Here is a 144,179-nt window from a genome sequence, read left to right on the forward strand (position 1 = left end):
GCAGCTGTGTTTATTTCAATGAGACCCGCAAATATAACTTACCTTAGCCTGTGGGACTTCTTGAAGCCTCTAGGAATAAGGCTTAACAGGAACCTACATGTTTAGCTGGATCACACCTTATTATAATCCTTTGTAGCTGACCTAGGTTTTCTTTTCATCCTGATTGCAGTAAATGAAGTCTTGTTTTATTCTGGGTGGCCGTGTATCAGGGTTCAGTAGCTGGGCACGACTTTCCTGAACCGAGTTTCTGCCAGTTGCTCTAGTCCTCAGCTCCAGTCCTGGTGTGCCCTTCTGAGATCCTAAAGAACTACAGCAATGTACATCTCAGCCTTGGTCTTCATGCCTGTATTCCTGCTGCCTGTTGCCAGTGCCCTATCTTATGCTCTCTATTACCTTGTGGTTGGATCTTTCAGGATCACCTATCTTGTCCAAACAGGTCTGACTTATCTCTGGATCCTGATCATCCTATTTTGTCTATCCTGCTGAAACCCAAACCTCTGTTCAGTTCATTTCCTTTGGTGAATCTCCCACTCTTCTCAGACAATGAGACTATTTTGAATTTACAGTACTCAATATTATTGAGTGCCTCCAGAAGAAAGAGAAACAAAGAATTCATTCATCATATCCCCAAAGCTGCTGGGTTTGCCTAGCTTTGATGCATGTGTCTAAATCCTAATTCTACCCATACAACAGAAACTGCTACTTGTTAAGAAAAAATTGTTCTCTTCCAGAGTAACAGGCCATATCTGGGTGCATAACTACTCAGGTATACCACATCTTCCTGTTTGGGGTATTTAGGTGTAGCCACCTGGACTTATCTGGTGGCTCAGATGGTAAAGTCTGTGTACAATGCAAGAGACTCTAGTTCAATCCTTGGGTTGGGAAGAACCTCTGGAACAGGAAATTGCAACCCACTCCAGTATTCTTGCCTGGAGAATCTCACAGACAGAGGAGCGTGGTAGGCTATAGTCCATGGGGTCACAAAGAGTTGGGCACAACTGAGAAACTAACATATACACAGGTTATTAAATCCCTTCAATGGAGGATGAGCAGAAGTGAAATACGGAACTTCTGCCTCATTTGCTTAGAAAACGTTTGCTCTGCAATTGCTCCTATTTTTTTGCTGCTTGCTGAAAATGCGAGAATGCTCCTTTGAAAGCTATGCATTGAGGATGTCAGAACCACCCTACCCTTCAGGTGATGACTTCTGGAAACAGGAAGTTCTTCCTGCCCTTTGCCATAGAAGATACAAAACAAAGTGCTATTTTGCAAAACTATTGTTCTTTGGGTCACTTAGTTGGATGAACACAGCCTTCACTCTAGTGACTACAGTATAATTATTTGAAATCTTATATTTAGTCCTGTAAAAATAACAGATCCAAAGTATTCCCATTCTTCTATATGTTGAAATAGCTGATTAACGGCCAAATAGAATTTAAACAGAAAGTCATTAAAACAGTGTGTATCCCAGAAATTAGTCAGACTTCTATCTTACTGTGTGCCTCACTCTGTCACTCCTTTCTTGGGAGGTGGGGTGTGAAAGAGGAAAGTCCTCAGCTGTCATCTATGCTTCATTAGTCAGGCAAATAATGGGTTAGTGTCAATTTCATCTTTCCAGATATGATAATGATTGACTACCTCTCAACTGGTAAAACAGATTATATGCTGACATGAGAGCCAAATAATTTGTTAAAAGAATCTGATTGACCACATTGCAGTCTCCTAGGGGTGATGTTGTACATATAATGTCCACAGAAGGCACTTGTATTTCTTTGAAAGTGGAAAGTGGAAGTATTAGTACCTCAGTCATATCCAGTTCTTTGCAACCCCATGGACTGTAGCTTGCCAGGCTCCTCGGTCCATGGAATTCTCCAGGCAATAATACTGAAGTAGATAGATATTCCTTTCTCCAGGAGATCTTACCTACCCAGGGATGGAACCCAGATCTCCTTCATTGCAGGCAGATTCTTTACCATCTGAACTACTATTTGAGTCCATATTTCTCTGGGCAGCAGCTATTGGACAAAATAAAAAAAGCAAGAATGAAAGGAATCAAATGTCCAAAGCACATCTAAACCAGGGCAATTATCATTTTAAAGATTTAATGTTTTTTTTTTTAAGTGAAATTCATAGAAAAAATATAAGGGGCATCTTATCAATGGTCCCCAAACTGTTCCCAAACCATTGTTGCTGACTAAATAAAAATAGATACTGATGACTAGGTTAATTAAAGCAAGTTACAAGTTCTAAGTTTCAAAAAAGCAGTCCTCGGTATCCAGTAATAAAATGAAATAAAAAATCTGTGCAAGTCTTCTCTGCATAAACTGACAATCACTCTGCAAAAGATCTCTATGCAGTTAACATTTGAGGGATAGTGCCAAGTTCTACTAAAGAGACAAAATAGATTAAAAAAAAACAATGGATGGCATCACTGATTCAATGCATATGAACTTGGGCAAATTCCAGGAGATGGTGAGGGACAGGGAAGCCTGGCATGCTGCAGTCTATGAGTTGCAAAGATTCAGATACGACTTAGCCACTGAACAGTAGATAAATAAGGGCTTCCCAAGTGGTGCCTGAAGTGCAGGACACTTGGGTTCAATCCCTGGGTCAGAAAGATCCACTGGAGGAAGGCATGGCAACCCACTCTCTTCTTGCCAGGAGAATTCCGTGGATAGATGGCCTGGCAGGCTACAGTCCATGGGGTTGCAGAGTCAGGCACAACTGAAGCAGCTTAGCATGCAGCATGCATGCATAGATAAATAAAGGTTGAACGATGCAGCACAAACCATAGGAGACACAATCCTTTCTCTGAAAGCTGTTCTTTCAGACCTACTGGGATACCCCCCCCCCAAGGTCAAGGGGCAGTGTCAGAAGTTATCAGGGAAATTATACAAGTTTCTGTTGATCAAACCAACCACGCCATAAGTACTTCTAGATTCCCACTCATTTAACTTGCAGTTTGAGTTTTAGGCCAAACACACAATGCTGACACTGATAAATGTACGTTAACACTTGCAATAAAGAAACAGACATTAGTTGATCCTGCTGTCTCCCATTGACAGACCATCCTCATCTGAGTGCACATGGAAACACATTTCAGAGGCTCGTGGCACATGCGCGTATCTTGCCTTGAGTCAGGTTCCTTGTTTATCACCACATGAACATTTCTCTGGTATATTTTTAGCACAACGTGTTATCCTAGACTGATCATATGTTCACAGATTGTGGGGCGCCTGTGAAAGACTTTCCACTGTACTTGCTATTGGGCAAAATCACGTCTGCTACCTGGTATTCATGCAGAGTAAACTGTCATGTAGAGACAGATGGTATGACCAAGTGGGAGAGAGATGGTGTCTGCAAAATCGGGAGAGCAGGGGATGCTCTAGCAGGGGGTGAGAGAGGAGTGAGCAAGTCAGCCCCAGCGCGAAAATAGGATGACAACATAGAAGAATGTCAGTGTTGAAGGTCACCGCTTTGGATTTTGCCAAGGTCTCAGCACCAAAAGAGCACGTGAACATTCCAAGGAAAACGATAACTCCAGGTTCTCCAACTGGTGAGTGGGATCTGACTGTTCAAGCCGCAGGGGTTTAATACAGGACTTTCTGCTTCCCTGGTGGCTCAGAGGTTAAAGCGTCTGCCTGCAATGCAGGATACCTGGGTTTGATCCCTGGGTCGGGAAGATCCCCTGGAGAAGGAAATGGCAACCCACTCCAGTACTCTTGCCTGGAGAATCCCATTGACAGAGGAGCCTGGTGGGCTACAGTCCACAGGGTCGCAAAGAGTCAGACACGACTGAGTGACTTCACTTTTCACTTAATACATGATACTTTGTATGAGATGATTTGAGAAACACAGTCATTCAAGGATACGAAGCCTAATATATTCCATTCTGCGTTAGAAAATAAACGAATTGTTTTCACTGGAAGTTGTTTACTAAATTATAAATGAGATCTCACTAGTATTATATACTTTGTGCTGTTCATGATATTCTCATTGTACAGTTCAGTCTCTCAGTCATGTCCAACTCTTTGCGACACACCAGGCCTCCCTGTCTATCAACAACTCCTGGAGTTTACTCAAACTCATGTCCATTGAGTCCGTGATGCCATCCAACCATCTCATCTTCTGTCATCCCCTTCTCCTCCTGCCCGCAATCCTTCCAGCATCAGAGTCTTTTCCTATGAGTCAACTCTTCGCATGAGGTGGCCAAAGTATTGGAGTTTCAGCTTCAGAATCAGTCTTTCCAACGAACATTCAGGACCGATTTCCTTTAGGATAGACTGGTTGGATCTCCCTTCAATTCAAGGGACTCTCAAGAATTTTCTCCAACACCACAGTTCAAAAGATCAATTCTTCTGCACTCAGCTTTCTTTATAGTCCAACTCTCACATCCATACATGACTACTGGAAAAACCATAACCTTTACTAGATAGACCTTTGTTGACAAAGCAATGTCTCTGCTTTTCAATATGCTGTTTATGTTGGTCATAGCTTTTCTTCCAAGGAGTAAGTGTCTTTTTATTTCATGGCTGCAGTCACCGCCATCTACAGTGATTTTGCAATAGTTTTCTCCTCAGTCTAGTCTTAGTGCAATTTAGTACCTTCCATGCAATGAGAAGAGGTTAGCCGAATTTTGTTTCACTTACCTTGTCAAGGCTTCCCTGTGGGCTTAGATATAAAGAATCCACCTGCAAAGCAGGAGACACAGGTTTGATTACTGGGTTTGGAAGTTTCCCTGGAGGAGGAAATGACAATCCATTCCAGTATTCTTGCCAGGAAAATCCATGCTACCCCCGGGCACTTTTTTCCCAAAATATTTACTTATTTTATAGTTAAAATGCACATGCTTATGCTTATAAAACAGGCATACCAATTAGGTTTCTAGAATAAAGAAGCATCTATCTGATAGAAATCAGCCTAGTTCCAAGGAAGTCTCTGATATATTTATGCATTTTCCACCCTCCTAATTATATGTCCAGGTCACCAATTTGAAAAATATGGGTTATCCACCAAGGCGCTCCGTGATTGGACGGGAAATGAATCAAATGCTTTGTTTATAGGGCATTATAAGTGAATGCTTATTGATAAAACAATTTGTGTGTGTGTGCTCTGTCGCTTCAGTCATGTCAAACTCTCTGTAACCCCATGCACTGTAGTCTGCCAGGCTCCTCTGTCCACGTGGATTCACTAGGCAAGAATACGGGAATGGGTTGCCATTTCCTACTCCAAGGATTTTCCTGACCCAAGGATTGAACCTGAGTCTCCTGCATCTTCTGTATCCCAGGTGGATTTTTCACCGTTGAGTCACCAGGGAAGACCTTGCTGAAACAATTTACACTTAATTAAATGCTATTTCTAATTCTCTTCAGTGCATATACTACATCACACTTGGCAATAAGAGGCGGCTAAAATTTCAGATCCAGCTGGTGAACGGATGCTCTGAGAGCAGGCATGCAGACCGGAAGCACCTCCAGGGGCTGCTGAAGCGCTTCACCATGGTCATTCTGGAAACAGATCTATATTCATAAGGACATAAGACCGTAAGGTCTTATATAACTGCCTTATATAGAGTAAGCATTAAATAAATATACACATATGCAACAATGTCCTACACACAGTAAAACTGTTACCTGAGGCTGAAACAAATTTGTAGGTATGGATATCATTAGCTTTTACTCTTCTGTGCCTTCAAATAGGACAGTAAGGAGTTTTGAGGAACTGTTAACCATTTGTTACTGGGTATGACCATCCCAGTTGATTAAATAGTCTAGTCATCTGGAAATTATCCAAAGATACACTGCTGAAGAGTAGAGGAGCTCAGACAAAGAGACAAGAGCCTATGTATTCAACTAAGCTCTTCCTTGCACAGCCGTCTAGTGCTGGGTCTTTCTATTTCCAATGCACTGCCATTCTCTCACCTGTAAGTAATTACTTGTTCTCTATTTCAGACATATTCTGAGAACGTGTATTCTCACAGTATTGTGTTGCTCCTTATTAACTTTTTAAAAGAGGGTTTATCTTACTAAATTATAAAAATAAATACCCATTATAAAGTACAGAAGGGACAGAAAAGTATAAAGTAGATAACAAAGCTTACTTTAAATCTTACTGTTTAGAAGTACTGGTGTTAAATAAATAATAGTCAAATTCTTGAAATATTCCTTTCCAGCACTGTTTTTGCCATGGATGTGTAAACGTTTTATTTTAGAAAAGTAGGATTGCATTATACACAGATGTTTAATCCTGCCTTTTTCCACATATTAATTATTTCCTTATATTTATGAACATATCTCAAAAGCCTGAGATTTTTCATTACATAATAAAATTTGAAATTACTTCATGTACCAAAATTATAAAGAAAATTTCTTGAGTATTAATATTTGAGCATATTAATTGCTCTCCACCTCTAGCAAGGAATCCAAAAGATTAAGTTACTGGGTCAAAAGACAAAATTATTTTTTCAGTCATATGCATATTCCAATATTTTATCCAGATAAATGACCATTGGCTAAATTAGATATAGGTAGTCTATCAGCTCCTAATACAATCACTTAAAATGCTGCCATTTTAGATTATGTGAAGTGCTATCTGAATGATTTTTATTATAAGTAAAGTATTCATAAATATTGGTTATATGTGTGTAATTTTTTCTGCTTTATTCACTAACACCTTTTGTTCATTTTATTTGCCCTCCAACTTTTAAAGTATAAATATTATTTATATTAAGTGAACTTAGTTGTCATATTAATTTTCCACATGTCTATTTTGACTAAAAGTCAACTTTAAAGTCTTTTATTCTGTGTTTAAGAGTTACTATAAGAACATATTAATTTAGACAGTATGTACTATCAAAAGGTCAATAATTAGATCAATAAAATAGAGAGCCCAGTAATAGTCATACTATGGGATCATTTAATATTTGACAAGGGTGAAAAGGCATGCTAACAAGAAAAGGAAAAATTTTTCAACAAAATGGTACTGGAACAAATAGGTATTCAAATAAAAAAATAAACATGACTTCCCCGGTAGCTCGGATGGTAAAGCATCTGCCTACAATGCGGAAGACCTGGGTTCAATCCCTGGGTTGGGAAGATCCTCTGGAGAAGGAAATTGCAACCCACTCCAGTACTCTTGCCTGGAAAACCCCATGGATGAAGGAGCATTGTAGGCTATAGTCCATGGGGTCACACAAAGTCGGACACGACTGAGTGACGACACTTTCACTTTCTTTCTAACTCACCACACAGATGTTTGGATTAATGGAGATACATCCCAAACCTAAACATAAAAGCTAAAACTAAAAAGCTTTTAAGGGAAAACATAAGATTTTTTGTGTGTGTGATTTGAAAATAGGCAAAAGTTTCTCTATAACTCCAAAAAGAAAAAAATATTATAAACAATGCTTCATAAAAATTGACATTCAGCTCATCCAAAGACTTTTTTAAGTAAATGAATAGGCTTGCTGTAGACTATGAGGAAATATTTACAATTCATATGACTGCCTGGTAATAAGAATATATTATACACACACACACACAAATACACACAACTCCTATAAGACAATCATAAAAAGATAGCTACCCAATAGGAAAAGGGAAAAATTAAAACATATGTTTCACAAAGGATAATATGCACAAGTGGACAATAAGTATATTAAAAAGCACTGAATATCATTAGACATCAGGAAGACTCAAATTTAAATGACAATATAATACAACCATATATCCACTAAAATATCTAAAATCAAAAGATAGATAATGTTAAATGTTGTCAAGAATGTGTAGCAATTGTAACTTGAATATACTGTGATGGTATGGTAACATGCTACCATTTAAAAAAAATCTTTTCTGCTTTCTTCAGAAAGAGATTACAACCCAGTGATTCCAAAGGAACATACGTCCAAAAAAGACTTGCGCAAAATTGCTCACTGCAACTTTATTAATAATAACTCAAAAAAGGAAATAGCCTACATATCCAGCTCAGGAGAAAGAATAAATAAATTATAATCTGTTTCTATGGCTCAGGTGGTAAAGAATCTGCATGCAATGCAGGGAACACAGGTTTGATTCCTGGGTTGGGAAGATCCCCTGGAGAAGGGATTGGCTACCCACTCCAGTATTCTTGCCTAGAGAATTTCATGGACAGAGCAGCCTGGCAGGCTACAGTCCATGGGATCACAGAGTTGGACATGACTCAGTGGCTAACACTTTTCACTGTGTTTCTACAGTGGATTTCTATAGTGTGATTCTAGACAATAAAGAAGAACAAACCACTAATAGATATTCTGACATGGCTGAATCTCACAAATTGTGTGCTGAGTGAATGAAGACTTACACAAAAAATTACACACTCAAATATTCCATCTTTACTCAGTGTTGTCTCAAACAAATAAAACTAATTTATGGTGGGCATAAGGATGAAGATATACTGAGAAAGAATATTAGTGAACTCTCTGGAGATATAGTCATGTGCTGTTTACTAAATGGTTATCAAATGATCCCATAAGACTTGAAATTTCATTGTGCATAAATATTACCAAAAAAGAAAAAAGAATAACCGTAAATAAGCACTGAATTCTAGTTAATGACGTATATACTAATGATGAAGAAGGAAATGGCAGCCCACTCTGGTGTTCTTGCCTGAGAAATCCCAAAGCCAGAGAAGTCTAGCAGGCTGCAGTCCATGGGGTTGCAAAGAGTTGGACACAACTTAGCAACTAAACGACAACAAGACTATGTACACAATGACATGTACTAACTTAATTTGAAATTCATTTTAAAAATAAGAATCACAGATAAATATATGTGTGATAAAAACAGGTATAGTAAAATGTTCAGTTCAGTTCAGTTGCTCAGTCGTGTCCGACTCTTTGCGACCCCATGAATCGCAGCATGCCAGGCCTCCCTGTCCATCACCATCTCCCGGAGTTCACTCAGACTCATGTCCATTGAGTCAGTGATGCCATCCAGCCATCTCATCCTGGGTCGTCCCCTTCTCCTCCTGCCCCCAATCCCTCCCAGCATCAGAGTCTTTTCCAATGAGCCAACTCTTCCCATGAGGTGGCAAAAGTACTGGAGTTTCAGCTTCTACATCAGTCCTTCCAAAGAAATCCCAGGGTTGGTCTCCTTCAGAATGGACTGGTTGGATCTCTTTGCAGTCCAAGGTACTCTCAAGAGGCTTCTCCAATACCACAGTTCAGAAGCATCAGTTCTTCAGTGCTCAGATTTCTTTATAGTTCAACTCTCACATCCATACATGACCACAGGAAAACTATAGCCTTGACTAGACGGACCTTAGTCAGCAAAGTAATGTCTCTGCTTTTGAATATGCTGTTTAGGTTGGTCATAACTTTTCTTCCAAGGAGTAAGCGTCTTTTAATTTCATGGCTGCAATCCCCATCTGCAGTGATTTTGGAGCCCCCCCAAAATAAAGTCTGACACTGTTTCCACTGTTTCCCCATCTATTTCCCATGAAGTGGTGGGACCAGATGCCATGATCTTCGTTTTCTGAATGTTGAGCTTTAAGCCAACTTTTTCACTCTCCACTTTCACTTTCATCAAGAGGCTTTTAGTTCCTCTTCACTTTCTGCCATAAGGGTGGTGTCATCTGCATCTCTGAGGTTATTGATATTTCTCCCGGCAATCTTGATTCCAGCTTGTGTTTCTTGCAGCCCAGCGTTTCTCATGATGTACTCTGCATATAAGTTGCATAAGCAGGGTGACAATATACAGCCTTGACAGACTCCTTTTCCTATTTGGAACCAGTTTGTTGTTCCATCTCCAGTTTACACTTTTAGTGTTTTGGCAATTGTATACTGACACAGGCAACACCAAAAGTGAATCCTAGTGTAAACTATGGCCCTGAACACAGACATGTGTCACTGTAGACTCATCAGTATTAACAAAGGTATTTCTGTGGTCCGAGACATTCCTCACAGGCAAGTTTGTATATATAAGATCGCTTTGCACTTCTGGCTTAATCTGGCTATGAGCTCAAAGCTACTCTAAAAAATATAATTTACCTATTAAAAACTAATAGCTTAATAAAAATGAATAACCATACATCTTAGTTCTTCATATTTGGTCCATGTCTTTGATTCCAACCTATTACAAGGGCCACACAAAATAAGGCGGGAGTAGTTTTTCTGTCCTTTTCTGTTAGTTCTCTCTCTCTCTCTGCAACACTTTATGGTGAAAGTTTGCCAAAATACAAAAAAATTGAGAGAATTTCAGAATCAACATTCAAATGCCCTCCAACTGAATTCTATAATTAGCATTTTATTGTACTTGATTTCTTTACACATATATTTATTTATGCTTTATATTCTGTAGTATTGTGCAGAACAGTTTCATTATCCTAAAATTACACTGTGCTCCATCTACTCATCCTTTCCCTAGCCCAACCTTGACTACCACTTCTCCAAGCTTTGCCTTTCTCAAAATGTTATATACATGGTGTTGGAGAAGACTCTTGAGAGTCCCTTGCACTGCAAGGAGATCAAACCAGTCAATCCTAAAGGAAATCAACCCTGAATATTCACTGGAAGGACTGATGCTGGAGCTGAAACTCCATTACTTTGGCCACCTGATGGGTGGAGTCAATTCATTACAAAAAACCCTGATACTGGGATAGATTGAGAGCAGGAAGAGAAGGGGGTGACAGAGGATGAGATGGTTGGATAGCATCACCAACTCAATGGACATGAATTTTAGCAAACTCTGGGACATAGTGAAAGACAGGGAAGCCTGGCATGCTGCATTCCAAGGGGTTACAAAGAATCAGACATGACTTAGTGACTGAGCAGCAATAATATAGTATGAAGGCTTTCCGGATTTTTTTTTTCTCACTTAGTAATGTGTATGTATGTTTTCTACATGCCTTTTCATGGCCTGATAGCTCATTTATTTTTAGTGCTGAATAATATTCCATCATCTGGATGTATCACAGTTTATTAATCCACTAACTCTTAAGAATTTTGGAACACAAGCAGCTAAGAGTACCAATTGTTCTTTCTAGCAATACATATTAGGATAAGCCCAAAGGCTAAGCTCCTCCATTTTATATAGAGAGAAGGGATGGGCCCCAGAGCAGAAAGACCCAGGCCCCCAAGAATCATGTTTACTCTTCCAGACAAGTCTTCTAGTTATAGATTTGTTTTTAAGCTATTTTGAATAAGCAGTTTGGAAAGAGGAATCCTGTTTGGTTTATAAACCCTGTTTGAGGGTTTGGAGAAAGAAGACTGAAGAAGTGACTGTCCAAGGGTTGCAGTAAGCCAGACTCTTCATCTGTTGCAGTCCTACTGCTCAATACCTCCAGTGGCTTGGGCTGTCCTGACATCTTTCATGGCAGAGAAAGTGAAAGTGAAGTCGCTCAATCATGTCCGACTCTTTGCGACCCCGTGGATTGTAGCCCACAAGGCTCCTCCGTCCATGGGATTCTCCAGGCAAGAATACTGGAGAGGGTTGCCAAATCCTTCTCCAGGGGATCTTTCCAACCCAGGGATCGAACCCAGGTCTCCCTCATTGCAGGCAGACGCTTTAACCTCTGAGCCACCACAGGGGGGAATTACATCAAGGCAATCCATTGGAAAGTAAAAGCAGAACTGAAAACTTTCCTCCAACTTTTCTCCCTGACCAGCCTCATATTACCCTGTGTTCTGGCTACAAACACATCAAGGCCCTCCCCTCCATGTACTGTTTCATGGTAGTCTGTGTTCTCAAGGTGTTTTGGGTTTTTCTTTTTTATTTTCCTCAATTTTTGCTAGTCTTCCTTACCCATGTCTTCCACAAGCTTCTGTACTTTCTCCAGATTGACTCGGGAGATTCTAGCCAGCAGCCCATCCAAGTCCACCCTTTTAACAGGTACTAGACACTTCTATTATAGCATTCTATTTCTTATTAAATAAACTATTGTATATTTACTTACAGCTGATTCAGGGATGACCTAAATCAAATCCATTATGATTATACAGTGGAAGTGAGAAATAGACTTAAGGGACTAGATCTGATAGATAGAGTGCCTGATGAACTATGGAATGAGGTTCATGACATTGTACAGGAGACAGGGATCAAGACCATCCCCATGGAAAAGAAATGCAAAAAAGTAAAATGGCTCTCTGGGGAAGCCTTACAAATAGCTGTGAAAAGAAGAGAAGTGAAAAGCAAAAGAGAAAAGAAAAGATATAAGCCTATGAATGCAGAGTTCCAAAGAATAGCAAGAAGAGATAAGAAAGCTTTCTTCAGGGATCAATGCAAAGAAATAGAGGAAAAAAATAGAATGGGAAAGACTGGAGATCTCTTCAAGAAAATTAGAGATACTAAGGGAACATTTCATGCAAAGATGGGCTCGATAAAGGACAGAAATGGCAGGGACCTAAGAGAAGCAGAAGATATTAAGAAGAGATGGCAAGAATACACAGAAGAACTGTACAAAAAAGATTTTCAGGACCCAGATAATGACAATGGTGTGATCACTCACCTAGAGCCAGACATCCTGGAATGTGAAGTCAAGTGGCCCTGGGAAGCATCACTACGAACAAAGCTAGTGGAGGTGATGGAATTCCAGTTGAGCTGTTTCAAATCCTGAAAGATGATGCTGTGAAAGTGCTGCACTCAATATGCCAGCAAATTTGGAAAACTCAGCAGTGGCCACAGGACTGGAAAAGTTCAGTTTTCATTCCAATCCCAAAGAAAGGCAATGCCAAAGAATGCTCAAACTACCGCACAATTGCACTCACCTCACATGCTAGTAAAGTAATGCTCAAATTTCTCCAAGCCAGGCTTCAGCAATATGTGAACCGTGAACTTCCTGATGTTCAAGCTGGTTTTAGAAAAGGCAGAGGAACCAGAGATCAAATTGCCAACATCCACTGGATCATCAAAAAAGCAAGAGAGTTCCAGAAAAACATCTATTTCTGCTTTATTGACTATGCTAAAGCCTTTGACTGTGTGAATCACAGTAAACTGTGGAAAATTCTGTAAGAGATGGGAATACCAGATCACCTGACCTGTGTCTTGAGAAACCTGTATGCAGGTCAGGAAGCAACAATTAGAACTGGACATGGAACAACAGACTGGTTCCAAATAGGTAAAGGAGTACATCAAGGCTGTATATTGTCACCCTGCTTATTTAACTTCTATGCCGAGTACATCATGAGAAAGGCTGGACTGGAAGAAACACAAGCTGGAATCAACATTGCCAGGAGAAATATCAATAACCTCAGAGATGCAGATGACACCACCCTTATGGCAGAAAGTGAAGAGGAGCTAAAAAGCCTCTTGATGAAAGTGAAAGAGGAGAATGAAAAAGTTGTCTTAAAACTCAACATTCAGAAAACGAAGATCACGGCATACGGTCCCATCACTTCATGGGAAATATATGGGGAAACAGTACAAACAGTGTCAGAGTTTATTTTTTTGGGCTCCAAAATCACTGTAGATGGTGACTGCAGCCATGAAATTAAAAGATGCTTACTCCTTGGAAGAAAAGTTATGGCCAACCTAGATAGCATATTGAAAAGCAGAGACATTATTCTGCCAACAAAGGTCCGTCTAGTCAAGGCTATGGTTTTTCCAGTAGTCACGTATGGATGTGAGAGTTGGACTGTGAAGAAAGCTGAGCACTGAAGAATTGATGCTTTTGAACTGTGGTGTTGGAGAAGACTCTTGAGAGTCCCTTGGACTGCAAGGAAATCAAACCAGTCCATTCTGAAGGAGATCAGTCCTGGGTGTTCATTGGAAGGAATGATGCTAAAGCTGAAACTCCAGTACGTTGGCCACCTCATGCGAAGAGTTGACTCATAGGAAAAGACTCTGATGCTGGAGGGATTGGGGGCAGGAGGAGAAGGGGATGACAGAGGATGAAATGGCTGGATGGCATCACTGATCGATGGACATGAGTCTGAGTGAACTCCGGGAGTTGGTGATGGACAGGGAAGCCTGGCGTGCTGTGATTCATGGGGTCGCAAAGAATCGGACACAACTGAGCGACTGAACTGAACTTATTTTTTATATTAAAATTTTGTTTTCTATATTTTCATAAATAAATAACTAAGATTTATTAAACTACTTCTCCTTTTAAAGAAGATATTTAACTTTACTTTTATCCTTATTATCAGTTTTACTTGAAATCTTTAAAACTTTGAGCGAATTCTTAGTTTACAGGCTTAGTTGACATATTTTCTATATCACTGGATAGTTCAATTTATATAGAATTTGGCACACTGAATTTTCCTCTGAATACCTTTTGGTACTGATTTCTTCAGTTTTATTTTACATTTTCTTTATCATAAATAACATATTCTATTACTGATTTTCTTTATTTGTCTAAATAGTAATGAAATATCTCACTAATTAAAAAAAAAATTCCCAAGCACTGATGACTGGGGTGCCAGCTCTTACACAAATATTCATTGCTAGCTATATGTTAAGCATAAGCAGAAAAAAAAATAATCACCATGTAATGTTATGAATGTACAACTTTCTAAACAGTTGATTTTTACTCTAAACAATTCTGGTATTTTAACATGATAAGCAGTTTTTCACAAGGAATCTATGGTGTTGTGTTCAAAGGTGCAAGGCTATATGTAACACCTCTTCTGTGTCAATCATTTCATGCAATTAATTTCCTAATGATCCTGAAACATTTGTCTTATACCTGAATAACCTCATTCTAGCACCAGGCAATTTTCTGAAACATTTTAAATGTAAAATTTATTGGTAAATCCAAGCAAATACATTGTAGACAGTGTGGGAAGGAAAAACTAAGTACCCAACCTTTTGTCAGTAAAGTGTATAATATTTTCTTTGATGGAAGCAAAGTGATATATTTCATGTCACAGCTTAGCTGTAAAAATACCATGACCTTTCATCAGTCTCAATTATTAGAAGTAATAGCCTCAGGCTGAATCTACCTGGGAATCTCTGACCATAGTTAACACAGAAAACCTATAGAATCAAATGCATAGTCCTCAGCCAAACTACACTGAGATAGGGTGGCCCAGTGATCCATTTATCATTTTTTTCTGCTTACTCTGTGTCTGACATCCACTTATTAAGTCTTTTCCTGGGTCATTTCACACTGCTGAAGAGGCAAAGTGGAAATCCCTCAGGAGGACTGCATTTCCAGAGGAAGGGGAGGAGTTTTATTTGTGATGCCATCATCATCTTATTGGGCAAGAGGGAAACTGTTGGTCTGATAGAATCCTTCCTGCTGTTTTAAAAGTCATATCCAGTGTGAATGAGTACCCAAAGTAGAGGAAAATTCTGAGGAAAAAAAAAAATACCTTTCTGCAAAATGATATTTTTCAATAACTAGGGACCACACCTTGCTGACGAGGGACTGTAGCCCACCAAGCTCCTCTGTCCATGAAATTTTTCAGGCAAGAATACTGGAGTGGGTTGCCATTTCCTAATCCAGGAAATCTTCACAACCAAGGGATTGAACCTGCATCTCCTGCAATTCTCTTGAACTGCAGGCAGATTCTTTTACCACTAGTGCCACCTGGAAAGCCCATGCTGATGAGGGAAGCCAGGACCAATTGAGTGCCACAAAAACTCTGTAACAGTCTCCCAGAAAGAAAGCAGGAATGTTACGAATCAACAGAAGGAGTGATTCAAGGAAAGGCTGCATCTTTCATTGAGTTCTACAGGCTAACCATCCTCAACAGAGCAACTGGAAATATTTTACTAAACGGGGTAGTGACAAAATGCAAATAGATTGCTTTTAATTGGGGAAAGAATTCGGAAACCTTTATTTTCCCTATTCTTTTACTGAAACTTAGCACTTTACTTAACTATTAATTTATTAAACAAGCCATACCAACATTTGCAATACTTTTGTCTGTGTCACCAACAGAAAATACAAATATTATCAATCACATTTCAGTTTTAATACTTTGAAATACTGTTTACACCTACCACTATTTCAATATAATATTCCTGGACCTGCCACTATCTGTGGTTATGTAACAAAGACATGCATGCATTATTATATCACTTCTTAATGATTTCATAACTGCTTTTCAATGAAATTGATTTCCTTTTGGAATCATTTGTATTTTATTTCGTGCATTTAAAAACATTTTTTTTTTCTGAGTCCGTAGGCTTTACCATAGTTCATCAGGCACTCTGTCTATCAGATCTAGGTCCTTAAATCTATTTCTCACTTCCATTGTATAATCATAAGGGATTTGATTTAGGTCATACCTGAATGGTCTAGCGGTTTTCCCTACTTTCTTCAATTTGAGTCTGAATTTGGTAATAAGGAGTTCATGATCTGAGCCACAGTCAGCTCCTGGTCTTGTTTTTGTTGACTGTATAGAGCTTCCCCATCTATGACTGCAAAGAATATAATCAATCTGATTTCGGTGTTGAGCATCTGGTGATGTCCATGTCTAGAGTCTTCTCTTGTGTTGTTGGAAGAGGGTGTTTGCTATGACCAGTGCATTTTCTTTGGCAAAACTCTATTAGTCTTTGCCCTGCTTCATTCCGCATTCCAAGGCCAAATTTGCCTGTTACTCCAGGTGTTTCCTGACTTCCTACTTTTGCATTCTAGTCCCCTATAATAAAAAGGACATCTTTTTTGGGTGTTAGTTCTAAAAGGTCTTGTAGGTCTTCATAAAACCGTTCAACTTCAGTTTCTTCAGCGTTACTGGTTGGGGCATAGACTTGGATAACTGTGATATTGAATGGTTTGCCTTGGAGATGAACAGAGATCATTCTGCCATTTTTGAGATTGCATTTTGGACTCTCTTGTTGACCGTGATGGCTACTCCATTTCTTCTGAGGGATTGCTGTCCGCAGTGGTAGATATAATGGTCATCTGAGTTAAATTCACCCATTCCAGTCCATTTTAGTTCGCTGATTCCTAGAATGTCTACGCTCACCCTTGCCATCTCCTGCTTGACCACTTCCAATTTGCCTTGATTCATGGATCTAACATTACAGGTTCCTATGCATGTTGCTCTTTATAGTATTGGACCTCACTTCTATCACCAGTCACATCCACAACTGGGTATTGTTTTTGCTTTGGCTCCATCCCTTCATTCTTTCTGGAGTTATTTCTCCACTGATCTCCAGTAGCATATTGGGCACCTAATGACCTGGGGAGTTTCTCTTTCGGTATCCTATCTTTTTGCCTTTTCATACTGTTCATGGGGTTCTCAAGGCAAGAATACTGAAGTGGTTTGCCATTCCCTTCTCCAGTGGACCACATTCTGTCAGACCTCTCCACCATGACCCGCCCGTCTTGGGTTGCCCCACAGGCATGGCTTGGTTTCATTGAGTTAGACAAGGCTGTGGTCCTAGTGTGATTAGATTGACTAATTTTCTGTGAGTATGGTTTCAGTGTGTCTGCCCTCTGATGCCCTCTTGCAACACCTACCATCTTACTTGGGTTTCTCTTACCTTGGGCATGGGGTATCTCTTCACAGCTGTTCCAGCAAAGCATAGCCGCTGCTCCTTACCTTGGATGAGGGGTATCTCCTTACCACCGCCGTTCCTGACCTTCAACGTTCGATAGGTCCTCTAGGCCCTCCTGTGCCTGTGCAGCCACCGCTCCTCGGGTGGCTTCTCCTGGCCGCCCCTGACCTTGGACGCCGGGTTTCTCCACCAGGCCGCCACTGGCCTCGGATGCGGGATAGCTCCTCCCGGCCGCCACCCTGACCTTGGGCGCAGGGTGTCTCCTCCCGGCTGCCACTGACCTCGGACTTGGGGTAGCTCCTCCTGGCCGCTGCCCCTGACTTCGGATGCGGGGTAGCTCCTCCCGGCCACCACCGATCTCGGACCCAGAGTAGCTCCTCTCAGCCACCTCCCCTGACCTCGGATGCAGGGTAGCTCCTCTCGGCCGTTCCTGCACCGTCGCAGCCTGGCGCTCTAGGCCGCTGTCCCTGAGCTCGGACGTGGGGTAGCTCCTCTCGGCCAGCTGTGCTTAAGTGTGCCGGCTCGCAGCAGACTGCACTTTAGACCATCCCCATGGAAAAGAAATGCAAAAAAGCAAAATGGCTGTCTGGGGAGGACTTACAAATAGCTGTGAAAAGAAGAGAGATGAAAAGCAAAGGAGAAAAGGAAAGATATAATCATTTGAATGCAGAGTTCCAAAGAATAGCAAGAAGATAAGAAAGCCTTCTTCATCGATCAATGCAAAGAAATAGAGGAAAAGAACAGAACGGGAAAGACTAGAGATCTCTTCAAGAAAATTAGAGATACCAAGGGAACATTTCATGCAAAGATGGGCTCGATAAAGGACAGAAATGGTATGGACCTAACAGAAGCAGAAGATATTAAGAAGAAGTGGCAAGAATACATAGAAGAACTATACAAAAAAGATCTTCACAACCCAGATAATCATGATGATGTGATCACTAATCTAGAGCCAGACATCTTGGAATGTGAAGTCAAGTGGGCCTTAGAAAGCATCACTGCGAACAAAGCTAGTGGAGGTGATGGAATTCCAATTGAGCTGTTTCAAATCCTGAAAGATGATGCTGTGAAAGTGTTGCACTCAATATGCCAGCAAATTTGGAAAACTCAGCAGTGGCCACAGGACTGGAAAAGTTCAGTTTTCATTCCAATCCCAAAGAATGGCAATGCCAAAGAATGCTCAAACTACCGCACAATTACACTCATCTCACACGCTAGTAAAGGAATGCTCAAAATTTTCCAAGCCAGGCTTCAGCAATACATGAACCGTGAACTCCCTGATGTTCAAGCTGGTTTTAGAAAAGGCAGAGGAACCAGAGATCAAATTGCCAACATCTGCTGGATCATGGAAAAAGCAAGAGAGTTCCAGAAAACATCTTTTCTGCTTTATTGACTATGCCAAAGCCTTTGACTGTGTGGATCACAATAAACTGGAAAATTCTGAAAAAGATGGGAATACCAGACCACCTGACCTGTGTCTTGAGAAATCTGTATGCAGGTCAGGAAGCAACAGTTAGAACTGGACATGGAACAACAGACTGGTTCCAAATAGGAAAAGGAGTACGTCAAGGCTGTATATTGTCACCCTGCTCATTTAACTCCTATGCAGAGTTCAGTTCAGTTCAGTTCAGTTCAGTCACTCAGTCTTATCCAACTCTTTGCGACCCCATGAATCGCAGCACACCAGGCCTCCTTGTCCATCACCGTCTCCCGGAGTTCACTCAGACTCACGTCCATCGAGTCCGTGATGACATCCAGCCAACTCATCCTCGGTCGTCCCCTTCTCCTCCTGCCCCCAATCCCTCCCAGCATCAGAGTCTTTTCCAATGAGTCAATTCTTCGCATGAAGTGTCCAAAGTACTGGAGCTTCAGCTTTAGCATCATCCCTTCCAAAGAAATCCCAGAATTGATCTCTTTCAGAATGGAGTACATCATGAGAAATGCTGGACTGGAAGAAACACAAGCTGGAATCAAGATTGCTGGGAGAAATATCAATAACCTCAGATATGCAGATGACACCACATTATGGCAGAAAGTGAAGAGGAGCTAAAAAGCCTCTTGATGAAAGTGAAAGAGGAGAGTGAAAAAGTTGGCTTCAAGCTCAACATTTAGAAAACGAAGATCATGGCATCTGGTCCCATCACTTCATGGGAAATAGGTGGGGAAACAGTACAAACAGTGTCAGAGTTTATTTTTTTTTGGCTCCAAAATCACTGTAGATGGTGACTGCAGCCATGAAATTAAAAGATGCTTACTCCTTGGAAGAAAAGTTATGACCAACCTAGATAGTATATTCAAAAGCAGAGACATTACTTTGCGGACTAAGGTCCGTCTAGTCAAGGCTATGGTATTTCAAGTGGTCATGTATGGATGTGAGAGTTGGACTGTGAAGAAGGCTGAGCACTGAAGAATTGATGCTTTTGAACTGTGGTGTTGGAGAAGACTCTTGAGAGTCCCTTGGACTGCAAGGAGATCCAACCAGTCTATTCTGAAGGAGATCAGCCCTGGGATTTCTTTGGAAGGAATGATGCTAAAGCTGAAACTCCAGTACTTTGGCCATCTGATGCGAAGAGTTGACTCATAGGAAAAGACTCTGATGCTGGGAGGGATTGGGGGCAGGAGGAGAAGGGGACGACCAAGGATGAGATGGCTGGATGGCATCACGGACTCAATGGACGTGATTCTGAGTGAACTCTGGGAGATGGTGATGGAAAGGGAGGCCTGGTGTGCTGCGATTCATGGGGTTGCAAAGAGTCGGACACGACTGAGTGACTGAATTGAACTGAACTGAAATGAGGCTTTACCATACTGCAGAGTCCACGGCACCAAAATACTTAAGAACATTTGTCCTATACAAGCAAATCCATTAGGCAAAAGTACTAAGATGTTCTTCTAAGGTTTGCACTGTTCCTCAATATGTAGGCATATAGCTCTTCAGATCACTATAATGAACCCGTGCCTTTTCAAGAATTATTTTTCCTACTTTCAAAGGTTTAGATGCAACAATAGTATCTAAAAACATTGACATTTAAAATAAAGTCATGTAAGCTGTGTTTAAAGTATGTCAGTGAGAGAGTGAGTGAGTGAAAGTCACTCAGTTGTGTCCAGCAATTGCGAATCTATGGACTATACAGTCTGTGGAACTCTCTAGGCCAGAATACTGGAGTGGGTAGCCTTTCCCTTCGCCAGGTAATCTTCCCAACCTAGGGTTCAAACCCAAGTCTCCAGCATTGCAAGTGGACTCTTCACCATCTGAGCCACAAGCGAAGTCCAAAGATGTCAGATATTATGACATATTCCAAATACATATCTTACTTGATTACAGACACTTAACACACATCCCTGGAACTCTTTTTGGTCCGTGGAAACCTAGGCTTGTGAAAGCAAAGTTATGAACCTTTCTGAGTGACTGATAACTCTAAAAATGAGTATCCTATGAACAATAGGAGGAGTGATGTAACCAGACATGTAACCAGAATCTGTGAGGGGTGGTCAGTCACTAGGATCAAGGTAGAAGCAATAGTCTGCAACATGGCACCAGTCACGTTTCCTGTGGGAGTCTCTGCTCAAAATTTGTTTCATTGAACTTTTTATTTCTACCTGTATTTATATCTGAAATGATAAGAAATGTACCTCCAGATTTTTTAAGACCAGAAATTGCCCACAATTTCAAAAAAGAAATTAAAAAATATATAATTTAGATATTTCCAAGGTAAGAGGCATCTTGGAACACTTGCTAAGCCAAGATAACCTGACCCATCTGGCAACCGTGAATCAGATGAGACCCATCTCTTGTCTCTATTCCCCGCTGGTCCCACCCACTTCTGATGCTGGATCAGGGCTTGGAACCAGAAAACACATTTAGTAAGATGGGGAAGGCTGGAGGCAATGAGGACCACATCCACTCCCATTACTTCCTGTCTACAATTCCCAGTGTGAAAGCAAAGAGGATTTAACTTTCAACCAAGTTTGAAGTTTTGTGTACTAAATGTTTCTGAACATTGTGACTTCTGTATCAGGATTCTGTTCAGTGACTTTAGATTTCGTGTGATTTTTCAGCTTTGTCATCTCAGCCCAGCCAGATGACAAATTTCTATAGAAATTCCTATAGAAATACTCTATAGAATTTTAAAGGGATAGTAGAATGTAAAATTAAATGGAATTGTGGCTCTATCACAGGAGTCTGTATGTTCAGTATAAAGTTTACGCTGATCTTTGTCTCTTTCCTCAGATACATAAAACTGCTACTCCAACTAATTTGCTTTTGTCAGATTCCCAGTCAGGCCCTGCCTTTCAGATTTGTTCTTGCCTGAAAAGCCTGATTTCATTTCATTCAAGTGCATTCTAAACCCCATCCACCCAGCCAGTCTGGCTCACATTCATTGATTCAGCAATATTTTATTTAACTCGTGTATGTGTGTGTGTGTGTGCGTGTGTGTGTGTGTTCGTCACTCAGTTGTGTCTGACTCTTTGTGACACCATGAACTATATCCCACCAGACTCTTCTGTCCATAGGCTCATCCAGGCACGAATACTGGAGTGGGTTGCCATTCCCTTCTCCAGGGGATCTTCCTGACTCAGAGATGGAACCCTGGTCTCCTGCATTACAGCCAGATTCTTTACTGTCTGAGCCATGGAAGCCCATTTAACTGTGTAGCCCACCTTAATTCTCTCCTTTAAATCCCTATTGTTCTTTATAATACCATTTATTTGACTAATCATTACCATATTCTATTTGTATATAATTTTGCACCTTTATTTCTGTGTTTATCAGTGAAATAAAGGATACCATGAAGTTGTATATCCTTGAAGTATACAGGAATACCTATTTTTCAATCTTTTCTTTAAGTAAATGTTAAATTATATTTTTCTTAATTTCTTTTTTGAAATTGTGGGCAATTTCTGGTCTTAAAAAATCTGGAGGTACGTTTCTTATCATTTCAGATATAAATACAGGTAGAAATAAAAAGTTCAATGAAACTAAAAGCTGATTCTTTGAAAATTGAAATAAAATTGATAAACCTTTAGCAAGACACATGAAGAAAAAAAAGGCTCAAATCAATAAAATCTGAAATGAAAAAGAAATTAGAGTCAACCCCTTAGAAATACAAAGAATCATAAGAGACTTCTACAAACAACTATACACTAAAAAAAAATGGACAACCTAGAAGAAATGGACAAATTATTAGAAAGGTACACTTTCCTAAGACTAAACCAAGAAGATACAGAAAATATAAACAAACCAGTTACCAGTAATGAAATTGAACCAATAATTTAAAACTCCCAACAAACAAAAATCCAGGACCAGATGGTGTCATAGGTGATTTCTACCAAACAACTAAAGAAGAGTTAACATCTATCCTTCTGAAACTAGTCTAAAACTCTGAAGAAGAAGGAACACTTTCAAACTTAATCTATGAGGCCAGCATCACCCTGATAACAAGACTAAGAAATCACTAAAAGGAAAACTACAAACCAACACTGCTGATGAACATAGATGTAAAATCTTCAACAAAATACTAGCAAATGAACTTGCACAATATATTAAAGATCTTACTTACACTGTGATCAAGTGGAATTTATCCCAGGGGTGCAAAGATTTATCAATATGTACAAAACAATAAAGGTGATACACCACACTAACAAAATTCAGAAAAAAAAATCATATAATTCTCCCAACAGATGCAGAAAAGGCTTTTAATAAAATTCAACACCCATTTATCATAAAAATTCTCCAGAAAGCAGGCACAAAGAGAACATGCTGCTGCTGCTGCTGCTAAGTTGCTTCAGTCGTGTCTGACTCTGTGCGACCCCATAGAAGGCATCCCACCAGCCTCCCCTGTACCTGGGATTCTCCAGGCAAGAACACTGGAGTGGGTTGCCATTTCCTTCTCCAGTGCATGAAAGTGAACAACGAAAGTGAAGTCGCTCAGTCGTGCCTGGCTCTTAGTGACCCCATGGACTGCAGCCTACTAAGCTCCTCCGTCCATGGGATTTTCCAGGCAAGAGTACTAGAGTGGGGTGCCATCGCCTTCTCCCAAAGAGAACATACGTCAGCATAATAAATGAAATATATGACAAACAAAGCTATCATCTTACTCAATGGTGAAAAGCTGAAAATATTTCCTCTAAGGTCAGAAATAATACAAGGATGCCCACCCTGATCACATTTACTCAGTGTAGTTTGGGGAGTCCATAGCAACCAGAAGAAACAGGAATAGAAGAAATCCCAATTGAAAAAGAAAACACAAACTACTACTATTTGCAGATGACATGCTACTGCACACAAAAGCAAGCAAAGATGCTACAAAACTATCAGATTTTATTAATGAATTAAGTAAAGTTGAAGATACAAAGTTAATAAAGAGAAATATGTTATAGTTATATACACTAAAAAAATCAGAAAAAGGAACTAAGGAAACAACACTATTTGCCATCATATCAAAAATAATAGGATCAGTTCAATTCAGTCTCTCAGTCTTGTCCGAATCTTTGTGACCCCATGTACAGAGCATGCCAGGCTTCCCTGTCCACCACCAACTCCTGGAGCTTACTCAAACTCATATCCATCGAGTCAGTGATGCCATCCAACCATCTCATCCTCTGTTGGCCTGTTCTCCTCCCTTCAAACTTTCCCAGCATCAGGGTCTTTTCTAATGTGTCAGTTCTTCATATCAGGGGGCCAAAGAATTAGAGCTTCAGCTCCAGCATGAATCCTTCCAATGAATAGTCAGGACTGATTTTCTTTAAGATTGACTGGTTTGATCACCTTGCAGTCCAAGAAACTCTCAAGGGTCTTCTTCAATACTACAGTTCAAAAGTATCAGTTCATCAGCACTCAGTTTCTTTAAGGTCAAACTCTCATATCCATACATAACTACTGGAAAACCATAACTTTGACTATACAGAGCTTTGATGGCAAAGTAATGTCTCTGCTTTTTAATATGCTATCTAGGTTGTTCATAACTTTTCTTCCAAGGAGCAAGCATCTTTTAATTTCATGGCTGCAGTCACCATCTACAGTGATTTTGGAGCCCAAGGAAATAAAGCCTGACACTGTTTCCACTGTTTCTACATCTATTTGCGATGGAGAAGCTCTACACAGTCAGCAAAACCAAGACTGGGAACTGACTGTGGCTCAGATCATGAACTCCTTATTAACAAATTCGGACTCAAATTGAAGAAAGTGGGGAAAACCACTAGACCATTCAGGTATGACCTAAATCAAATCCCTTATGATTATACAGTGGAAGTGAGAAATAGATTTAAGGGACTAGAGCTGATAGACAGAATGCCTGATGAACTATAGATGGAGGTTCGTGACATTGTACAGGAGACAAGAATCAAGACCATCCCCAGGAAAAACAAATGCAAAAAAGCAAAATGTCTGTCTGAGGAGGTCTTACAAATAGCTGTGAAAAGAAGGGAAGTGAAAAGCAAAGGAGAAAAGGAAAGATATTCCCGTTTGAAGGCAGAGTTCCAAAGAATAGCAAGAAGAGATAAGAAAGCCTTCCTCCACTATCAGTGCAAAGAAATAAAGGAAAACAACAGAATGGGGAAAAACTAGAGATCTCTTCAAGAAAATCAGAGATACCAAGGGAACATTTCATGCAAAGATGGGCTTGATAAAGGACAGAAATGGTATGGACCTAACAGAAGCAGAAGATATTAAGAAGAGGTGGCAATAATACACAGAAGAACTAGACAAAGAAGTCTTAATGACCCAGATAATCATGATGGTGTCATCACTCAACTAGAGCCAGACATCCTGGAATGTGAAGTCAAGTGGGCCTTAGAAAGCATCACTATGAGCAAAGCTAGTTGAGGTGATGGAATTCCAGTGGAACTATTTCAAATCCTGAAAAGATGATGCTGTGAAAGTGCCAGCAAATTTGGAAAACTCTGCAGTGGCCACAGGACTGGAAAAGGTCAGTTTTCATTCCAATCCCAAAGGAAGGGAATGCTAAAGAATGCTCAAACTACTGCACGATTGCACTCGTCTCACACACTAGTAAAGCAATGCACAAATTCTCCAAGCCAGGCTTCAGCAGTACGTGAACCGTGAACTTCCAAATGTTCAAGCTGGTTTTAGAAAAGGCAGAGGAACCAGAGATCAAATTGCCAACATCCACTGGATCATGGAAAAGGCAAGAGAGCTCCAGAAAAACATCTATTTCTGCTTTATTGACTAAGCCAAAGCCTTTGACTGTGTGGATCACAATAAACTGTTGAGAATTCTGAAAGAGATGGCAATACCAGACCACCTAACCTGCCTCTTGAGAAACCTCTATGTGTAAGGAAGCAACAGTTAGAACTGGATATAGAACAACTGACTGGTTCCAAATAGGAAAAGGAGTACATCAAGGCTGTATATTGTCACCCTGCTTATTTAACTTATATGCAGAGTACATCATGAGAAATGCTGGGCCACTGAAGTGAAGAGCTAACTCATTTGAAAAGACCCTGATTCTGGGAAAGATTGAGGTCAGGAGGAGAAGGGATGACAGAGGATGAGATGGATGGATGGCATCATCAACTCAATGGACATGGGTTTGGGTGAATTCCGGGAGTTGGTGATGGACAGGCAGGCCTGTCTTGCTGCGGTTCTCGGGGTCACAAAGAATCAGACATGACTGAGTGACTGAACTGAACTGAACTGAAGGGACCAGATGCCACGATCTTACTTTTTTGAATGTTGATCTTACTTTTTTAGAATGTTGAATTTTAAGCCAGCTCTTCCACTGTCCTCTTTCACTTTCATCAAGAAGCTCTTTAGTTCTTGTTACCCTTCTGCCATAAGAGTGCTGTCATCTGCATAACTGAGGTTATTGATATTTCTCCTGGCAATCTTGATTTCAGCTTGTGCTTCATCCAGCCTGACATTTCTCATTATGTACTCTGAATATAAGTTAAATAAACATGGTGACAATATGCAACCTTGATGTTCTCTTTTCCCAAATTGGAACCAGTCCACTGTTTCATGTCAAGTTCTAACTGTTGCTTCCTGACCTTCATACAGACTTCTCAGGAGGTGGGTAAGGTGGTCTGATATTTCCATCTCCTTGATAATTTTCCACAGTTTATTGTGATCCACACAGCCAAAAGCTTTAGCATAATCAATGAAGCAGATGTTTTTTCTGGAATTCTCTTGGTTTTTCTATGATCCAATAGATGTTGGCAATTTTATCTCTGTTTCCTCTGCCTTTTCTAAATCCAGCTTGAACATCTGGAAGTTCTTGGTTCACGTACTGTTGAAGCCTGGTTTGGAGAATTTTGAGCATTACTTTGCTAGCATGTGAGATGAGTACAATTTAGTGGTAGTTTGAACATTCTTTGGCATTACCTTTCTTTGGGATTGGAATGAAAACTGACCTTTTCCAGTACCTTTCCAGTGCTGAGTTTTTCAAATTTGCTAGCATATTGAGTGCAGCACTTTCACAACATCATCTTTCAGGATTTGAAATAGCTCAACTGGAATTCCGTCACCTCCACTGGCTTTGTTCATAGTGATTTTTCCTAAGGCCCACTTGACTTCACACTCTAAGATATCTGGCCCTAGGTGAGTGATCACACCATTGTGGTTATCTGGGTCATTAAAACTTTTTTGTATAGTTCTTCTGTGTATTATTGCCACCTCTTTTTAGTATCTCCTGCTTCTGTTAGGTCCATACAATTTCTGTCTTTTATTGTGCCCATTTTTCTGTGAAATATTCTCTTGGTATCTCTCATTTTCTTGAAGAGGTCTCTGTCTTTCTCATTCTATTGTTTTCCTCTATTTCTTTGCTTGATCACTGAGGAAGCCTTTCCTATCTCTCCTTGCTAATCTTTGGAACTCTGCATTCAGATGGCTGTATCTATCCTTTTCTCCTTTGCCTTTAGTTTCTCTTCTTTTCTCAGCTTTTGTACAGCCTCCTTGACAATCATTTTGTCTTTTTGCATTTTTCTTGGGAATGGTTTTGATCACAGACTTCTGTTCAACATCATGAACCTCTGCCCATAGTTCTTCAGACACTCTATCAGATCTTATCCCCTGAATCTATTTGTCATTTCCACTGTATAAATCATAAGGGATTTGATTTAGGTCATACCTGAATGATCTAGCGGTTTTCCCTACTTTCTTCAATTTAAGTCTGAATTTGGTAATAAGGAGTTCATGATCTGAGCCACAGTCAGCTCCTGGTCTTGTTTTTGCTGACTGTATAGAGCTTCTCCATCTTCAGCTACAAAGAATATAATCAATCTGATTTTGATATTGACTATCTGATCGTCCATGAGGAGAGTCTTCTCTTGTGCTGTTGCAAGAAGGTGTTTGCTATGACCAGTGCATTCTCTAGGCAAAACTCTGTTAGCCTTTGCCTTGCTTCATTTTGTACTCCAAGGCCAAACTTGCCTGTTACTCCAGCTATCTCTTGACTTCCTACTTTTGCATTTCAGTCCCCTGATTGAAAAGGGCTTCTTTTTTCCATTGGTTCTAGAAGTTCTTGTAGTTCTTCATAGAACCATTCAATTTCAGCTTCTTCCACATTAATGGTTTGGGCATAGACTTGGATTACTGTGATAATGAATGTTGCCCTGGGAACAAAAAGAGATCATTCTGTCGTTTTTGAGATTGCACTCAAATACTGCATTTTGAACTCTTTTGCTAACTGGAGGAATACTCCATTTCTTCTAAGGGATTCTTGCCCACAGTAGTAGGTGTAGCGGTCATCTGAATTAAATTCTCCCATTCCATTCCATTTTAGTTCACTGATTCCTAAAATGTTGATGTTCATTCTTGCCATCTCCTCTTTGACCACTTCTAATTTACCTTGATTCATGAATCTAACATTCAAGGTTCCTATGCAAAAAGTAAGCATTAGACTTACTTCCATCACCATTCACAGCTACAACTGGGTGTTGTTTTCACTTTGGCTCAGCCTCTTCATTATTTTTGGAGGTATTTCTCCACTTTTCTCTAGTAGAATATTGGGAAACATCTGAATTGGGGAGTTCATCTTTCAGTGTCATATCTTTTTGCTTTTTCATATTGTTCATGAGGTAGAATGGAATAGAATACCTAGGAATAAACTTACCCATACAGATAAAAGAGCTGTCCTCTGAAAACTATAAGACACTGATGAAAGAAATTGAAGATGACATAAGCTAATGGAAAGATATTCTATGTACTTGAACTTGAAGAATCAATATTGCGAAAATGACTGCACTACCCAAGGGAACCTATAGATTCAATACAATCCCTATCAAAATACCAATGGCATTTTTCACAGAACTAGAACAAAAAGTTTAAAACATATATGAAAGCACAAAGGACCCTAACTATCCAAACAATTTTAAGAAAGAAAAACAGAGCTGGAGAAATCACACTTCCTGGTTTCCAACTGTACTACCAAGCTACAGTAATCAAAACAGTGTGAATCTACTTGAAAACAAACACACAGATCAACAGAACAGAAAAGAGTGCCCAGAAATAAACCGACACCTTTAGGCAATTAATCTACAACAAAGGAGGCAAGAATATATAATGGAAAAGAGACAGTTTCTTCAATATGTTGTGCTATGAAAACTGCACAGCTCCAAGTAAAAGAATCAAATTAGAACATTCTTTAGCACAATATACAAAAATAAATTCAAGATAGATTAAAGAACTAAATGTAAGATTGGATACCATAAAACTTCTAGAGGAAAACATAGGTGGAATACTCTTTCCCATAAATCATAGAAATATGTTTTTGTATTTGTCTTGTAAAGAAAATAAAAGCAAAAATAAGCAGATAGGATCTAATTAAACTTAAAAGCTTTTGCACAGCAAAAGAAGCCATCTACAAAATAAGATTTGCAAATGATATGACTGATAAGGGATTAATATGTTTAAGATATATAAACAGCTCATACAACTCGACATCAAAGAAACTGATTTAAAAATGGGCAGAGAAGTTTAATAGACATTTTTTTTCTATAACGGACATGTAGATAACCAATAGGAACATGAAAAGATGCTCAACATCACTAAGCATTAGAGAAATGATTCAAAAAGATACATGCATACAATATTCATAGCAGTATTATTCACACTTGTTAAGATATGTACACAACCTAAGTGTCCATCAAAAGATGAAAGGATAAAGAAGGTATGGCATACACATGTAGAATAGGATACTACTTAGCAATAAAAAGAACAAAATTTTGCTCTTTGCAACCATGTGGATAGACTTGGAGGGCATTATGCTAAGTGAAAATAGTCAGACAGAGAATCAAATACTGTATGATGTCACTTATCTGTGGAGTCTGAAAAATACAACAAACTAGTCAACATCACAAGAAAAGAAACAGACCCACAGACATAGAGAACAAACTAGTGATTAACAGCTGAAGGGGTGGGGAAAATAGGAGTGGAGGAGTGAGAGCACAAATTATTGGGCATAAGATAGGCTCAAGGATGTATTGTGCAACATGGAAAGTACAGACAGTATTTTGAAACAATAAATGGAAAGTAGCTTTTGAGAATTTAAAAAATTAAAAAAAAAATTTTTACTGAATTTTTTACCAGAAAAATCTATTCCCAATCATATCTATATATAAAGAACATAAATCTGAAAATGTTATTTGCTTATATGTAAATATTCTAGGAGTGTGCTTTAAAGAGATCTCAGGTTTTATTTAAAATACATAAAAAGTGGGAGGCAAAAGAAAGATGTCTCAAGGGTCTTGTGTATTTTAGAGAGGAATGTCAAGAATGTGGGCTTCCCAGCTTGTAAAACAATAACTTCTTTGATTGGATATTCAGTTGTGCTTTGCCTGCATTTTCTGTTTTTAAATCCAAAGGTAAATTTAACCTAGGAAAAAGATATTTCTGTTTGTCGGTTTCAAAAGCTACTTTTTTTCATTTTGTTCTTTTTTTTTAAAACCAGGAATCTTTTGAAATTTGAACTCTACCCTTGTTTACCAGTGTGGGTTTTGCTTTAGAGGTTAAGTTTGTAACAGTGGCTTCTCTATCCCTGAAAAGCAAAAGACAGGAGAGATTATTAGGGAAATTCTGTTGGTGAAATTATTCCCAGTGATCCTATTTAAGGCAGATTATGCTTAGTAACTAAAACAACAACATGCTTTTCAAAATTGTATTTTGGGGATGTTGTAATAAAAGTAGCTGTGACCCTTAAAATATTCCCTTGCCATTTCATCAAACATCTACCCCCAAAAAAGTTCCATTTTTGAACTCACACAAAAAGTATTTCTGTGGTTTTGTGCCTTACTCAGATGCTTAGCAACCAACACTAATAATTAATATCCTCTTGACATTTCCCCTAGTTTTGCACATTTTTTTCAACACAACTTTCAATATTTGGGTTAATTCTCCTCTGAGTCATGGTTCTAAAGCAGTGAAAAACAACTAAGAATTCCTGATATCCATCGTATAAGTTGATTCTAATGTTATATGTCTGACAATAACTAACATTCCTTCCAATTTATAAAGCTCAGTAATCTGTACTTCTCTCTTATTCTCTCGTAATAAAATTAAAAATGAAAATTAAAAAGTCAACTTCTGAGTCAGCAAAAATATAGAATTGGAAGCTGAACTTAAATTTAATACTATAAATAAAGTAATTTCAAATGAGTCACTGATTAACAAAAAAATAAAAATCAAATATGAAAAAAAGGTCATGATATTTTGGTCTACTGGGAGACCAAGAAACATCTAAAGACTGGACATACATTTTAAGCCGTGGGGTGGACAAACCATAACCTATGGGCCAAAGAGGCACACCTCCTGTTTTTATATGTGAGCTAAGGATATTTTCTTCATTTTAAGAGTTTGAAAAAAATCTAAAGAGTAATAGTATTTAATGAAATGTAGAAAATAAACTCTCTGGCTTCATAAATAGTTTTTTTGGCACAGTCATGCTTATTTACATATCATCTATACTTACATATTGTCTATCCTCATTTATTTACACATTGTCATTTGCATATTGTCTGTGGCCACTTTCATGCACAATTATCATAGGTTAAATCTTGAAATATCACCTCTTTATTCTTCTAGAAATGAATTTAATAGCTCTGGCACAATAGTTGGCATTTCCCTTAATTCTTTTATTTCACTTCCCTTTAACCAAGCACATGTTTATTTTCAAAAAAGATAGCCAGAATTAAATTACACTCAGTTCAGTTCTTTTCATTTCAGTCGTGTCTGACTCTGTGACCCCATGAATCGCAGCACGCCAGGCCTCCCTGTCCATCACCAACTCCCGGAGTTCACCAAAATTCATGTCCATCGAGTCAGTGATGCAAACCAGCCATCTCATCCTCTGTCATCCCCTTCTCCTCCTGCCCCCAATCCCTCCCTGCCTGCATCAGAGTCTTTTCCAATGAGTCAGCTTTTTGCATGAGGTGACCAAAGTATTGGAGTTTCAGCTTCAACATCAGTCCTTCCAATGAACACCCAGGGCTGATCTCCTTTAGAATGGACTGGTTGGATCTCCTTGCAGTCCAAGGGACTCTCAAGAGTCTTCTCCAACACCACAGTTCAAAAGCATCAATTCTTCGGTGCTCGGCTTTCCTCACAGTCTAATTCTCACATCCATGCATGACCAATGGAAAAAGTTTTCTAGCCTTGACTAGACGGACCTTTGTTGGCAAAGTAACGTCTCTGTTTTTCAGTATGTTATCTAGGTTGGTCATAACTTTCCTTCCAAGGAGTAAGCGTCTTTTAATTTCACGGCTGCAGTCACCATCTGCAGTGATTTTGGAGCCCAGAAAACTAAAGTCAGCCACTGTCTCCGCTGTTTCCCGATCTATTTCCCATGAACTGATGGGACCAGATGCCATGATGTCATGATCTTAGTTTTTGAATGTTGAGCTTTAAGCCAACTTTTTCACTCTCCTCTTTCACTTTCATCAAGAGGCTGTTTAGTTTCTCTTCACTTTCTGCCATAAGGGTCGTGTCATCTGCATATCTGAGGTTATTGATATTTCTCCTGGCAATCTTGATTCCAGCTTGTGCTTCTTGCAGCCCTGCATTTCTCATGATGTACTCTGTATATAAGTTAAATAAGCAGGGTGACAATATACAGCCTTGACGTACTCCTTTTCCTATTTGGAACCAGTCTGTTACTCCATGTCCAGTTCTAACTGTTGCTTCCTGACCTGCATACAGATTTCTCAAGAGGCAGGTCAGTTGGTCTGGTATTCCCAACTCTTTCAGAAATTTCCAGTTTATTGTGATCCACACAGTCAAAGGCTTTGGCATAGTCAATAAAGCAGAAATAGATGTTTTTCTGGGACTCTCTTGCTTTTTTGATGATCCAACGGATGTTGGTAATTTGATCTCTGATTCCTGTGCCTTTTCTATGTCAGAGAACTTCCAGCTTGAACACCTGGATGTTCATGGTTCATGTACTGCTGAAGCCTGGCTTGGAGAATTTTGAGCATTCCTTTACTAGCATGTGAGATGAGTGCAATTGTGCAGTAGTTTGCGCATTCTTTAGCATTGCCTTTCTTTGGGATTGGAATGAAAACTGTCCTTTTCCATTCTTGTGGCCACTGCTGAGTTTTCCAAATTTGCTGGCATATTGAGTGTAGCACTTTACAGCATCATCTTTCAGAATTTGAAATAGCTCAACTGGTATTCCATCACCTCCACTACCTTTGTTCATAGCTAGTGGGTAAACAACAGAATGGGAAAGATCAAAGATCTCTTCAAGAAAATTAAAGCTACCAAGAGAACATTTCATGCAAAGATGGGTTTGATAAAGGAAAAAAATGGTATGGACCTAACAGAAGCAGAAGATATTAAGAAGAGGTGGCAAGAATACACAGAAGAACTGTACAAAAAAGAGCTTCTTGACCCAGATAATCACAATGGTGTATTCACTCACCTAGAGCCAGACAACCTGGAATGTGAAGTCAAGTGGGCCTTAGAAAGCATCACTAGTCAGGTCTAGATAGATTATATTAGCAATCACCTCTGACTTTGAAATTAAGTATTACTCCAGAACAAAAATGTCTAGTATTCTCTTGATGTTGACTGAGAGCTGTGAGATGATAGTTAAGACCATCAGAAGTGTGACTTATCAGTAGCAGCTCCTGCTCTGAACTACAGTGGAGCTTGTAGTTCTCTAGCTGGCTGTAGTAATGACTGTGCAAAACCTGAGCTGGTCACTTGATTCTCTAATAAATCATTTACAGTAATCAATTCTATCACATAGTGGGAATAGTAATGATTCTGTATCAGTTTTGTTTCTCAATAGATAGATACAACTGGAACCATTCAACTTCCATAGTGTCTGGTGTCTCTAGCGTTTCCTTGTACAGTATGAATCTGAAAGCATTAGATAGATGATAGATAGATAGAAAGATAGGTAGATATAGATAGACAGATAAGGCAAATTATGTAGTGAAGTAAGAACTGGAGAGACTTAAGACAAAAATCCACACTTTATAAAAAATATTTTCAACTCTTTCTGTTTGTTTTCTTTCCCCTGCGAAGAATTTACCATAATGGCACCCCACTCCAATTCTCTTGCCTGGAAAATCCCATGGATGGAGGAGCCTGGTAGGCTGCAGTCCGTGGGGTTGTTAAGAGTCGGGCACAATTGAGTAACTTCACTTTCACTTTTTACTTTCATGCATTGGAGAAGAAAATGGCAACCCACTCCAGTATTCTTGCTTGGAGAATCCCAGGGACAGAGGAGCCTAGTGGGCTGCCATCTATGGGGTCACACAGAGTTGGACACGACTGAAGCGACTTAGCAGCAGCAGCAGCAGCGGCAGCGCATGGTCTATTGGTAAAATGATTATTCAAAATATTAAATGGTATCATCTATGATATTATAAGAATAAAAGTTTGGAACTTGAATTAAAATGACTACAAGAGAAACTGATGTTTCAAATAATCTCTAGTTTTTTTGTATACATTGATAGAATTCAATTTCAGAAAAATAACTACTCTAAATACTTGGAGATCAGACTTGGTGCATAAAATTATCTGCTTGAAAAATGCTAACACAACAATGTTCACAATAAAAGCACAAACAAATTTTGCCAGCCACAACACAAGAGACTTACAGAAGCTTACCTTGTTTTAGCAAAATGAATTGCTCAGTTATTTTGTATTGTCTTATATTTGGTACTAAAATTAAAGATGTAGTTGCAGCATATTTTATTTATCTTCTTAACTTACTTATAATTTACTTTCTTAAAAATTATTACTTTCAAAACAATTTCTTTGGTATTCAATTTTAAAACTTCTTATAACATGCAACTTGTGTTTAAAAATGTACAAGGGAACGTGTAAAAGAGAAGTACAGTGCTTAAGTTCACAGATGCACTTACCAGATAACCTGGCAAAACCTCGCTCTGACTTGCCAGCTAAGCCACAGTAGGAAGATTGCTTTTCTGCACCTTAATTTCATAATATATAAGAACAGTATTAGTATTCACCAGTTAAGTGATAGGAGAATTAAAGGAAACCAACTATATAACATACTGAGTATGATGCCTGGAAAGAAGTAAGTCCTCGATAAACATTAACATTTAATATTTTTTATCAAATTATCATTCAAAAAAGCAAATTCAAAGATAATTCCAAAGTGATCCAGTGATGCTGTGTCAGATAAGGCATACTTAAACAAGTTCATCATGGTAGACTCACGCTAAAACCCTGTTCTACATCCTTCTGATCTACTTATGGAATATTCTTTAGAAAAAAAAAAATGTGGAAGACATGAAATTCATGTCTTTTTGAGTTATCTTTCAAGTCCTAAATACTTACTTATGAATCTATTTAAATATTCTAAGAGTAAGAGAAACACAAGGTTTTAGACAAAGTCCAAAATGATTGATACATTTTTGGTTTAAATTTTCCACACAGTCCTTTCAGTCTTTGACCCACTGAAATGTTTCCATATGGACCACAACTTTAAAAGATTGGTCAGTAAGACACCATGTGATAGCCAATGTGCTAAATGGACATTTCTAAACTCATATCTAATTTGATCCTTTTGGTCTTTTGATCCCACTTTACATCACCAAATCAACTGAACTTAATTAATACTTGCTGACCACAAACTCTGTCAGTTACACTGGGCCTTAAACTTCATCAACCCATTGGACGTGAGCTTGAGTAAACTTTGGGGGATACGTGAAGGACAGGGAAGCCTGGTGCACTGCAGTCCATGGGGTTGCAAAGAGGCAGACACAACTTAGCAACTGAACAACATTAAATTTAATAATACTTATCTTTCTTTGTACTTCTCTGATCATAGAATTCCAGTCTTCCTTATAAGTGCCTCTTCCTTTGACTATCTTCAAATAAATCTCTCATAAAAATCTAATACATGCTTTTCAGTCTAGATGACTTTTCTAAGATACCATGAGTTATTCCAAGACCAATTTCCAAGGAAACGCTGACATCCATATCACCCCAGCTCTCTCTATTGATTCCTTCCACACACCTTCCACACACCTCCTTGAATAGTTACCTGAAAACTTCTTTAGAACCACAATTTTAGCATATATCAACTTGAATTATTTTTCTTCCAATTTAGCTCTTCTGTTATTTCTCACTTGATTAATGGTAGCATCAGAAACGGCATCACTCATGTTGAAAGCATGGAAGTTCTCTAAACATCTTCCTCCTGGTAACTTTCTATCTCCAATCCATCAAATGCTAATATAGATTTTTATTCTAAAATATTTATTCACTTCAACCTTCACTCTTCTTAATACCATTGACCTAGTTCATTATTTTTCACTTACATCACTACAAAAGCCTTAGAAAACTAGTTAGAGCTAGGTTTTTCATTCTATTTGTGTTTAGTTGATCCAAGTGCCCATCTTTGCATGAAATGTTCCCTAGGTATCTCTAATATTCTTGAAGAGATCTCTAGCATTTCCCATTCTGTTGTTTTCCTCTATTTCTTTGTACTGATCGCTGAGGAAGGTGTTCTTATCTCACTTGCAATTCTTTGGAACTCTGCATTCAGATGCTTATATCTTTTCTTTTCTCCTTTGCTTTTCACTTCTCTTCTTTTCACAGCTACTTGTAAGGCCTCCCCAGACAGCCACCTTGCTTTTTTGCATTTCTTTTCCATAGGGATGGTCTTGATCCCTATCTCCTATACAATGTCATGAACCTCAGTCCATAGTTCATCAGGCACTCTATCTATCAGATCTAGGCCCTTAAATCTATTTTTCACTTCCACTATATAATCATACAGGGTGTGATTTAGGTCATACTTGAATGGTCTAGCGGTTTTCCCTCTGAGCCACAGTCAGCTCCCAGTCTTGTTTTTGCTGACTTTATAGAGCTTCTCCATCTTTGGCTACAACGAATATAATCAATCTGATTTTGGTGTTGACCATCTGGTGATATCCATGTGTAGAGTCTTCTCTTGTGTTATTGGAAGAGGGTGTTTGCTATGACCAGTGCGTTCTTTTAGCAAAACTCTATTAGCCTTTACCCTGCTTCATTTTGTACTCCAAAGGCAAATCTGCCTGTCACTCCAGGTTTTTCTTGACTTCCTACTTTTGCATTCCAGTCCCCTATAATGAAAAGAACATCTTTTCTGGGTGTTAGTTTTAAAAGGCCTTGTAGGTCTTCATAGAACCATTCAGCTTCAGCTTCTTCAGTCTTACTGGTTGGGGCATAGACTTGGATTACTGTGGTATTGAATGGTTTGCCTTGGAGACAAAAGGAGATCATTCTGTCATTTTTGAGATTGCACCCAAGTACTGCATTTTGGACTCTTTTGTTGACCATGATGGCTACTCCATTTCTTCTGAGGGATTCCTGCCCGCAGTAGTAGATATAATGGTCATCTGAGTTAAATTCACCCATTCCAGTCCTTTTTAGTTCACTGATTCTAGAATGTCGACGTTCACTCTTGCCATCTCCTGTTTGACCTCTTCCAATTTTCCTTGGTTCATGGACATAACATTCCATGTTCCTATGCAATATTGCTCTTTACAGCATCGGACCTTGCTTCTATCACCAGTCACATCCACAGCTGGGTTTTGTTTTTGCTTTGGCTCCATCCCTTCACTCTGTCAGGTAAAGATGGTCTTGATAAAGGACAGAAATGCTATGGACCTAACAGAAGTAGAAGATATTAAGAAGAAGTGGCAAGAATACACAGAACTGTACAAAAAAGATCTTCACAATCAAGATAATCACGATGGTATGATCACTCACCGAGAGCCAGACATCCTGGAATGTGAAGTCAAGTGGGCCTTAGAAAGCATCACAATGAACAAAGCTAGTGGAGATGATGGAATTCCACTTGAGCTATTTCAAATCCTGAAAGATGATGCTGTGAAAGTGCTGCACTCAATATGCCAGCAAATTTGGAAAACTCAGCAGTGGCCACAGGACTGGAAAAGGACAGTTTTTTTTTCCAATTCCAAAGAAAGGCAATGAGAAAGAATGCTCAAACTACTGTACAATTGCACTCATATCACATGTTAGTAGAGTAATGCTCAAAATTCTCCAAGCCAGGCTTCAGCACTACATGAACCGTGAACTTTCAGATGTTCAAGCTGGTTTTAAAAAAGGCAGAGGAACCAGAGATCAAATTGCCAACATCTTCTGGATCATCAAAAAAGCAAGAGAGTCCCAGAAAAACATCTATTTCTGCTTTATTGAGTATGCCAAAGCCTTTGACTGTGTGGATCACAATAAACTGTGGAAAATTCTTCAAGAGATGGAAATACCAGACCACCTGACCTGCCTCTTGAGAAACCTATATGCAGGTTAGGAAGCAAAAGTTATAACTGGACATGGAACAGCAGACTGGTTCCAAACAGGAAAAGTAGTATGTCAAGGCTGTATACTGTCACCCTGCTTATTTAACTTATATGCAGAGGACATCATTAGAAACGCTGGACTGGAAGAAACACAAGCTGGAATCAAGATTGCCGGGAGAAATATCAATAACCTCAGATATGCAGAAGACACCACCCTTATAGCAGAAATTGAAGAGAAACTAAAAAGCCTCTTGATGAAAGTGAAAGAGGAGAGTGAAAAAGTTAGCTTAAAGCTCAACATTCAGAAAATGAAGATCATGTCATCTGATCCCATCGCTTCATGGAAAATAGATGAGAAACAGTGTCAGACTTTGTTTTGGGGCCTCCAAAATCACTGCAGATGGTGATTGCAGCCATGAAATTAAAAGACACTTACTCCTTAGAAGGAAAGTTATGACCAACCTAGATAGCATATTGAAAAGCAGAGACACTACTTTGCCATCAAAGGTCCGTCTTGTCAAGGCTATGGTTTTTCCAGTGGTCATGTATGGACATGAGAGTTGGACTGTGAAGAAAGCTGAGCACTGAAAAATTGATGCTTTTGAACTGTCGTGTTGGCGAAGACTCTTAAGAGTCCCCTGGACTGCAAGAACCAATCAGTCCATTCTGAAGGAGATCAGCCCTGGGTGTTCTTTGGAAGGAATGATGCTGAAGCTGAAACTCCAGTACTTTGGCCACCTCATGTGAAGAGTTGACTCATTAGAAAAGACTCTGATGCTGGGAGGGATTGGGGGCAGGAGGAAAAGGGGACGATAGAGTATGAGATGGCTGCATGGCATTACTAACTCAATGGATATGAGTTTGAGTGAACTCCAGGAGTTGATGATGGACAAGGAGGCCTAGCATGTTGCAGTTCATGGGGTTGCAGAGAGTTGGACACGACTGAGTGACTGAAATGAACTGAACTGAACTGAATCCAAGTGCCATGACACTCCATAGTGTTGGGTCAACCCTTTGAACTTGTTTTCCAAGGCTTCTTCCTTAATCATCAAGCATCATTCCTAGCCGACTGTTTTTCAAGTATGTTGGAAGCCCAGCACACTCAGTACCCCAATATGCAGCAGTAATATTATATTTGCAAAGCTAACTTAGGAGAGGGTGATATGTCTGCTTTTAAATATTCCCTCTGGTGTTTTTAACATGTCATCCTTCTTGGTCAAGGTTTTTACTCCTTGCTGCTGCTGCTGCTGTGTCGCTTCAGTCGTGTCCGACTCTGTGGGACCCCATAGACGGCAGCCCACCAGGCTCCCCCATCCCTGGGATTCTCCAGGCAAGAACACTGGAGTGGGTTGCCATTTCCTTCTCCTTTTACTCCTTAGGGGTGACGTTATGCTTACCCAGTTAGTTTGTCGCTACCACCTGCATTCAGAAGGCTCACAAATGTTTGCCAACAGTACTTAACTATTTCCTCAGTTCCAACTCCATGTATCTAACTGCTTCTTGCTGCCTCAGACATAAATCCCACCAGCATTTTTAAATCAAACTCTTCAAGTTTAATTTATTATGTTATTCTTTCTAAACTGCTTATCATTCAATATTCATATGTCCATAATTGTCCAAGCAAAATCCTGGGGTCCATTTTACCTTCTTGTCAGGAAGTATTTAAAGGAGGCTTCCTGTGTGCTGTTTTGGCTCTGTCAGGAATTCTCTGTTCCTTATTGATTCCTGAATATTCAGGAATTAAGAGGAGAGGGAAGCCTCTCCTGAGGCTAAGGAAACCAGGCATTTCCTTCATTAGTTTTTCTATACGGTGATAAGCACCCTCTTCCTTCTTGTGAACCATATGGTAAAGTGATTGTTTACAACTCTCTCTCTCTTTAATATGGATCGCCTACGTTTTGTAAGTCTGGAATTTTAATCTTTATCTATGCTAATAATAACTACAGTATATATGCCCACACCATGTTGATTAAAACACCTTTGCTCCATCTGGTCCCGTGTCTTTCTTTTCTCTCTCTCTTTTTCAGGCTGATCCCCTCGAGTGCAGAGGCTCTCTGAGCCTGCCCCGGGCTTCTAAGACCCTCTGGAGAGGGCGCTCTGTGCCTTCACCCCATCGAGAGGGCACCTGAGGCTTCTGTGAACAGAGCAAGCCCCATGGCATGGGGCTTTATTGGCTTTCTGTGTAAAACAAGGAATATCAGCCTCTTTCTCTCTCCTTTTCTTTCTTATTGGTAGACTCTGGACCACCAGGTTCCGGTCCATTAAAGGACCTCAACACCTTCTTTTTCCTCCATTACTCACCATGTCAAATAAAACCTCTAGACTCATTATTTCTCTTTACTCAGTCACTTTCGTTGCTTCCCATGTCTTTCTCCTCTCATAGATATTGTCACTGTTTAGCCTTCTGTCTAGGTTATTATTATCATCACCAAACTAGTTACCATGCCTCCAGCTTTGCTTTCTGCAATCTATCTTTTGTTTTGCTCCAGAGTGAATTTTTAAAATGCAACTCTTATCATGTCACTCCCTGGATTATAACTCTTTTGAACTCCTACCATCCACAGGATAAAGTCCAAATTCCTCAGCCTGATGTCAGATCTCCACTGTCAGCTGAGTAGGAACAAAGTTCACTGACTTAGTTTCATTTATTTACTCAACAAATGTTCATTGTGTATCACCAGACAGTATTCTACACACTAGGGATACTGAAAGGAAAAGACAGGAAAGCTTGTAATAGTGAAGGAGTTAGCATTCTAGGTCAAGGAGAAAACAAATAAACAAACACACACATTCACACCCTTAAGTGGCAAATTCTATGTAAAAATTAAAATAGAGTGGTGAAATTGAAATTAACTAGATGGCTTTCTGTAAGAGAGCTGGAGTCAGGAAAGACAAAAAATAGAAGGTTACTTTTAATTTGATTCCTGAGTAAATGGAGGGAGACAAGAGTCTTAGGAACAGTGTTCTTGAGGGGCGGGGAGGGGAGGGAATAGCACTGTGAAGATCCTAAAGCAGAGACAAACTTGGCATGCTTGAGGAACAGTGGGAAAGGAGCCACAGGCAGAGTGTGGAGATTGAAGTAAACACTAACATGTCAGAGAGGAAAGCAGAGAAAAGACAGCTGTTGTTCAGTTGCTATGTCTTTGCCACCCTGTGGACAGCAGCATGCCAGGTTTCCCTGTCCTTCACTGTCTCCCGGAGCTTACTCAAACTCATGTCCATTGAGTCAGTGATGCCATCCAACCATCTCATCCTCTGTTACCCCCTTCTCCTCCTGCCCTCAAAGACCATAACTTTGGGACTTTACAAATTTCACCCAAGAATGTGAACTGTATCTTAAATTGAAGAGGAATTCACTGAGTTTTAAGTAGGAAATGACAGGACAATTTATGTTCTGAAATGAACATTGTGGCAATTCTGATGCAAAATAGTGGCAAGAAGATGAATTGGATGGATTAGCATGGTAGTAATCATTGAGATGGAGAGAGATGTTCAGATTTGAAATACATTTTTAAGATGGAATAGATAAATCTTGTTAATCACTAGATGCGGGTAAGGAGAGAATGAGAAGGATTAAGCAAAACACTTAGATTTAGGAGGTATTAAATGCATATAAGTTTTAGCCTCTGGGAAATTGGAGTGGTATCTATGGATTGCAGACTGGTGGTGTGGTTCAGTAGCTAAGTCATGTCCAGCTGTAACCCACCAGGCTCCTCTGTCCATAGGATTTCTCAGCAATAATACTGGAGTGGGTTGCCATATCCTTCTCCAGGAGACCGTCATAACCCAGGGATTAAACTGACATCTCCCGCATTGCAGAGCAGATGCTTTACCACTGAGCCACCAGGGAAACCCCACATTACACACTAATAAGTATTTAGATGCCATTCAAAACAAAAGGAATAAATGAGATCACCTAGAATAAATAAATATAGTAAAGGCTCCACCACTGAGACTAATAATAGATGGTAAAATCTAAGTTGGCTTACTAAGGAAGTGAGAGAGGTGATTGATAATGAGAAAAGCTAACCCTGAGCTAAGATTTTCAACCTTTGAAGATGACGAATTGCTGAGGTCAAAGCATTTGAGTAGGTGAGCTGGAGGGATAGGAGGTGATGATCAGAAAGTGAATGGCTTGCTGCAGAGAGTCTAGAAATGGCACCTTGCTTGAGAGAAGTTTGAGGTAGAAACGTGGAAATGTTCGGCTGAGATAACATGAAAGACAAACTGGTGAGAAATAAAATCAAGGAACTAAGAGACCAAAATCTCTCTGCTGCTTCTGTTGCAGGAAGGTGGACGCCTTCCAGGGCCCGAAACTGGGCTCTTGTCTAACACTCAGCAATGAATTGTCCGAAGAGACACATGTGCTGACAAAGCAAGAGATTTTATTGAGAAAAGGCACCCTGGTGGAGAGCAGTAGGGTAAGGGACCCAGGAGAACTGCTCGGCCCCGTGGCTCGCAGTCTTGGGTTTTATGGTGATGGGATTAGTTTTCAGGTGGTCTTTGGCCAATCATTCTAATTCAGAGTCTTTCCTGGTTGTGCACGCATCGCTCAGCCAAGATGGATGCTAGTGAGAGGGATTCCGGGAAGTGGATGTACACGTGGTGTCTCCGTTTAACCTTTCCAGAACTCTTCCTGTTGGAGGTGGCTTATTAGTTCCGTATTCCTTATCAGGATCTCCTGTCATAAAACAACTCATGCAAATGGTTACTATGGTGCCTGGCCAGGGTGGGTGGTTTCAATCAGTGTGCTTCCCCTAACAATTCCCCACTGAGAAACTTCATACTCAAGATACTTCTTGGGAATTGGGGTGGAGGTCTCTTTCTTCTGTAACTTCATCCTGCTGTTGAAGGGCATAGGCCTGCCTAGCAGAGCAGAAGTCTCTCTCTACCTGATTTAAGTCAAGGTATTTTTTTGCCTGAAACCAGCATTCACCCTTATAATGACAGCAATTTAGTTTGAAACTGTTGGCCCCTCTCAGAGATGAAATAGAGAGGGGCCAAACAGGAGACCTAACAGGATGGTCATCTCTGGTCCCCAGAAACAGAAGGCAACATTTGGGGTGAGGGTTGCAGGGTTTGTGACCCTTTTTGATTGGTTGGTGGTGAGGCAACAGAGCTGTGCTCCAGGAATCTTGTGCTCAGTCTGAAGTTACCATCCTCCACCTGGGTGGGGGCTCAAAGACATTGTGAAGCATATTTATTTGAGTAGGAACTAGGACCCTGTCTGGAGGCTGTACCAACCTTTGATTGTTTCTCCTGTTTCTGTATCCCCTCCCTTCCCTGATTAGCAATTGTTTGAATCCACCCTTTGGAAGTCAAGGAAGGTCAAGGAGGCTGAATGAAGCCTATATCCTACAGACAAGAAATGGAGAACACAGAACTGATCTCTACTCCAGAGCCCCACAGAGTTCTACTCAGTTTTAATTTAGGGAAGTAGTCAACTATGACTGTGATAACTTTCTGTCAAAATGGAGCATAGGACTGCCTCAGCTTGGAGTATGGACACTGATTTGGAAGCATTTCTGAGTTCCAAGTTCTAGATCTGAATCTTGTATGATTAAAATCTCAATCCCTTGGTCTACCATTTTGGTGTAACAGACCCAGTTAGAAGTAGTTGGAGGAGTGATAACTGGACTTTAGTAGACAAAATAAATCTCATTTCTTTTTAGAAGAATAGGCCTGAAACCCAGTCTGGACCTGGCACTTCAGGGAGACTTGTAGCCAGGTAGCCAGTTGCCTAGTTTTATAAAAACTAAGCTTACTAGCTTCCAAAAGACATTGTTTTGAGAATGGTGGCATCCAAGCCTGACACGACTCAGAAAACTCAAGTGTTTAGCGATACAAGGTCTAATCTGAAACTACACCCATAGCATCACCTAGTTATTTCCCAGGATATCTGAACCATAGCTACTCTATTTTGACATTTAATTGTAAACTTTTCCTTAATAGCCAAAGCAGATTTCACCATTAATGATGTCAGTGTTTCTCTAGGTATGAGAAGATGCAAGAACTGGGACTCATAAAATCTTCTCCTGAAAAGATCTAACTATCTGAAGGCCTGTTCTGCCAGGTTTTCCCAGAGCAAGAGTGCCTCATTCCTGATTTTCACCCTGAACTCCTTTCAGGGGCGTTGAAAGTCAGCAGTTGCAGAGGCCATGATTTAATCTTTGTAGATGCAGATGGCAAGTGTCAGTCTTCAGTTGGCAGAGCCCCTTTTGCTCATAAACTTGACCATGATTTCGAGGGGGGCATTTCATGACTATTTTATCCCATGGTGCTGAGAATGTCCATTCTCAGGTTTGGCAAAGATTTTGTTGACAGGCCACTCAATGTGCTGTTACTGGATTAGGCCATAAAACAGTATCCAAAATTCTCTGGACCACCTGTCTTACTAGCCTCTTGGTCCAGGAAAATATTCCCCCTTGTTGCTTCTTCCCATATGTAGAGTTACACTGTTACCATCATCAATCTCATATGGGACTATATATTATTCTATTAGGGGCCTCACACACACATTTGATGGTGCAAGAAACAGTAATTCTGTAAAACAGGTGAAATACAAATAACATAGCCAGCAGTATTAGTAAAGTCACAAGTAAGACTGAAGTTAAGAGCTTCCATTAGATAGCCCAGTATATCTCAGGTCATCTGACTTAGTCAGCTCTGTAGAATCTTTATCTTCCAGGGAAATTATATACTGGCACCACCATCTATAAGGCACATAGCCCAGTTTTCTAGTGTTACTAGGCTGATTATCCTTAGTATGATTTAATTGTTTCCAACACAGAAAGTGAAAGTGACTTCACTCAGTCGTGTCCGACTTTGTGCAACCCCATGGACTGTAGCCTACCACGCTCCTCCATCCATGGGATTTTTCAGGCAAGAGTACTGGAATTTCCTTCTCCAGAGGATCTTCCCAACCTAGGGATTGAACCCGTGTCTTCTGCATTGTAGGCAGATGCTTTACCATCTGAGCTACCACACAGAGGAGACTTTAAACCTAAATTACCATAGCCTGGTGTTATCTATATAAATCCATCCCATAATTCTGGGAGATTTTTTCCTCCTTTGCTGAAACTTTTCTTGTTGCTTTGATTGAGCCTGAGTAATAGAAAAAAGTTCAAATTTATGGCCAGAGTCAGAGCAGGCATTATTAATTGGTCTGGTGAGGGGATCTCATCTAGTAATATCACAGTGACCTGAATGTGCCTATAATTTTTGTTTTAAGTAAATTTTCTCAGGGCCAACCAGTTAGAGTCTTGTAATAGAGAAATTTATCAAGGTAACCCAGAACTAGACACAGATAATTGGCCACAAACCCAACAATTGAATTGATTTCTAAAACTAGCATAGAATCAGGCCTATGATAGAAAAGCATTTGATTTATATGCAAAGGTCTAAGAAGTCTTCTCAAGCACCACAGCTCAAAAACGTCAGTTCTTCAGCACTCAGCTTTCTTCATAGTCCAACTCTCACATCCATACATGACCACTGGAAAAACCATAGCCTTGACTAGACGGACCTTTGTTGGCAAAGTAATGTCTCTGCTTTTGAATATGCTATCTAGGTTGGTCATAACTTTCCTTCCAAGGAGTAAGTGTCTTTTAATTTCACGGCTGCAATCCCCATCTGCAGTGATTTAGCAGCCCAAGAAAATAAAGTCTGACATTGTTTCCACTGTTTCCCCATCTATTTCCCATGAAGTGATGGGACCAAATGCCATGATCTTAGTTTTCTGAATATTGAGCTTTAGGCAAACTTTTTCACTCTCTTCTTTCACTTTCATCAAGAGGCTCTTTAGTTCCTCTTCACTTTCTGCAATAAGAGTGGTGTCATCTGCATATCTGAGGTTATTGATATTTCTCCCAGCAATGTTGATTCCAGCTTGTGCTTCTTCCAGTCCAGCATTTCTCATGTGGTACTCTGCATATAAGTTAAATAAGCAGGGAAATTTTAGTATACCATTCCTTAAATATCAATGCTTTAATAAGTCCCAGGTTTGCTTCTTGCTTATATCAAGCACAGTGAACACTTAGATACTAGCTTCTATCGGCATTCCAAGACCAGACTCCTACAAGCGTATGGCTCCTTTAATTTTAAGGCTTTAAAATTCTCAGTAGACAATAAAGAAAGGTGAAAGAATGGCCAAGAGTTTTACAAATCAGACCAAGAAATGGCATATACAACACCTCTGGCCATACTTTATAGGCCAAAACTCAGTAATATGGCCCCATATAACCTCATAGGTTCTGAGAAATAAAGCTTAATTGTATGTCCAGGAAGAAGAGGAATCACATGGATATTGATGAGCAAGAGTTGAGAGGAAAAGAATGACTTCTTGCATATTTGTTGTTGCTGTTGTTCAGTCGCTACACTGTGTCCGACTCTATGTGACCCCACAAACTGCAGTATGCCAGGCTTTGCTGTCCTTCACTCTGTCCTGGAGTTTGTTCAAATTCATGTCCATTTAGTTGGTGATGCTATCCCACCATCTTGTCCTCAGTTGCCTCTTCTCCTCCCACCCTCTATCTTTCCCATTATGAAGGTCTTTTCCAATGAGTTGGCTCTTCACATCAGGGGGCCAAAGCATTGGAGCTTCAGCTCCAGCATCAGCCCTCAAAGAAAATCCAGGGTTTATTTCCTTTAGGACTGGCTGGTTTGATCTCATGGCAGCCCAAGGGAACCTCAATAGTCTTCTTCAGTATGCAATTCGAAAGCATCAGTTCTTCAGCATTCAGGCTTCTTATGGTCCAATTTTCACATCTGTACATGAAAAACCATAATTCTGATTATACGGACCTTTGTTGCCAAAGCATCTTTGAATTTCATAGCTGTAGCCACAATCCACAGTGATTTTGAAGCTCAAGAAAAGAAAATCTGTAACCACTCCCATGTTTCCCCTTCTATTTGACATGAAATGATTGGACCAGATGCCATGATATTAGTTTTTTGCATGTTAAGTTTCAAGCCAGTCTTTTCACTCTCATCAAGAGGCTCTCATCAAGAGGCTCTTTCTTCTTCACTTTCTGCTTTTAGAGTTGTGTCATATGCATATCTGAGGTTGTTGATATTTCTCCCTACAATCTTGATTCCAGCCTGTGATCTCATATTCCCATCTAAGAATTTTACAGTTTGTTGTGATCCACACAGTCAAAGGGTTTGGCATAGTCAATGAAGCAGAAGAGGCTGTTTCTCTGGAATTCCTTTGCTTTCTCCATGATCCAGCATATGTTGACAATTTGATGTCTGGTTCCTCTTCCATTTCAAAACCCAACTTGCACGTCTGGAAGTTCTTGGTTCACCGTTCACATACTGCTGAATCCTAGTTTGAAGGATGTTGAGCATAAACTAAGAACTGAGAAGAAAGGAATGATTTCTTGCATATTAGCTACACATAACGTGCCATTTAGGATCACATGTTAAGACACTCAATCCTGGGAGATTTCTGAGATGGTGAGCTAGCTTATCCATCCACTAGATCATGTGAATTTTATCCATAAGGCTTATTTCCAGCAAACTCATTATACCATGGTAAGACCTAGGACTGCTGAAACTGTATGATGAGCCCATGGAATTAGATTGGAAAGAAGTTCTTCCACATGACACTCATGTTGGACCCAATCTCTGATCATGTAAGGAGAGAAGTAGGTGCTTAAAAACTCCAAATTTGACAGCCTATTTTTGAAAGAACCATCTGATTCTGTTTCTACCAGTTTCAAGATTGCAACAGAAGACCCACACTCATTATGTTCCTGTTTCTTTTACTTTATCCTAATGAACACTGAACACTGGCCTGCTAAATGCCATCTAGGCTTTTGTGTTTGTTTACCCAACAGTGATGTTCTCTTCCACGATATTTATGGTTAATTCTAAGACTACCATCAATTTCTGGCTAAAGCTGCCTTTCTGTATGTCTCTGTCTAGATCTGCTCAACGTACACTTTTTTTCTTAGAGTCAGGCTACAACCAGCTTCATACAGACCCTGTATAGTCTTACTAGATATTAGATACTTACCCCACTAAACCTTATTCCTTTCCATCCAAATAGACACCAAGGTTTCAAATATAACTTGTGAGATTTTGTGTAAACCAGTCACCTAATTCAATGAGACTATCAATTCATGAATGTTAATAGTATATAATTTGTGATTATATTTTTCAAACTGAAAGACTTAAATGTCTGATAGTTGAAAATAATTTAAAAGAGGCACTGTATCATTGGCCCTGGAATGTATTAACTGCATCTCAGCATTATTAAACTATGTCACATATGCACTAGTTTGGCCATCTTCTTATTTATTTAGCGAATATTTATTGTGTATTTATAGTAAGTACACCAGGCACTGAGAAAACATTCAGGATACAGACATAAATTGCCGAGAAAAATCTTTGGCCGAATAGATTCTCCAGTAGGAGAGTTAGAATTTAAATCGCTTTGTAAAGTTAAATTATAATTAGAAATATTATTAAGGGAAAGCCTTTAACTGTGTGGATCACAAAAACTAGAAAATTCTTACAGATGAGGACCATACCACCTTACCTGTCTCCTTAGAAACCTGTATGTGAGCCAAGAAGCAACAGTTAGAACCAGACATGGAACAATGGATTGCTTCAAAATTGGAAAAGGAGTACACCAAGGCTGCAAATTTTCACACTGCTTATTTAAATTATATGCAGAGTACATCAAGCAAAATACCAGACTGGATGAATCACAGTCTGGAATCAAGGTTGTGGAAAGAAATATCAACAATCTCAGATGAGCAGATAATACCACTCTGATGGCAGAAAGTGAAGAGGAGTTAAGAGCCTCTTGAGGTTGAAAGAGGATTTTGAAAGAATTAGCTTGAACATTCAAAATACTAAGGTCATGGGATCCAGTTCCATCACTTCATGACAAAAAGAAAGGGAAAACTTGGAAGCAGTGGCAGACTTTTTTTTTTTTTCTTTGTCTCCAAAATCACTGCAGACAATGACTGCAGCCATGAAATTAAAAGATGCTTGCTCCTTAGAAGGAAAGCTATGACAAACCTAGACAACATATTAAAAAGCAGAGACATTACTTTGCCAACAAAGGTCCATCAGGTCAAAGCTATGGTTTTTCCAATAGCCATGTATGGAAGTTAGAGTTGGACTATAAAGAAAGCTAAGCGCTGAAGAATTGATGCTTTTGAACTGTGGCATTGGAGAAGACTCTTGAGAGTCCCTTGGACTGCAAGGAGATACAGCCACTCCATCCTAAAGGAAATCAATCCTGACTATTCATTGGAAGGACTGATGCTGAAGCTGAAACCCCAATACTTTGGCCACCTGGTGCAAAGAATTGACTCATTGGAAAAGACCCTGATTGAGGGCAAGATTGAAGGCAGGAGGAGAAGGGACTGAACTGAATGGAACTAAGTTATTTTCTGTTATTTCCTCTTTGATTTCTTCATAGACTCATTAGTTTATTAATAGCATGCTATTTCAGTTCACTTCAGTTCAGTTGCTCAGTAATGTCCAACTCTGCGACCCCACGAATCACAGAATACCAGGCCTCCCTGTCCATCACCAACTCCTGGAGTTCATGCAAACTCATGCGCATCGAGTTGGTGATGCCATCCAGCCATCTCATCCTGTGTCCTCCCCTTCTCCTCCTGCCCCCAATTCCTTCCAGCATCAGGGTCTTTCCCAATGAGTTAGTTCTTCCCATCAGGTGGCCAAAGTATTGGAGTTTCAGCTTCAGCATCAGTCCTTCCAATGAGCACCTAGGACTGATTTCCTTTAGGATGGACTGGTTGGATCTCCTTACAGTCAAAGGGACTCTCACGAGTCTTCTCCAACACCACAGTTCAAAAGCATCAATTCTTCTGTGCTCAGGTTTCTTTATAGTCCAACTCTCACATCCATACATGACCACTGGAAAAACCATAGCCTTAACTAGACAGACCTTTGTTGGCAAATTAGTTTCTACTTAGTGCTTTTCCGTTTTTCCTTTCTGTTACTGATTTCTACCGTTTCATAGAGTTGTCATTGATGTGAAAGACACAATTATAAATAAATGTAAATCATTGCCATGAAAGTATTTTTATCAGGCACATATATAAGTCTCTGTGGCCCTACATAGGCTACAATATGATCTCTTTTTACTATTACTGTCTTTATTTAGAATTGTTAGCTTCTTTTATTTATAAGAATGTTTTACCAAGAAAACTAAAGAAAATAAAAACACCATTTCAAAAACTCTACAAAATAATATTGTTAAATCTGATAACAATGATATATATTGAATGGATTTCTCAGAATGGTTTGTTATAAATGGTTTCATGACATGAAAATGTCATGGTTGAGACTGTGAATGTTCAGTTCAGTTCAGTTCAGTTCAGTCGCTCAGTCGTGTCCGACTCTCTGTGACCCCATGAATCGCAGCACGCCAGGCCTCCCTGTCCATCACCATCTCCCAGAGTTCACTCAGACTCACGTCCATCGAGTCCGTGATGCCATCCAGCCATCTCATCATGGGTCGTCCCCTTCTCCTCCTGCCCCCAATCCCTCCCAGCATCAGAGTCTTTTCCAATGAGTCAACTCTGCATGAGGTGGCCAAAGTACTGGAGTTTCAGCCTCAGCATCATTCCTTCCAAAGAAATCCCAGGGCTGATCTCCTTCAGAATGGACTGGTTGGATTTCCTTGCAGTCCAAGGGACTCTCAAGAGGCTTCTCCAACACCACACTTCAAAAGCATCAATTCTTTGGCGCTCAGCCTTCTTCACAGTCCAACTCTCACATCCATACATGACCACAGGAAAAACCATGCCTTGACTAGATGGACCTTTGTTGGCAAAGTGATGTCTCTGCTTTTGAATATTCTATCTAGGTTGGTCATAACTTTCCTTCAAAGGAGTAAGCATCTTTTAATTTCATGGCTGCAGCCACCATCTGCAGTGATTTGGAGCCCCCCAAAATAAAGTCTGACACTGTTTCTACTGTTTCCCCATCTATTTCCCATGAAGTGATGGGACCAGATGCCATGATCTTCATTTTCTGAATGTTGAGCTTTAAGCTAACTTTTTCGCTCTTCTCTTTCACTTTCATCAAGAGGCTTTTTAGCTCCTCTTCACTTTCTGCCATAAGGGTGGTGTCATCTGCATATCTGAGGGTATTGATATTTCTCCCGCCAATCTTGATTCCAGCTTGTGTTTCTTCCAGTCCAGCGTTTCTAATGATGTCATCTGCATAGAAGTTAAATAAGCAGGATGACAATATACAGACTTGACGTACTCCTTTTCCTATTTGGAACCAGTCTGTTGTTCCATGTCCAGTTCTAACTGTTGCTTCCTGACCTGCATACAGATTTCTCAAGAGGCAGGTCAGGTGGTCTGTATTCCCATCTCTTTCAGAATTTTCCACAATGTATTGTGATCCACACAGTCAAAGGCTTTGGCATAGTCAATAAAGCAGAAATAGATGTTTTTCTGGAACTCTCTTGATTTTTTGATGATCCAACGGATGTTGGCAATTTGATCTCTGCCTTTTCTAAAACCAACTTGAACATCAGGGAGTTCATGTTTCAAGTATTGCTGAAGCCTGGCTTGGAGAATTTTGAGCATTCCTTTACTAGCATGTGAGTTGAGTGCAATTGTGCGGTAGTTTGAGCATTCTTTGACATTGCCTTTCTTTGAAGTTGGAACGAAAACTGACCTTTTCCAGCCCTGTGGCCATTGCTGAGTTTTCCAAACTTGCTGGCATATTGAGTGCAGCACTTTCACAGTATCATCTTTCAAGATTTGAAAGAGCTCAACTGGAATTCCATCACCTCCACTAGCTTTGCTCGTAGTGATGCTTTCTAAGGCCCACTTGACTTCACATTCCAAGATGTCTGGCTCTAGGTTAGTGATCACATCACCATGATTATCTGTCTCATGAAGATCTTTTTTGTACAGTTCTTCCGTGTATTCTTGCCACTTCTTCTTAATATCTTCTGCTTCTGTTAGGTCCATGCCATTTCTGTCCTTCCCGAGCACATCTTTGCATGAAATTTTCCCTTGGTATCTCTAATTTTCTTGAGGTGATCGCTAGTCTTTCCCCTCCTGTTGTTTTCCTCTATTTCTTTGCATTGATCACTGAAGAAGGCTTTCTTATCTCTTCTTGCTATTCTTTGGAACTCTGCATTCAGATGCTTATATCTTTCCTTTTCTCCTTTGCTTTTCGCTTCTCTTCTTTTCACAGCTATTTTCCCTACTTTCTTCAATTTAAGTCTGAATTTGGTAATAAGGAGTTCATGATCTGAGCCACAGTCAGCTCCTGATCATGTTTTTGTTGACTGTATAGAGCTTCTCCATCTTTGGCTGCAGAGAATATAACCAGTCTGATTTCGGTGTTGACCATCTGGTGATGTCCATGTGTAGAGTCTCTTCTTGCGTTGTTGGAAGAGGGTGTTTGCTATGACCAGTGCATTTTCTTGGCAAAACTCTATTAGTCTTTGCCCTGCTTCATTCTGCATTCCAAGGCCAAATTTGCCCGTTACTCCAGGTGTTTCTTGACTTCCTACTTTTGCATTCCAGTCCCCTATAATGAAAAGGACATCTTTTTTGTGTGTTATTTCTAAAAGGTCTTGTAGGTCTTCATAAAACCATTCATGCTCAGTTGTGTCCGACTCTTTGTGACCCCATGGACTGCAGCTCGCCAGGCTTCCCCGTCCATTACCAACTCCTGGAGCTTGCTCAAACTCATGTCCGTTGAGTCAGAGATGCCATCCAACTATCTCATCCTCTGTTGTCACCTTCTCTTCCTATCTTCAATCTTTCCCTGCATCAGGGTCTTTTCCAATGAGTCGATTCTTCTCATCAGCTGGCCAAAGTATTGGAGTTTCAGCTTCAGCATCGGTCCTTCCAATGAATATTCAGGACTGATTTTCTTTAGGATGAACTTGTTGGATCTCCTTGCAGTCCAAGGGACTCTCAAGAGTCTTCTCTAACACCACAGTTCAAAAGCATCAGTTCTTTGGAGCTCAGCTTTCTTTATTTTTTTTCTGTGTTTAATTTAATTTAATTTAATTTATTTAATTTTAATTTTTACTTTACAATACTGTATTGGTTTTGCGCTACATTGACATGAATCCACCATGGGTGTACATGAGTTCCCAAGTATGAATCCCCCTCCTACCTCCCTCCCCATACCATCTCTCTGGGTCATCCCACTGCACCAGCCCCAAGCATCCTGTATCCTGCATCAAACATAGACTGGCGATTTGTTTCTTACATGATAGTATACATGTTTCAATGCCATTCTCCCAAGTCATCCCACCCTCTCCCTCTCCGTCAGAGTCCAAAAGTCTGCTCTACACATGTGTCTCTTTTGCTGTCTCACATACAGGGTCATCATTACCATCTTTCTAAATTCCATATATATGTGTTAGCACACTGTATTGGTGTTTTTCTTTCTGGCTTACTTCACTCTGTATAATTGACTCCAGTTTCATCCATCTCATTAGAACTGATTCAAATGTATTCTTTTTGATGGCTGAGTAATACTTCATTGTGTATATGTACCACAGCTTTCTTCTCCATTCATCTGCTGATGGACATCTAGGTTGTTTCCACATCCTGGCTATTATAAACAGTGTAATGTAATGAATATTGGGGTACATGTGTCTCTTTCTATTCTTTTTCCCTCAGTGTATATGCCCAGCAGTGGTATTGCTGGGTCATAATGCAGTTCTATTTGTAATTTTTTATAGTCCCACTCTTACATCTATACATGACTACTGGAAAAACCATAGCCTTGACTAGATGGACTTTTGTTGGCAAAGTAATGTCTCTGCTTTTTAATATGCTGTTTAGGTTGGCCATAGCTTTTCTTCCAAGAAGCCAGCATCTTTTCATGGCTGCAGTCACCATCTGTTGTGATTTTAGGTCCCTCCCCCCCCCCCAAAAAAAAATCTCTCACTGTTTCCATTATTTCCCCATCTATTTGCCATGAAGTGATGGGACTAGATGCCATGATCTTAGTTTTTTGAGTGTTGAATTTTAAGCCAACTTTTTTACTCTCCTCTTGCATTTTCATCAAGAGACTCTTCAGTTTTTCTTAGCTTTCTGCCATATAGTGGTGTCATCTGCATATCTGAGGTTATTGATATTTCTCCCAGCACTCTTGATTCCAGCTTGTGCTTCATCCAGCCAGGCACTTCTCATGACGTACTCTGCATGTAAGTTAAATAAACATGGTCACAATATACAGCCTTGACATACTCCTTTCCAAATTTGAAATTAGTTCTATACGCTTGGAATTTGAACCTGTGTTTTCAGTGACATTTTAAGGTAAAACCCTCCCATGGCTGGAGGTCTACATATACTTAGAGAATTGCCTTGGTGGTATTTAGTGGTGGTTGGTTAAGGAAAAAATGCCTAGTTGAGTCTCATGGCTGCTGCATTGAGTCCTTTAAAGGATCCATCAGTCCACAGGATCAGAGGAGAATACCTAACCCTGAGCATTTGCAGAATTTCTAGGACATATTGTCTTATTGCCTTAGCTTAGTACAGGTGAATCCTAAACTCTTTCATTCATAATAATATGTCTTATTCTTTTTTTTTTTTTAAGTATGTTGTTCCAAAGGCAGCTTTCCTCGTCAGGGTTTTACTTATACTCACTGAGTCTGGGTAAAGATCTGCTTATAATAGCCTGGGTTATCTCTTTCCTCTACTAGAATCTCCGACTCTCTTCTGCTCACCTTGTCCCCAGGTTTGAGCTTCAGATCTGAATCCAGGAAAGTGGGGGGGGGGAAGGTCTTTTCAAAATCTCCTGAAGATGGAGCAGGGTAAAGAATTTCTGAGGTAACACTGTTGTTAAAGTTAAAAAAAAAGAAAGAAGTTTGGTCTTGGGAGACCTCTCAGTTCCAAGAAGCGTCCTTGCAGGCCACTAACTGCTTCTAAAAGCTTTTAGTTCTATTACATCAAGCAATCCCTTACTCATACTGTCAGAACATGTATTGTCTGTTTCTCAGGGAGCTAGTTCAGAAGAGTATCTTGGCTGCCTGTTTTCTGAAAGTCCATGAAAGAGAGATAATATCAGTTTGAAGCGATTACCCTTTGTGTAGTGCTTTTATTTCTCATTCCCACAGCAAGAGCAAGCAGGGTGCCTTACGGGGTAGACGGGGAAAGCAAATGGGAGGAGCGATGCTATTATCTTTGAACTCATGTGAGTTTTGTGTTCACAAGTTAGACATCAAGAAATCTGAGCATAGTACTGGGGTAAAATAAGGAATCATACACAGTCTTTGTCTGTTTTTCTATAAGCACAAAGAATTTTGTAAGAGTGATTTTCATCATCAGATTCATTAGCGTAAAACTGTATCTCCTTCTTATGATTTGTAGTGCTATTAGCCAAAATATGTTGTTATAAAACTCTTCCATTCCAGAACTTTGTACAAGTTATATTTCCTTTGTAGATGGTAAATTCTTGAAGTGTGAGATTATCATTTTTCCACCTATTTCTTATATTTGTAAAACTCTACCTTATTACTTATGCTTTCTTGCTATTTTCTAATAATATCCACCTAAACTCTTTGCTTTGTAATCTACTCCGTGTATATCTGAGTCATTTTTTTATATAAGTGCTAATTTCTCACTATGGAATCACACAGTTAAGGGGCAAGTAATAGCAGGGCCTTGGTCACAGTTGGTATTGTTTTTTTGTTGTTGTTGTTTAGTTGCTAAGTCGTGTCTGACTCTCTGCGGCCCCATGAACTGTAGCTCACCAGGTTCCTCTGTCCATGGGATTTCCCTGGCAATAATACTGGAGTGGGTTGCCATTTCCTTCTCCAGGGGATCTTCCAGACCCAGGGATCAAACCCAAGTCTCCTGCATTGGCAGGCAGATTCTTTATCTCTGAATCACCAAGGAAGCCCCAGTAGGTATATAGGTCTGCATTAAATACCTGAATTAGAACTGAACAGTGCCTTATTGATTATTAAGTGCAACACCTTCCTTTTGACAAATTTGTTATCTTTTTCATCCATTAATATTTATTTTCAGCCAACTATGTTCCAGATGTCAAACAAATATAAGTAAGACATAATTCTTGTCTTTTAGTGTCTCATATTCTAAAAGATGATTTTTCAACCTCAGCTTTATTGACACTTTGACTGGATAAGTGTTAAATGCTCAACATCAGTAAACATTAGAGAAATGCAAATCAGAATCACAATATCACTTCACACTCATTCAGTTCAGTTGCTCAATCATGTTCAACTCTTTGAGACCCCATGAACCACAGCACGCCAGGCCTCCCTATCCACCACCAACTCCCGGAGTCCACCCAAACCCATGTCCATCAAGTCAGTGATGCCATCCAACCATCTCATCCTCTGTTGTCCCCTTCTGTTCCTGCCCTCAATCTTTCCCAGCATCAGGGTCTTTTCCAAAGAGTTAGCTCTTCACATCAGGTGGCCAAAGTATTGGAGTTTCAGCTTGAACATCAGTCCTTCCAATGAACATCCAGAACTGATCTCCTTTAGAATGGACTGGTTAGATCTCTTTGCAGTCCAAGGGACTCTCAAGAGTCTTCTCCAACACCACAGTTCAAAAGCATCAATTCTTCAGTGTTCAGCTTTCTTTATAGTTCAACTCTCACATCCATACATGACCACTGGAAAAACCATAGCCTTTACTAGATGGACATTTGTCAGCAAAGTAATGTCTCTGCTTTTGAATATACTATCTAGGTTGGTCATAACTTTCCTTCCAAGGAGTAAGTGTCTTTTAATTTCATGGCTGCAGTTTCCATCTGCAGTGATTTTGGAGCCCAGAAAAATAAAGTCAGCCACTGTTTCCACTGTTTCCCCATCTGTTTGCCATGAAGTGATGGGACCGGGAGGGCTATATTAGTGACAGTGAGGAGAAATTGGAAACTTGTGCATTATTGGCAGAAATATAAAATGCTGCAGCCACCATGGAAACCAGTACAGAGGTGTCTCAAAAATTAAAAATTATCGACCATATGATCTAGAGATCCCACTTTTTGTGTATATATCCAACAGAATTGGCAGAATTTTGAAAAGATATCTGCTCAGGCATATTCCTAGCAACATCATTCACAATGGCCAAGAAGCAGATACAACACAAGGGTCTGTCAATGGATAATCTGATAAACAAAATGTGGTGTATACATACAATGAAATATTAGTTAGCTTCAAAAAGGAAGGAAATTCTGATACTTATTACAACATGGATAGAACCTTGAGTACATTGTACTAAGTGAAATAAGTCAGACACAAAAAGTTAAATAGAGTACTGTATGATTCCACTCATATTTAATGTAAAATATCTAGAGTATTTTTACTGAAAGACACAGAAATTGGTGGTTGGCAAGGACTTGGGGAGAGGGAAATGGGATTTGTTTTGAATGGGTATAAAATTTTGGTTGTAGAAGATGAAAAAGTTGTAGAGACTGATTATACGACAATGTGAATGTACTTGATGCTATTGAATAGTATATTTAAAAGTAAAAACTGGAAATAGAACTGCCTTATGACCCAGTAATTCCACTGCTGGGCATACACACTGAGGAAACCAGAAGTGAAAGAGACACGTGCACCCCAATGTTCATCGCAGCACTGTTTATAATAGCCAGGACATGGAAGCAACCTAGATGCCCATCAGCAGATGAATGGAGAAGAAAGCTGTGGTACATATACACAATGGAGAATTACTCAGCCATCAAAAAGAATACATTTAAATCAGTTCTAATGAGGTGGATGAAACTGGAGCCGATTATACAGAGTGAAGTAAGCCAGAAAGAAAAACACCAATACAGTGTACTAACACATATATATGGAATTTAGAAAGATGGTAACGATAACCCTGTATGCAAGACAGCAAAAGAGACAAAGATGTACAGAACAGACTTTTGGACTCTGTGGGAGAGGGAGAGGGCAGGATGATTTGGGAGAATGGCCTTGAAACATGTATAATATCATATAAGAAACGAATCGCCAGTCTATGTTTGATGCAGGATACAGGATGCTTGGGGCTGGTGTACTGGGATAACCCAGAGGGATGGTATGGGGAGGGAGGTGGGAGAGGGGTTCAGGAGTGGGAACTTATGTACACCTGTGGCAGATTCATGTTGATGTATGGCAAAACCAATACAATATTGTAAAGTAAAATAAAATAAAATAAAATAAAATTTAAAAAATGATGAAGAAAAAATAAAAATATAGTTTTAATAGTAAATTTTATGTTGTGTTCTTTACTACAATTTTAAAAAATCAATCATATTCAAAACTTTAAAAAACATTTAAATGGAAGATTATAGATGTAGTCAAACTAAGTTTATTGAAAATAGAAATAGTTGTAGTAAAAGTTTAATTTACTTCCTGGATAATATATTAATAAAAGATGAGCATGACAACATAAATGGATTTTTTTGTATCAATGCCACTTTTTAAAATTTTGTTGTTGTTTAGTTGTTAACTCATGTCTAACTCTTTTGCAACCCCATGGACTGTAGCCCACCAGGTTCCTCTATCCATGGGATTTCCCAGGCTAGAATGGTAGAGTAGGTTGCCGTTTCCTTCTTGAGGGAATCTTCCTGATCCAGGGATTGAATCTACATCTCCTGCGTTGGCAGGTGGATTCTTACCATTGAGCCACAAGGGAAGCCCTCATTTTTTATATCCTCATCCTAGAAAACAACCTTGCCTGTTCAAAAATATTACTTGAGGACACCAATGGATTCTGAATTCTCTATATGGTGGATATCACTTCTGAGCATTATTATACTGTACATCATTTATTCAGGAAGAGTTTTCACCCAACCTGATGCTCAATTTACCCTGTAACATTTTAATCTATCTTTTTTTTCTTTTTCATTTGGAGCATAATTACATGCATAGTTTAGGAAATCCGGCTGGTGTTCAGTGTAAAATATTAATCGGCCTGCTTGGCACCAGAAGCTAAGAAAGGCAAGTTGAAAAGTCCTAAATTAGGATCAGAGATATAAAATTACCCTCACTCTTTACTCTTCTCTAAAAATCATTCTCAAAAAACGACAAAAGTCTGTCTCAAAAAAATTGCAGACACACAGAGAAGTACTCATTAAAATGTTGTAAATTGCCCTTATAGCCATTCTTGCCACTTGCTTTCAGTTTCTTCTGCCCATTTTCTGATCACTAAATCTAGCTCAGAAGGAACGCGAGTTCTCATTCATTACAAAATGTGTATTGTTCCTTGAGCAAGACAAAGCATCATCATCTATAGACTCATCATGAAATGTCCACTGAGGGACACCCTTTGGCTCTGAAGGCATGTTTTGATGATTTTGATTGTTCATTTGCTTGTTTTTCACAGATCTAGATCTAGATTGCAACAAACCAGGACCCAGAAGTAAAATGAGGCGACTGACATACTTGCTTCAGATGCAAGAGAAAAGGAGCCTTCAAAAAACTAAGAAATCAGGAGAAATAATATTTCTTTATCCATCCCTCTGTTGATGGACATTAGGTTGTTTCCATGTCTTGGCTATTGTAAGTAGTGCTGCTATGATACCAAGGAGAAAAGGGGGGTGGTGGGAGTAATTAGGAGATTGAGATCTATGCGTATATTTTGTTGATACTATGTATAAATAACTAAAGAGAAACTACTGTGTAGCAGAAGAAACTCTATTTAATTCACTGTGGCAACTTGAACGGGAAGTCCAAAAGGGAGGGGGTTATATGCATATATACGCCTGATTCATTTTGCTGTACAGTAGAAACTAACACAATATTTTAAAGCAACTATACTCCAATAAAAATGAATTTTAAAAGATAAATAATACCATTACAGTTATTGCAATGTTTTTTTGATAAATTCACGTTGAATGAAATATCAGAATGTTAAATTAAGACAGGCTGCTGTTGTTTATTTTATGACCCTACATTATTGGGCAATGAAACAGTCATTTCCAATCAGCTCTGGATTCTAGGTCTTTGGCCTCCACCACTGGGTTGGTTTACAAGGGCTGACAATGATGAACAAACAGATTGGGCAATGTGGAGCTTTATATAGAGTCATTGTTTTGATTGTGGAGCTTGCATTAACTTTTTCTGTTTGGCTCAAATCATGGTAGGATATTCTGATAAGATAGATAAAGGTATACCTTATTCCTTTTGCTGGTTTGTCGAGGCACTGAAAATCAGAATCTTTACCTGACACCATACATTTTAGCAATGTGGTGAGAGAGGAGGATAAGGAGAGGAGAGTTCATCTTGGAACTTTTTCTAGGGAGGGGCAGCATCTGAAGGCCTGAACCAGATGGAGTTTTATCAGTTCTTGGCCATTCTTGACCAATTGTTTCCCAGTTTTTAACATTTTTGTCCCCCGTTCAGCAACACATCATGAGCTAATTTCTCAAAACAGCAAATAGACTCAAGGCTAAAAAATCATGTCTTAAAAATTCAATGTCATATATTCAGGAAAGGATGCTTAAGTATTTAAATCCTCAGTACGTGATCTCTATTGGCCAAAATACAGTGCTGCTTAAAGAGATGATACAGCCAAAATCTGTCCTTCAAATAATCTCAGTTTTTACTTTTCCACAGATACTTTCTCTACTGTCAATGTCTCCAAGGACAAACAATGAACTTTAATGGGGGTTCTGGGACTGTCTATTACTTGTAATGCTCTTATTAAAAAATCATCCTAGCTGACTTCGATATGGTTTCCCAAATGTTTGTCTAACCATGTCTTTTAGGTTTAAGGACATTTGAGATTTTTTACAAGTATAAGATGCAAATGGTATCCTGGAAGGTTAAGAAAAACTAATGTCAACCATGAGCCTTAAAATCAACAATTAACAGCTCGATCCAAGTGAGTTTATAATGTTTTCTTCAATAAAAATTGACCAGTGGTTGTCAAATTTTCAGAGTTACTAGTGCTAGAATTTACAGTGACATTGGAGGGAGTCAAAAGGTCCATGCAAATTTTTTAAACATGCCAATTTTTAAAATATATACCATTATAACCCCATTTATTTGCTATAATTTCACTACTAGCTGAGGGTTTGAAATAATCATTTATGGAAACATTAATTTCCCTGACTTTGTCTTGTTAAATAAAATACAAAGAGTTAGACTTTTTTAAGTTTTTACAGTAAACAGAAACCCTTTCAGTGACACTGACTAGCCTCTGACATAAAGGGACATATTCTGCCCTATCCCACCCCACATACGCAAACTCAGTCTTGAGACTGAGTTGTTATCGTCAGCATCACTATATGTAGTACGCATTTAGTTGTTGTTCAGCACTAAGTCATGTCAGACTCTTTGTGACCCCATGGACTACAGCATGCTAGGCTTCCCTGTCCTCCGTTATCTCCCAGAGTTTGCTCAAGTTCATGTCTACTGAGCCAGTGAAGCATGCATATCTCACCTTTGTAAAAATGAATTTTCACATTTAACAACCAAATAATTAGATGAATAAAGTAAAACTGCATTTTGATCACATCATGAGCTGTGTTCAAATCAGTTCATCCCATGGAACTATTCTCTGGCTGGTGAAAATAATATTTAATACTATTACTCCATTTTCTTACCTTATTAGTAGAATGCATGCCCCTCCTACTTCTCAAAGTGAGTCAACACAGCCCTTTTTGGTGTTATATTAGGGTTATTATTTTAGAAAAGTCAAGGAAGCTGTGGGCTTCTGATCTCAGGTATGAATATGAAAGATGAAGAGTTAAATAAATGCATAGTCCTGTCCATCTCCTTTCCCCTATGTGCACCGTGGCCTCCTGAAAGGTAGGACTCCCTTAATACAGCAAACCTGGAAAAGAATACCATCTGATAAAGAATGAGCAATATTCCTGAGCTTAGTCCCTCAGCAGCAGAGGATGCCAAGCCTCTGGGTCCTGAAGGGTTTAATTACAATCTCCTTGTCAGAGGAGTTGGATTTTCTGCAGTTGGAGGATGTACTTCTCCTATGAAACAATAGCACTCTGGAATCCTAGAAACAGTTTACATAGGAATCTATGGGGCTCACTGTCAGACCAAAGACCACTCTGTGTCCTTGTGTTTGCCTTCCCACCTTTCATAGCTGATCTTCAGAGAGGATTTTGTAAAAATGGAACAGAGTCCTCAGGGGAAAGCATTCAAGGTTCCTGCTGTCAACTCTGCTCTTAGATTCTGCTGTTGCCTGTTCCACAATATTCCGTAATTCCTGGATGACTGATGTAATAGCAGTGGTTTAGTTGCTAAGTCTTATCTAACTCTTGTGACACCATGGACTGTAGCCTGTCAGGCTCTTCTGCCTATGGGATTCTCCAGGTAAGAATACTGGAGTGGGTTGCCATTTCCTTCTCCAAGGGATCTTCCCAACCCAGGAATCCAACCTGGATCTCCTGCATTGCAGGCAGTTTCTTTACCAACTGAGCTATGAGGGAAGCCCAACTGATGTAACGGATCCTGCCTTTTAGCTCAGCATCCTGCACAGAACAAAATGCCAAACTGACCTCCCTGCCCCATAGTGTTTGAGGAACAAGGTTGATTCTCTGGATCACAGCCACAGCCTCCTGTACTTTTTGCCCTCAGAAGTGAATATTTTATGGATAAGTAGTGTGCCTGTGATGTTTTTAAACAGTATTCTATGTTCAAAATATTGTCTCTCAGACTATCTTAATGTTAAAGCATAAAGGAAGCCATTGGTCTTGGGAACTCATCTGGATGGAAGTCGGAAAATGAATTGTAGGACTTGCTAGTAAACAAAAGAAAAAGAAGTGGGTGGTATAAAACCAGTCCTTACAGGATAACCGTGTAAATTATTTCATGCTCAAGTATACTCTTTTTCTATAGCACCTGGAAAATATTTGTCTTGAGTGTGAATGAATATTTGATGTCTCATCTTTGGGGACTTTGAAGATATCCTAAAACTGTAGAGATTCCAGGCATGTGAATATAGACTCAAACTATGAAAATACAGTTTTTAGGAAAGAGGAAGACACACTATGAAAAAGGTCTGAGGATCTAAAGAAGCTTTAGATCTTTAGGTGACTAAAGAGACTACCCTGGTGGTCCAGTGGTTAAGACTTCACCTTCCAATGCAGGGAAATGGATTCAGTTCCTGCTTGGGGAACTAAAATCTCACATACCAAAAACAAGAATGTAAACCACAGAAGCAGTATTTTGACAAATTCAATAAAGACATTAAAAGTGGTTCACAGCAAAAAAAAAAAATCTTTTAAAAAGGAGTATACCACGGTGACTAAAATTGCTAACACTGTGTTGTATAATAGAAATTTGCTATTTAATGAGAGTAAAATGTACCTGCTATCACACACACACACACACACACACACACACACACACACACACACACACACACAAGATAAATACATGAAAGTGATGGGTAGGTTAATTAACTAGATGGAAGGAATCTTTTCATAATGTACGCATGTATTGTCATCATGATGTGCACTTTAAATATCTTACAATTTCAGTTATAGCTCAATAAAGCTGAAAAATAAAAAATAAAATAAAGATACATGTTAAAAAGGAAAAAGAAATAAAAGAGGAGACACCAAACACTTCTACCCTCACCCCAGCCACTGTCCCAGTGGACACAGCAACGTTCTCCTACCGTCTCTCCTTTATTCTGTATTTTGTCTCCTTCGCTGCCTTCGAATGACTGTTAACCAGGGCTGATTCTGCCCTTGAGAGACACTTGACAATGCCGGAACATGATTTGGGTGGTAACAACTGCACGTGGAGTGATATAGTTCCATAAGGCAGAGGCCAAGCTTGCAGCTAAATGCCCTGCAATGCACACACACACACACACACACACACACACACACACACACACACACGAAAAAAACAAAAACCCTCCACCGCAAAGAAAGATCCAGCCTAAAGGTCAATTGTGCTGAGAAATGCTAGTATATTCCCACATCGCAGCAGGAATGTTCCTTTCAAAATATACGACAGATAATGTTACTCCCACTCAGAGGCTTCCAGTGGTTTCCAGTTTCCCTTGAAGTAAATGGCCAAGGGTTTCTCATGGCCTGTGAAGCCCAGGATGACCTGCTCCTGCTAATCCCCTGACCTTACCTCTTGTTTGGTCCCTCAATTATTACATCCCAGCCACAGCATCTCCTTATTTTTCTGCTTCCTCTCTCTGCTGCTGCCGCTGCTGCTGCTAAGTCGCTTCAGTCGTGTCCGACTCTGTGCGACCCCATAGACGGCAGCCCACCAGGCTCCCCCGTCCCTGGGATTCTCCAGGCAAGAACACTGGAGTGAGTTGCCATTTCCTTCTCCAATGCATGAAAGTGAAAAGTGAAAGTGAGGTCGCTCAGTCGTGTCCGACTCTTAGTGACCCCATAGACTGCAGCCTCTCTCAGTCCATCCTTATCTCTGCCTTAACATCATTGCTTCAGAGAGGACTTCCCTGACAACTCTATCAAAAAGCAAGCAAACAAACTAAAAACAACTCCCTCATAACTCTGTCCAATCCCCGACCCCAGGAGCAGAAAATTAGATCATAATCCTTGGTTCACAGCATGCACTCAATATTAGTTCACAAAGGGCTCTTCTTTTCTTTCCTGTTTCCTCTCTCCCTCTTTTTCTCCCTCCCTCCTTTCTTCCTTCCCTTCATCCATCTTTTCTTTTTTCCTTTATTTTCTCCTTCAAAAGAATGTAATTAAATCCATGATTTCAACATCCAACATGAAAGCTAGAACACACATAGAAACCTACATGATCACTCCAAGCTTCTCCTTATCCAAGGTAACTACTATTGCAAATTTTGTATTAACAATTTCTAAACCTTTATTTAATATTAATTTAACACTTCTATGTGTAGTCTTTTAAAATTATACATTTTTGTTGTATGTGTATTTTACTTTATATAGAAATACTGATTTTTAAAATATCTATGTGCTATATTTTTCTCACATTCATATTGCTAAGATCCATCTACAATAATTGCAGTCACTCATTTTTATTTCCCTGATTGAATGTGCCAGAATTTACCTCTCTAGTACCCTCTATATAGACATGTATTTATTTCTAGAAATGCGTCATTATGAACTGAATTATTGCTGGAAACATGGTCCAGAGAGAGTCTTTTGGATTTCTCTTAATAGAAATTATCACCACTTGATATTTTATATTGCTTTATTTGTTGATTGTTTCCTCTTAGTAGAATGTAAATCCCATGAGAAATAGCCTCTATTTCCCTTCTGTGGTATCTAGAAAGCCTAGAGGAGTGCCAAGTATAGTCAGAACTTGCTTAATATTTACTATCTCTACTTTTCCCTCTTAGCCTCTTGTCCAGCTTATTATATTAGTTTCCTAACTAGTTTCCACTTCCTCCCTTACTGCCCTTGGGTTGACTTTCAACATAACATCCAGAGTGATCTTGTTAAAAGGTAAGTCAGATTCTGTCATTTTTCTATTTAAAAATCTCTAATGACTTCCCACATCTCTAAGTAAAAGCCAAAGTTCTTATAATAAACTGTGATTTTGCATGATCTGGCTCCCTCTTACCTCTCCGACCTTATCTCCTAACATCCATCCAATCATTCTCATTAGTCCAGTCACACTGGCCTCCTTGTGCTCTGAACACATTAAATCCACATCTCCACTGGACCTTTGCACTTCGTATTCCCTTTGCCTAGATAGTTCTCCACTCAGAGGTCCATCTGGCTCATATCTCATTCCCTTCAAATATATGCTCAAAGGTCACCATTAGTAGGTCTTCTCTGCTTCCTCATGAAAAATTCTACCCTTGCAATCACTTAAAAAAAAATTCTTTACAGAGCTAGTGCTTTGTTTTTTCTCCTCATCTCTTATTGCTTTTCAATATATATATATATCTTTTCTTACTGATTTATTTATCTATCTTCTCTTACTAAACTCTAAATGGTAGCTTACATGAGATGAAGACATTTATTTCTTTTGTTCACTCACTGTTAAATCTTTGGTCCTGGAAAATGCTGGGCATATACAAAATGTTCAAAGGAAACAATCAACAAAATGAAAGGCAACCTATAGAGCAGGAGAAAATATTTACAAGCTATATATCTGTAAGAGGTTAATATAAATATATGAGGAACTCACAAAATTCAGTAACAACAACAATAACAACAACAAAACCAGATAATCTGATTTTAAAATGGGCAAAGAGCCTGCATAGCCATTTTTACAAAGATACACAAATGAACAATATACATGGAAATGTGCTCAGCATCACTATCAGGGAAATGCAAATCAATACCACAATGAGATATCACCTCACACCTGTTCAAATGACTAGTATCAAGAAGACAAGAGGTAGCAAATGCTGGTGAGGATGTGGAAAAAAAGGAATTATTGTGCACTGTCAATGTAAATATAAATTGGTACAGTCACAAAGAAAAACAGTATCGAGATTCTACAAAAATTAAAAATAAACTACCATATGACCTGACAATTCCATTCTGGACATTTATCCAAAAGAAATGAGATCAGTATCTCAGAAATATCTGTTCTGTTATCTTTATTTGCAGTATTATTCACAATAGCCAAGATACAGAAATGTAAGAGTCTATCAATGGATTAATGGATAAAGATTGATTGTATAAACAATGGAATATTATTCAGCCATAAAAAGAAGAAAATCCTGCCATTTGTGACAAGATTATGAATCCAGAGGACATTATGGTAAATAAAATCAGCTGGATAGAGGAAAGACAAATGCTATATGATCTCTCATAATATGTGGAATCTAAAAAATAAATTTAAAAAATAAATAAGTCATACAAAAGAGTAAAATGATGGTTTCCAGGGCTGGGGGTAAGGGTGGGTGGTATGTGGAAGAAGTGGAGAGATATTGATCAAAGGGCACAAAGTTGCAGTAATAAAATGAGTGAGTTCTAGGATTCCAATATACAACATGGAGACTATAGTCAGTAATACTGTGTTGTACGCTTGACATTTGTTGAAACAGATCTTAAGCATTCTTACCACACACACACACACACACACACACACACACACAAATACACACAATTTATTTTAAAATGGATGTGTTCATGAATTTCATAGTGGTAATTATTTTAGAGTGCATACAAATATCAAATCATCATGTCATACAACATAAATATATAGAAATTTGTCAGTTATTCCTCAACACAGCTGGAAAACTAAAATTATATAAGCATTGGCTGATTGAATACACTTTAAACATATAGCATTTTATTTGTTAATTATTCCTCAATACAGCTGGAAAAAATAAAGTATTTGCTGAATGAATGAGCATAATGAGGAGTGTGAGCAGTCACTCATCATACAACTACTTATTTTGACATTCATCAGATCACATGTATAGCTTTGACGGTCTAACGTATATCAAAATGATTCAAAGCTTTTAAAACCATTCTTTTTGAAGACACTGATGCACATCAAAAGAAACAGATTATGAGCTAGGATAGACACCTAGATTAGAGTCGTGTTACAAGTTCTGTAGACCCTTGTTCTTCGTTTGCTTGAATACATTAAATTGCATGTTCACTTTTCATAAAACAGAAAGCCGTGATTTCCTACGGGGTGCGGTCGAATGCAGATTCACATGCTGCGTTCATAAGGAAGGAGGAGCAGGTCTTTCTCACTGTTGTTTGTCTCGCCTAGAGCTTCTAGCCGGACTTGAGAGGAACAAGAATGCTGTCCTGCTGCTGCTGTGGCTATTGTGGTCTTGAAGGAAAGCAACTGCTTTGCCAAAGTTAGTACAAATTAAGAAATTATATAGTTCTAAATTTCAATTTGAAAATGTCAAATTTCTTCACTTTTGTGTGCTTTCTGGAAAAAAATCTCTAAGGAAAAAAGAAAAGATTTTTGTAAGGAGTTGGTGGATGGGCTAGTTTAGAAGAATAGAGGGGAAGATAGCTGATTTCCGGCAACCATCTCGCTACTAATCATAATTAGCATAAAGCTGAAAGTGAAAGTAATTCAGTCATGTCCCACTCTTTGCAATTCCATGTCCGTGGAATTCTCCAGGCCAGAATACTGAGGTGGGTAGCCATTCTCTTCGCCAGGGCATCTTCCCAACCCAAGGATAGAATCCGGGTCTCTCACAATGAAGGTGAATTCTTTACCAGCTGAGCAACCAAGGAAGCCCTAGTATAAAGCTAATACTCAAGTAATAAAATTAGAGCCCTTTGGAAATATCAACACATTTTAGCACTAGAAGATTTGGGGCTCAGAATACATGTCTTATAATTTTTGATGTAGCTAAATCTCAAATGATTCAAACCCTTAAAATGTCAAATGAGGCATCAATTTGCAATCATAGTCTGTGGTCCTCTCAACTCAATCAAAGTTTGAATTTGCATATAAAAGAAACTTTCATTTTGCTATCATCTTTGTGATTTGATCAGCTCTATCTGTTGTCTAGAACTAGGGTCTTTATCCACACACAAGGATTTGACTTGGTGTTCTTTGTTACAACTACTTCTTAACTAAGTTTTTAAAATAAAAGTCCCCTAACAAAATCTTCTAATGAGTAGAAAAATTATTGCTTTGAAAAAATTAATGGCTTTTGTGGGTGTATGGTGATTCCCTGTGCCATTTAAGGAGACACGAGGGCAGAGATTCCAAGGCTGAATTATTTCATCCACAAATGACAGTGTGAGCAAACAGATGTTTGATCTATGCCCGTGAACTTGGCATAGGTGGAAGGAGAGAAGCTCTCCTTGCGGTCATTTGAAGTCCCCACCCAATCCCAGATATAAAAGCAAAACATTTGCAAGCTCTGAAAGACAGAACCAAGATAAGTGGAAAAACTCTTCAAATATTTGTTTTAAAAATCCTTTGAGAGCATATTGAATTTGGGTCATGAAAGCAGAGCTCAATTTCTACTTTTGATTTTTCCCAGTTTCTCATTTTTAAAAAAATGTTCTTTCACCACCTCCATGTGCAGAAGGCTATGAGTTTGCTTTGTTTCCCAGCCGACCTATTCATATCAAGTTAGTTACACTCACTTAAGTGCCCCCGCCTCAATTTCAGCTTGTCCCACTGAGCCCTCCTATGGAGCTGGAAAGTGATACAGAAACTTTAGTTTTTTGTAGAGAATTTAATCGCTCAATTCCAGAAGACCCTCTTTCTTATTAAAGAGTAGAATGCATGGATGTTCTTGAAAACAAATAATTTTCCATTAGAAAATGTTACATGATTGGAAAAAGAGAAGCACGCATTGTTGTAATTACCGGTACATTAAGCAGGGAATGAACAGCTGCGTGAACTTGGAGCAGTAGAATAACAGCCACTGAGCCAGCTTCCCCATATGGTCCAAGGGAGGAGGAGGAGCTTGAAGCTGCTTAGGGGTTGGAGAGGTGAGGAGGGGGCACACTGGAATCCCATTCAAGTGAGAAACTCAGGCCAAGAAATGTCTGGCTTCCCAACCCAAACCAGCTTCCTCTGTGCCGCACTGGGAAAATCCCCCTGGCCTCCATAACAAAAGCCTCTAAAATCAATGTTGTTTTTTTCTAAAGAGAGCAAAATGTGAGTGTTTTCAGACTCTTGGCTCCCCTGCTACTAATAGGAAAGATGACCTCAGAAAGACTGAATCACTTCCTCAGCTTTCTTGGGGTGTGGCTATGACTTGGAATGATTGATATCACTAGAAGCTAGCATCTGCCTTCTTCCCAATTAGAAGTAGGGTCCAGCCAACAGTGATAGTTCTTCACCACCAGATACTGGTCTCAATCTGTTGCAGCAAAAAAGTTTTCAGCCTTCCTATTGATATTCATTTCAGAATCTGGCAAATTTGGTTAAAAAAAAAAAGTAGGCAAGCACTATGGTAACCTGTCATTATCAATGCAAATCCTAACAGAAAAGCATTCCATTCTTCTTACATTGTATGTCAGAAATTAAAAACAATAAATTTTATTGTGAAAACTTCTCAGAAGACATTCCTGAATAGATGAGGCAGAAAATACTTGCATTCTACTAAACAGAGCTAAAATTTGATAGTGGAAGGGTTGGCTATAAAGAATCTAGCTATTTACAGGATAAAATACCAAAAAGGCTACATCATTTGCAAGAAGATGTTCTTATAAGTACCATGTCCAAAACCACTCCAGTTTTGACTGTATGAAGGTTATTATCACAGAGAATGGTGGCCAGCTGTTCTTCATTGCCACTGAAAAAGAATGAGGGGAAAAAATGGCATTAAAATGGAATTGGAGGAATTTAAGCTTCCTGAAAATTTGAGTTGTTAGTTTACAAGAGAGGGATCCACCCCTAGGGTGTTACATAATAGATGCTTTTTATTGCTATAGCTTTTCTCTCTTTTCCTATGAAAAGAGATACTTTTCAGACAGTTCAGGTAAAATTCTATCCATTAGCAAATTATTGAACTTGATAATCTTACCAAAAGATCTGAAAAATATTTAAGAGTTATGACTATAAGATATTAGGCTATTCATGGAGAGTAATTTATTCAGTTATGTGATGGTGCTAATAAATCTCATCAATGAGTGAATACTACTAAAGTAATCCTGTCATAAGTGGGAACATTTCATGCCATAGATTTTGACAAGCTTATTTCAAAAAGAAGTATAATATTTTCCATGTAAATTCATACTTTATCATCTTAGAAATGTGTAAATTAAAAAAAAATAAAAACACAGTGTTTTACTCAAATTAGGCACAATACAATTTCTTAGGAAATGACTGCTGCTGCTGCTAAGTCACTTCAGTCGTGTCTGACTCTGTGTGACCCCACGGACGACAGCCCACCAGGCTCCCCTGTCCCTGGGATTCTCCAGGCAAGAACACTGGAGTAGGTTGCCATTTCCTTCTCCAATGCTTGAAAGTGAAACGTGAAAGTGAAGTCGCTCAATCGTGTCAGACTCTTCACAACACCATGGACTGCAACCCACCAGGCTCCTCTGCCCATGGGATTTTCCAGGCAAGAGTACTGGAGTGGGTTACCATTGCCTTCTCCGAGTAAATGACTAGACAGATGTTCAGCACTATTTGATGGATATCGGGGTGTCCATATTTAATTTGTATGTTCTCTACCTAGGAATTTATAACTATATTCAACTGAGTGCTGAAATATTAACAACGTAGGACTTTCTTAATAAACCAATTAATAAATCAGCAATGGGAAAGACACTACAGTCTTCCTCATACAAAGTAAATGTTTCATTGCCAGATTCTGAGCTCCATGGAACACTCCCCTTTGGGTTTTCCACTCAACATTAATGGAAATTTCTGCTAGATCTTAGTCCAGATCCTCTATGAAACAGAGATTCCTTTCAGAAATCAAGGGCCACATTCAAGTTTGAACATCTTAGTAGACTTGCAATAAAAAATTCTGGATTATTGGCTTTCAACCTGATAGATTTTCTTCTCAGATACCATAATAAAAGAATGTCACCTTCATTTGTGGCTATTCTGACAGTTAATATTTACCGTGTGACCTCTGATTCTAGGGAAAATGCACTTTATAAATAGCTTGAAATTTTAATTTTTTCCATCAAGAAGGAAAGGTAAAACAGCAATAACAAAAATACTTTTATTATATATCTTGATTTAAAACTCTCAGGCAGTTAGGCCATATACCATGGTCTTCTACATGGGCTAAGGAATCAGATTACCACCAAGTTACAAAAATAGTTCTTTATTTCAGGAAATATTCAATTATTTAGTCTTAAGGCAAAAACTGCATAAATATTCAAAAGTTTATCAAGAGTCTGGCAATACAAGTCATATTATTGTTTTTCTGTTCTCTTTATTCTTTTCTGGGACATTTGTAAGAGACTCTTCTAGCTGTTCTGTTTCCTTCCCTGAAATAGTTTTTCCTTCATACAGCAATAGAGTTAACTTCTGAAGAGGAGATAGTTTATCATGCTTTGATTCTGGACCCAGCCTGAGTGGGCTTGAATTCTACATTTGTCACTTACCAGCTGTGGGATCTTTGGGCAAGTTACTCAACCACTCTGAATCTCTTTTTCTTCTGCTGTGCTCTATTGTATGATTGCTTTGAGGATTTTTTTAAAAGTACTCAGAACCTTGTCTGGAACTCTTTGCCTGTAACTCTATGAAATGATTTGAAATCTTAAAAAGAGGAACATGGTCTATCCATCAGCACAAGAAGAAGATCATGGGATCAGAAATTACTTTTCACACCGTAAAAAAAAAAAAGAAGAAGAAGAAAAGAAAAAGACTGTGCTCATTGATATTTATATATGGTGCACCAATATATTAATTCCAATTTTATTTTAAAGCAAAGATCAGTCTTTTTAAATACTTGTAAATAGGAAACAGCAAAATAAAATGGACAATGATCATGATCACAGCTGTTTGGAGGGGTGGGTAGGGAAGGATACACACTGAATTTCTCACATTGCCTTGTTTATCATGTGCCCCTCCTGAACAGAGAAGCAGTAAATAGATGGAAAAGAAAAGATTTGGATGAAATGTATGACTTAGTTCATTTTAGCCAATTGGTACTAAGTCCCAGAACATAAACAACTGAAGTTAGCAGTTTCCTGGTGGCTCAGAGGTTAAAGCGTCTGCCTGGAATGCAGGAGACCCGGGTTCGATTCCTCCCCTGGAGAAGGAAATGGCAACCCACTCCAGTACTCTTGCCTGCAGAATCCCATGGAGGGAGGAGCCTGGTAGACTACAGTCCATGCGGTCACAAAGAGTCGGACACGACTGAGCCACTTCACTTCACTTCACTTCACTTCCTAGTTTTAGAGGCTGCATTCATCCCCCCAAACTTCTCAAGATCAATTATAAGTTTAGCTATGTTTATGCATTCATTTCATCGATATTAATTGAGCACCTATTTTGCTCAAAATAAGAGCAAAAGCACCTGGACTTTGCCAGGCAGTAACATGGGCGATCAGAGGGAAGGGTGTAAAGAAAGACTTAGGTCCACAAAGATTAAGATAAGATGATTAAGAATAAGATACAGTCCATCAAGGAACTCAGAGTCCAGTTCAGGGTCACAAAAATCATGTGGCACATGACCAAATGAGGTGTGGGAAAGAGAGCAAGAGAGAAGGAAGTGTCTAGCTCTGCTTAAGAAATGTCAGGAAGTTTCCTCAAATGAGAAGAGGCTTGACTTTAGGGCTACAAGAAAAGTGGGAATTCACCAAGTGAAATAATGGAAGAGAGAACATGAGGAAGAAGCCCACGTGTGAGAAAGGACATGTGGAAAATCACCGAGGCCTCGAAGAACTCAGCTTGCTCAGAACATGCCTGGCAATTTATGGCTGAAACACGGGGCATTTTGTGACAGCCTGTGGGGTTTGCAAGCACAGTAAAGACAGGTGCTTTCAAAAGGCCAAAAGCAACAGTGTGGTGGGAATCCATTTATGAAGTCTTGGCTTCATAAGCTTGGCTTATTTGATCCCCTGCCTAAAGAAAGGAAGGGAAAGTCCAGAGATGGCAACAATCTGAGGGCATTTAAATGAAGAATGTACCATTTTCTTTAAGGAGCAGCTTCCCGGAATTTTAGAAGATGGGGAAAAGGATATTCTCTTCTACGTGGCCCTTACCCCATTCCAAACAACTTAAAAGAGAGAATTCTGAATGACAGGAAGGAATTAAATGAACTTACAGTCAGCCTGGTAGTCTCATAGTTGCATAGCATTTACTATTAATATATTCCTGAAATAAAAAAATAACATGCAAATTGTTTATAATATTCATTTGTATTAAAACATATTTAATTCTGAAAAGTATTTTTATTTACCCTAAATCATGCAATGGAGAGAAAAACTGGAGTGACTCAAACATAGTTTTGGGATCTGTGAGAAGACACAGAGAGTTATATGTGAGATGTGGCTTGTGAAAAAGTGCTAAGGCAATTCAAAGAGGGATTTTTTACAGCCAAATTTCAGAAAAGGAAGAGAAACGAACTCCCGAAACTTTGATTTACCATTGAGTGAGGTAATAATGGGCCATGGTGATCTGTACTAGAAAGACCACATATCCACAGCTCACTCAACCTATAAGCTCATTCTCCAGAGAAAATCAGAACAGTCTCCAAGGACATATTTGAAGTAAGTGCAGTCTGTAGTATACACTGTGATATTTGACCCTCCGCATCTATACAACAGAGTTATAAAAAAGTGATCTGGATTACCTGACCAACATTAAATTTAAGAGGACTAAACCAGTTCAGGTTTTCATGGCTCTGCTCTGCGTATTAAAAAAAAAAAAAAAGACAATAATCATAGCATTTACTTTACTTCTCCAGTTTCTCAGAAAGCAGCATGAACCAGCCTTCTCCAAAGAGCAGAGATGGAATCTGAGTCGGTAAACACACGGTGCAGTGGGCCTCCAAGGTGCCCAGGTCCCCTCTTGCTCATTAGCAAGCAGCAAGCTAAACAACAGAACCATGGTGCACTGCATCTGGTAGCATTGTTTAGCGGCTCTGCTGCCAAGCAGGTGAAGTATTTTAATCTCAGACTCTAACGCCTATACAGTTTGTCCAATTCCTTCAGCATTTGTGAACAACCCGAGAAAGGGAATTCTTCAGACAAATAAATGGGGGCGGGTGTGAATGAAAGGAGAAAAACACCTGTTCCCGCAGCTGGCCAACAGACCTCCCTTTAATGTGCTGTCTGCAGGGAAATCGAGGCGTCTCGGGTTACCCGGAGGCCTTGGCCTGCAGTGGAGCCTGTAGAAAGGAATTCTATGACCAGAAGATGTGAGGCTTGGTCTGTGGCCAAAAACAATGCTGAAAGGTACAAAACGAGAAGCTCTGTCAGGACAAAGGCAGTCAATCACAAAACAACGCACAGCTTGGCCGTTTGAAGAAAGGAACCCAAAACCAAAGTCACAACTGGATTAACAACTGGTTGATCCCCTTTTGCCTTCTAATGCTCCCCTGGCTAGCGGCTACTTGCTGAAATCAGATTGAAGTGAATACAGCTGCCAGCAGCATACACTGTCTTCGTCTAGGGCTAGTTCTGGCTGGTCTCTGAAAAGCAGCTTGCAAGATTTATGTTCCTCTGTCTTCCATCCATGTTTTTTTCCATTAAATTGGGAATTTAGAGCAAAGTTACCAGCACAACTCCAACCCAGGGCTGGAGAAGTCCTCGCTGACTTGCAAAATAACTGTGGCTTCAGCAGAATCGTGAGCCCAGTAGTCACAGAGGTGAAGCTCCTAAAACTTCTGTGCACATATTTTTAAAAACAGGAGAAAAGACCCTGTAATCAGGTCCGTGTTGGATCTAATGGTTGGTTTCGTCCCTTAAAACGCAGCCAAGTTGGAATAATGGGAAAAATAGACTCAAAGGGAAGGTTCATTACAAGAAAAGCTTAGATCTTCCCCCCAAATATGTATGGATATAGCTATAAACAGAAAAACATAGTTTTTTATATAATGTATAGACAACAGAGAAGCTATCTGTTGATAGCTTCAGTTAACTGAAGAAATATAGAAGGGCTAAAAGTTAAAGCAGACAATAGCCACTGAGAACCCTAGGTCACATAGCCCTGAATGTTCCTAGAAAGATTAAGAGATAGGACAGGTCTATTTCTATACGATTTCTGAGGGCCGGGAAAGTACCATTACATTCTTACCTGAACACTGATGCCTGGAAATCCCATAATGGAAGGCAGGGCCATTCATGCTTCACTCAGAGCTTGGGGAAAATGCAAAGACATTGGAAAAGTACCTGTAAAATAAAATTCACAATGAGCCCTAAATGACTGAATACTACTAGCAACTTCTCAAAGAATGACAGAGGAGATCAGGAATGCTTGAGCTCCTTGAAACAATGGAGCTTTAGAGGGGCGCCAGGGAGTGAGGTCAATGAAGCAGGAAGTGAAGCTGTGGACAATGACGCCAAGCTTTTTCTCTTTGAATTTGGCCACATTCGGGTTATGGCTATAACAGATGGAACTGATTGGGTCAACACTATGTGAAATGAGAAGGAGGCCTGTGCCCAAGGAGGAAGCAAGTACCCCAGGTGTCCAGTCCCAGATATTTTGGCAGTGAATTTAAACACATGAAAAAATATATATATTCTTGGAAAACTCTTAATGAACTGTTTTAAAAAAATGTCTAAAACATTGATTGTTATTTTCAATTGTAAACCAATATAAGCAAAGTTTCACTGTTAGTCTTAAAAAGAAATGTGTGTGTGTGTGTGTGTGTGTGTGTGTGTGTGTGTGTGTGTGTGTGTGTGTTTGTGCTAAGTTGCTTTAGTCATGTGCAACCCCATGGACTATAGCCCACCAGGCTCCTCTGTCCACGGAATTCTCCAGGCAAGAATACTGGAGTGGGTTGTCATGCCCTCCTCCCTAAAGAAATGATTCCACTTTATTAGATTTTTGCTTAATAGTCTGCTTAAAGTATCAATAACAGGGAACTTATTTATTAAAGGCATTATCATAACCCTAACATAAAGCAGTGTTGATTTTCCAATGACACTTCTTCCTTTGGGTACCAGGGGACTTTGAACCATTTTTAATACCTAAAGATAGATTTTTCCCTAGAATCACTGCCCCCTCAGATGCACGCACACACACATTCTATTGGAGAGAACACAAATCTGATTCATGTCCTCTTTTCCATCTGTGATGATGCTCCCACCTCCATCACCACAAGAAATAGTTGGACCGTAGCCCTTACCATGCGTCACTGAATGTACTGAAGAAAATATTCCATTATATTATCACTGACTCTATTGAATGGGATGTTGAACTGTTTAGGCATTTTCATTGAGTTTGAAAATACACCATTATAAGTTTTTCTAACTGTGATGAATTATGAATCCACTTTGGCCATCCATCATATGATTTGCTCTATGCTCTGTCTGGTGGGAAGAGGAATAGGGTCAAATGGCAGTTAAAGCATGGGCATATTTCAAGAGTTCTTAACACTTTCCAGTATTAGTTATTCTCACCAAGTCTTCAGCCAAGTATCAGTTTGCTCACAGATAGGCAACATTTTGGGTAGAAAGAAAAATCATCCTGAAATTCACAATTTCTTTAAGGCTATTGGCTACATTACGAAGTTATAAAATTTTAGTTGCTATTCAAGCTTTATGATATTCATGAACACTGAGAAATCATTTGACACTTGAAAATGTATATCTATTTCAAATGTTAACTTACTGCAGAAATGAAACCATATTACAAATCTGACATTACATTGGAAATAATCAACTTAAAGTACTAAACATAACTTTTTTAGATCTCAGACTACAGTGATAAAAAAATATACCTTTTAAAGACAGATTCGCAGGAAACACAAAACTCATGTAAGCACTAGATTAGAATTTCTTTGCTTAGGTGAAGATGGTGAAATTAGACCATTGCTCCCAGTAGCGACTCTCTTATTTGTCATAAGATGTAATCTGCCTATTCAAAGTAAACCCAGTTTATAGGTGGACCCAAAATTATCGTATATTTTTGTAATGCTGCTCGCAGATTATAGTCTCTAAGTATTGTGTATGGAGTCTGTGTCTCTCCTCTGAATCAAGAAAGTTTTAGCTAAGCCTAACTCAGACACCAGCTCAAGTAGAACTTTACTTGATTCAGTACTGTTCTTTCCTAGTGTGAGAAAGGGGCTTCCCAGGTGGTGCTATGGGTAAAGAACCTGCCTGCCAATGCAGGAGACATAAGAGACACTGATTTGATCCCTGGGTTGGGAAGATCCCCTGAAGGAGGCCATGGTAACCCTCTCCAGCATTCTTGCCTAGAGAATCCCATGGACAGAAGAGCCTGGTGGGCTAAAATCCATAGGGTGGCAAAGAGACAGTGTGAGAAAGGAGTGAAGGCAATTTCAAATATCTTGTAATTTTGTTTTATCTACAAAAATGGATTCACCATCATAAAAAAAATCTGTCTGGACTTTTAAAATAATTCATTGTAATCAGACACACAATGTTATATATACATTTCAACTCAATTCCATAAACAAGAGTTAAATACCTTATTACTCTGTTATGAAGCAGAATGTTTTAAACACTTGGGCTTTATATACAAAATGCTCTGGGAATACCGAAGAGCAATAATATCCTTATGAAATGAGGATGTCGTTAGGAGAAAGTGATATTTGATCTGTTTCTTGAAATTGAACAGAGTTTCAGCAGAGAAGAGATGGCACTTACAAAAGTGTGGGATTGGGGACCACCAGCTGTAACAGGAAGCCCAGGATAATCGCACTTGAAAGGAGGCTTTGCTGTTGCCATCTTTCATAGTGTATTTGGGATTCCAATCGACAGAAATGTCACAATTGACTTGCACCTGTGCTCCAAAAGAGAAATAATGTGTAGAAATAATGGCTTGTGATCTCTTCTCCACTCTACAACCACCACCCAGAGCAAGGTCAGAGCTGCAGCCAAGTTGGCCCACTCAAGAGATGGGCATCTGGGCAGGTTAAATGAAGAGAACAATGTCACCTCCCTCAACACCTCCATCGAAAGCGCTTTCATCAACTCACCACTGATACACTTCACACTCAATACTCCCTCCCCCTCAAAAAGTAACCTTAATTCTCCTGTGGGCTGTGTTTGACATTTCTGACTTCTTTCTTAATGAATGAATGTCTCCGTTGTTCCTAGGACCACCCTTGTCTTCCTTTTTCCCTTTCCTGAAAGGTTGGAATCACCACAGGTCCTCTCAAGTTCTATACACATTTTATGCAATTGCCCTGAGCAATTTCATCTACTTCCATAGTTTTAGCTAAACCGATATTCTAGTGATGTCCATCTAGTCAAGGCTATGGTTTTTCCTGTAGTCATGTATGGATGTGAGAGTTGGACTGTGAAGAAAGCTGAGCACCGAAGAATTGATGCTTTTGAACTGTGGTGTTGGAAAACACTCTTGAGAGTCCCTTGGACTGCAAGGAGATCCAACCAGTCCATTCTAAAGGAGATCAGTCCTGGGTGTTCTTTGGAAGGACTGATGCTAAAGCTGAAACTCCAATACTTCGGCCACCTCATGTGAAGAGTTGACTCATTGGAAAAGACTCTGATGCTGGGAGGGATTGAGGGCAGGAGGAGAAGGGGACGACAGAGGATGAGATGGCTGGATGGCATCACTGACTGGATGGACATGAGTTTGAGTGAACTCCAGGAGTTGATGATGGACAGGGAGGCCTGGTGTGCTGCAGTTCATGGGGTCGCAAAGAGTCGGACACGGCTGAGCGACTGAACTGAACTGAACGGATATGTTGCTGCTGCTGCTACTGCTGCTGAATTTCAACTCTACAATACTTCTCAGGTCCTATTCCTTTTTTTGAGTTCCAGACATACGTCTGCTCCTCACTGATCATCATCCACACTACTTAATCATAGATCATCAACAATAAGTGAAAGTGAAAGTTGCTCAGTGGTGTCTGACTTGTTGCAACCCCTTGGACCTTAGCCTGCCAGGCTCCTCGTCCTTGGAATTCTCCAGGCCAGAATACTGGAGTAGGTAATTGTTCCCTTTTCCAGGGAATCTTCCAAATGCAGGGATCGAACCCGGGTCTCCCACATTGCAGACAGATTATTTATAGTTTGAGTCACCACCAACAATAATGAAGTCACTAAACCCTGATTTTCATTCCTCTTAACAGTTTTTGGGGGCTTCCTTGATGACTCAGTGGTAAAGAAGCCACTTGCCAATACAGGAGATGCAGGTTCAATCCCTGGGTTGGGAATATACCCTGGAGGAGAGCATGGCAACCCACTTCAGTATTCTGTCTTGGAGAATCCCAAGTACAGAGGAGCCTGGCAAGCTACAGTCCATCAGGTTTCACGGAGTCAAACACAACTGAAACAACTTAGCATGACTGCATGTAACCTTTTTTAAACCAATCCGTCTTACTCCGTCCATATAACAAAGAACTAATGAAAACCAATATGACTGCTCCCAAGAATTTCAGCAACAGCTACTAAATGCTCTCACTTTCTCTAATCTTTTCTTTCTAATTCTTCATACTGCAGCCAGAATGATTGATTTTTTCCAATATAAATATGATCCTATCAGACTTCCAGCTGATTACTGAATAAGGTCCAAAGCTCCTGTTCTGGTTTACAAGCAATTTTATTATCAGGTGTTTCTTACTCTACGGGCTCCATCATAGTCAGCATTCTCCTCCTTATATTCTGGGTGATATTGTACTGTATATTTTTAATTTTTATATTGCATGTGGCCATTTTCTCTTGCCAGGAATCAGCCCACTCAGCTATGCTCCCTCTCAGTTTAAAGACTGCCTACTTTTGCAACCAACGTTCCTGCCCAACATAAGCCCACTATTACCACCAAGAGTATGAGGTAAGGTGCCTTACTATGTACACTTCAGAATCTTACACTTTCTCTAGCATAACATGTAGCACATTTTCATTTTACTTGCTCACTAGTGTATAATATTTTAATTTTTTCTGCACCAGGACTAAGATCTCTATGAATAGTATGGAACGTTTTTCTCGATCATTTTGTTTCTTTGGGACACAGCGTAATATCTGATATATAGCAAGTGTCTCATTATTATTTATAAATAGAGAAATAAAATGGAAGTGTGCCGATCAAGTTCTGAAACAACTGGTTTTCTAAGAGTTCTGAGATATAGTTGGAAAAATTAAGGCTGCAAAACAATTGATTCAGATGATGACAATTGTTACCCCTCAATGGGTTTTTCTATTAAATTGTATCTTAAACTTATTTTGTTAGCAAGAAGAAAGCAAAGCACATTTGCAGGTGATGTGGACAGATCTTGGCTTTTAGAAAGGTTTGGGGAATGGACTGTACATTCCATGTACAGAATGGACTGGCAAGAAAGGATACCAACGAGGCATCTTTTAAAGGACTTAAAATAGAGACTGTTAACCAATGTCATGGCAACAAGGATGAAAGGGATAAAAATTATTTAGGAGCCACTGCGGGATAGAATTGACATCTCTAGTGGATCATCTAGATGCAGAGGGCAAAGAAAAAGTCTGTTCTAAAGATAAACTTAAGGCTCCAAAACCTAGTTGCTATGGGGGACACAGGAGCACAAGGTCATTCCAGGAAAGAACAAGATGAGAATTGATTAAGTCCTTTTTATATTTATTGAATTTGGGAGAGTCTCAAAAAGTAATTTGAGACAGAGAATTGAAATGCAGAAGAGAAAGAACAAGGCAAGTGAACCAATATGTTTTGGGGGTTTATTTGTAGAGAAGTGAAGTTTGTAGCTACATTGTAAGAAAAGAACAAGAAAAGGAGAGGGACAGTTACTTGGTGGGAAGGGTTCCTGTACATGGGACAAGCAGGAGAGAAACAGGTGAAAAAGTAAAACTGGGACTAATGGTGTACACAGGAGTAGACACCGAATAGTGGACTGTCGTTGAACCACACTAAAGAGAATTTCAGAGATATGCATTAAACTTGATTATTTCAAGGGGATTGGATAGGATAAAAACACAAATGTAATCTTTGGTTTTAAAATCAGCAGATAATCGGTGACTTTGAGACCACAGTTTTAATTGTATTTGCCATTTGAAATGACTACAGAGGGCTGAGGAATAAGTAGGAGGTGAGAGAATTGAAGCAGAAATTACTGCTTATCCTTCCAAAATTTGTGGTGATAAAAGAGCGAAAGGAGATGCAAGTGAGACAAAGGAAAGACTAACATTTTTTGAAAGAGGAGATCACATTTGGAGGCTAAAGGGAAATGCCCAATGGAGTTGGCCATCATGTTTATGCATAAAGTAAGGAATAATTTCAGAGACCAGATGACGGTGAAAGCGGGATAGACCTGGGCCACAGGTAGAAGTAACAAGTCTTCCATGGGGAAGAAGAACATGGAGCAAGGAAGAAAATAATTAAATCTGTATGTAAATGCTATAGGACTTGAGGTAAAAGTGAGAGGCAGAAAGTTTCCTGAGTCTTTAAGGATAAGTAGAACTTAAGATGGTTGGATGACATCATTGATTCAATGGACTTAAACTTGGGCAAACTCCAGGAGGTGGTGAGGGACAGGGAAGCCTGGCATGCTGCAGTCCCTGGGGTCATGAAGAGTCAGATATGATTGGCGACTGAACAACAGCAAGAACTTTTATACAGGTGATAATGGAGAATTCCAAGGAGAGCCATTAATGTCAGGTGAAGCATTGATGCAAAAAGCATCACGTGGGGCATGACAATTAGAAATGGTTTAGCATGGATGCTGATTATGTGAAAGATAGAGGACGCAAGAGATAACAGAGGAAAGAAAGGTGGGGATCAAATCATAATGGAGATATTGAAAAACACATACATCAGTCTCTTGTAGGTCAAAGGCAATTTTTGAAGAGGTTTAGGCAGGGGTGACACAGGTAATTATATCCTAAGCCTGCCTACCAAGACTATTTAGCCCCAGAGCCACAACGAAAAATCCCACATGACGCATTGAAGGTCCTGCTGCATGCAGCAGCTAAGACCTGACCCACAACTAAGACAAATAAACAGATATTTTCAAAAATAGAAAAGAAAAATGAGGAGTCAAAGAAAATCTTAAGATTTTATTTTGCATGATTTGTCAGAATTTGATTTCACATACTAAAGGAATAGGAAATAAAGCAGATCTTAGAGAGAAAAGTGAGTTTGGTTTTGAGAAAACTGTACTGAGGAATTTTGTCTGATATTTGCATTGGGGTGGGATAGAATGAGATCAGCTATTGGTTAGAGTAACTCAGAGACTGGGAATTAAGAGGGATTAGAAGAATCTTTAACTTCTTTCTTGGTTTGCTCCCTGTGGCTCATCATAACAGGATGTAGGGACTGAATTGGTGAACCTGAACCCAGAGGCTTCAGGAACTCCACAGAAACAAGAGGTTGGGTAATGTGTTGAGGAGGGAGACAGTGGTTTGGGAAGGTGGCCAGTAGAAAAGAAGTTTTCATTTTCACTGTATATTGCCAAATTGGGCCAATACTAACATCTACCTGTCATGATAAGATCCTGGCAAAACAGGATGTTCTGTCTCTTGACTTCCATATGGCCTCCTTATGCTACTCTGTGATCCCGGTATTCATATTAACCTGATTGCAACTGTACACTCATTTCGGGAATGGATAACTAGTGTCATAAATCGGCTTTTATGACGTATTTCTCAACCCACCCACACCCCCTCCCCAGCCTTGATCCCTATAGATTGAATTGCTTCCAGGTCAGTGAGAACCCTACAATGAATCTTCAGACAGAGGACATGATTTACCTGGAACATTACCATTGTGGAGGAAAATGAACTCTTTTCCATTTTAAACACAGGTATTATTTTGCTCCTGAACAACTCAAGGGGAATTTTTTTGGTGAATTTTTTTTCCAGGCACCCCTCTCTCTACACCTCAAGTAACATTTCCAATGGGTATTTCAGAGATCCTAAATTGCAACCAGAGAGTAACTTTTCATGAGGATAGGAATCCCTGAAGGGTCATGGTTTACGGAGGACTAAAGAACAAGCAAGGATCATGTGGCTGAAGTAGGAATTTCCCAAGAAAATGTTTCAGGTAGTTAAAGAGAATGGAATTTATTCCAGGTTTAAGCTCTTTGTCTCAAGCTTTTCTTATCTTCGTAATGAAAATAATAATGAAAAAATACTCAGTGAAGATTTTGTCAGAATTTGTTAGCAAGTTAATGAAGCCAAGTTTATCTATGTTTCTACTTGCTTTAATATGAAATTTAACATATGTATTTAAAGAATGGGCCACCCTCTGCCGGCAATGCACACAGGAGATGCGGGTTCAGTTCCTGGATTTGGAAGATTTCCTGGAGAAGGAAATGGCAACTGACTCCAGTATTTTACCTGGAAAATTCTCCAGAATTGGAGAATTCTATGGACAGAGGAGCCTGACGGGCTACAGTCCTCGGGGTTTCACTTAGCGACTAAATAACAAAACGAAATTCAATGATCATTATAGTTTATGTTAAGCATGAAAATATGAAATTTCACAAACTTAGAGCACAATAATTGTAATTTTGGCAAGGGCTAAATATTATCATTGCCAAATACTTTCCACTCTAACCTCATTTCTTTTTGCTTAAAATTAGTACAAATGCTTTCCCTCTAAGGGACATGGGTTTCTCTGCTCAGAGGTGAGACAAGTTTCTAAAAAGATAATCTGAAGTCTTCTGAAACACTTTTCATCACAAGCACAAAACAAAATAATCCATATTTAACCTTTAAAACATGAAAATTCTTGAGCTTTAAGCACAAAGTTTCATAGAATGAGAATTTATTTTTCAGGTTAAATTTTTAAAGTTTTAAGAATGGCTTAAAATGATTATAGAATATTAGATATAGTCATTATAACTGAGTAATTTTAAGCAGTTAATCATGGTTATATCTAATATTCTAATATCATTGACATATACACATATTTAGAACAAACTTTATGAAAGAGATCTTTTAGGAGATCAAAATTTTTGTACAGTTAAGAATAAAAATCCTAAATTAGAAGAGTATCTTCCGTCAAATTATTTTATGTATGTATAGAGCTTCACAGTCAAATCATTTTACAAACCTTATTCTGAACTCAGAATTCTCCTGCTCTACTTCTATTCTGCATTCTGCTCTCCAGAAGTAACTATTGACAATTCTTATCGCAGTTCACGCTTTCATCCAACTCCAGAATTCCAAATAATAATTTTTCCTGTTGTCTCCTGATTTATAATTCTTAGATATTATCTAGTGACTCCCTATTGGAAAACAAGAAGCATTCTTACATACCTTATGCCCTGCATCCCTTTCTTTATATCCTCCACTGCAATTATATCATAATTTTATTAGGATCATTTTAAGCATGACTGACTTTTGTTTTTCCTGCTGCTAATAATTGTATCTTTTTAATTTGCTTTCATGATTTTCTGTCATTACCATTAATGCTTCCCAGGCTCTCCAAGTGCATTAAAAAGATGCTTGAATACTCGCTGTCACATGGTCAAAAGCTTCAGTAAGCCAGCAATACAACTGGTTTTCTTTTTTCCCTTTCAACTTCTTCCCTGAGTCCTCTGTCCCTGTCCAATGTGGAAGTCCAATTTATGCCTGCTTCTCAGTTGTTCCCTGTAGCTTCATTTATTCTGGATCTTCGTGTGTCTTTGTTTTTTGTGCTGTTGCAGCATACATCCTCTAATGCTCAGTGAAGTCTGCAAACCACTTCTAATTCACAGATTATCATCCATAGTTTGTGATAAGAACAAATATCACTAGGGAGCATTTATAATAATTTGAAATTCATACTCCATTCACTTTTAACCCAGCTATAGACCTGTTCAGATACCATTGAACAAAATGGTAACACACCTAAGAGACAGATGCAGTAAGACTGTGTCACATGGAATGACATTCTAAGTTATCAAGGTAAGCCAAAAGTACAAACCAATCTGAAAAAAGTGAATATTAAGTTGTTACTTTGCAATAATTTTAATTGCAATAAGCCTTTTCTAAATCTACAGCTTATCACTTAAGTACGGGTGGTAAACTTTTTATTGTTTTCAGTGATAAAATACTGACGGTAAAATAAGTTTCATTAGATATCTTGTTGAGAATAGCCACAGCTTTTCTGAATATGGCAGTGGAAGTCATCCAAGAGATAAGAGGGAAGAAATTCCTAAGAAATGAAGACTAGTTCAGTCATAAGTATGTGTTGAGTTTGTTCTTTTTAAGTAATGACTAAATGGAGAAAAGCACAAGAAGCAAGGTGCACAGATATACTGACTAATGAAGTAATAACATTCTCAACAACAAAGTTTGTTTACATGCAAAGGTGCAAAGAAATATATTTGAAAGTAAATATTATGTGAAGAAGGTAGATCAAGGATCACTTTACTCTTTCACGACAATGCATCATATTCAGGAACTGGGACATCCATAGTATAAAAGTCCAACATTAGAACAAATCAAGTTAGCAATTCGTTTTGTTTTGTTTCTTTTATTTTTTACTGAAGGATAATTGCTTTACAGAATTTTGTTGTTTTCTGTCAAACCTCAACATGGATCATCCATAGGTGTACATATATCCCCTCCCTTTTGAACCTCACTCCCATCTCCCTATCCATCCCACCACTCTAGGTTGATAGAGAGCCCCTGTTTGAGTTTCCTGAGCCATACAGCAAATTCCTGTTGGCTATCTATTTTACATATGGTAATACAAGTTTCCATGTTACTCAGACATAAAGAATAGACTTTTGGAGATGGGGAGAGAGGAGGAGAGGGTGAGATGTATGAAAGAGTAACATAGCAAGTAGTTTTTACTTCAAGCTGATGCTGTTGTTGTTGCTCACTCACTTAGTCATGTCTGACTCCTTGCAACTCCAAGGACTGCAGCATACCAGGCTTCCTTGTCCTTCACTATGTCTCTGAGTTTATTCAAACTCATATTCATTGAGTCAGTGATACCATCCAACCATCTCTTCCTCTATTGCCACCTTCTCATCCTGCCCAGCATCAGGGTCTTTTCCAATGAGTCAGTTCTTTGCATCAGTTGGCCAAAGTATTGGAGCATCAGCTTTAGCATAAGGCCTTCTAATGAGTTTTCAGGGTTGATTTTCTTTAGGATTGACTGGTTAGATGTCCTTGCAGTCCAAGGGATTCTCAAGAGTCTTCTATTTTATAATTTAACACAACTGTCAATGAAGTAGGAGATAATCTTGATCTTACACATTTGGAAATAGTTATCACTGAACATTTTTGTTCATAAATTTGTTAAAATATTTTCACCATATGTGTGTGTGTGTGTGTGTGTGTGTGCACGCAGGTGCGTGCACGTGTGCTAAGTCATTTCAGTCATGTCCAACTCTTTGTGATCCTAGGTACTGTAGCCCTCCAGTTTCCTCTGTCCGTGAGATTCTTCAGGGAAGAAAATAATACTGGAGTGGGTTGCCCTGCCCTCTTCCAGGGGATCTTCCTGACCCAGGGATCCAACCCACATGTTTTATGTCTCCTGTCTTGGCAGGAAGGTTCTTTACCACTATATATATACATGTATATATATATACAATCCCCATGGAAAAGAAATGCAAAAAAGCAAAATGGCTGTCTGGGGAGGCCTTACAAATAGCTGTGAAAGAAGAGAAGCAAAAAGCAAATGAGAAAAGGAAAGATGTAAGCATCTGAATGAAGAGTTCCAAAGAAGAGCAAGAAGAGATAAGAAAGCCTTCTTCAGCAATCAATGCAAAGAAATAGAGGAAAACAACAGAACGGGAAAGACTAGAGATCTCTTCAAGAAAATTAGAGATACCAAGGGAACATTTCATGCAAAGATGGGCTCAATGAAGGACAGAATTGGTAGGGACCTAACAGAAGCAGAAGATATTAAGAAGAGGTGGCAAGAATACACAGAAGAACTGTACAAAAAAGATCTTCACAACCCAGATAATCATGATGATGTGATCACTAATCTAGAGCCAGACATCTTGGAATGTGAGGTCAAGTGGGCCTTAGAAAGCGTCACTACGAACAAAGCTAGTGGAGGTGATGGAATTCCAGTTGAGCTGTTTCAAATCCTGAAAGATGATGCTGTGAAAGTGCTGCACTCAATATGCCAGCAAGTTTGGAAAACTCAGCAGTGGCCATAGAACTCGAAAAGGTCAGTTTTCGTTCCAATTCCAAAGAAAGGCAATGCCAAAGAATTCTCAAACTACCGCACAATTGCAGTCATCTCACATGCTAGTAAAGGAATGCTCAAAATTCTCCAAGCCAGGCTCTAGCAATACGTGAACCGTGAACTCCCTGATGTTCAAGCTGGTTTTAGAAAAGGCAGAGGAACCAGAGGTCAAATTGCCAACATCTGCTGGATCATGGAAAAAGCAAGAGAGTTCCAGAAAAACATCTATTTTTGCTTTATTGACTCTGCCAAAGCCTTTGACTGTGTGGATCACAATAAACTGTGGAAAATTCTGAAAGAGATGGGAATACCAGACCACCTAACCTGCCTCTTGAGAAAACTGTATGCAGGTCAGGAAGCAACAGTTAGAACTGGACATGGAATGACAGACTGGTTCCAAATAGGAAAAGGAGTGTGTCAAGGCTGTATACTGTCACCCTGCTTATTTAACTTCTATGCAGAGTACATCATGAGAAACGCTGGACTGGAAGAAACACAAACTGGAATCAAGATTGCTGGGAGAAATATCAATAACCTCAGATATGCAGATGACACCACCCTTATGGCAGAAAGTGAAGAGGAGCTAAAAAGCCTCTTGATGAATGTGAAAGAGGAGAGTGAAAAAGTTGGCTTAAAGCTCAACATTCAGAAAACGAAGATCATGGCATCTGGTCCCATCACTTCAAGGGAAATAGATGGGGAAACAGTAGAAACAGTGTCAGAGTTTATTTTTTTTTGGCTCCAAAATCACTGTAGATGGTGACTGCAGCCATGAAATTAAAAGACGCTTAGTCCTTGGAAGAAAAGTTATGACCAACCTAGACAGTATATCCAAAAGCAGAGACATTACTTTGCTGACTAAGGTCCATCTAGTCAAGGCTATGGTTTTTCCTATGGTCATGTATGGATGTGAGAGTTGGACTGTGAAGAAGGCTGAGCACTGAAGAATTGATGCTTTTGAACTGTGGTGTTGGAGAAGACTCTTGAAAGTCCCTTGGACTGCAAGGAGATCCAACCAGTCCATTCTGAAGGAGACCAAGCCTAGGAATTCTTTGGAAGGAATGATGCTAAAGCTGAAGCTCCAGTACTTTGGCCACCTCATGAGAAGAGCTGACTCATTGGAAAAGACTGTGATGCTGGGAGGGATTATGGGCAGGAGGAGAAGGGGACAACCGAGGATGAGATGGCTGGATGGCATCACGGACTCTATGGATGTGAGTCTGAGTGAACTCCAGGAGATGGTGATGGAAAGGGAGGCCTGGCGTGCTGCGATTCATGGGGTCGCAGTGTCGGACACGACTCAGCGACTGAACTGAACTGAACTGATATACATATACATGTGTATACACATGTGTATATATATACAGACACGTATGTATGTATGTATGTATATATCTCTCCAAAAATAGACTAGTTAACGCAAAGAATCGTACATGACTGAATGACTGATCTGAACTAATTAAGGATGTGCAATCTTTCATTGACAAACAACTTAAGTTTAATTGAAATTTATAGGACAGATTTGGAACTAGCAATTGCTAAAAATTAAAGATGAATGGTAAAAATATAACATCATATACTTCATTTTAAATAAATGGTATAAGTGAATATCCTTGGCATGTCAGAATTGCTTTGAAATCTCTTCTTCCTTTTTTTTCACATATTTCTGGAGGCTATCTTTACTCCAACAAATGTAATTAACACAAAATATACCCTAGGATACTGTTGTCATTAATTCAACCTAGATTGGATAGATTAGCAAGCATAAGTAAGCACATTTGTGACGTTAAAAACATTAAGTATTGATAAAAACTTTGTTTCTTAAACTATTATATATGTATATAAGTCTCTAAAAGAGGGAATCACTGTTTTACTATTAACAGTTTTTAAGTTACAAAAGTGGAGCAACTGAAATTTTCAAGTGTAATGAAAGCAAAGAGATTCAACCAGTCTATCCTAAAGGAAATCAGTCCTGAATATTCATTGGAACGACTGATGTTGAAGCTGAAACTCCAATACTTTGGCCACCTGATACAAAGAGCTGATTCATTTGAAAAGACCTTGGTGCAGGGAACGATTGAAGGAAGGAGGAGAAGGGGACGACAGAGGATGAGATGGTTGGATGGCATCACGGACTCAATGGACATGAGTTTGAGTAAACTCCAGGAGCTGGTGATGGACATGGAGGCCTGGCGTGCTGCAGTCCATGCAAAGAGACGGACATGTCTGAGCAACTCTACTGAACTGAACTGAACTGAACTGAACTGAACACCTATTTTTAATGGTGAACATATACAGATTTTAAAATTCCTTTTTCCTTAGGTTTGTTCAGACCATTTTTATTGAAATATGATTTAATGTCTGTTAAATCAAATAAAATTTGGGCTTTTTTATTGTTTCTAGTAATACATCTTTAATTGTATTGCACATAGGAATGCTGAATGCATTGAGATGCTGAAATGCATTTAAATGCTGAAATGCTATGAAAGACTATTGTAATAATCTTGGAGGAAGGGAAGAAGGATGATAGCTATAGTGGCAGGATGGAGGAGTGACAAGGGAAAAGTCCATGGGATTGAATGAATTCTTGAAGTTGTTGAATGTCTGACAATCGCTCTATTCTACCATCAAGCTTTCTTGATAGTTTGTCTAGGCATAGAATTCAAGGAGAAAACAGTTCTCCTTCAGGATTTTGAAGTGATAGCTCTATTTATTTATTCAGTCTTTTTATTTCCACTATTGAACTTAAGGAATCTAAAGACTCTGATTCTGGGCTTATATATGCCTCTGGCTCATCTTTTCTCTCTTTCTTTCTTTGTCTTTCTTTCTCTCTTCCTTCTTCCCTTCCTTCCCTCCTTCCTTTACCCCTCCGTTCCTCCCTCCAGCCCTCCCTCCCCCTAAATTTTTAGAATCTTCCTTGTCACTGGCACTCTGAAATTTCACAATAACATGAATTAGTATGGGTTCCTTTTCACACACTGTGCAAGTCAGTGGTGGATCTTTTCAGTCTGGAAATGCATGTTGTTTATTTACGGTTTTTATCTGCCTGTCTATTTCTTTTACACTGCAAACTCTCCCCATAGATATACCTGATGTTCTTTGGCTGTTGTGTTATTTAAGATTTATGAGACTTTCTAAAAAGATGAGTAGGTTTTTTTTTTTTTTTTAATCTCAGCACACTAGGAACACAGTGGAACTTCCTAAATCTGATAAATGATACATATCAAAAACCTAAGAAAATACAATATTCATTAATCAAATATTATAACATCACCCTTGATACCAAGAAGGAAGGAAGGACATCCAGTGTCACTATTTCTGTTCAGAATAAACTGTCTGTTTTAGGCAGTGCAGAAAGGCATGAATAAGAAGCAAAAGTCAAAAGAATTAAAAATGAAGAAACTAAAATTATTAATACAAGATATAAATATGCATATAAAATATAAAGAATTTTCAAACAAAGTGCTAGAATTAGTGAATTTACCCGAGTACTGTGTTCAAGGTCAATACAAAAAACAAACAACTTTTTAATCTATCTCTATATTGCTGTTGTTCATTGTTAAGTTGTGTCCGACTCTTTGTGACTCCATGGACTGTTTCACTCCAGGCAATGGGGCTTGTGTCATGCAGTGAAGCTCTGAGCCATGCTGTGCAGAGCCACCCAAGACAAATGGTCACATTGAAGAGTTCTGACAAAACGTGGTCCACTGCAGAATGAAATGGCAACCTACTCAAGTATTCTTGCCTGGAGAACCCCATGGACAGTATCTCTATAGACCAGAAACAAAAGAAAAGTTCTAAATAAAAAAAATATTTGTCAAAACATTTTTTAAAAATATGTGGGAATAAATCTAAAGAAAAATATGCAAGATTTTCTCTCTGGAAACTGTGAAATATCATCACCAGTAATTAAAGAAGATACATAAATGGAGTGAAACCCCATATTTTGGGGTTGATAAACTGAATATTGTGAAGATATTTTAAGGCAATCCAAAAAATGAACAAATCTAGTAGACTAACAGTACTAGGTGTCAAGGATTATTTTCAAGGTTTAGTAATTAAGGCTATGTGGCATCAATACAGGTATAGACAAATCAATGGAATGAAACAGAATCCCAAGACAGACTTGTAGACACATATCACCTGACTCAATACAAAGGCAGCATTGCATAACAGTGGGATGGGGATTGGCATTGATAAAAATGGTGATGGGTTAATTGAGTATCCCTGTTGGGAAAAAAATGAATAAAATTTTCCCTGTACCTCATGCCCCAAGCAAAATGGAATTACAGAAGTTTAGTGAAAACACAAGAAGAGCATAAATTGAAAGTCTTAAAATTAACTTAATTTTATATACAGTTTACAGCATGAAAAGCACTTCCATCTATAATTATTTTACTAGCTTTTATGAGAAACCTGTAAACTAAATATAGTGTGTGCACATGTATCTGTGTGTGTGTGCACACGTGCATATGTATGTGTGCCCGTGTATATGTGTGTGTGCACTCTCAGTTGTGTCCCACTTTCTGGGGCCCCATGGACTGTAGTCCATCAGGCTCCTCTGTCCATGGAATTTTCCAGGCAAGAATACTGAGCTGGAGTGCCATTTCTTACTCCAGGGGATATTCCAGATCCAGGAATTGAATCTGCATCTCTTGCGTCTCCTGCATTGGCAGACGGATTCTTTACCGCTGTGCCACTTGGGAAGTTCAAAGTACATATAGTGGATTTAATTATCTCTATTCCCCAAATGAGAAACTCTAAATTTTAAAGAAATTCAGTCTTTTTCTGACAATTATACAGTCATTAAATGAATAAAAAAGGGATTCACCCAGTCCAATGCCGATAAGGTTTGAGAAAAATGGAAAAAAAAAAAATCAGCAGGTTGACATAATTCACTAAACTTATACCCTGGGCTTCAGTTTTGCCTTTTGCAATAGTTCAGCAGGGTTATGTGGAGAAGGAAATGGCAACCCACTCCAGAATTCTTGCCTGGAAGATCCCATGAACAGAGAAGCCTGGTGGGCTACAGTCCATGGGGTCTCAAAGAGTCAGACACAACTGAGCATCTGAGCAGAGCAGAACAGGGTTATGACAAAAGATAAACAAATAAATGAAATGATTAGTGTGAAAATGGTAGGCACCCAGTAAATATCAACCTCTGTGTTTGACCTATCCTGAAGTCCTTTAGCCCGCGAGGAATGTAGACACGACTGGAATGAATGTGTCTAGCGCAGTGCATGCAGCATTCTCTGCTGCTTCTGATAAATGATACTAATAGGGCTCAAGGAACTGGTGAAATTGGCCACCTGTGCAAGTGAAACTTGTCACTTATCAAACAGCACAACAACGGAAAATTGTTAGAAGGTGACAGCGTACTTTATAGAACAAAATGTTCCAATCTTCAAGACATTTCACAAGTGCTTTCTTTGTGTGTCTTCATTTCCTTTTATGCGAGTGTGATTTTTTTTGTTTTCCCCTGTGTCCTCTGTCATTCTTGCTCTGGCTTAGAATTCAGAGCCTCTCAGCTTCCCCTTCTGACCTCCTAGTGACAACGTCATCATTGTTCCTAAAAGTGTGATTAGGGCTCGTGATGGCTGCATGACAAACCTTCCCAGGGGAGGGACGCTCACTTGTTCCAGAGCATTTGTTTTACTTCAGTGAACACAACCAAGAATGACTTCAGAGCAGAGCTGACTATTACCTGGAAGTCTTGGGCTTTTTTAAGCAGGAAGAAAAGAAAGCTTTTTCCTTTAAATAATTGGGTTAATTTAAATCCAACATATGAAAATCTTCTGTATACAACAGATAAATCAAAGGCATTTAGTGAAAATGTAAAAATCATAAAATTTCTTTTTTATTAAGGTGTTGTTGATTTACAAATTACAGTGTTTGTTATTTTCAGGTATACAGCAAAGTGATTTAGTTATCTATATTATATATATATGTATTTGAATATATATATACATGTAATTAAATATATATATATAGATTACATAGATCCTTTTTTAGATTTCTTTCCCTGATAGATTATTACAAAATATTGAGTATGGTTCCCTGTGCTATACAGTAACTTCTTGTTGGTTATCTACACAAAATCATTTAAAGACTGGAAATATCTCTAGTTTGGGCTTCCCTGGTGGCTTAGACAGTAAAGAATCCACCTGCAATGAAGGAGACCTGGGTTCAGTCCCTGGGTTGGGAAGATCCCCTAGAGAAGGGAATGGCTACCCATTCTAGTATTCTTGCCTAGAGAATTCCATGGACAGAGGAGCATAGAAGGCTATACAGTCCATGGGGTCGCAAAGAGTCAGAGGCAACTGAGTGACTAATGCTTCCACTTTCTTTATATCTCTAGTTCAAAGTTTCAAACTCAAATGCATATGGAAGCCAAACAAGTGTTAAGAGTGAAGCCGACTTTGTGACAATCACAGCCTCCCAGGGTGGGTGGGACTGCCTGCTACTGGTACACGTTATACCCAGGGTAGCCTTATTCCTTACTAACAGAAATCCTATTTTGTTCAGAATGGCTGTTTGCCCAGTTAAAATATTCAACTTTATAGAATCTCCTGCAGTCCATGGTGGTCAGGTGACACTTTTATAGCACTGAGATATAAGTATAAATCTACAAGGTAAAACCACTTAGAAAAACTGTTGTCTTTCCAAACAGAAAGGACACAAGACTTCTATCGTATTTACCTTTCTTTCTGTCTAAAACATACTTGGTCATAATGCCTGGGAACAAATCAACCGTCTTGTGGCCATGGAAACAAAAGTCACTCACTAAAGACAGTGATGCAGGAACAAACTCAGTTATCAAAGATGTTTTGAGTATTTGCCCTATGGCAAGCACTGAGGAGGCTTCCCTTGTGGCTGAGCATTTAAGCAGGAAAAGATTTCTGGTCAAGATTCCGACTGCAATGCGGGAGACCTGGGTTCAATCCCTGGGTGGGAGAGATCCCCTGAAGAAGGGAAAGGCTACCCACTCCAGAATTCTGGCCTGGAGAATTCCATGGACTGTATAGTTCCTGAGGTCACAAAGAGCTGGACATGACTGAGAGACTTTCACTCACTCACTCAAGCACTGAGGAGAAACAGGACTTTATTTTCATGGGCTTTAAATTCTTAAGGGGAAATGAGAAACAGTCAGTAAGGATGATGGGTTCTAGTAAGTTCTTTGAAGAACACAGTGAGAACAAAGTAAGAGCATAGAAATTGGTACAAATCTGAAATTAATTTAGATAAGGAGGTGGGTAAAATCTCTCTGATAGAGTGACATTTGAGTCATAGATTTTTTAATATTAATGTTGATTTCTTGGCATGATATTATACTATAGTGTTTTTAAATTAATTTTTATTGAAGTACTGTTGCTTTACAGCATTGTGATAGAGTTTGCTCATCATAGAGCAAAATGCATCAGCCACACACACATCTATAATCATAGACTCTTATAAGAGGTAATTGGAAGAACTACATCTACCACACATGTGTGCTCAGTGGTGTCCAGCTCCTTGTGATGCCGTGGACTGTAGCCCACCAGACTCCGCTGTCCATGGGGTTCTCCAGGCAAGTATTACTGGAGTGGGTTCCCATTTCCTTCTCCAGAGGATCTTCCCGATTCTGGGATCGAACCCGCATCTCCTGTGGCTCCTGCACTGGCAGATGGATTCTTTACAAAGGGCTCTATTATTGTCAACTCTGAGGAAAAAAGGGGCCATCATCCCTGTGTTTGAGGAACCCTGAAACAAATGCCCTCTTCTTGGTGAGTCATATTGTGCATTAATACATAAAAGGTTCTAAATAGTTCTGAGGTAAAGAAACGTATATAACATCACCTAATTCAGAGTTCCCAAATGCATTTGACTTGGAACCCTTTGTTGGAGTTTGTCCTATGAACCACCTCTGGAAAATCTCCAAGTCCTAGTCTTTGGTAATGCTGGCTGTGATTGCTCTGGGATGGAAACAATTAACTATTGCTGAATCCTCTAGAGAATTAACTGAAACTGACCCATTTGCTTTTTAAGTGCTTATAAATAAACATTTTTATTCAAATAAAGTGGGGTCTCAGATCATGGTGTTCTGTTATTTAGCAAGCAAAAATAATCAAAGAAGCAAAAATTATAAACAAAGCACTAGTGATACTGCTGTAAAAGTAAGAAGTAAGGAATTTACACTGATATTAAAAAAAAAAAGAAAGAATCACAAAAATCTAACTTTTCAGGGAGAATAATGCTCTTCCCTATTTGTCACCAAATAGCTTATTTCTTTTTCCCACCCTGCATTTCTCTTTGTCCCATGTTTTAGTTTAAAGGTATTTATTTTGCCTCGTGTTTTTACTATGCTGTGTGGTCCATAAAGGCAAAGACCAAATCTTGTTTCATTTTCATTTGTAAAAGTATAGTGTAGGACATGGCTTATGTTGGGCGCTGAATTAACAGACAACGTCATTGAGAATGAATATTACATCACTGAGCTCAGTTATTTCACATCCGAGATTATTGTTTAAAGCCAGTCCAGGAGGTAAACTCATTGAAAACATTGCTTTTTCTTTCCTTAATTCTCAATATTGTCTCCTTTCTCTGCCATCAAAAAAGCTTCAAACTTCCCACACAATCTGAGTACACTATATCCTAACAGTCGTTTGAACAGTACAACAAGATGGATAAATAAGTCAGTTTCTTAGGAGGCCTTTGCCAGTTAAGCCATCCAATGTTCATCTATGATTTTATTTTAGAGCTCTGGGAAGATGTAAAAATAAATAAATAAATAACAATAACTGAATTCCTTCCCAAACCAATTAACTCCCCCTCCACCTTTATTTTTGTTGTTGTTGTTAAATCATCTGTGGGCTTTTTTAAAAAAAACACCCCAACTGACTTAAATCTGTCACAAGTGTTAGGAACTGTTGTGTATTGGTCAAAGTGAAAGCTTAGTAACTCTCTAAGTGCAAGCAGTGAAATGAAGAGGGTTGGGGAACGTTCAGCATGGTGTGCAAATGAACATACACCTGGTGGGAGGATGTGTTAGTCTGGCCTCAATAAATTCATATCAAACAATAGCACCAGGGACTTCCCTGGTGTTCCAGGGTTAAGGCTTCACCTTCCAATAAAGGGGGTTTGCTCCCTGGTCGGGGAGCTAAGATTCCACATGCCTGGTGATCAGAAAACCAAAGCATAAACTACATAAGCAATATTGAACCAAATTCAATAAAGTCTTTAAAAGTGGTCCACATCAAAAATAAAAACTAAAAAAAAAAGAAAATAGAAAAAAATTAAAAATTTAATAGAAAATATTTAATAGAAAATGAAAAATAGAAAATAATTTAAAAATAAACAATAGCACCATCTTTATTCAAGAGACCCTTCAGCACCAGTCAGCTGACACAGATTCTGGGAATACTTAAAATCATTTTGCAAGAAAATTATCCCAAGATCTTCATGAATCTAAAATACCAATACACAATTCATGTATTATATTAAAGACAAAATTGGAAGGAAATGGACCTGATAGTATATTACAGTGCTGCTCTGATAGTCACCTAAAACACTTTGAAATCTTACAGACAAGAAAAGGAATAATGAGAATCTGTACTTGTTTTATTTCAATGTGCAACTGCAGTGTTGAATTTTGCCAACTCTAAATCCACAGGCTTCTATTCAGAGCCCAACTGCTACAGTTAGTAGCTCAGCTGACAATTCTTGGGCAATCACGTGTTGTTACCTACCCAATATCACCGCTGTATTTTTCCCCTTGCTTAACCACAGTTCACTGATGCAGGCAAGAGAGGTTGCCTGCCAGTTCTTAAAGAATGTTTTCTACAAAATATCCCCCAAAGCCACTCTCTTTGTTTTCTACACACAACAGTCAATCTCTGAAAGTCTATTGAACATATAGAGTGAGAATCCATTAGCCCTAAATGATTCTATTTAATAGATAATATACTTAAGCAAACAATTCCTCCAGAGTGGCAAAAGTGAAAGTAAAAGTCACTCAGTCATGTACCACTTTTTGTCACCCCACGGACGACACAGTCCATGGAATTCTCCAGGCCAGAATACTGGAGTGGGTAACCATTCTCTTCCCCAGGAGATCCCCAGCCTTTCCCAACCCAGGGATCAAAGCCAGGTCTCCTGCATTGCAGGTAGATTCTTTACCAGCTGAGCCACTGCAAGCATATCTTAAATAATCCCTGTCCATCACTGAGAAGTCATAGCAGAATGCTGGCATAATTGTAGAAAATCAATAAGAACATCTTAACAATGTGCCTAACTATCAAACATGCTTAGTTCTTTCTTTTAAAATTTTATTTTAACCAACTGAAATAATCCCAAATATACACAAAAGTTACAAGTACTAAAGAAAGAACTTGTTTTGTCTAAACTACTGGAAAGTAAGTTTCACCCTGTGTCTGTGTGTTCAGTCATTTCATTCATGTCCGACTCTTCATGACCCCATGGACAGTAGCCCCCCTGGGTTCAATACCTGGTTGGGGAACTAGATTCCATATGTCACAACTAAGAATTCATGTGATGCAAATAAGACCCTGTGCAGGAAAAATAAAGAAAAATCACCAAGCAAATATGTTTATGCCCTCATAAAGTACTTTAGAGAATACTTTAATGAAAAATAATATCAACATTTTGAGTATATAAAAATAGTAATGAAGAACACTGTTTAGCATACATTAATTCCTTAGTGACACCTGAGATTTCTTCATGGAACGGTGCAGAGACGTAACTGCCAATGGTGGTGGTGGTCACGATCATGGTAGTGATAAAGCAGGCAGAGATATTGGAATAGAATACGTGGAAATAGACATCATATAGGTCCAATCTCCATGTTTCTGCTTGAAGTTCCACAACTTCAATTTGAAATGATGGCTTTAGGAAACATGATCTATCCAGCATGTGGTTTGGTCCCAAGAGGTATCGGATGTCGCTAATGGTAACTTGCACAAGGCTTGGCAGTTAAACATTAAGCTAAATGTCTTCCTCTGAATTGTCTCTTCATACTTCTTTCTCAGTTGTGACAATAATGTATGCCTCATATAAAGGCAAATTACAGTTTACTTATGCATTTACAGGAAATATTACTAAACAACTCTACACCTGATTTACTTAGAATGCCTAGTTATGCTCTCATAGACTATTCAAAATTCTGGCTGCTTGTTTTTGAAATGCTGCAGGTCTATGTCCTCCTGGGCCTCCATTGGTGCTGCTTTCTCTCAACTAACATCAATAATACAATTCTGCTTGCCATAGCACTGCTATAGCACTTTGCCAACAAAGGTCCATTCAGTTAAAGCTATGGTTTTTCCAGTAGTCGTGTATGGATGAGAGAGTTTGACTATAAAGAAAGCTGAGCACTGAAGAATTGATGCTTTTGAACTGTGGTGCTGGAGAAGACTCTTGACAGTACCTTGGACTGCAAGGAGATCAAACCAGTCAACCTAAAGGAAATCAGTCCTGAATATTTATTGGAAAGACTAAGACTGAAGCTGAAACTCCAATATTTTGGCCACCTGATGTGAAGAACTGACTCATTGGAAAAGACCCTGATGCTGGGAAAGATTGAAGGAAGGAGAAGGGGATGACAAAGGATAAGATGGTTGGATGGCATCACTGACTCAATGGACATGAGTTTGAGCAAGCTCCAGGAGTTGTTGATGGACAGGGAAGCCTGGCATGCTGCAGTCCATGCAGTCTGAAAAGAGATGGACACGACTGACTGAAATGAACTAATAGCACTAAGAGGGAAGAAAGGAAGATATGACAGAAATTAACTCATGGGTGTATATATTATTATGTATCACCTTATTGTTGATTCATGTATCATGTTATATTGAATACATAATTATATGTGTGTGCTGTGCTTAGTCGCTCAGTGGTGTCCAACTCTTTGTGACTCCATGGACTGTAGCCCACCAGGCTCCTCTGTCCATGGGGATTCTCCAGGCAAGAATACTGGAGTGGGTTGCCATGCCCTCCTCCGGGGGATATTCCTATCCCAGGGATTGATCCCAGGTCTCCCACATTGCAGACAGATTCTTTACTGTCTGAGCCACTTAACAAAGTATATTGATTTATATCAAGTAATGCTCATATTTCATGATAGAAGAAAAACAAATTAATAAAGTTATACTCACTTCTATTTTACACCAGAATAAATCCAAATGGATTAAAGATTTACAAATGAAAATTAAACCACTAGTTTATAAAGAGAAGTATAAGTGAATACAAAAGGGGGAGGTCCTATTGGTCATGACAGGCACAGATCAATACATCTGACTACAGGAAAGTTAAAATTTGCATGAGTTTGAGCGAACTCTGGGAGATAGTGAAGGACAGAGAAGCCTGGTGTGCTATAATCCTTGGGGTAGCAAAGGGTTTGGCATGACTTAGCCACTGAACAGCAACATGAAGAAATGTATTATAAAGTCAAAGAACAAACGGGAAAATATTTGCCATGTGTTTGAAAAACAAAGGTCAAGCAGTCTTTGTATGTAGATATATTTTTAGAAATTAACTTACAAAATAGTAAACTTAGATTGGAAAGCATTGCCTAAAATATAAACATGTAAGTCGCACAGGAAAATACAAGCAAACTTTTAGCCCATCAGACTGTTAATGATGAGGAGAGGATACTATTCTATGGTGTGTATGATGTATAATTTCTATTTTGTCTCTAAACATGTTATATTCAAAAATAATAATCAATTATTTGTGAAATATATAGGTTTTCATAGGAAAAAGATTAAAAATTAATACTTTTGACTTTGAAGAGTAACATCCTGTCCAACTGCATTAAGAAAAATAATTTGTTGTATACAATGTCAAAAGCTGGGTATTTTCCAGTAAACATCGGTTTGTGTATGTAGCCACAAGATAATGGGAATGAAGTGAGTAATAATCATACCTAGGAAATGATATTTCTTTTCAGTAATTACTCAGGGAATATCATGGAGGCACAGAGCTGGATTTTAATTTCCTTACTCCTTTACATTTACTCTAGTACCAAAATCTTCTGATTACCATGGCTTTTCAATGCATTTTAAGATCCTATTCAATGCTAAAATTCTTTAGATGTTTGTCTATAATCAGATATTTACTCTTCTAGATCAACCTTAGAATCATTTTATCATATTCTAGAAAGGAAGAAGAGCTTTATTAGCATTGAATTACATTTATATATTAATTCAAAGAAAAGTGATATCTTTGGAAAAATAACTCCCAACTCTCCATATTTCAATTATTTTATGCCCTTCAATAAAATGTTTATAGTTTTATTCATGAAGCTATCACATTTTCCCTGTAAATATTAAGCATTTTATTTTTTGTTTCTGCCATATGCAGTTCATGAGGTCTCAAAGAGTCAGATATGACCAAGCAACTGAACAACAACAACAAGTATATGTAACTGATTGTTATCCGAATAGAATAAAAAAGAATTTTGTAAATTAATTTTTAAATGACTTTCTTGCTGAACTCAGTTCTAACACCCCTCCCTCCATGCAATCGATTATCTTGTGATCTTATATATACAGTCAAGAAGTTGAATATCGACAATTTTGTGTCCTTTCTTCTCAAGACTGTGCCTCTTTTGTTGTTGTTTCCTAAGAGACAAATAGATCCTTGAAAAATAATACTAAATAGTAAAGGGAAAAGTGATACTCATGTCATACTTCTTATTTAAACAAAATCCTTCTAGTGTGCTGAAAATCATTCATTGAATTTGATTATTTCTATCCTATCAAGAAAATACACATGGACATTTCAAGAAACTGTTTTCAACATGAAACATTCTAACAATGTCATGAAATTTTATCAAATGTGTTTAATAGTCACCGAGTTGCCTGCTTTTTTTCTTTAACCTTTTAATGTGGCAAATTATGTAGATAGATAAGCAGATTTCCTAATATTAAAACTCATTTTGCATTCTTGAATGAACTTTCCATATTCATGCTTTATGCTTTTTAATGTGACACTATAATTGCTATAGATCTTGCTCACAGAATATATGTATTTTGTTTTGCTTCTTTTCTACAGGACTGTTTAAATGCTGCAGAGAATATTGTTCAGAATTCTTACTTTGTTTGTTTGTCTTGATGACACTGGTAATGAAACTGCTAGTGCATTGAAAATTTTTCCCAATAAGGCTCTAAATTGGCAGTAACATCTTGTTCTATCAGCAAGTTCCTGTAAGTCATGATTCATTCCTTTACTCTCTGACCATACATTGTGTTTTATATTTTTATATGTTCATTAATTATTTTATTAACATCACATATATTCTTTATGTTCTAAAACCTGCAATTTATGGTTAACATCATTTGCTTAAAAGAACATTTCATTGATCAACAACAGAAATTGTTATTGAATCAACATTTGAGTTTTGGGATAACGATCTCCAATTTAGGGCCACTTCCAGGGAAGAACACCTAACACGGTGAAAAGTGGACAATATTTCCATTTTTACAAGACCATACATTTTATTTTATTTTTTTATTTTTTTAATTTATTTTTAAGACCATACATTTTAGATGGAGTCTCCGTGATACAAATTAGTGAGCTCTCTAAGATAATGAGGGGTTTCCCACATGGCTCAACTGGTAAAGAATGCCTGCCAATGCAGGAGACATAAGCAGGAGATGCTGGTTCAAACCCTGCGTCTGAAATGGCAACCCACTTCAATATTCTTTCCTAGAAAATCCCATGGACAGAGGGAGCTGGTGGGTTACAGGCCATGAGGTCACAAATAGTTGAACATGGTTGAGGGACTGAGCACACACACACACACACACACACACACACACACACACTAAGATAATGAGAGTTCTCCTGGATTGAGATATACCATTCAACTGACACTGATATGTCCCTTCCTAATTATCTTGGTAGCTGCCAGCAATAAATTTAGAGGAGTACACATTAGTGCCAATATTCAATACTGGCACACACACACCAAAAAAAAAAAACAAACCATTTTTATAAACCTACTCTGAATAATGAAAAAAAGAAAATTGGCAAAACACCAAGGCATTGTGTTCCAGAGCCAGGATTGTGATTCTAGAATATTTCCACTGTGGTTTTCACTTCAGAGTAATTTGTATAATTTGGAAAGCAGGTCATAAAACTCTGTGTGGGGATAGGTTATCCAAGGTAACTCTTCTGTCAAATGAGAAACAATATTAACAATCTTAGACTCATAAGAGATCATGCGTTACCAGTTACTAAAGTTAAGAAAGAAAATAGAAGGCTGTTTCACATTTACATGGATGAATATTACATGTATGTGTGTATGTATGTATGTGAGTATGTCTGTATAATATTATGATTTATTATTCAGTGGATACAAAGAGACTTTATTTACTTACGCTTAAAATACCCAACCATTAATGTGCTAATAGTGTGGGTGAAGAATAAATAACAACTCAGTCTCACCTAAAAAGCTTGTATTAATAGGAGCATTAACTATTCATATTTTGATGGTGCTGTGAAAAAGCCTTGCCTACAGACAGAACCAACAGAGTTAAAAAAGAGAGATGAGGCTTTAAATAAAGAGATTCACAACTGCATCAATTCAGGACTGTCATTTGTCATCCTAGCTTCTTGAGCCCCAACTGTTTGTTGTTAGATATTCTGATTTATATAATTATGTCTCAGATACAACCTGAAAGTTGAGGTGAGGTTAAAATGTGGGTTGAAGACTGTAAACATGTTTGGTGAAAATAAGTGAGGGTTTCTGCCAAAGCTGCTTGAAGCAAAATTGGAAAGCAAGGTGAGTGTATCTGGGTTCAATGTTTCCTCCTTTAGTGTCTCCTGAGCTTCCCAGGTGGCTCAGTTAGTAAAGAATCAGTCTACCAATGCAGGAGATACAGGAGATATGGGTTCAGCCCCTGGATTGGGAAGACCTCCTGGAGGAGGAAATAACAGCCCACTTTAGTATTCTTGCCTGGAAAATCCCATGGACAAAGCAGTCTGACTGGCTATAGTCCATGGGGTCACAAAGAGTCAGACATGACAGAGCACGCCACATACCTCTTCATTGGCATCACTACCCAGACCTCAGGTAGTTACATCCACCCCGAACCTCTTATTATCTTATCAAAAGCTTTTCCCAGATCCTTCATTTGGAAAATAAAGTGGGATTCCATTTTAATGAGGCTACATCCTACACAAGCAAATCTGGGCCAGATAACACATTAAGGTGTTATTAATCATGTCCACACACTACAGCGACCAAGAGTGCTACCTCTGCAAAGTAAATGCATCATTTTCTTGCCAAAAAAACACCCACCAAAACGGGGGGGGGGGAGGTGCCCTTTCATTTTAATAGGGCTTAAACTGTAAATTAGAAAGATGTAATTTACTTGGAGGAAATAGTTAACCCAGTATATTGACATGTTTGAGTAGAGAGTGGTGGCAAGAGTTTGAGAAAGGGGATCAAGAACCAGATCCTTCTAGAATTTGAATTTCTAGACTTCAAATGAACCTATTTTCAAGAGCTTGAATCTGCTAGTTTGTGTATTTTCTTTTATTTTTACAAGTGTGATAAAAAGTAGTTCTCTCAAGAACAAAGTGGCAATCATAAATCAATCTAAACCTTCAAAACTGATAGGAATTTTCTCCATCTTGGCAGAAGCACTGTGGCAAGTGGCTAACAATTCCAAATATTCCAGAAACAAATGACTTATTCAGAGCTAGAATAAAAAGACCAATACATTTTTGTTGCTTTATTTCACCAGGAAACAGGACCAAATATTCCATATCAGTCCTTTTTTGTATGTGTTTTCATAGAGCAACAATTACATTTTTCTATTATCTTTAAAATGTTATCACTTTTGGGATAACTGAAAGATGTAACAGAAAAAGTGATGCCTTGAAATTGTATATTAAGATGCTCCAACTCAAAAAAAAAAAAAAAAAGCAATACTCAATCATTTCTTCTCATTAAAAGGGGAAGCAGATGTTTCTGCAACTAGAAAGTATCAAAAAGTATTAGCACATGTAAAATGTGGAATGAGAGGGGGAGCCCTTGCAATGAGGATTCAAACTAGTATGGTGGGAAAGCATTTTCAGAGGTTTAAACCACATAAATAGTAACCCTGAGAATAGTTTGCAAAGGGTCCTTAAAATCTGCTTTAGAAAAACTTTATTTTCAGCCCAATTGAATAACTAAGAAAGAGTCAACTAAGATTAAAGTGAAAAAATTATAAACTGTAGAAAATCAAGTTATGAATTCTGAATATTTCCAAACACCATTATTATCCAAATAACATATTATTCATAAATTTATATTTGGGGTTGTAACACAAATAAATTTGTTGTTTTCTTACAACATATTCCTATAGCACTCATCTTAATTTCCAGTTTGTCTTTCAACTCCGTTTTCTAGTTTCATCTTTATTTGGTTTCATCTTTGCCGTTGGTCTGGCTTGTCACTCCAAATATATGTATACAGCAGACATCTCTGACTGATTTCAGAATCATAAGAATGGAGGAAATCTATCCAGCTTAGGATCTCTGACTAAAATGTCATTGGGTGGGGGCACTCTTCATTTAAGAGATTTAAAGCAGAAGCGCAGTTCTCAGCACAGTTCCAATTGGTTGATTCCTATTGATGGAATCCCTCAGGAATGAGATTTATAAATTCAAGGTAAATGACACACTACCCAATGTACCCTCGAGGTCTTAAAGAAAAAGCATTTTCATTTTCAAGTAACAGAAACCTAAAATAAACTTCTACATTCCTAAGAATGTACTACATTTTAGAGGATATGATTCCTATCACAACAATGAACTTGCTAAAAGAGAGGGTGGGTTGAAACAAGAGATGTCCTAAATAAATGGGCAGGGTATGTTTATGAAGGATATTCCAGCCTAAGACAAATAGCAGTTTTTCAAAATGTTAAATATGAACTCAAGCCTTGAGAAGGTTGAGAAACTGTTTCCAAATGGAGATTGTGAGGCAGAATGGAGAAAAGAGCTGAGTATTTTGCATTTCACATTTTTCATCTCCTTTTGTTTTGGGTTACAATTGGGACTTCCTCTGTATAAGGCACATGGAAGGGAAATTTTCTCAAACAGCTAATATGTTTTGGATGTGGTATTCTTAGAATTAGGGCTTCCCTTGTGGGTCAGCAGTAAATAATCAGCCTGCAATGCAGGAGATGCCAGTTCAATAACTGGGTTGGAAAGATATTCTGGAGGAGGAAACGACAATCCACTCCAGTATTCTTGCCTGGGAAATCCCATTACCAGAGAAACCTGGTGAGCTACAGTCCATGGGGTCACAAAACTTTGGACATGATTTAGCAACTAAACAGCAGCAATAACATTCTTAGAATTAAGAAAGTTCTTAGCGCTGAGAAGCTGAGCTTCAAAATGGAAGGAAACTTAACAAAGGGTGCATCTCTTTAACATAGAATTTATAATTCATCAAGAGAGAGGGTCCAGTTTCCTCTCCATTTTCTTCTTCATGCTTTGAAATCAAGCAAGAAAAAAAACAAAGACTTTTTTCCATTTAATGCAAATTTCAGTTGACAGTATCAATGAAAGTAATATCTATTCTGTGCCCTCAAGCACAGTTAATCCAGTAGGTTTTGGACCAGAAGCCCTGGAGAATGCAAACTCCACTCTTTATCAACTGTGTCACTTTGGACAAATCACTAGTAAAGTGAATTAATAAAGTGAATTGTAGACAAGTGATTGGCACTAAACTTGGCACACTGTAAGTGGTCAATAAAGGTGAAAGCTCTTACAATTTGAAATGATAGCATAATATGAGATTTATGTGTGATTTTGATTACTAGGGTCAGAAAATGAGACATATTTTCCCAAAACAAAATTATCTATTATTCTATCGCTTGCGCTTTTCAAGGAACTCAGAATAGTTTGTCAATTGTGTTGTTCCATCACTCAGCCATGTCCAGCTCTTTGCAACCCCATGGACTGAAGCACACAGGCTTCCCTTTCCATCACCATCTCCTGGAGCTTCCTCAAACTCACGTCCGTTGAGTCAGTGATGCCATCCAACCATCTCATCTTCTGTCATCCCCTTCTCTTCCTACCTTCAATCTTTCCCAGCATGAGTGTCTTTTCCAATGAGTCAGTTCTTCACATCAGGTGGCCAAAGTATTGGAACTTCAGCTTCAACGTCAGACCTTCCAATGAATATTCAGGACTATTTCCTTTAGAATTAACTGGTTTTATCTTCTTGCAGTTCAAGGGATGCTCAAGAGTCTTCTCCAGCCCTACAGTTGAAAAGCATCAATTCTTTGGTGCTATCTTCTTTATGGTCCAACTCTCACATTCCTCTGTAACTACTGGAAAAATCATAGCTTTGACTATATGGACCTTTATCAGCAAAGTAAATGTCTCTGCTTTTTAATATGCTGTCCAGGTTTGGCATAACTTTTCTTTAAGGAACAAGAATCTTTTAATTTCATGACTGTAGTCACCATCTGCAGTGATTTTGGAGTCCAAGGAAATAGTCTGTCACTGTTTTCATTGTTTCTCCATCTATTTGTCATAAAGTGATGGAACCAGCTGCCATGATCTTAGTTTTGTGAATGTTGAGTTTTAAGTCAGTTTTTCCACTTTCTTCTTTCATTGTCATCAAGAGGCTCTCTGCTATAAGGGTGATGTCATTTGCCTATCTGAGGTTAATATTTCTCTCAGCAACCTTGATTACAGCTTGTGCTTCATCCAGCCTGGCATTTCTCATGATGTACTCTGCACAGAAGTTAATAAGCAGAGTAACAATATACAGCCTTGATGTACTTCTTTCCCTATTTGGAACCAGTCTGTTGTTCCATGTCCAGTTCTAACTATTGCTTCTTGACCCACATACAGGTTTCTCAGGAGGCAGGAAGGTAGTCTAGTATTCCCGTCTCTTTAAGAATTTTCCACAGTTTGCTGTGATCCACACAGTCAATGGCTTTGGTGTAGTCAATGAAGCAGAAGTAGATGTTTTTCTGGAACTCTCTTGCTTTTCTTATGATCTGATGGATGTTGACAGTTTGATCACTGGTTCCTCTGCTCTTTCTAAATCCAGCTTGAAAGTTCTGGTTCACATACTGTTGAAGCCTTGCTTGGAGAATTTGAGCATTACTTTGCTAGTGTGTGAGATGAGTGCAGTTATGTGGTAGTTTGAACATTCTTTGGCATTGCCTTTCTCTGGGATTGGAATGAAAACTGAATTTTTCCAGTCCTGTTGCCCTGTTGAGTTTTCCAAATTTGCTGGCATACTGAGTGAAGCACTTTAACAGCATCATCTTTTAGGATTTGAAATAGCTCAGCTAGAATTCCATTACCTCCACTAGCTTTGTTCGTAGTAATGCTTCCTAGGTCCATCCCGACTTTTCACTGTAAGATTCTGGCTCTAGGTGAGTGATCACACCATTGTGGTTATTGGGTCATTAAGATCTCCTTTGTATAGTTCTTCTGTGTATTCTTGCCACCTCTTCTTGGTCTAGGATCTTAGTTCCCTCACTATGGATTGAACCCACAACCCCTGAGGTGGAAGCACAGAGTCTTAACCACTGGATTGCCAGGGAAGCACCTAGTTTTACGATAGAAATTTCTTAATCTTAAGTGCTTTGTATTTAATTGTGAAATATGAATGGAAATTCACTTTATAAACATATTTGACTTTGTTCAGGACTTAATGAAAATCTCCCTGGTGTTATAAATCTCACTTTTAAGTTTCAAGTTTCTATTTATATAAAGCAATCAAAAAACAACTATCATAAATAACTAATTAACAATATGAACTGAAATTAATCATCTATCACTCAGTTATAAGTGGGTAAGATAAACGATCTAAAAGTCTTACATTTCTTTGTTCATTCTGCTATTGGATAAATAAGTTTCATCAAATTTACTGTGTCAGCTCTGTAAAACCATTATCTTAAAGAATCTTTGTGGAACATCTAAATCTTTCACAGGACACCACCAACTTAGGCAGGCATTTTAAAGTATTTTTTTTCCAACATTTAAAATAATAAAGAAGCATATTGGTATCTTTCCCATACGTTATTTACAACAACAACTCCTGCTCATTTACTTTAAACACTTCAGCTCTGAATTTGTAGAATCTTTCCAAGTTGTTTTGTCTTCAGAATTTTTGTCAGGAGCATTGGCACCACTGAGACATGTACCTTATTTTTTTTTCTTGTCTGGTACATGAAGGAACACACTATATGTTCACTGAAAGGATAAATGAGAGAAAGAGTTGGTCAATACATGAATGAATGAATGATCTCTTCAAATCTAAATCTCACAATTGTTAACTTTGCTCTTGCCCTCAGTGGCTCCAGAGATATAAAGAAATGCCCATGATTGAGAAGAAACAAATGGAACGATATTTTTAAATATTTTTATAATCTACTCAGTTCAGCATTGCCAATGCTCATCGGAACATAGCCATTCTCTATGATCTTCTTTACCCAGCCTGTTACATCACACCTCACCCGCTCTTGTTGGGCTGGACTGTATTACTACCTTTTTCTTCCTCTTCCTGAAGGGGGTACTATTAGGTTCAGTCTTCTCCTTTACCATCCCACGCTATCCTGTGTTCTCTTTCTCAAATTATTCCATCTGAAATAACTTAATGTAACTTCATTATTCAGAAGAAAATAGTTGCTAAGTTATGTCTGACTTTTTGCAACCACATGGATGCATGCCAGCCTTCCCTGCCTTTCACTATCTCCTAGAGTTTGCTCAAATTCATGTCCATTACGGCACTGATGCTATCTAACCATCTCATCCTCTGTCACCCCCTTCTCCTCCTGCCTTCAATCGTTCCCAGCATCACGGTTTTTTCCAGTGAATCAGCTCTTCACATAAGGTGGCCAAAGTATTGGAGCTTCAGCATCAGTCCTTCCACTGAATATTCAGAGTTGATTTCCTTTAGGATTGACTGGTTTCATCTCCTTGCTGTCCAAGGGACTCTCAAGTGTCTTCTCCAAAACCACAGTAGAAAAGCATCAATTCTTCAGCACTCAGCCTTCTTTATGATCCAACTCTCATATCCATACCTTACTACTGGAAAAATTATAGCTTTGACTATATGGACCTTTTTTGGCAAAGTCATGTCTCTGCTTTTGAATATGCTTTCTGCATTTATCATAGTTTTCCTTCCAAGCAGCAAGTGTCTCTGAATTTCATGAGTGCTGTCACTGTCCACAGTGATTTTGGAGCCCCCAAAAATGAAATATGTCACTGCTTCCATTTTTTCCCTTTTTAATTGCCATGAAGGATGGGACTGGATGCCATGATTTTGTTTCTTGAATGCTGAGTTTTAAGACAGTTTTTTTTATTCACTCTTCTCTTTCACCCTCATCAAGAGGCTCTTTAGTTCCTCTTAACTTTTTTCCATTAGAGTGGTATTATCTCCATATCTGAAAAATGAAAGTTACTCAGTCTCATCTCTTTGTGGCCCCATGGACTATAGAGTCCACGGACTTCTCCAGGCCAGAATACTGGCATGGGTAGCCTTTCCCTTCTCCACAGTATCTTCCTGACCTAGGAATTGAACCCAGGTCTCCTACATTGCAGGTGGATTCTTTACTGACTGAGCTATCAGGGAAGTCCATATCTGAGGTTGTTGATATTTCTACCAACAATCTTGATTCCAGCCTGTGATTCATTCAGCTCAGCATTTTGCAAGATGTACTCTGCACAGAATTTAAACAAGAGGGTGACAATATACAGCTTTGACATACTCCTTTCCCAATTTTGAACCAGTCAGTTCTTCCAGGTCTGGTTCTGACTGTTGCTTCTTGACCTGCATACAGGTTTCTCAGGAGACAGATAAGGAGGTCTGGTATTCCCATCTCTTTAAGAATTTTCCACAGTTTGCTGTGATCCACACAATCAAATAGAAGAAAGGTTAATACAATCTAGAATAAAGTGTATATACAGAAGTGGAAGACAGATTATGATACAACTAGGATTTTCTTTCACATGTCTCTTCAGCCTTCTGTTTTACCAACCTAAACAGCATATTAAAGCAGAGACATGACTTTTCCAACAAAGGTCTGTCTAGCCAAAGCTATGGTTTTCCCAATAGTCATGAATAGATGTGACTAACATGAATGGATGTTGGACCATAAGTAAAGCTGAGCGCCAAAGAAATGATGCTTTTGAACTGTGGTGTTGGAGAAGACTCTTGAGAGTCTCTTGGACAGCAAGGAGATCCAGCCAGTCCATTCTAAAGGAAATCAGTCCTGAATAGTCATTGGAAGGGCTGCTGCTGAAACTGAAACTCCAATGCTTTGGCCAGCTGATGCAAAGAACTGACTTATTGGAAAAGACCCTGATGCTGGAAAAGATGGATGGCAGGAGGAGAAGGGGATGAAGAGGATGAAATGGTTGTATGGTATCACCAGCTCGATGGACATGAGTTTGAGTAAGCTTTGGCAATTGGTGATGTACAGGGAAGCCTGGCGTGCTGCAGTCCATGGGGTCACAAAGAGTCAGACATGGCTAAGTGACTGAACTGAACCTTATTTATTTACATATAGGCCCCTCCCTTAGCCAGTTGTTACCATTCATGTGTTATTTTCCCATGTAGATTATGGGTAGGATCCTAAGGTTTATCTTTCTTTTAAAAATAATTGAAAGGATTAGATCTTGGTTCTTCATAATTGATGCTCTCTAGAGTCCCTTGGCACAGAGGAAAAAATAGCCAAGTGGAAAATGAATTTCACATTTTGATAATTACTGAGCATCCAATACCTCTGCTCATGCAGGACTTCCCTGCAAAGCACTGCAGTATCAAAGGACTCAGGCTGAATTTCTCTTTTATTTATTTGAATTTTCATTGGAATATAGTTACTCTTCAATGTTGTATTTTCTTCTGTACAGCAAAGTGGATCAACTACACACACACACACACACACACACACACACATGTATATCCCCTCTTCCTTGGATTTCCTTCCTACTTAGGTCACCACAGAGCACTGAGTAAAGTTCCCTGTGCTGTACAGTCAGTTCTCATCAGTTATCTGTTTTATATGTCGCAGTGTATACATGCCAACTACAATCTCCCAATCCGTCCCACAGCCCCCTTCCTCCCTTGGCATCCTTATACATGTTCTCTACATCTGTGTCTCTATTCCTTCTCTACAAATAAATTCAGCTATACCATTTTTCTAGGTTCCACATATATGTGTTAATATGAGGTATTTATTTTTTTTGTTCCGACTTAGTTCACTCTGTATGACAGTCTCTAGGTTCATCCGCATCTTAGGCTGAATTTCAAAGAGCTGTTTCCTTCACCCCATCTATGAATCCAGAGTAACTGGGCTGTGGGTAAGGACTTCTGTCCATTTACCCAGCGACTTACTGGATAAAGATGACTGGTCTGACCTGGGGCCCCATGCCATGACGCTACTGCAAGGAAGAGAAATAGCAGGGGTGCCCACTGCTTGGGAGCTGGAAAAACTGAAAGACTTTCCTGGTGTAAATCTTGATACTTACAGCATGGCAGTTCTTCCCAATGAAGCCTGGGGTTTGGCCAATGAAGCTTTCTCCATGAGAGAGATAGACAGGCGGGATAAAAATAGACTTCCCACCTAGCTTGCAAATATTAAGTGGAGCGACTTCACTTTCACTTTTCACTTTCATGCATTGGAGAAGGAAATGGCAACCCACTCCAGTGTTCTTGCCTGGAGAATCCCAGGGACGGGGGAGCCTGGTGGGCTGCCGTCTATGGGGTCGCACAGAGTCGGACACAACTGAAGTGACTTAGCAGCAGCAGCAAGCACCAGTTCAGTTCAGTTCAGTTCAGTTCAGTCACTCAGTCATGTCCAACTCTTTGCGATCCCATGAATTGCAGCACACCAGGCCTCCCTGCCCATCAGCAACTCCCAGAGTTTACTCAAACTCACGTCCATTGAGTCAGTGATGCCATCCAGCCATCTCATCCTCTTTTATCCCCTTCTCCTCCTGCCCCCAATCTCTCCCAGCATCAGAGTCCTTTCCAGTGAGTCAACTCTTCTCACGAGCTGGCCAAAGTACTGGAGTTTCAGCTTTAGCATCATTCCTTCCAAAGAACACCCAAGCACTGTTCAAATCAATTTACCTGAATTATTTCACTGAATATTCATAAGAACCCTAAGAGGTCAATACTATTACTGTAACTACTATATTGAATAACTGCCATATTATTATAATTATAATATTAAAAACATAGTGCACGTCTACATATGCAGGAGTTAGGCTTACGGGGAGTTAAACAACTTGACTGAGGTCATATAGCAATAACTATCAGAACTGAATTTATATCCAAGTCTAACTACATGGTCTGCTGTTCCTACACATTATGATACATACCTTGCTTGGTGAATGGTTATCAAGAGACTGTATTACATGTGAGTTCATTTTGAAAATTTCCACTGTGTCCATCCTGGCAAATCCACTAGTTCATTTCATCACTCAATGAGTATAAGTCTCCTACTTGCCAATTACCATGTGAAGCCCAGGGGAACCAAGATTGAGCAACAGAGAAAGAGTCCTGTTCTCAAGGAAGCATTCTGAGCAGAGAACAGGGAAATCAATCAACTCAAACAATAGCATCTAACAATAGCTTCCTCAATGTTGGGGAAGCACAGATGCCACCCACACGCTTCAGAAAAGCCTCTGCATCAGTCTCCAGTGCTTAGAATCTATCATTTTAAGGTTCATAAAATAATTTATCATTGAATAAACATGGTAGACACTAGGATAATATAATCTCTTATCATTTTGTTGTTGCTCAGTCACTAAGTCCAGTCTGATCATTTGTGGCCCCGTGGACTGTAGCACATTAGCTTCCTCTGCCTTCCATTGTCTCCTGGATTTTCCTCAAATTCAGATACATTGAGTCAGTGATGCCGTCCAACCATCTCATCCTCTGTTGTCCCCTTCTCCTCCTGCCTTCAGTCTTTCTCAGCATCAGGGTCTTTTCCAGTGAGTCAACTCTTCAAGTCAGGAGGCCAAAATATTGGAGCTTCAGCTTTAGCATCAGTCCTTCTAAAACATACTCAAGATTTATTTCCTTTAGGATTGATTGGTTTCATTCCCTTACAGTCCAAGGGACTCTCAAGAGTCTTTTCCAACACTATATTTTCAAAAGAGAAATCACTTCCTTATAAAAAGCAAAACTTGCCTAATGAAAGAGAAACATAGGATGATTGCATTATAATGGAAATATTAAGAGGCAAGAAAAAACAAGTTATGGGAGCAAATAGAGCCCTTGATTCCATGAGTGGAAAATGAAAGGTCTTCCTGACAACTAACTTCTGATCTCATGCATTTCCCCAGAGAAACTGTGTTTAGTGAAATAAGAACCAGAGGATCAACCTTGCTTCCTGTTGGCTACCAGAAAACTTGGTAGAGAAATTTAACTTTCAGGTAACACCATTTCTTTATAAAATGAGAGTTAAGTTGATCCTAAACAGGCCCTGAGACTCACATGTCATACTAATCAGGAAAGCTGATAAGTTCCCATTATTATTTTTACTTTTTTTTTTAATTCTGAAAGTTTGTATCTACTTAATAAATTAAATTCACAATTTAAAATTTGTAAAACAAACTCCAGGGCCACATAACCTTATAAGTTACTCTTTCCAAATATTTAAGAAAGAAAGAACACAATCTTCTTGATGTGATGTTTTGTGCGCTAACTACTTTTTTAAGGATATACTTTTACTCTACTTTGATTAGAAATATCCCTATTGAAATGCTTCTGATTTCTCAACAAGTCATTTTCTTAGCATAGGTTGCTTTCAATATTTCATACCCTGAAAAATAATTCTAGTTTTCTTATCATACATGTGACACTCCCTCTATCAAAGATCAATTAAGCAATTAAAAGATAAATATTATTTCTAACTGGCATGAAAACTTAAAAACTCCCATTTTCTAACCATACAGAAATTCATAGAAATTATATTATTATTAAAGTTATGAGAACTCTTTTATCCCTTTTAGATCACAGCTACACACACACACACACACACACACACACACATACATACATACAGTTAGTCACTCAGGACTAAATTTCAGGAAAGAAGACAAAGTGTTAGTCGCTCAATTATGTCTGACTCTTTGCAAGCTTTGATTTGCATCCTTTGCAAAGGATGTTTACACTTCATCCCTGCACCTCAATTTCATCATCTTTACAAGGAGGGTAGCAACTCTCCCCCAAGGAATTACTTGGAGAATTAACTGAGCTAATAAAGTGTCTGGCACACAGTAATCCTTAGGCGGTTGCTCGTCGTGTCTGACTCTTTGCAACTCCATGGACTGCGGCACACCAGGCTCCTAATATAACCTGAATAACTTTAGGTATCAGTAAGAAAATCCTTACTAGAGCAGTTCTGACCATGCTGAGGATGTCATTGGCCTTCAGCCATTCATACAAACTTTCATTTGTTCATTCAATTTGGGGTTTCAATTTGTATTTCCACCTTGAAGAAAATTTACTTCAAGAGTCTGATTAGCCTTGTGTAGTATTATATACAATTCTATGCTGGATAAATGAATTAACACAAATAATTCATAAAAGCTATTTTTTAAATTATTTCTTTTATAGATTAACAGAAATTGCAGGAAATTTTAACACTTGTTCAAACAGGAATCCTGCATTTAAATCTCAAATTAATCTGCACTGAGAGGTCCTGCATAATTATGTAACACACATATTTTAGTTAAGAAATCTGTTAGGCTGTTGTGTAGCAGGGGTCAAAAGCGTCCTTACTGGGTTTCCTTGAAAAATAATGAGATTAGTGAGTATCACTAAATCCCACGTGTCTTCCTCACAATTTGTGATTAAAACTTGCTATTTTCACTCACTAAAATGCAGATGTTAACACATTTATTTCAAATAACTGTAAAATCAAATCTTAGAAACAAAAATTGCAGTATTAACCCAACAGGATCTTATCAACAAATTACTTAATATCATTTAATGAGCCCAACAAGGAGAAAAGATCATCAAATAAATTCTTCCCCTTTAAAAATAAAAGCAAAAGCCCTTAAGTCCACCTAAGCTAAGTCTTATAAAATATTTTGCAAAAAAAATAATAATACTATACTTCAGTTTGCTAGCACTTTTACTTCTGATTCAAACTTTGTGAGTATTACTAAATCAACTATCACTTACGCAAATAAACTTCTTCCATTGGAACACAACTTTAGCAGTACAATGTGTTCCTTCCATTGAAATGATTGGTTTCATTAGTGGAGGTTTCCTAACTGCAGGCCTTTGCTTTTTTCATGGCAGCTGAAACAAGTAGTATTTTGCTCATCCTTTGCCACATAAATGCAGCATGAGGATACATTTGATCATCTTCTCTAAAGGGAAAGCAATGTGCTCTCAGCATGTTTGCATGAAGTCAGTGAACCTTTTAAGGTGATATAGAATACTCTGTATAACCCACTCCAGTGTTCTTGCCTAGAGAATCCCAGGGACGGGGGAGCCTGGTGGGCTGCCATCTACTGGGTTGCACAGAGTCGGACACAACTGAAGTGACTTAGCAGTATCAGCTTCCAATTAGTCCAGCTATTGTGCTGTCAACTCTTTTGAGAAGGTTTGGCTATATTTTATCAGAGAACTTGAAAATAACCCCAGTGGTAATAGCCTATTCTGCTAATAAGGAGACCTCTTTCAAGAAGAATGTGGCTTCATGTCTGTGAAGGAGCCAGGAGATTGGCTAAGATTAGTGGGCCAGTAAGCAGATAACAAAGGCGATCATTAAAATTCCATTTCTGAGACGAGACATAAGCAATAACATTTTATGAAACATCTTTAACCTCCTATTAGAAATCAAGGCATACTTAGCATATAAATTTTTAGATTCTTGAAAGCATCACAAATGTTGACTGTGAAATTCTATTATTATATGACCTGAGTACAGGTTCATCTGCCTTGTACCTAAAATGTAGCTCTGATATGACTGGGCATATCTAGTGAGTTAGCAGGGCTGCTCTTCAAGAAACCTATGACAAGTCTAAGCTTTTCTGGGAATTTGATTACACTAAGGAAAGAAAGAGGCACCCATGAGGAACTTGAACTCCTATGGAAGTCCTTGGCAGCAGGAAAAGGATCCACCCTAAATATATTATGATGTTTGGCACTTAAATTTTCTTCACACCTTAAACTACCTAGATTTATTGTGAGCATAAGTTGCTGTTGTTCAGTCTCTAAGTCATTTCCAACTCTTCGTGACCCCATAGACTGCAGAACACCAGGTCCCTCTGTCCTCCACTACCTCAAAGACTTTGCTTAAATTCATGTCCATTGAGTCAGTGATGCTATCCAACCATCCCAGTCCCCTGTTGCCCCTTTCTAGTCCTGCTCTCAATCTTTCCCAGCATCAGGGTCTTGTCCAATGAGTCCAGACTTCATATGGCCAAAGTATTGGAGCTTCAGTTTCATCATCAGTCCTTCCAATGAATATTCAGGGTTGATTTCCTTTAGGATTTACTGGTTTGATCTCCTTGCTTTCCAAGGGACTCTCAAGAGCCTTCTCCAGCACCACAATTCAAAAGCATCAATTCTTCGGTGCTCAGTCTTCTTTACAGTCCAACTCTCACGTCTGTACGTGACTGCTGGAAACACCATAGATTTGACTATGAGCACCTTTATTGTCAAAGTGATGTCTCTGGTTTTTAATATGCTGTCTAGGTTTGCAATAGCTTTAATTCCAAGGAAAAGCGTCTTTTAATTTCATGGCTGCAGTCCCCGTCCCCGTCCACAGTGACTTTGGAGCCCATGAAAATAAAATTTGTCACTGTTTTCAGTTTTTCACCTTCTATTTGCCATGGAGTGATGGGACCAGATGCCATGATCTTACTATTTTAAATGTCAAATTTCAGCCTGGCTTTTTCACTCTCCTCTTTTACCTTCATCAATAGACTCTTTAGTTTCTCATCTGCATATCTGAGGTTTTTATTTCTCCTGGCAGTCTTGATTCCAGCTTGTAATTCATCCAGTCTTGCAATTCCCATAATGTACTCTTCATAGACGTTAAATAAGCAGGGTGACAATATACAGCCTTGATGTACTCCTTTCTCAATTTTGAACTACTCAGTTGTTCCATGTCCAGTTCTGTTGCTTCTTGACCTGTGTACAGCTTTCTCAGGAGACAGGTAAGGCGGTCTGGTACTCCTGTCTCTTTAAGAATTTTCCACAGTTTGTTGGGATACACACAGTCAAAGGCTTTTAGCGCAGTCAATGAAGCAGAAGTAGATGTTTTTTCTGGAATTTCTTTGCTTTCTCCAAGAGCCAACAAATGTTGGCAGTTTGATCTCTGGTTCCTCTGCCTCTTTGAAACTCAGCTTGTATATCTGGAAGTTCTTGGTTCATATACTGCTGAAGCCAAGCTTGGAGGATTTTGAGCATAAGCATGTGAAATGAATGCAATAGTACAGTAATTTGAACATTCTTTGGCATTTCCCTTCTGGGTACTGGAATGAAAACTGATATTTTCCAGTCCTGTGCCCACTGCCGAGTTTTCCAAATTTGCTGACATACTGAGTGCAGCACTTTAACAGCATCATCTTTTAGGATTTTAGACAGCTCAGCTGAAATTCCATCACTCCCACTAGCTTTGTTCAGAGTAATGCTTCCTAAGACCCACTTGACTTCATACTCCAGGATGTCCAGCTCTTGGTGAGTGACCACACCACCATGGTTATCTGGGTCATTAAGACCTTTCTTGTATAGTTCTTCTGTGTATTTTTGCCACCTCTTTCTAATTTCTTCTGCTTCTGTTATGTCCTTGCCATGTCTGTCCTTTATCATGCCCATCCTTGCGTGAAATATTCCCTAGATATCTCCTGTTGTTTTGAAGAGATTTCTAGTCTTTCCCATTCTATTGTTTTCCTCTCTTTCTTTGCATTGATCACTGAGGAAGGCCTTCTTATCTCTCTTTGCTATTCTCTGGAACTCTGCATTCAGTTGAGTATATATTTCCCTTTCTCCCTTGCCTTTCGCTTCTCTTCTTTCCTCAGCCAATTGTAAAGCCTCCCCAGATGATCACTTTGCCTTCTTCTACTTCTTTTTCTTTGAGTTGGTTTTGGTCACTCCCTCTTGTACAATGTTATAAAGCTCTGTCCATGGTTCTTTAGGCATTCTGTTACCAGATCTAACCCCTTGAATTTATTTGTCACTTCTACTGTATAATCATAAATGATTCAATTTAAGTCATGCCTGAATGGCCTAATGGTTTTCCCAACTTTCTTCAATTTAATCTTGATTTTTGCAATAAGGAGCTCAGGATCTGAGCCACAGTCAGCTATAGGTCTTGTTTTTGCTGACTGTACAGATCTATCACATCTTCAGCTGCAAAGAACATAACCAGTCTGATTTCTGTATTGACTATCTGGTAATCTCCATGTGTAGAGTCATCTCTTGGGTTGTAGGAAAAGGGTGTTTGCTATGACAAGTATGTTCTCTTGGAAAATCTCTGTTAGCTGTTGCCCTGCTTCATTAGTGCTCCCAGGCCAAACTTGCCTGTTATTCTGGGTACCTGCTGACTTTCTACTTTTGCATTCCAATCCCCTATGATGAAAAAGACATCTCTTTTTGGTGTTAGTTTTATAAGGTTTGGCCGGGTCTTTACAGAACAAGTTAACTTAAGCTTCTTCAGCATCAGTGGTTGAGATATAGACTTGGATTATGGTGATGTTGAGTGGTTTGCTTTGGAAATGAACCAAGAACATTCTGTTGTTTTTTTAGTTGTACCCAAGTACTGCATTTTGGACTCTTTTCTTGACTATGATGGCTACTTCATTTCTTCTAAGAGATTCTTGCGCACTGTGGTAGATACAATGGTCATTTGAATTAAATTCACCCATTCCAGTCCATTTCAGTTCACTGATTCCTAAGATATCAGTGTTCACTCTTGCCATCTCCTGCTTGACCACATTCAGTTTATCTTTATTCATGGACCTAACATTCCAGGTTCCCATGCAATAATGTTTTTATAGCATTGGACTTTAATTTCACCATCAGACACATCAGCAACTGAGCAGTTTCTGCTTTGGCCCAACCACTTCATTCTTTCTGAAGCTATTACTAGTTGCTCTCCACTCTTCCCCAGTAGGATATTGAACTCTTTCTGACCTGGAAGAGCTTATCTTCCTGTGTCATAACTTTCTCTTTTTTATACTATTCATGAGGTTTTCATGGCAAGAATACTGGAGTAGTTTGCCATTCCCTCCTCCAGTGGACCACGTTTTGTCAGAACTCTCCACTATTATCCATTTGTCTTAGGTGGCCCTTCATGGCATGGCTCATAGCTTCCTTCAGTTATGAAAACCCCTTCACCATAACAGGGCCATGATTCATGAAGGGGTGAGCACAAGTGTTTCACTTAAAAGATAAAATAGCTGCCCTGATACATCCCTTCCCATTTCTGATCTTACATTATCCTTCTTCCCTACTCTCATTCTTTTGGCTGTAACCACATCATATCTTGAATGAACCATACTCCATCAGATATTGGAAACTCTAATTTTGCTATTGATATCACTAAAACCACTTTCCTTGAGCCTGTCCCCAAATCCCCTCCTTACTCTTAGTACGCTCCTTTGAAATCCTTAGAAACACCTTCATGCAGAGGAAGAATGATGTCAATAAGACAAGATTCTGGGCCACTGGTTAAAGGAAAATTCCAACAAAATAGGTTGCTCTGTGACTCAGACCTCCATCTGCCCTTCCAAGTAAGCAAGGTCTGGCAAACTGGGGTTTTGTTTCTAAAAATGGGGTCATTTTTTTTTTTAAGATTTCTGACTTAGAACTCTTTTTCTTTCTTCCCTTTCTCCTTTCTTCTCTCTTTTTCAAAAAGTTATATATCAGATTTAGGACAAAGGTGCTTCTCCTCTAACTTCTAGTCCCCTAATTCATTCCCTTAATAAATGATTAGTATAGACTCATTGTATTTTTCAGATTTAAGGGTGAACATTAGAAATCATATGGGACCACGTTAGGAAAACAGAGAAGCCATGGGGTCAAATTACTCGCTCAGAGTTGCATATCTAGTTGTTGGAACTCAGGTTGACATTCCAAAGTTAGTTCATTTGCACTTTTAGCTTTCAGTTTGAAGGAAGCAGAAAGGGTGAAGCGTGACATCATGGAATTAAGCTGAGTTGACCTATAATTAAAAATCAAAGTCATGCCACCCAGTCTATCTACTCTGTTTAACATTCATGACTATCACAGGTGTATCTCATAAATGACAATTATTTCTTTGGCCACAGGAATCAACTTGGTAAATAGATGGACCATTTATATACAGAACCCTACTTTTACATTTATCTCAGGGCCAAGTGTGAAGGACATGGTTGAATAGTGCTACAGGCAAACATCAAGGGAAACAAATTGCATATGATATACTGTATCTTTAATATCAACAAAAATCTTTCATTTTTCAAGTATATTGCATATAAAGTGTCCATTATGGACTTTTATGAAGTCCAAACAACAGAGGCTTATTATATGGAAAATGATGAGTGCTGCCACCTCCAAGTTACCTTGGGTATAGACAGAATGCACCTCAAAGATGTGTTAAATGTAATATCTATCAATACCTTCTGCCACTATTGCTATTAAAAGAAGGTAAGAAGCCTGTCTTTCTTCAGGGTTAGATTAACAGGAAAAAATAATTAGCAAGAATTTCTGATAAATTAGGTACGTTTTGAAACTTAAAAGCTCATTAATCTACTAATTTGTCCATTCATACAATAAATATCTGTAAAAAATAGTCTATACTATGTCATATCCTTTTCTAGGAGGTAAAAATAAGATTTGGAGCCACATCATGCTTTTTAAAAGGGCTTTCCTGGTGGCTCAGATGGTAAAGAATCTGCCTGCAGTGCGGGAGATTCCTGGGTTGGGAACATGCCCTGGAGAAGGGAATGGCAACCCACTGCAATATTCTTGCCTGTAGAATTCCATGGACAGAGGAGCCTAGTTGAACTACAGTCCATCAGGTTGCAAAGAGTCTGAGATGACTGAGCAACTAACACGCACATGACTTTTAAAGGAGTGCACATCAATTTGGAGAAGTTAGAGGAATGAATTTAAAATATCCCGCCTATGGAGGTTGGAAACAGGTAAAGAGAACAAACAAACAAAGCTTTTTTTATGGACAAACTGGGAAGAAAGGAGCTTAGTTCTGAGTGTGGATGTCAATAATATACAAAGGAAGATGACATGAATTGGGGAAGTCCTGTTTTATAAGATGGTATCTACAGAGAACGAAGAGATGTCTAGAGAAGAATTTCTAGGTAAGGAGAATAGCATGTGTGATGACTTGACACACTTTGGCTTTGGCATATTCAAAAAACAGTAAGTGGTCACTGTGGCTGAAGAATAATGAATTCTATGTGTGCACATAGAAAGAGAGTCAAAAAGAAAGTGAAGATTATTTGAGGTTTGTAAATTGTGGTCACATGCACTACCATTTTATGGAAGTAAAAACCTTGCTATATTAGCCTTCTCTGAAGAACCAAAACTGATACTATATACATATATAATAGGAATAAGTAAAGAAATGTGAGTGCCAAAGAATTGATGCTTTTGAACTGTGGTGTTGGAGAAGAGTCTTGAGATTCCCTTGAACTGCAAGGAGATCCAACCAGCCCATCCTAAAGAAGATCAGTCCTGGGTGTTCATTGGAAGGACTGATGTTGAAGCTGAAACTCCAGTACTTTGGCCACCTGATGCAAAGAGCTGATGCATTTGAAAAGACCCTGATGCTGGGAAAGATTGAAGGCAGGAGGAGAGGATGAGATGGTTGGATGGCATCACCAACTCAGTGGACATGAGCTTGAGTCAACTCCGGGAGTTGATGATGGACAGGAAGGCCTGGTGTGCTGCAGTCCATGGGGTCACAAAGAGTCGGACACAATTGAGTGACTGAACTGAACTGAAGCTCGTATATTTATGGAGGTTGGAAGCCTCATGATTTGCTTTCTGTAAGCTGGACACTGCAAGGAAAGTCAGTGGTGAGATTCAGTCAGAGAGGAGACACAGGGGTGTGGATGTCTGAGGGCAGGAGAAGATGAATGTCCCAGCTCAAACAAAGACAACAAATGCATACTTCCTCTGTCCTTATAATCCATTCAGGCTCTCAAGGCATTGGATGATACCTGCCACATACTGAGGACCATCTTTTTTAGTCTACTGATTCAATCTCTTATGGCAGATCTCTTATGGAAACCCCTCAGAGACATACCCAGAAATAACATTTTATTCATTTAGTAATGTCCTGCCATCTGGGCATCCTTTAGTCCAGTGAAGTTGGCACATAGAATTAACCATCACACTTGCCAAAGAGGTATAATGCCTAGAAAAATACAAACACATACCCTTTCTTATATAGGATTTCGCAGAACAGCAGAATCATTTTTTATACCATTTTCAGAAAACGTAATCAGCAACTATTTAATAATTTAGCTTTAAGGAAACATATTCTTGAGTCAAATTTCCTCCCTTTAAATTATTTACTGTCTGTCTGGCTTTGGTTATTTTTCTTAGTTGAAGATAGTTGATTTACCATGTTGCACTATTTTCCAGTGTACAACAAAGTGATTCAGTTATATTAAAGCGATTTGGGTTTTCAGATTCTTTTCCCTTATAGGTTATTACAAAATGTTGAGTATAATTCCATGTGCTATACAGTACAACTTTGGTGGTTAATTGTTTTATGTATAGTAGTTTGTATCTGCTAGTCCAAAACTCCTAATCTATCCCTCCTCAACCCCTTTCCCCATAAATTTGTTCTATGTATGTAAGTTTAGATTTCTGTTTTGTAAATAAGCTCACTTGTATTTTGTTTTTAGACTCTACAAATAAGCAGTATCATACGCTGCATATCGTATGCTCTCTCCCTTCCTAACAGTAAAGACCGTCAGAAATCACTTCCTTTCTTCTGGCAGGACCAGCAATGTGGGACCATACTAAACCTCCATACCCAAGCCATAATCTGATCTACAAGGAACTCTACAACATCTTCATTCCACAAGGCATCACTATGTTGATAAGTTATTTTGTTTTTCAGTCGCTAAGTCATGTTAGACTCCTTTATGACCCCATGGACGATAGCTCACCAGGCTCCTCTGTCCATGGGATTTTCCAGGCAAGAATACTGGAGTGGGTTGCCATTTCCTTCCTCTGGGGATCTTCCTGACCCATGGATCAAACCCACATCTCCTGCATTGGCAGGCAGATTTTTACCACTGAGCCATCAGGGAAGCCCTGATAATTCATTATATTTATGGTATTATGTTGATTGGACCAGATCAGCAGGAAGTAGTAAGTATACTAGACTTCTTGGTAGTATACACGTATGAGAGAGGAAGGGAAAGAAATCCTGCAAACTTTCAGGAACCTGTTGCTTAATGGAATTTCTAGGGGTATAGTAGTCTGAAGCATATTAAGATATTCTATCCAAAGTAAAAGACTAATTGCTGCATCTGCCTCCTTTTACTATTAAGAAAGAACAAAATTGCCTAGTGTGTCTCCTTAGATTTTGCAGAAGTCTAGACCTCATTTAGGCATGCTATTCTGATCTGTGAGTAGCCTGTTAATCTGCCAGATTTGAGCAGGGTCTAGAAAAAACATTCTTCTGCTACCCTACCACTTGGACCATATCACCCCACGTGTTCTAATGAAAATTGACATGTCTGTAGCAGATAAAGATGTTTTACAAAGACTTTGACAAGATTTTATAAGTGAAATATGAAAAAATAAAAGAGGCAAATTCATAGAAATAAAAATAGAAAAATGACTGCCAAGAGTTGGGAGTGAGGCGGCAGAATAGGGAGAAGTTAGTAAAAGCATATAGAACTTTAGGTATAAAATGATCAGATCTGAGGGTCTAATAGACAGCATGGTTATACACTGTATAATTGATAATATCATTGTATAAATGAAATTTTCTAAGAGACAGTGAACTGAAAAGTTTAATGATAATAGTAAAAAGAATAATAAATACCTCACACTCTGTAAACTTATGAATGACATAACTCATGTTTAGGATAAGAGTTTAATAAATACTATGCAGTATGATTTTTTTCTTACAAAATCAGTAATTGAACTTGGAAAGTTGTCTACATCCAAGTAGGCAATACTGCTTTTGAGACGAGTGATCGTTTTACAAGAGGGCAAAAGTTAGACTTAAACCCATAGCATTAGAGGCACAATGTCTATTGGTTTATATAATATCACAACCTCACATTCAAATTTGAAATGGTATTTTACAACATACATGAGACAGAGCAATTGGATATTTGTATAGGAGTTTTCAACCACAGTTCTCTGTATTTCCTTTACCAGAACTCTTTAAAGAAATTTTTAAAAATTTATTATCTGACTTGTCATTTTAGTATGTAAGCCCCATAAAGTCAGTTACCTTCTCTGTTTTAATTTTTCCCAGTGACCTGCACACAGTAAGTTTCCAGTTAAATATTTACTAAGGTGATATAGAGAACATGAATGTCCATGAATTGGGCGTAAAGAGTTGGCATGGGGCACTTCAAGCTGACCTCTGCCCCAGTTCCTTTCTTGTAGGAAGCATCCTGTCATAATTAAATTTTTGCTCCAGGGATCTATAAGGGTTATTGTTTCAAGGTTGCTGATTTCTGAATACTTGACATTTCTAATACAATTGCCCTTGCAATTTTGTTAATGAAATGACAACACCACAAATCCTCTCCACATTCAAGTAGAAAATGAAGGTGAATAAATAAATAACTAATGAAGGGACTACAGTCCAACTAATTACGGTCACAGTATCAGGAAGTTCATGTTAATAAGGAGTGTGTGTCTTTTGCTTTGCATTTATTCATCCTCTAGAAAATGGTGACAGTAAATTCTTTTGTCATAAAAAATCTCTGTAATAACCAATGAGACATAACCACTATAAATAATTTAAATTCTACTAAGTAAAAACAAAGGTTTAACTGAGTTTTGCCAACTAAGCTTGGGGCACTTAGACATCCCTACAGCAGATGGGAACTGTCAGAACCCATAACATTTAAAATTGTAAGACACAACTTTCAGATGACAGAAACCATAAGAATTCATGCAAATCAAGAAGCCAAACACACCTTATTTAAGAGAGTGCTTGACAGTTAAAAGAAAAGACCACGTTAAAGCCGCACATTTGGAATATCTCAGGTTTTAATTAGTCAAATGTCACCATTTCCTAAATGGAAGATTTTCCATTGATAATCCTTTTTAAAATCTGTTTAAAAGAGAGGTTTTCTTTCTACTGATTTTGGTGTTAATTCTATGTCAAATTATGCTTTTTTTTTTTTTCATCGTTCAAAGCTTTCTGTCAATGATATCCAATAATAGAAAAAGGAGATTAAAAAAAAAATCTCCCTAATACATCTGACTAATTTAATTTTAAGAAGATCCATTTGGGATGGGTTTTGATTGCCATATGCTTGTAGCTATAAGAATTTTGCAGTGGACAGCTTTTACTTAGTATGTATGTCCATTTGTTGTTTCTGTTAATAGATGCGGATAGAGCTTTAGGAAAAGTGACAACACGGCCACCACCATGTATTTCTCGAGACTTCAGCTGAAATGTGGACAACAAAATAACTGGCACGTACATGGCACTTCATCATTTCAAAAAATGCTTCCATATACATGGCCTAATTTGTTGCTGAAGTTAAACTAATGAGATGGGTATTTCTTTTTTTTTTTAAATAATATTACTTATTTATTGGCTGTGCTCAGTCTGTTGTTGCACAGCTTTTCTCGAGTTGCAGCGAGCAAAGGCTTCCCTCTAGTTGCTGTGTGCCAGCCTCCAGTGGTAGTGGCTTCTCTTACTGTGGAGCATGGCTCTAGGGCATGCTGGCTTAAGCAGTTGTGGTGCATGGACTCAACAGTTGTGGCGCGTGAAATCTACAGCACAGGCTTAGTAGCTTTGGCACACAGGCTTAGTTGCTCTGTGGCACATAGGATCTTTCCATACCAGAGATGGAACCTGTGTCTCCTGCATTGGCAAGCAGGTTCTTTACCCCTGAGCCAAAAGAGAAGCCCGAGATGGGTATTTTTATTGGTCCTACCTACAGTTGGTGGCTCAGATGGTAAAGCGTCTGTCTACAATGTTGGAGACCTGGGTTCGATCCCTGGGTTGGGAAGATCCCCTGGAGAAGGAAATGGCAATCCACTTCAGGACTATTGCCTGGAAAATCCCATGGACAGAGGAGCCTGGTAGGCTATCCAGTCCATGGGGTCGCAAAGAGTCGGACACGACTGAGTGACTTCACTTCACTTCACAGTTGAAGACACTATGAGTCAGGGAGTTTGAGTCACTCCTTACAGATCACATTCACAGCAAACATGAAACCCAAGGGCCAGGACCTGTTGGCTTCAAATCTCTTGGTCTTTCCTAGATACCACATTGAGGAAGAATAAAATTCAGAACATAATGAGAAGAAAAATCTGCATGATCTCCATCATTATATTTTCAGTCTCCACTTTCTGTATGTTAGGACCTGCCAGTGCCATGGAGAATGACTCCGTTTGTATCTGCTCTTCAGGTGGACAAGAGACCATGATGTCATCACTGTGAAAAGTGCTTTGTTGTGAGTCCCTATGGAATTGGGACATCTCTGCAAGGACTTCAAATGTGAATAGGAGTTGGTTAACAGAAGGGACAGTTGAAGGCCCAAAGACAGCATTTCCAAGGGCCCAGAAATAAACCCAGTTTAATACAAACATATTGAGCAGATGGAGAATCAAAACAGATGGGACAAGTGGGGCAAGACCCCATTTGTGGGGACAGACCCCACGAGGACCTTATAAATCATTTTTTGACATTTAGATTTTACTTAAAGAGCCATAGGGAGATTTCTAAGCCATTCAAGAATTTAATATGCATTGACAATGCATTTCAAAGTTTATATCCAATCCTAGATGAAAGATGAAAGCCTTTGACTGTGTGGATCACAATAAACTGTGGAAAATTCTAAAAGAGATGGGAATATCAGAGCACCTGACCTGCCTCTTGAGAAACCTATATGCAGGTCAGGAAGCAACAGTTAGAACTGGACATGGAACGACAGACTGGTTTCAAATAGGAAAAGAAGTACGTCAAGGCTGTATATTGTCACCCTGCTTATTTAACTTCTATGCAAAGTACATCATGAGAGACACTGGGCTGGAAGAAGTACAAGCTGGAATCAAGATTGCTGGGAGAAATATCAATAATCTCAGATATGCAGATGACACCACCCTTATGGCAGAAAGTGAAGAGGAGCTAAAAAGCCTCTTGATGAAAGTGAAAGAAGAAAGTGAAAACATTGGCTTAAAGCTCAACATTCAGAAAAGGAAGATCATGGCATCTGGTCCCATCACTTCATGGGAAATAGATGGGGAAACAGTGGAAAGAGTGTCAGACTTTATTTTGGGGTGCTCCCAAATCACTGCAGATGTTGACTGCAGCCATGAAATTAAAAGACACTTACTCCTTGGAAGAAAAGTTATGACCAACTTAGATAGCATATTCAAAAGCAGAGACATTACTTTGGCAACAAAGGTTCGTCTAGTCAAGGCTATGGTTTTTCCAGTGGTCATGTATGGATGTGAGAGTTGGACTGTGAAGAAAGCTGAGCACCAAAGAATTGATCCTTTTGAACTGTGGTATTGGAGAAGACTCTTGAGAGTCCCTTGGACTGCAAGGAGATCCAACCAGTCCATTCTAAAGGAGATCAGTCCTGGGTGTTCTTTGGAAGGACTGATGCTAAAGCTGAGACTCCAATACCTTGGCCACATCATGCGAAGAGTTGACTCATTGGAAAAGACTCTGATGCTGGGAGGGATTGGTGGCAGGAGGAGAAGGGGACGGCAGAGGATGAGATGGCTGGATGGCATCACCGATTTGATGGACGTGAGTTTGAGAGAATTCCAGGAGTTGATGATGGAAAGGGAGGCCTGGCGTGATGCAATTCATGGGGTTGCAAACAGTCAAACACAACAGAGCGACTGAACTGAACTGAAATAAAAGGCAAGATCTGTTTTGGAGGATGTTGGATCTTCTTTGGAATTTTGCCAATGAGTAAAATTGCAAATGGCCAGATGGACCTTAGAAGGAATATTTCTGCCCCAGGCCAATAAATATTTCTTTCTTGAAGTAAATAAATGCATACAGCCATAATTGGCCCTAAGGAAAATTAATAATATAAAATCCTACAGTATTTTTTTGAATAATCAGCTGATCTATTCCTACTTGGGATAGATTTTTTTTTTTAACTTGGTTCATAGACTAAATGGAATTGGTTGTTTGAAATAACTTTAAATAATCTCTCAAACCTGAGTAAGATCCCCTGGGCCATTGCAAGCTGAGCTATTTGCATGCCAAACTGCAAGGTTCAGCATATGGTCCCTAGTATTTGCATAAATGAAATCTTAAGAAAGCATTTTCAATGAGGTGCATTTTATATTTGTCTTTCATCTACACCATGCAAATTGTGTTATTTCATGAATAAATTACCTCCTTGTACATTGTCCTAAAGTAATATTTTATTTGTAATTTTTCCTTATACAAAGAATACATATTTAGTGTTAAATATAGAAATAAACAAAAATAAAAAGATTAAAATATCTCATAATAGGCAAATATTTTCTTTTGTTTATTGTTCTACAAAAATGAACTTACATTCCATGTTCTGATTCTGCTGGTTATTAATATTTTTCCATTTAACCACATTTTTAACATAACTCTTCACCTAAATATATTTTTACATGTTACACTCCATCTCATGAATAAAAGTGTCCTAACCAATCCTATATTGCTAGATATTTAAGTTCCTTGGGAACGCATGTACACCCGTGGTGGATTCATGTCAATGTATGGCAAAACCAAAACAGTATTGTAAAGTAAAATAGAGTAAAAATAAAAATTTTAAAAAAATTATAAATAGCACTCTAATTTAAGTTAGAAATAAATAATGTCTAGTGGCATAGTCCTGAAGTGACTTAGCAGCAGCAGCAGTGGCATAGTAAGATTAAAATATACTAGTCACCAAATATATTTAGCAGCCCTAAACTTATTCCATACTAATATAATCAGAACAAAGGAGTATCCTTTGGTCGTGCATCATACTCTAGAGAGAGATTAATATCAGATATTTATTTGTTTTAAGAAATTGTATTTGTGTACATTCTGAAGTCATTGAACTCCAGGGATAGTCCCTGTCAGTCTATGTAAATCTCTATGGCTGCCATAAACAACCAGTGCAACAAAGTAAACTTGAACATTGCTTATGGGGCTAAATAAATAAACTCTAAAAAGAAAGAACTCTTTTTCTTTTAATACAGTCACTTGGTTTTCTGCATAGAACATCTTGAGCTTCAGGACAGATAAAACTTCAACTTCCAAAAGACAATGTTGAAACCACAGCTAAAGGAGTAAGCAAGCAGTTGGAATTTGATCTAAACGGACATCCAAATGGCTGGTGTCTACAAGAGCTTCTCCCAGTGAAGAAACTTGGCCAGTGGTCACTATGAATGTGTTTGCAGGCCATTGTGGTGATCCAGAAGAACTGGCTTCCCAACTGCCAACTTAAAATACTGAGCCTCAGTGACCTTGAGCAAATGCAGTGTCCACGATTAGAGCCTGCCCTTTGAAATCAGACCACCTGTATTTGAATCAGAGCTCCAAATCTTCTTGTTGACGTTAAGCATATGCTTTGGGCCTCAATTTCCACAGGAGACTCTAAGAGCATCTTATTAAGCTTGTTGAGAGGCTTAAATAAAATAATCCATTTGAAGCATGGAGTTCAGTACCCAGTTCATTGTGCATAGTTGGTAAATGTGATTTATTAATTTCTCAAATCAGTGAAACTGAATAGGATCAAGAACTAACACCAACTCTCTATCAAGACCATTTCTCATTTATTTCACTTGTTACCAGTTGGAAAATGAGGAAGATAAGATCTTCAAACACCTTGGTATGTCAAACCTTATTTAAAAAAGAATTTGTGTGGGTAGTTATTTAAATCATTTAGATGTATAATTGTAAGAGCAGAATTCTACAAATAAAAGAATAAGCTTATATATTTTAACAGAGTGAAGTTGTGAAGGTAGAATTTTTCCTCAAAATTAACTGGTGATAACTTGCAAATTAATGACATTTATTACTCAAATAAAAACCTATATCAAGTAACTATGGAATAAATATACATAAGTAAATTGTGGTTCCTAGTGAGATATGTTTCAGAGTCCATCATCAGGTTCTGTCTGGAAAGAAGAGGGGGAAAGATACATTGGTGAGCAATTTGTAATGGTAAAAGATTATGAAAAAAATAAAGTGATCATTTCTACATGGATAAAATAAAATATGTTAGGTGTATACAAACATGTGTTCTGTGTTTTTCCACCTCAGTGTTGTCTCACATAAGAAAGCCCTAACATCTTATTGGAAACAAACAAACAAACAAACAAAAAACTGTTTGTTATGATATCTACTTAAATTTTTTTTTTCAATTTTTGTTTCATTTGCCTTTCTTTGATGGGAGGTTATAGTCTGGATAACAAAAATGGGTTAGAAAAATAATTACAATTTCAGACTTTCTATTGAATTGATGTATTTTAACAAATGTTTGGAATTGTTTATGACTATTTAATTCTGATCAGCACTTCCTTATAATATGTAATTTGTGGAGTGATTTTCTGAAATTTAGGTCTTTCAATGTTGAGTCTATTTATAAAAGTTCATTATAACACAGAACATATGTGAAACTCCATATACTTCACAAACATTTTCCCTGGTGTATTATTATGAAAGGAGAAGGCAGTGGCACCCCACTCCAGTACTCTTGCCTGGAAAATCCCATGGACGGAGGAGCCTGGAAGGCTGCAGTCCATGGGGTCGCTGAGGGTCGGACACGGCTGAGCGACTTCACTTTCACTTTTCACTTTCATACATTGGAGAAGGAAATGGCAACCCAGTCCAGTGTTCTTGCCTGGAGAATCCCAGGGACGGGGGGACAACTTAATGCATTTCTGTAATTTTTCAGTAATTAGTTATTTCAGCTTGAACTGAAGATTGTGCAGAAGGAACAAGTTTATCACAAGGAGCTGTCATCAGTATGAGCTACATCTGGTTGAAACTTCAGAGATCATTCATCCTCTGCTGATGCTTACGGTTCTATTGTCTCCTTGAAAGAAGAATAAAAAGTTTCATTCCCCAAAAAAGGAAAAAAAGGAAGAAGGGATGAAAGAGGAGGAGAAGGAGGAATAGGCAAAGAGGACAGAAAGAGGAGGGTGAGGAAGTGCATTCTATAATGTATAACTGAATTTAGATATATTATAATATAAAAATGCTTAACAAAAGGAATCAATCACAGCTGTCACAAAAGTGTTGACAGCAGAAGTGTCTGATGTCCTAAGAAAAATCCCAGTACTCAAAACGACCTTCTTCTCAAAAGCAGACCAGCTTGGAGGTGGTCTTTGGTAACCTAGCATTTCCAGGTCTTCGGTGGGACTTTTGAAAAGTGAGAGATTTAGCTAATTTGCTTTTTAAAGAATTTAAATATCCCTAATACTTATGATTTTATAAACAATATAAATATGATAAATTTCAATAAAAACAAAGAAATTGGAGCACTTCTAGGAAGTTGTTGTTGTTTTTTTTTTTATTATTAAAAGGGGGTTTTACTTACAGAAAGATAAGTATTTTTTTCCTTTTGCCTGTGTGAAGATCACTGAAGGTAAGATTGCATGCGTGCATACTCAGGCACATTGAACTTTGAAGTATATGGATGGTAGCCCACCGGGTTCCTCTGTTCATGGGATTTTCCAGGCAAGAATACTGGAGTGGGTTGCCATTTCCTCTTCCAAGGGATCTTCCTGACCCAGGGATCAAACCCACATCTCCTGTGTCTCCTGCATTGCACACAGACCACTGAGCCATCAGGAAAGCAACATTAAGATTGGTACTAAGGAAAAGTTTCATCAAGGAGAAATGGTAACGAAAAGAGAAAGTGTTTCCATGTTATAAAAAAATGAGAAAATTTCACAGAATTTCAAATCTGAAAAAAGGGTATAGACATAACATTCAAATCCATTTTGAACTGCTTTAAATGTGTATGCTGTCTTTTATTATAGAAGAAATACAATCTCACTGCAAGCAAATCTATTAGGAAGTGGAGAAGATGGCAGTTCAGAGTTCTAAGCTAGCATAATTAAATATCAAAGAATTAACAATTTCACATGTAATTATTAGAACTGGCATGGTGTGATGCATTATTCTGTATGTGAAAAAATAATTCTCTAAATGTAAGCCATATATGGAAACCTGAAGTCATCTGTGGTCCCACGTTCCACAGCTACTCATTAGCAGCAATCTTGTTATCTCCTTACAGTTTGCTTGTTCTCTCTCTCCCTCTCTCATACACACACACACATACACACACACACAAGCAAAGTTTCATTGTGAATTCTTCATTTTATTTTTAACACAGTCTTTCAACTAAATTATTAACTTAAGAAGACAAGGCAATTTGAAAAATGGATATTTCAGAAAACCCAAGTGTGAAAGAGCAGGTGGCTATCAAGACATACTGGAATCAAGCAGATCATCAGAAACCCCACCATATTTTTCTCTTTTTCTGTGGGGCCATTAAGTCTCATGTCTTCTACTTTCTACACATTTGCTTTGCTTTTATAGTTCCATCACAGCTTTGTCTATCTCACAATGCTCGAGATTAAACAATAAGTTCATGTAAGCACACCGGATAAACCTAGAACTTCCTAAGCTCAATTCCAAACTCTTGAAAGAGAATGTCATTATTCCTCTTATATGAGTTGAACAGGGATTGCTGTAGTTCTCAAGAAAAGGGGCGTGTAGATTTCCTCTACCTCATGACATTAACCCACTATACCAAGGACAACTTTTGGGTCAATAAGTATAAATCCTCTTCACTATTTTAGAGGCTTCCTGATATCCCAATTATACAAACATTACTTGAATTCCTTACTTCCCTCTTGATAATATGTTTACAACATTTGGGCATCTTTGTAAGCATAACTTTATTTCCTTAGGCATGTGTGGTATGTGTGTGGTAGTCGCTCAGTCGTGTCCGACTCTTTGCGACCCCATGGACTGTAGCCCGCCAGGCTCCTCTGTCCCGCCAGGCTACTCTGTCCATGGGATTCTCCAGGCAAGAATACTGGAGTGGGCTGCCATTTCTTTCTCCAGGGGATCTTCCCAACCCAGGAATCAAACCCCGGTCTCCCGCATTTTGGGTAGACTCTTTACCATTTGAGCCACCAGAGAAGCCCAGAGATGAAAGCAAAGTCGCTCAGTCGTGTCCAACTCTTTGCGACCCTGTGGACTGTAGCCCACCAGGCTACTCTGTCCATGGGATTCTCCAGGCAAGAATACTGGAGTGGGTTGCCATTTCCTTCTCCAGGGGATCTTCCCGACCCAGGGATCAAACCCAGGTCTCCCGCATTACAGGCAGATGCTTTAATCTCTGAGCCAAATAGGATTCATAAATGGTATGAAGTGTATACATACATATATACATTGTTGTTGCTGTTCAGATGCTCAGTCGTGTCTGACTCTTTGCAACCCCATGGACTACAGCATGCCAAGCTTCCCTGTCCTTCACCATCTCCCAGAGCTTGCTCAAACTCATGTCTATTGAGTTGGTGTTGCCATCCAACCATCTCTGTCATCCCCTTCTCCTCCTGCTTTCAATCTTTCCCAGAATCAGAGTCTTCTCTAATGAGTCAGTTCTTCACATCCAGTGGCCAAACTATTGGAGTTTCAAATTCAGCATCAGTCCTTCCAATGAGTATTCAGGACTGATTTCCTTTAGGATTGGCAGGTTTGATCTCCTTGCCGTCCAAGGATCTTTCAAGAATCTTTTTCAACATCACAGTTCCAAAGCATCAATTCTTCGGCACTCAGCCTTCTTTATAGTCCAGGTCTCACAACCATGCATGACTGCTGGAGAAATCATAGCTTTGATTAGATGAACCTTTGCTGGAAAAGTCATGTCTCTGCTTTTTAATATGCTGTCTAGTTTGGTCATAGCTTTTTGTCCAAGAAACATGCATCTTTTAATTCCATGGCTGCAGTCACAAAAATAAAGTCTGTCACTACTTCCATTGTTTCCCCATCTATTTGCCATGAAGCGATGGGACCAGACGCCATGATCTTAGATTTTAAATGTTGAGTTTTAAGCCAGCTTTTTCATTCTCCTCTTTCAATTTCATTAAGATGTTCTTTAGTTTCTCTTCACTTTCTGCCATAAAGGTGGTGTCATCTACATATCTGAGGTTAATGATATCTTTCCGGCAATCTCGATTCCAGCTTGTGCTTCATCCAGGCCAGCATTTCTCATGATGTACTCTGTATATAAGTTAAATAAGTGGGCTGATTTACAGCCTTGACGCAGTCCTTTCCCAATTTGGAACCAGTCTGTTGTTCCATGTCCCTTTCTAATTGTCGCTTCCTGACCTGCCTACAGGATTTCTCCCAAGGCAGGTAAGGTGGTCTAGTATTCCCCTCTCTTTAAGAATTTTCCGCAGTTTGTTGTTATGCACACAGTCAAAGGCTTTGGCATAGTCAATAAAGCAGAAGTAAATGTTTTTCTGGAACTCTCTTGCTTTTTCTATGACCCAACAGATGTTGGCAATTTGATGTTTCATTCCTCTGCCTTTTCTAAATCCAGGTTGAACATCTGTAAGTTCTCAGTTCATGTACTGTTGAAGCCTGGCTTAGAGAATTACAGTAATACTTTGCTAGTGTGTGAGACCAGTGCAATCGTGTGGTAGTTTGAACATTCTTTGGCATTGCCCTTCTTTGGAAATAGAATGAAAACTGACTTTTCCAGTCCTGCGGCCACTGCTGGGTTTTCCAAATTGGCTGACATATTGAGTGCAGGACTTCTATAGAATCATCTTTTAGGATTTTAAATAGCTCAGCTGGAAATCCATCACCTCCTCTAGCTTTGTTCATAGTGATGCTAAGGTCCACTTCACTTTGCATTCCAAGATGTCTGGCTCTAGATGAGAGATCATACCTTCGTGATTATCTGAGTCATGAAGATCTTTTTTCTATAGTTCTTCTATGTATTCTTGCCATGTCTTCTTAATATTTTCTGCTTCTGTTAGGTCCATGCCATTTCTGTCCTTTATTGTGCTTATTGTTGCATGAAATGTTCCCTTGGTATCTCTTTTTTTTTTTAACATAAATTGATTTATTTTAATTGTAGGGTAATTCTTTTACAATATTGTATTGGTTGTGCCATACATCAACATGAATCCACCATAGGTATACATGTGTTACCATAATGAACTCCCCTCCCTCCTCCCTCCCCATACCATCCCTCTGGGTCATCCCAGTGCACCAGCCCCAAGCATCCAGTATCATGCATTTAACCTGGACTGGCAATTCATTTCATATAGGATATTATACATGTTTCAATGCCATTCTCCCAAATCATCCTACCCTCTCCCTCTCCCACAGAGTCCAAAAGACTGTTCTATACATCTGTGTCTCTTTTCCTGTCTTGCATACAGGGTTATCATTACCATCTTTATAAATTCCACATATATGCATTAGTATACTGTATTGGTGTTTTTCTTTCTGGCTTACTTCACTCTGTATAATAGGCTCCAGTTTCATCCACCTCATTAGAACTGATTCAAATGTATTCTTTTTAATGGCTGAGTAATAATCCATTGTGTATATGTACCACAGCTTTCTTCTCCATTCATCTGCTGATGGACATCTAGGTTGCTTCCATGTCCTGGCTGTTATAAACAGTGTTGCGATGAACATTGGGGTACACGTGTCTCTTTCAATTCTGGTTTCCTCTGTGTGTATGCCCAGCAGTGGGATTGCTGGGTCATAAGGCAGTTAATTTTCTTGAAGAGATCTCTAGTCTTTCCCATTCTATTGTTTTCCTCTATTTCTTTGCACTGATCACTGAGGAAGGCTTTCTTGTCTCTCCTTGCTATTCTTTGGAACTCTGCATTCAAATGGGTATATCTTTTCTTTTCTCTTTTGCCTTTTGCTTCTCTTTTTTCACAGCTCTTTATAAGGCCTCCTCAGGCAACCATTATAAAAAGAAGGTCTCACACTGTTGCAAAAGTTCTAGGGCCAACCTGGGGATCTGGCAAAGAGACTGAGAAGCCCCATTGGATTTGACTTTGAAAGCCAGTGGGATTTGATTATAGAATTTCCACAGAACTGGGTAACAGACTCTTCAAAGACACAGACAAAACCTTGTGGGCCCAGGACCCAGGAGAAAGGAGAAGTATCCCACAAGAGACTGAGCCATACTTGCCTGCGAGTGTTCAGGAACCTCCAGTAAGGCCTGGGTTGACTGTGGCTTGCTTTGGGATCAGGAGCACTGACTACAACAGTCCCGGGAGCCATGGCAAGCAGGCGTAAGTCTTTCTGAAGGAGGTTGCCATTACCACCATTACCCCTACCATAGTTTGGCCTCAGGCAAAACTACAGGGAGGGAACACAGCCACCATCAGAATATTGGATTAAGATTTACTGAGCCTGGCCCTACCCATCAGAGCAATACCCTGTTTTCCCCACAGCCTGTCCCTCCCAGTTGAGCCATTTCAAATCCTAAAGGATGATGCTGTTAAAATGCTGCACCTCAATATGGCAGCAAATGTGGAAAACTCAGCAGTGGCCACAGGACTGGAAAAAGTCAGTTTTCATTCCAATCCCAAAGAAAGGCAATACCAAAGAATGTTTAAACTACTGCAGAATTAATGCGCTCATCTCAAATGCTAGCAAAGTAATACTCAAAATTCTCCAAGCTTGGCTTCAACAGTACATGAACTGTGAACTTCCAGATGTTCAAGCTGGATGTCAAAAGTGCATAGGAACCAGATAAAGTTGTCAACATCCATAGGATCATAGAAAAAGCAAGACAGTTCCAGAAAAGCATATACTTCTGCTTTATTGACTATGCCAAAGCCTTTGTGTGGATCACAACAAACTGTGGAAAATTCTTAAAGAGATGAGAATATCAGACCACCTGAGCTGCCGCTTGAGAAATCTGTATGAAGGCCAAAAAGCAACAGTTAGAACAGGACATGGAACAACAGACCGTTTGCAAATTGGGAAGGAGTATGTCAAGGCTGTATATTGTCATCCTGCTTATTTATCTTACATGCAGAGTACATCATGAGAAATGCTGGGCTAGATGAAGCACAAGCTGGAATCAACATTGCCAGGAGAAATATCAACAACTTCAGATATACAGATGACACCATCTGTATATCTGAAAGCAGAAAGCAAAGAAGAACTAAAGAGCCTTTTGATGAAAGTGAAAAGGAGAGTGAAAAAGCTGGCTTAAAACTTAACATTCAGAAAACTAAGATCACAGGATCTGGACACATTACTTCATGGCAAATAGATGGGGAAACATGGAAACTGTTCAGTTCAGTTCAGACACTCAGTACTGTCTGACTCTTTGTGACCCCATGAACCACACAGCACACCAGGCCTCCCTGTCCATCACCAACTTCCAGAGTTTACCCAAACATGTCCACTGAGTCAGTGATGCCATCCAACCGTCTCATCCTCTGTTGTCCCCTGCTCCTCCTGCCCTCAATCTTTCCCAGCATCAGAGTCTTTTCCAATGAGTGAGTTCTTCACATCAGGTGGCCAAAGTATTGGAGTTTCAGCTTCAGCATCAGTCCTTCCAATGAATATTCAGGACTAATTTACTTTAGGAATGACAGGTTTGAGCTCCTTGCAGTCCAAAGATCTTTCAAGAATCTTCTCCAACACCACACTTCAAAAGCATCAATTCTTTAGTACTCAACTTTCTTTATAGTCCAACTCTCACATCCATATGACTACTGGAAAAACCATAGCCTTGACTAGATGGATCTTTGTTGGCAAAGTAATATCTCTGCTTTTTAATATGCTGTCTAGGTTGGTCATTAACTTGCCTTCCAATGAGTAAGCATCTTTTAATTTCATGGTGGCAATCACCATCTACAGTGATTTTGGAGCTCCCCAAAATAAAGTCTGACACTGTTTCCCCATCTATTTCTCGAGAAGTGATGGGACCACATGCCATGATCTTAGTTTTCTGAATGTTGAGCTTTAAGCCAACTTTTTCACTCTCCTATTTCACTTTCATCAAGAGGCTTTTTAGCTCCTCTTCACTTTCTGCCATAAGGGTGGTGTCATTTGCATATTTGAAGTTATTGATATTTCTTCTGGCAATCTTGATTCCAACTTGTGCTTCATCCAGCCCAGTGTTTCTCATGATGTATTCTGCACATAAATTAAATAAGCAGGATGACAATATACAGCATTGACGTATTCCTTTTCCTATTTGGAACCAGTCTGTTGTTCCACGTCCAGTTCTAACTGATGCTTCCTGACCTGCATACAGATTTCTCAAGAGGCAGGTCAGGTGGTCTGGTATTCCCATGTCTTGAAGAATTTTTCATGGTTTGTGATGATCCACACAGTCAAAGGCTTTGGCATAGTCAATAAAGCAGAAATACATGTTTTTCTGGAACTCTCTTGCTTTTTCAATGATTCAGCTGATGTTGGCAATTTGATCTCTGGTTCCTCTGCCTTTTCTAAAACCAGCTTGAACATCTGAAAGTCACGATTCATGTACTGCTGAAGCCTGGCTTAGATAATTTTTAACATTACTTTACTAATGTATGAGATGAGTGCAGTTGTGTGGTATCTTAAGCATTCTTTGGCATTGCCTTTCTTTGGGATTAGAATGAAAACTGACCTTTCCCAGTCCTGTGGCCACTGTTGAGTTTTCCAAATTTGCTGCCATATTGAGTGCAGGACTTTCACAACTTCATCTTTTAAGCTTTGAAATAGCTCAATTGGGGTTCCATCACCTCTACTAGCTTTGTTGATAAAGCTTTGTTTGGAAGCAGTGACAGACTTTATTTTGGGGAGGCTCCAAAACCACTCCAGATGGTGACAGTAGCCATCAAATTAAAAGATGCTTACTCTTTGGAAGAAATTCTATGACCAACCCAGACAGCATATTAAAAAAGCAGATACATTACTTTGCCAACAAAGTTCCATCTTGTTTAAGGTATGGTCTTTTTCAGTAGTCATGTATGGATTTGAGAGTTGGACTACAAAGAAGGCTGAGCACTGAAGAATTGATGCTTTTGAATTGAGGTGTTGGAGAAGACTCTTGAGAGTCCCTTGGTCTGAAAGGAGATCCAATCAGTCCATCCTAGAGGAAACCAGTCCTGAATATTCATTGGAAGGACTGATGCTGAACCTGAAATTCCAATAGTTTGGCCACCTTACGGGAAGAACTGACTCATTGGAAAAGACCCTGATGCTGGGAAAGATTGAAGGTAGGAGGAGAAGGGAACGACAGAGAATGAGATGGTTGGATGGCATTACCAACTCGATGGACATGAGTTTGAGAAAGCTATGGGAGTTAGTGATAGACAAGGAAGCCTAGTGTGCTGCAATCCATAGGGTCGCAAAGAATCAGACATGACTGAGTAACTGGATTGAACGAGTCCCTCCCATCAAGAAGTTTCCACAACCCTCTTAGTCTTATCCATCAGAAAGCAGACTGTATATATACAGATACATATTTTTATCCAATTACTTTCCAAAAAATTTAAATCAATTTTCTGCCTTGTTGGTGGCTGATAATGAATGAAAGCCTTTATATTTCCAGTCTCACTATATAGTAAAGTTAATTTCTGTCCATGGAAATGTAAGGTTTTAAGTGGAAAATATCCATAAGTGGCAACCATTAATTTTTTATACATTCTTTTTTTTAAGTATAATTAACATAGATAAAAATTACCCTTTTCTGTATAGTTCAACAAGCTTTAACAAGTGAATGCAATCATATCAGCTTTACCACAATCAAAGCATAGAACAGTTCTCTCACTCCAAAAAGTTCCTCCAAATTCTGTGTATCCTTCTCTACCTTAGCTTCTGGGAACTACAGATCTGTTTTCTGTCCCTACAGTACTGATTTTTCCAAAAAGTCATATAATTGGAATGACGGGGTATGTAGCTTTTTCAGTCTGGATCCTTTCCCTCACTGTAATGTGTTTGAGGTTTGTCATGAGTGGAATTGTAACCCTACAAATTCACATGTTGGAGCCCTGACCCCTTAATACCTAATAGTAGTAGTGTTGGTCACTTACTTATGTCAGACTCTGCAATTCTTTACCAGCTGAGCCACAAAGAAAGCCCAATACTGGATTGCCATTCCTTTCTCCAGAGGATCTTCCTGACCTAGGGATCAAATACAGGTCTCCTGCATTACAGATGATTCTTTACCATTTGAGCTACAGGGAAGACCTTAGTACCTTATAATATAACCTTATTTGAAAATAAGATCATTAATTAAGATGAAGCTGTAGCGCTGGGTCACAGCCGCCTGCCCTTAGTTCGCCTAGTGTGGAGAGGAGCTACCCCGTGTCCGAGGCCAGGGGTGGTGGCCGAGAGGAGCTACCCTGAGTCTGAGGTCAATGGCGGCCAGGAAGAGACAACCCGAGTCCAAGGTCAGGGGTAGCCGGGAGAAGCCACCTTGCACCCAGGGCCAGGGGCAGTGGCCCTGAGGGGCCGCCACTCGCCCAAGGCCAGGGGCGGCAGCCGGGAGGAGCAACCTGAGGAGAGTGGCTGCGCAGGCACAGGAGGGCCTACAGGAGCTATCCCACGTTGAAGGTCAGGAAGGGTGGTGGTAAGGAGGTACCCCTCATCCAAGGTAAGGAGCAGTGACTGTGCTTTGCTGGAGCAGCTGTGAAGAGATGCCCCACACCCAAGGTAAGAGAAACCCAAGTGAGATGGTAAGTGCTGCAAGAGGGCATCAGAGGGCAGACACACTGAAACCGTACTCACAGAAAACTAGTCAATCTAATCACACTAGAACCACAGCCTTGTCTAACTCAATGAAACCAAGCCACACCCGTAGGGCAACCCAAGATGGGCGAGATGATCATGGTGAGAGATCTGACAGAATGTGGTCCACTGGAGAAGGGAATGGCAAACCACTTCAGTATACTTGCCTTGAGAACCTCATGAACAGTATGAAAAGGCAAAATGATAGGATACTGAAAGAGGAATTCCCCAGGTCATTAGGTGCCCAATATGCTACTGGAGATCAGTGGAGAAATAACTCCAGAAAGAATGAAGGGATGGAGCCAAAGCAAAAAAAAATACCCAGTTGTGGGTGTGACAGGTGATAGAGGCAAGGTCTGATGCTGTAAAGAGCAATATTGCATAGGAACCTGGATGTCAGGTCCATGAATCTAGGCAAATTGAAAGTGGTCAAACAAGAGATGGCAAGAGTGAAAGTCAACATTCTAGGAGTCAGCGAACTAAAATGGACTGGAATGGGTGAATTTAACTCAAATGACAATTATATGTACTACTGCGGGCAGGAATCCCTCAGAGGAAATGGAGTAGCCATAATGGTCAACAAAAGAGTCCAAAATGCAGTACTTGGATGCAACCTCAAAAATGACAGAATGATCTCTGTTTGTCTCCAAGGCAAACCATTCAATATCACAGTTATCCAAGTCTATGCCCAAACCAGTAACGCTGAAGAAACTGAAGTTGAATGGTTTTATGAAGACCTACAAGACCTTTTAGAACTAACACCCCAAAAAGATGTCCTTTTCATTCTAGGGGACTGGAATGCAAAAGTAGGAAGTCAAGAAACACCTGGAGTAACAGGCAAATTTGGCCTTGGAATGCGGAATGAAGCAGGGCAAAAACTAATAGAGTTTTGCCAAGAAAATGCACTGGTCACAGCAAACACCCTCTTCCAACAACACTTGAGAAGACTCTACACATGGACATCACCAGATGGTCAACACCGAAATCAGATTGATTATATTCTTTGCAGCCAAAGATGGAGAAGCTATACACAGTCAACAAAAACAAGACCAGGAGCTGACTGTGGCTCAGATCATGAACTCTTTATTACCAAATTCAGACTCAAATTGAAGAAAGTAGGGAAAACCGCTGCTCCATTCAGATATGACCTAAATCAAATCCCTTATTATTATACAGTAGAAGTGAGAAATAGATTTAAGGGCCTAGATCTGATAGATAGAGTGCCTGATGAACAATGGAATGAGGTTCGTGACATTGTACAGGAGACAGGGATCAAGACCATCCCCATGGAAAAGAAATGCAAAAAAGCAAAATGGCTCTCTGGGGAGGCTTTACAAATAGCTGTGAAAAGAAGAGAGGTGAAAAGCAAAAGAGAAAGGAAAGATGTAAGCATCTGAATGCAGAGTTCCAAAGAATAGCAAGAAGAAATAAGAAAGCCTTCTTCAGCAATCAATGCAAAGTAATAGAGGAAAACAACAGAATGGGAAAGACTAGCATTCTCTTCAAGAAAATTAGAGATACCAAGGGAACATTTCATGAAAAGATTGTCTTGATAAAGGACAGAAATTGTCTGGACCTAACAGAAGCAGCAGATATTAAGAAGAAGTGGCAAGAATACACAGAAGAACTGTACAGAAAAGATCTTCACGACCCAGATTAATGGTGATGGTGTGATCACTAATCTAGAGCCAGGCATCCTGGAATGTGAAGTCAAGTGGGCCTTAGAAAGCACCACTACAAAGAAAGCTAGTGGAGGTGATGGAATTCCAGTTGAGCTGTTTCAAATCCTGAAAGATGATGCTGTGAAAGTGCTGCACTCAATATGCCAGCAAATTTGGAAAACTCAGCAGTGGCCACAGGACTGGAAAAGGTCAGTTTTCATTCCAATTCCAAAGAAAGGCAATGCCAAAGAGTGCTCAAAATACTGCACAATTGCACTCGTCTCACATGCTAGTGAAGTAATGCTCAAAATTCTCCAAGCCAGGCTTCAGCAATACGTGAACCATGAACGTCCTGATGTTCAAGCTGGTTTTAGAAAAGGTAGAGGAACCAGAGATCAAATTGCCAACATCCACTGGATCATGGAAAAGGCAAGAGAGTTCCAGAAAAACATCTATTTCTGCTGTATTGACTATGCCAAAGCCTAAGACTGTGTGGATCACAAGAAACTGTGGAAAATTCTTCAAGAGATGGGAATACCAGACCACCAAACCTGCCTCTTGAGAAATCTGTATGCAGGTCAGGAAGCAACAGTTAGAACTGGACATGGAATGACAGACTGGTTCCAAATAGGAAAAGGAGTACGTCAAGGCTGTATATTGTCACCCTGCTTATTTAACTTCTATGCCGAGTACATCATGAGAAACGCTGGACTGGAAGAAACACAAGCTGGAATCAAGATTGCCGGGAGAAATGTCAATCACCTCAGATATGTAGATGACACCACCTTTATGGTAGAAAGTGAAGAGGAGCTAAAAAGCCTCTTGATGAAAGTGAAAGAGGAGCGCGAAAAAGTTGGCTTAAAGCTCAACATTCAGAAAACGAAGATCACGGCATCCGATCCCATCACTTCATGGGAAATTGATGGGGAAACAGTGGAAACAGTGTCAGACTTTATTTTGGGGGGCT

At 39.0% G+C, this 144,179-nt stretch overlaps 4 long non-coding RNA genes across 4 annotated transcripts; 2 read left to right on the plus strand and 2 right to left on the minus strand.

Moving 5' to 3' along the window:
• Nucleotides 1–3,208: 3,208 nt before the first annotated feature.
• LOC132659340 (uncharacterized) lies at nt 3,209–63,345 on the plus strand. Its single transcript, XR_009599658.1, has 2 exons — nt 3,209–3,556; nt 59,486–63,345. It is a non-coding gene; the product is annotated as an uncharacterized LOC132659340 (long non-coding RNA).
• Nucleotides 31,449–64,838, minus strand: LOC132659339 (uncharacterized). Its single transcript, XR_009599657.1, has 2 exons — nt 64,219–64,838; nt 31,449–54,339 (listed from the first exon to the last, which is right to left on the minus strand). It is a non-coding gene; the product is annotated as an uncharacterized LOC132659339 (long non-coding RNA).
• A 586-nt stretch (nt 64,839–65,424) lies between these two features.
• Nucleotides 65,425–67,872, plus strand: LOC132659341 (uncharacterized). The gene is made up of 3 exons (XR_009599659.1): nt 65,425–65,537; nt 66,657–66,810; nt 67,777–67,872. It is a non-coding gene; the product is annotated as an uncharacterized LOC132659341 (long non-coding RNA).
• On the minus strand, nt 66,157–75,877 carry LOC121818761 (uncharacterized). The gene is made up of 5 exons (XR_006058858.2): nt 75,697–75,877; nt 74,690–74,848; nt 73,859–73,913; nt 73,724–73,773; nt 66,157–70,285 (listed from the first exon to the last, which is right to left on the minus strand). It is a non-coding gene; the product is annotated as an uncharacterized LOC121818761 (long non-coding RNA).
• Nucleotides 75,878–144,179: the final 68,302 nt, after the last annotated feature.

Source organism: Ovis aries, chromosome 2 (genome assembly GCF_016772045.2).
Source record: "Ovis aries strain OAR_USU_Benz2616 breed Rambouillet chromosome 2, ARS-UI_Ramb_v3.0, whole genome shotgun sequence".
In the NCBI taxonomy this organism is placed as follows: domain Eukaryota; kingdom Metazoa; phylum Chordata; class Mammalia; order Artiodactyla; family Bovidae; genus Ovis; species Ovis aries.